Source organism: Misgurnus anguillicaudatus, chromosome 9, assembly GCF_027580225.2.
Source record: "Misgurnus anguillicaudatus chromosome 9, ASM2758022v2, whole genome shotgun sequence".
In the NCBI taxonomy this organism is placed as follows: Eukaryota; Metazoa; Chordata; class Actinopteri; order Cypriniformes; family Cobitidae; genus Misgurnus; species Misgurnus anguillicaudatus.
Genome location: NC_073345.2, coordinates 25220233 through 25364411, shown reverse-complemented (window position 1 = coordinate 25364411; position 144179 = coordinate 25220233). Strand labels below are relative to the sequence as shown.

At 37.1% G+C, this 144179-nt stretch overlaps 9 protein-coding genes across 12 annotated transcripts; 8 read left to right on the top strand and 1 right to left on the bottom strand.

Annotated features, from left to right (window-relative positions):
• The first annotated feature begins 8292 nt into the window (after positions 1-8292).
• On the top strand, positions 8293-19941 carry smarcb1b (SWI/SNF related BAF chromatin remodeling complex subunit B1b). 2 transcript variants are annotated; one of them, XM_055180851.2, is made up of 9 exons: positions 8293-8450; positions 8830-8941; positions 9090-9198; positions 10990-11127; positions 12074-12201; positions 12355-12521; positions 13483-13673; positions 19140-19271; positions 19503-19941. In XM_055180851.2, exons 1-9 carry the CDS (start codon positions 8367-8369, stop codon positions 19540-19542), a joined length of 1101 nt encoding a protein of 366 aa, XP_055036826.1. In that variant the 5' UTR covers positions 8293-8366; the 3' UTR covers positions 19543-19941. The 2 variants fall into 2 exon arrangements, with proteins under 2 accessions (XP_055036826.1, XP_055036825.1); XM_055180850.2 differs by having other exon boundaries at positions 9069-9198.
• A 6531-nt stretch (positions 19942-26472) lies between these two features.
• Positions 26473-55030, bottom strand: mmp11b (matrix metallopeptidase 11b). Its single transcript, XM_055180893.2, has 8 exons — positions 54681-55030; positions 47025-47320; positions 39438-39581; positions 34089-34222; positions 32661-32899; positions 32132-32336; positions 31690-31950; positions 26473-27860 (listed from the first exon to the last, which is right to left on the bottom strand). Exons 1-8 carry the CDS (start codon positions 54783-54785, stop codon positions 27733-27735), a joined length of 1512 nt encoding a protein of 503 aa, XP_055036868.2. The 5' UTR covers positions 54786-55030; the 3' UTR covers positions 26473-27732.
• Positions 55031-64664: 9634 nt separating this feature from the next.
• chchd10 (coiled-coil-helix-coiled-coil-helix domain containing 10) lies at positions 64665-66233 on the top strand. The gene is made up of 4 exons (XM_073871355.1): positions 64665-64851; positions 65384-65619; positions 65767-65904; positions 66050-66233. Exons 1-4 carry the CDS (start codon positions 64811-64813, stop codon positions 66067-66069), a joined length of 435 nt encoding a protein of 144 aa, XP_073727456.1. The 5' UTR covers positions 64665-64810; the 3' UTR covers positions 66070-66233.
• A 394-nt stretch (positions 66234-66627) lies between these two features.
• On the top strand, positions 66628-68125 carry ddt (D-dopachrome tautomerase). Its single transcript, XM_055180498.2, has 3 exons — positions 66628-66857; positions 67032-67207; positions 67571-68125. The coding sequence occupies exons 1-3, from the start codon at positions 66750-66752 to the stop codon at positions 67641-67643; spliced, it is 357 nt and encodes a 118-aa protein (XP_055036473.1). The 5' UTR covers positions 66628-66749; the 3' UTR covers positions 67644-68125.
• A 454-nt stretch (positions 68126-68579) lies between these two features.
• Positions 68580-71673, top strand: gstt1b (glutathione S-transferase theta 1b). The gene is made up of 6 exons (XM_055180496.2): positions 68580-68739; positions 68919-69128; positions 69482-69569; positions 69892-70042; positions 71085-71261; positions 71458-71673. The coding sequence occupies exons 2-6, from the start codon at positions 69017-69019 to the stop codon at positions 71653-71655; spliced, it is 726 nt and encodes a 241-aa protein (XP_055036471.2). The 5' UTR covers positions 68580-68739; positions 68919-69016; the 3' UTR covers positions 71656-71673.
• A 1735-nt stretch (positions 71674-73408) lies between these two features.
• p2rx4a (purinergic receptor P2X, ligand-gated ion channel, 4a) lies at positions 73409-78481 on the top strand. Of its 2 annotated transcripts, none has more exons than XM_055179975.2 (12): positions 73409-73776; positions 73882-74056; positions 75494-75565; positions 76465-76537; positions 76636-76732; positions 76844-76924; positions 77039-77180; positions 77327-77463; positions 77541-77634; positions 77769-77834; positions 77983-78078; positions 78215-78481. In XM_055179975.2, the coding sequence occupies exons 1-12, from the start codon at positions 73637-73639 to the stop codon at positions 78236-78238; spliced, it is 1197 nt and encodes a 398-aa protein (XP_055035950.2). In that variant the 5' UTR covers positions 73409-73636; the 3' UTR covers positions 78239-78481. The 2 variants fall into 2 exon arrangements, with proteins under 2 accessions (XP_055035950.2, XP_055035951.2); XM_055179976.2 differs by having other exon boundaries at positions 73420-73776; positions 73882-74029.
• Positions 78482-79717: 1236 nt separating this feature from the next.
• On the top strand, positions 79718-87919 carry idh3b (isocitrate dehydrogenase (NAD(+)) 3 non-catalytic subunit beta). 2 transcript variants are annotated; one of them, XM_055179978.2, is made up of 11 exons: positions 79718-79876; positions 80209-80382; positions 80501-80621; positions 80722-80782; positions 80880-81012; positions 82940-83073; positions 83249-83351; positions 83439-83585; positions 83669-83763; positions 84714-84774; positions 87510-87919. In XM_055179978.2, the coding sequence occupies exons 1-11, from the start codon at positions 79832-79834 to the stop codon at positions 87585-87587; spliced, it is 1152 nt and encodes a 383-aa protein (XP_055035953.2). In that variant the 5' UTR covers positions 79718-79831; the 3' UTR covers positions 87588-87919. The 2 variants fall into 2 exon arrangements, with proteins under 2 accessions (XP_055035953.2, XP_055035952.2); XM_055179977.2 differs by lacking the exon at positions 87510-87919 and adding an exon at positions 85645-87320.
• Positions 87920-89890: 1971 nt separating this feature from the next.
• On the top strand, positions 89891-133551 carry ptpra (protein tyrosine phosphatase receptor type A). The gene is made up of 23 exons (XM_073871354.1): positions 89891-90327; positions 110344-110390; positions 112488-112575; positions 114680-115072; positions 115187-115201; positions 115352-115436; positions 117530-117603; positions 118046-118182; positions 118449-118539; positions 118712-118788; positions 120664-120700; positions 120815-120921; positions 121100-121210; positions 121311-121477; positions 122443-122578; positions 123593-123742; positions 123844-123937; positions 124121-124197; positions 124293-124427; positions 126251-126376; positions 126464-126615; positions 131535-131671; positions 131760-133551. Exons 2-23 carry the CDS (start codon positions 110370-110372, stop codon positions 131831-131833), a joined length of 2484 nt encoding a protein of 827 aa, XP_073727455.1. The 5' UTR covers positions 89891-90327; positions 110344-110369; the 3' UTR covers positions 131834-133551.
• Positions 133552-139366: 5815 nt separating this feature from the next.
• Positions 139367-142399, top strand: gnrh2 (gonadotropin-releasing hormone 2). The gene is made up of 4 exons (XM_055180511.2): positions 139367-139655; positions 141046-141185; positions 141987-142070; positions 142177-142399. Exons 2-4 carry the CDS (start codon positions 141048-141050, stop codon positions 142213-142215), a joined length of 261 nt encoding a protein of 86 aa, XP_055036486.1. The 5' UTR covers positions 139367-139655; positions 141046-141047; the 3' UTR covers positions 142216-142399.
• Positions 142400-144179: the final 1780 nt, after the last annotated feature.

The window sequence follows — 144179 nt, the reverse complement described above, 5'->3', positions numbered from 1 at the left end:
ATTCTGTTTGTGACAGTCTCTATCTAATTAAGGGGATCAGTTTGATTTTACATTTATTTCAATCTTTGATATGATATAAGATGTAAGATGATTTTAGACTAAATCATAAAAAATGACTTTAGCTGGTTTTTCACAGAATGGGTCACACATACTGTATCTATTGATGACTATTAGAGGAAATAAACTCTTTGCAATCAATATATAAAAAATAAGATGTCACTTGTATTGTTTTACCTGTGTTTGATTTATCAATGGTTTGAAGTCTTAAAAGTATGAAACAGGGTTCCCACACCTTAGTTACCATATTTTCCGGACTATAAGCCGCACCGGAATATAAGCCCCATCATTTAAAAATGCGTCATGAAGACGAAAAACATATATAAGTCGCGGTGGACTATACGTCGCATTTATTTAGAAAATTATTTCACAAAAATCCAAGCCATTTAATCAGGAAAGGCAAGTTATTCAACTAACAATAGCAGACAGAACAGCAGGCTGAATAGATGTCTGTATGTTAAAGTAATATTATCAGTTATTTAAACAATAAACTATACCATACAGAACTTACCTGGAAGGTTGAATAGGCTAAATTCACCGAACAAGCCAACTAGCGTGAAGTTCGCATACTCGTCATTCCACAGTAATGAATTCATTGAATTACATAATACAATACAATACAGGAGCAGCATATAGCGGACTCTCGCGGCTGTAGGCGGTAATGTTGTCTCTTGCTTCATAAATGTCAAAATTAATTCATACTGACTTACAAGGCGCACCTGACTATAAGACGCAGCACAAGCCAAGATATGAAAAAAAGCGGCTTATAAACCGAAAAATACGGTAACTTCAAATTCAAGGACCTTTCAAGGACTTTCCAGGTCCAATACCTCTTAAATTCAAGGACTAAATGTGGGGACACATTTCAAGTGAGAGCAAGGTTACATCGTGTTACCTTTTAAGATATATTGTCACATTTCCCTTTCGAGGGAACTCGTGCTGCGTTACTGCGGTGACACTTTGGGGACGCCTCCAGGGACAATTGCGTCTGAATGTGTATATCAAATTAAACCAATGGTGAGGCTTAACAACAAAGACGGGGTGACGCGGTAGCCAGGAAGTATATCGCTATCTGAAATATTGCCAAAAATGGCATTACAGGACGCAGGAAGTATGGCAAGGGATACGCAGCATCTCGTTCCCTTCTCAGGTAACCTTAGACGTTTTCATGTGTCAAACACAATAATGCAAAAAAAGCATTTTGGTATGAATCAACATTCACATACAGAAGATATTAGCATTTAAAGTGAACAGTTTAGCAAGTGTACTTAAAAAGTCTAGAAATTTTATGATATTATCCTACACTACACAGGGAATAACATGGATTTGTTTTCCAGAAAACTTCTTGCATAAAATAAATTCAAGCACTTTCAGTGACCTGTATCTATGTATGTATATTTTCAAAAACTTTCCAGGAGCTTGATTTTTTCCCCAGATTCACAAACTTTCAAGGATTTTAAGGAGCCGTGGGAACCCTGATGAAATGATCTAAGTTCCCTTTCTGCTGACTAAGAATGCAGCTCATACATCTGTTCCAGAGTTATTATTCACATGACATTTATGGCTCAGGTGATTGGTTAAAAATGCATGTCACATACCACTGGGGCTGCAACAATTGCCATTGAGATGAATAGGAATGGTAATGGATTCTCCAGCACTCCCTCCAGATTTTCCTTGATGCAGCACCTCCATGCAAAATCGGGTCTGTGTGAAGCAATAAGAGCCATGCTGAGAATTCATTTTAAACCTGTCATCGGTCTCTCAGACTGACATTTCACTAATGTTTTGTAGAGGCTTTAAAAAAGCCCATCCTCTCATCGTTCAGTCCAAAACATCAACCGTACCACGAGTAAACGTGTCTTTGACTGCAAAAAGCTGATGGGAGTGTTGATTCTTATATCACTCCCAGAAGAAGTCCAGTAGTTTAAAATCTCTTCTTTGTTAGTCACAGGAACATCAAGTGTGATTTGAATGTATAAAGAGGGATTAGATATTAAGGAAGGTGCATCTATTTGAGTTACTCTGAAATATTTGATGAAATTGAGTAAAGCTGTGTTCAGTAAAGCAGTACTGTCAGAGCTTGAGTGGATTTAGTAGGTGAAACACGTGGATGCCTGTTGAGTGAATGGGCTTGTGAAAATGATTTAAAATACATTCACCATACATAAAAGAGAAAAGCATGTGTTTGCCTGTGCACTTGAATTGTCTGTGTAAGTGTTTGTGCTCCAATTTCATGGAGAAAAAACTAATAAAACCCTTAAACAGTCTGTTGGATGAAGTGGAATTAAAACATTATCTAGAGGGCTACACACAATAATGCTTTAAGTACTTTAAACATTTTGTAAAGCTGACGCCAAAAAACATTTTCTTGACAAAATACAATAATATAGAGGCACAAGGAAACGCAATAACTCGTATAATTATGTAAAGTGCGCCTATAATTTTTAACCATGTCTGAAATAATGAGCAACACTAAATCTGTTCAGCATCAGATTTGTTAGTATGTCATCATGGCCACAGGCAAATGCAGTGCTTGTGCATTGTTTGTAGAGTATAAAGAGTTCAGATGCAAAACCCTCTACATGTAAATTAACATTTTCTTATCAGGCTCTTATTTTTAGGTTGAGTAATTTCACTTTGATGGCAATGGCAAGGTATTAGTCAGTACCATATTGTCCCGAATAAAAAAACAAAAAAAATTCATGGAAAATAAATTAATAAATGTTGTCTTACATTCGAGCTCTGACTATTGCACGTCAATCAAAGTGTACCCTGCCAAAATGCTGTAGGTGGCGCCAAATACACATAAACAAGTTCGCCTGGACTGACGTAACCTAATAAGCCACGACTTGTATAATTAAATAAAAAGTTACAATTTAAAAATTAAAGCATTACCTTAAAGGGACAGTTCGGCCAAAAACGATATTAAACCAATTATTTACTCACCCCCAAGCTGTCCAGGTTGCGTGTGTCCATCGTTTTTCAGACAGGCACATTTTCGGATATTTTGGAAAGTGTTTTGGATCTTTCTGTTGATTAAATATAATGTTACGGGGTCCAGCAATAGTCCACGACCTTCAAGTCCAAAAAAAGTGCGTCCATCCTTCACAAATTAAATCCAAACGGCTCCAGGATGATAAATAGGGGTCTTCTGAGGGTGGTCCGTGCGGTGTTGTTGTGGAAATGTCCATATTTAAAATGTTAATGGCGTAATTGGCTGCCTTCCGGTAGCGCCGCCATCTTATACTCAGGAGAGAGTATTAGCGTAGTGTAGTACTCAAAAGAGACGCAAGTTACAGCAAATCTGATCCATGGCCCTTTCACACATAGACATTTTATACGTAGATGCCTCATAGACTGACGCTGCCTATTGGAGCTGTCAACGTATCAGTGTGGCCGCCATCTTGGATGGGTCCCCAATGTGCGCCCATGCGCATTTAATTCTATTGAGGAAGGTGTATCCCCAATAATCATAACTCCCCGAATTTCACGTAAGTAACGTTAGTTACGATGACATAAAATGGTAAAATAACCAAAATTATTGTTCAATCTTAATTGTGAAAGGTTATCCCATGCGATCTGGTATCAATACTGCGGCAGTAATTGATCGCTCTCCGTTGACTCCTATTTACTCTGGTGCGCTGCCCTACAAAGGCAAAGTGCAGTAACTACGCAAACACTGAAACCAAGTAAAATACCCTTAAAGTTTTTTACACCAGCCATTCAAACATGTTACTGCAATTTTGGCACACACGTTTCTCTGAAATGCGACAAAATTGAACCAGGAGACTTTGTCACAAGACACAACAGATCTCACAAAACCCATTTGAACCCTCAACTCAATTTTGACCAAATGCATAGGTACTGCGCTTTGGCTTTGTAGGGCAGTACGTGCTAGCGTACAGTGAAGAGACCCAACCAATATGGCAGCAACGCTAGAGTACATTCCAGCACGTCATGAGGCGTCTACGTATATAATGTCTATGGTTTCACATTCGTCTTCTGTGCACTGTTCGACTTTGCTAGAAAATCAATGTGGTGTTTAATGGATTCCGCCAACAAACTGGTATTTCTGAATGGCATGTGGCGAAAGTAGCCTGCTCTCATACATTCGGTTAAAAATATCATTATCTAATTTTTGACGGAGGCAGCTTTAGTGGCTTATGCATCTGAGCTCTTAGTAGCTATACTCAGAAGACACCTCCTAATGCATTTACAGTATGTTTTATACAACCACACAGTCATGTCAAGCTATGAACTCATGCAATGCACTGCCCTGACTGAAAAAAATTATAATAAGAACTAAAGGATCAGCAAAACACATGTTCTTTAGTAATGTTGGGATTTGAGGTCTCATAGCAGCATCCTCCGGATAGTGCAGGGAACACGTTTTACTACTAAAGAGACCCTCGCATGTGTTTGTGAATGCGAGTCGTCATCCCAAATGACTTATTAAAGTGTCTCTCGCCCTCCCTGCCTCTCTCTCTTTCTTTTTCTCGCTCTCTCGATTTCATATAAAATTTATGCTCTGCATGCTTAGCCGCACTCACGACAACAATGCATCAATCACTGGCAAGCATAATTAAAAACATAATCATAATCTTCTGGGTGCAATTTAGAAGATCATGATTTGTAGACGTTACATTCCGTTGTTCAAATCAGACGCACAAATGTTTTTGCTAAATTTCTGTTTAACTCTTGAACTTTTCACGACCAAATTAAATCAAAGTTCAGGTTTTGTGGCTTTTAGATTATGTCTGTTAGCATTGATGGCACATGCTATAGTGTACTTCATGCACTACTTTTGTTCTTGAGAATGCCCTTCCCCCTAATTCTGTGATATAACTTTGTAACTTCCAGATTTAAAATGAACTACGAAAAGAAGTCAACATAGTACAGGAACAGTGCTTGTCAAACAATTTCCAATAGGAAGTGTATTCAATAGTTCATGACAGGCTTGAAATGCACTTGGATATCCACTTACACTGGATACAAGCATGCAGACTGTAGCACAGAAAATCGATTACTGAGAATTAGGCAGTGAAAAAGACAGCAGCACGCAGCTGTATGAAATGCTAAACAGCTGAGTGGAAAGCGAACAAAGCAGAAGGCCTGAAGAGTGACAAGAAATTCAAGTAGAAAAGAAGGGAACAGAGAAAGAAACAGAGAAAAGTTCTGGAGGTTTTCCGGAGATCAGCAAGTGTCCGAAAGATCAGAGTTTGAACACACAGATGAACTCATGGGAAGAAATCTTGTTGATTCTCATTCATCCAAGTTTATAAAATGTGATGATTATTATTTGATTTAGATATATATCTAATATCGAAATAAATCGAAATGTAAACATAAACCCGTACTAACAGTTTAAAAAGTAAAAATATATAATTTGCTTATGATTTTTTTGTGTGCTTAAAGGGACATTCCACTTTTTTTGAAAAAAAAATGCTGATTTTCCAGCTCCCCTAGAGTTAAACATTTGATTCTTACCGTTTTGGAATTCATTCAGCTAATCTCAGTATCTGGCTTTATCACTTTTAGCATAGCTTAGCACAATCCAATGAATCTGATTAGACCATTAGCATCACGCTAAAAATCGCACTAATAACCAAAGAGTTTCAATATTTTTCATATTTAAAACTTGACTCTTCTGAAGTTACATCATGTACTAAGACCAATAGAAAATTAAAAGTTGTGATTTTCTAGGCAGATATGGCTAGGAGCTATACTGTCATTCTGGCATAATAATCAAGGACTTTGCTGCCATAACATGGCTGCAGCAGGCGTAGTGATATTACGCACTGCCCGAAAATAGTCCCCTGCCATTGAAAGTAACCAAGCTTTTAATTTTCCGTCGGTCTTAGTACACAATGTAACTACAGAAGAGTTAAGTTTTAAATAGGAAAAATATTAAAACTCTTTGGTTATTTTTTAGCGCAATGCTAATGGTCTAATCAGATTCAATGGATTGTCCTAAGCTATGCTAAAAGTGCTAGCGCCAGACCCGGAGATCAGCTGAATGGACACCAAAACGGTAAAAATCAAATGTTTAACTCTAGGGGAAAATTAGCATATTTTCAAAAAAAAGGTGGAATGTCCCTTTAAAGACAAAAAAATAATATTAATAACAAAAAATTGGAACCTTCAACCTTATTTTCATTAATTGCAATTCCTTACTAGTCAAGAATGTTGAAATTAATTGTCATTTTAAAGTTGATTAAACATGTAAATTTAGGTGCAACAAGGAAGTTTTACAGTGTATATGAAAACAGCAACACGGGACTTCTGTTTGCCCTATAATTTAAATTCAAAGTGCCAGCCAGCACTCTAATTCATCTCTCTGATAAAGCATAAAAGCTTTCTGTAGGGTCACAAACAATAATGCCTTTGTGCATTAAGCCTATTTCAAGTACATCCATATGTGCAATGAATTATTATGACAGGAATCAATCACAATCATTTCTTCCCAGAAGTCAGGTTTTATGTCCGCAATATTGAATGGATTGGAAATCCAGCTCGCGCTGTAAAGTTTATGGCTGGCAGGAGCACTGGATTATGGCCAGACTAATTGGAAAAACATTCATTTTCGACGTAAATCATCTTGCACATGCACTTACTCATACTGTATATGCAGACCCATACTAAACAATAATAATAACATAATAACAACAACAAAAAACACAATAACTCAACCACTACAACAGAATGTCTGTATGTGAGAAATATGGAACCTTAGCAAATGAGCCTGCATCTCATTTCATTGCTTATTTTGCAGTTTTTCATAAAGCCTTGACACCTTTATCTATAATATCGCAGATTAATTTCAATAGTGCCTGAGAGAGAGAGAGAGAGAGAGAGAGAGAGAGAGAGAGAGAGAGAGAGAGAGAGAGAGAGAGAGAGAGAGAGTAATACTTGCACAACATCCAGACTTCAGCTCAGAAAACCATTAATTAAAGGTTTCTTTGAGTACGAAGCCAGCACAATGTTATGAGGGTTAAAGATTTAAAGGAAAGGGTTATCATCACTACAGGTGGTTGTCACAAGGGCTTTATCTCAGTAAGGTTTTAAGTCAATAGCCTTATTGCAAAATTGTATGTTTATGCCATCAGTGGCCATTACCCTGCTATTGTTCTACAGTACATTTTTATTTTAAATGAAAAACATAAAAGTTTCATAATGGTTTTTGTTTCATAATTGTTTTACAATCCGGTTTAAACTGAACTGAAAAGCATATAATAGGTTATTTAAAGGCAGGTTAGTTGTGACAACATACCCCATGGAGTGTGGCTATTTTTTGTAGGCAATAAATGTTTCATAATTTTGTAAACAAGACTTTGAAATATGTGCGTATAAATAAATTAATAACCATATCATGGGGTATGTTCACTGGAGAAAATAGTGTTTCATCTATCCCCAGCCTTCCCCGAGAATTACATTTGGGTTTGGTGTGAGAATATTTATACAAGATTGCCATCTAGTGTTGATAACATGTACAGCAGTCCGCAAAATCCAAAATGCATAAAAACATACTACTAGACATACTTGTACCTTGGTGGTTACAGTTTAAACTCCCCAAACACAGAAAAGCAAGTATTTTTCATAAACTATGACTAAGCAAAAGCAAATAAAAGTAGCTGCTATTCAAACAGGTACTAAATTGTAAAAATCTAAGGAATTATTTTATCATTTCATTAGGATTAGAGAGACCAATATAAAAAAAGCATTGAAAATCCAGAGAAACTCATAATGTAAGAATAAAGCTTTTTGGTCTTTTGAGGTTCAATTTATCCTTCACCATGTTTAAAACTCTAAAATCAAACAAGCTTAGTGGCAGTAGAACTGATTTAAATGTACGGATTACCTTAGTCTAGTCGCTCATAAAAGTACCACATACAACAACAATACCATAAAAACAATAAAACGCGAAAATATACAAATTTCATACTTTACCGTAAGTGCAACATCCAGCAGTGGGCCGATTTGCAGGCCTGCATCTGGGCGCCTCACTGCGGCCGTTTCTTATTCGGAAGGCTGCAGCCTCCGGAGGTCGCACATCATGCAGGCTGATAACGCAATCAAGCCTGGATTATTTAAGATAACTGAGCATTGCATTCGCAAGTCATACGTATATTGTAACAACTAAGAATGATATTTAACTTTATAATTGTTAATATTTTAAAATAAGACAACAATTTTTACGTATGCAGCCTACATATGCGACCTCCGGAGGATTGAGAATCGGCCTGCATGAGCTCTTCCCCATCGCCGCTTCTTGTAATGCGCATGCGCCGTGCCGCTCATTGTTAGCAAAGATGGCGTTGAGTAAAACGTTTGGACAAAAACCAATAAAATTTCAACTTGAGCAAGATGGGGACTTTTATATGATCGGTTCAGAGGTATGTCATCTGTTTTATAATAGAAGTCACGCAGGGGTTTACATCGGAAGCGTTCACGTGACCATCCCATAAACATAAATATTACCACCTTCTGCTTCTCTTTGTTGATACGATGCTGATGTGCAAGTCGACTGAGTGAATGAATGAATGATTAAATGATCCTTAAAGTTTTAAATTACCATTGTTCTTCAATATAATGAAGTACGTGCCTATCCGATCAATAAAAGTCGGATTAGAAGTGCGATTATATATTCAGGCACACAACGTTACAATTGTATCAGCATTAAAGTGCACAAAGCAAAACGTTTTTAAAGATAACTCGTATTGATAATGCATTTATACTTTAAACATGTTTTGCACGCTCTCGTATGTAACTTAGGTAGGCAACTATCTTCGTATGTTCAGAGGCTCTCTCTACAAACGGTACCCGTCGTTAACGAGACGACTCGCATCCGTGGAGGAGAGAAAGAAGATTGTAGCATCATCACACGGTAAGTCATTCCTTTCTTTTTAAATGATATCTCAAGTCCAGAAAGTCTCTGTAAAGAGTAAGGTTTAGTCCTAGTCACATAGCCCTGCTTCTGGACAGCAGTTTGTGCAGTGTTTTCTTTGTGTTAGATCATGGTTACGCAACTTTAGCCACCAGTGTGACCCTGCTGAAGGCATCCGAGTGTGAGGAGATCTTTGATGGGAACGATGAGAAGTACAAGGCTATCTCCATCAGCACAGAACCACCGGCTTACCTCAGGTAAGAAGTCACATAATGGTCCATAGTAATCTGTCATTGCTGTTTAATTTTGCCTTAATATTCTGAAGAAGACTGAAAACTGACTCAGTGGTTTTGTGATCCGATTACTAGATTGAGTTAACATTAATAATATCTTAAGACTTTCTCCACTAAGTTTTTTTTTTTAATGCCATCTTATACTTCCATCTCCTGGTTTTCGGATGGAAAGAGGCATTTCGAAATGTTTGCACCCCATAACACATGTACAGCCTTCCAAAAGTGCGTTTTTAATTTGATCATTTTAATTCAAAATTTGCTCCAAAAACTACTGTTGTTTGAGCGATAATTTTTTTACAGTTATTAATGTAAATCTTTAAAAAAATGCAATAATATAATTAATTTTGCAATCTATGTATTTTGCACATAATTTTCCTGTTGTCTATTATTTCTTTCTCCTTAAATATATTTTCTGTAAAGCTGTTTTTCATCTATACATACCTGTGAAAAGTGCTTAGAAATGTTTATTATAAATTTTAATTTAAAGTGGACATTTCACAAGACTTTTTTAAGATGTACGTATGTGAAGTTTTAGCTCAAAATACCATATAGGGCTGCAACGATTATTTGCTTGTCCCATTAAAAATGCCTCTGAAATCGATTCAGAATCGATTTTGTGTTTCATGCACAGCTTGTGCGTGTACTACAGCATTTGGTCAGTAGGAAGTAGGGTGTCCATTTGTGCCAGTTCCTCCGGGCACGTCCCGAACATGTTTTCGGGTGCGTTCTCCGGAAGTCGAATTGGTTGGCCGCATACGTCATCAAGGTTTAATATTTCAGGTTCTATTTCAAAAAAGCAACCATTACATTTCAAGGTAAAAATAAAACTATAATGATTGTATGTCTTAACAGAAATAAATCTTAATTTTCTAATGTATTTAAACTGATATGTGAGAACCGCGATGACGTATGTGGTCGAGTAACGTGACTTTCGGAGAACGAACCCGAAAAAACATTTCGGGACGTGTCCGGCGGAACTGGCAAGAATGGCCACCCTAGTAGGAAGTACTCATCAATCTAAAATCATTAGGAGTCGGAGTCGTTTATAACAAACTCGTTAAACAAACTCATTTAAAATATACTTTATTATCATGAAAATACCTGAAACAATTTGAAGAACAGTGATATAAACATTTCCTGGAATAGCGTTTTTAATGCTACTACTTCTGTGGCACAAAGGGAGTGTCTGCACGAGAGTGCCCCCTGGCTTTGGGATGTGCCAGGATTTCACTGTAATTCATTAAAATTCATTGAGAAAACGCGCATTTGCACGATTAATCGTTGCAGCCCTAATACCATATAGATAATGTATTATAACATGTTAAAATTGCTACTTTGTAGGTGTGAGCAAAACTTGACGTTTTTGGGTGTGTCCTTTAAAATGCAAATGAGCTGATCTCTGCACTAATTGGCAGTGGTGTGGTTGGATAGTGCAGATTAAGGGGCGGTATTATCCCCTACTGATATCACAAGGGCAGCCAAATTACATTTACCTATTTTTTCACATGCTTGTGGAGAATGGTTTACCAAAACTAATTTATTGGGTTGATCCTTTTTTCACATTTTCTAGGTTGATAAAAGCACTGGGGACCCAATTATAGCACCTAAACACGAAAAAAGACAGATTGTTATGATATGTCCCCTATGAAATGTGTGTAAGGCTTTCACAAAGGAGTCCTACACATTCAGAATGAATGTCAATGCCAGGTAAAAAATAAAATCTGTTTGTTAAAAACTTTTTTATTTGACATTTAGGGAACAGAAGGCAAAGAGGAGCAGTCAGTGGGTTCCCACCTTACCAAACAGCTCCCATCACTTGGATGCAGTGCCTTGCTCAACCACCATCAACAGAAATCGAATGGGACGTGACAAAAAAAGAACCTTTCCGTTATGGTGAGATGGCGATCGATAAGCAGGTCCTGATAAGCGAAAATTAGGAAGTTCCACTTAAACAATTCTTAGGTTAGGACTGTCAACATGTTTCAGCATATTGCCTAATGTAACTCTAATTAAAGAACGTAAAGCTCTGCGTAAACATTCAAGCTGTTGTTTATTGTAACAGATGTTGTTATCGTGGCAAAATCAAGGCAGAGGATGTTTATGAAGCAACCAAACCGTATCTCCGCTGCATATTTCCCAGAGTTGTTTTAGATAAGTGGATGGAACAACAGTTTGGAGTGCTGACTGTGAGATTCCTTAAGGTCACGTTTCTCACTGACAGAATCGTATCTGATGATGTTACGAAAAGCAAATGCCCTTAACAGGCTCATTTTTCTTTGGACGTGTTGTTGAGATTCATCTTCCTTACCTCCCACTTGAGTGGAGATAACCTCAGGTGCACTCCGAAAACGTAATGTTTTAAACAAACAAACTTGGCCAGATGGAATTGTGGTTTTAGGTCCTCAGCTGACTCCCAAGTCTTCTCATGTTAAAAGACTGTCCTCCTTGAGTATAAACTCTAATGGTCCTTGCAACACAGTCTCCTCTGAAGGCTGTGGTAAATGTCAGCAGTTGGTTTGCACGGGAATACTGCCAACCAGCTGTTGCTTTCAAGCAATGTCCAAAACATCATCTAATGATTCATTTTTCTGTCATTACTTACAAGACCAATATTTTACACCTCTCACATAATCTTACACATATGATGATAAACACGTCAACTGCATGCTTTTGACGTTTTATGAAAGGTTTGATGAGTTCTTGCAGGATATGGAATGAGAATCATCTGGGGTGTTGTTTAGATTTAAAGAACTTGCTTGGAGTTTATTGGCACATGTTGTACACATGGTGCTGAGTAATGATGTTGTGTATTTGTGCGTTTCTTTTCTTCAATGCATAGTTTTGATGACCATGACCCTGCAGTTATCCATGAAAATGCTTCCCAGCCAGAGGTCCTGGTGCCCATCCGCCTGGATATGGAGATCGATGGGCAGAAACTCAGAGATGCCTTCACCTGGAACATGAACGGTAAAAGAGACCGAGAGTTTTTTTCTTATTACTCATACTGTTCTTAAGCTTGACTGACTTTCTTTGAACACAAAATGTGATAGTATCACTCTTAATAAATGTGACACAGAAGAAGTAAATTTGATAAAAGTGCATTTGGTTATGTGTCTCCAGAGAAGCTCATGACACCGGAGATGTTTGCTGAGATCTTGTGTGATGACTTGGACCTGAACCCTCTTGCGTTCGTCCCTGCCATCGCCTCTGCCATTAGGCAGCAGATTGAATCCTATCCCACCGACAGCATTCTGGATGAGCAATCAGACCAGAGGGTCATTATCAAGGTGTGTCCCTGGCATCCAATAGTGTGGAAATAGATCTTACTGTAAATATGGCTTATAGTATTCTGAATTGGTTGAATCTAAATTCTGATTTGAGGAGCAGCTTTTTAAGCCATTGTAAAATATTGATAAACTCACACATGTATATTATGGAGCTTTAGGTCGGGTGATTTAAGCAATTTTGAGCGTGGCATGGTTGTTGGTGCCAGACGGGACCGGTCTAAATATTTAACAATCTGCTCAGTTACTGGGATTTTCACGCACAACCATTTCTAGGGTTTACAAAGAATGGTGTGAAAAGGGAAAAACATCCAGTTTTTTGTGGGTGAAAATGCCTTGTTGATGCTAGAGGTCAGAGGAGAATGGGCCGACTGATTCAAGCTGATAGAAGAGCAACTTTAACTGAAATAACCACTCGTTACAACCGAGGTATGCAGCAAAGCATTTGTGAAGCCACAACACGCACAACCTTGAGTCGGATGGGCTACAACAGCAGAAGATCCCACCGGGTACCACTCATCTCCACTACAAATAGAAAAAAAGGTTTCAATTTGCACGAGCTCACCAAAATTGGACAGTTGAAGACTGGAAAAATGTTGCCTGGTCTGATGAGTCTCGATTTCTGTTGAGACATTCAGAGGGTAGAGTCAGAATTTTGGCGTAAACAGAAAGAGAACATGGATCCATCATGCCTTGTACCACTGTGCAGGCTGCTGGTGGTGGTGTAATGGTGTGGGGGATGTTTTCTTGGCACACTTTAGTTAGTTAGGCATTGTTTAAATGCCACGGTCTACCTGAGCATTGTTTCTGACCATGTCCATCCCTTTATGACCACCATCTACCCATCCTCTGATGGCTACTTCCAGCAGGATAATGCACCATGTCACAAAGCTCGAGTCATTTCAAATTGCCAAAAATTAGTTCAACCAAAAATTCAGTGTTCAACTGTGTTTGTGTTTTCCAGCTAAACATCCACGTGGGGAACATCTCTCTCGTGGACCAGTTCGAGTGGGACATGTCAGAGAAGGAGAACTCACCGGAAACGTTTGCTTTGAAGCTCTGCTCTGAGCTGGGTCTCGGAGGAGAGTTCGTCACCACCATCGCCTACAGTATCCGAGGACAGCTCAGCTGGCACCAGAGGACGTACGCCTTCAGGTAGGTGTCATTCGTATACATAGACATACAACTGACTGATGTCGAGTAGATTTTTGTCCAATCAGATGATACCTAGAATAATAGAAGTCTCTCTCTATAATATCAACCCCACCTCCCACTGTATTAATTTTAGAGGTCTTTTGGAGTCATACTTTTTTTTTCAAAATCATTGTCATTTGATTTATATGTGACTCTTATATGTAAATCGTAAGATCTATCTGTGGTTATCTGTTTTCTATGTGGTGCAGGGTTTTCAGACTTTATAGATGTGTGAACCACCAAAGCCTCGCTATTTAGTTACCCACGCAGGTGATTTTGAAATTAAAATGACATTTAGTGCAGTAAAGTTCTTTTTTTAAACCCTATGGACCTCCGATTGTGATAAGTCGAGATAACAACTTTGACCAATGAGAGAGGTGTTTAGAGTCATGTGTTCAGATCAATGTTCAAATGTGGTTGGACTGTTGATATTGTTGGTCTTTCAACCCGAATTGAAGTGTATGATTAAAAGCTTCAACACCTACGAACAAGATAAAATGAAATAAGTCAATAGCCTGTTTAGTCTATATTTATTCCAGCTGTTTATCTTGTTGTGATCTATGGTCTCACATTTTTGTGTTGGGGATCTTGCATGGGATATTTATGTTTAGTTTGTTTGTATTGCACTTGTTGTTTGTATCTGTTTCCTCATTTTTCTCCTTGAATTGCCATGTTTCTCGAGGTATTTTGATAGGTGATTTACTTTATTTTAGGGTCACATCAAGTCAAGTGATTTCTTTATTGTAAATTATTATGTGGTCATATACACACAAACACACACAGCAGATCTTTTCATGCCACTAAATTGAGACCATCTTTAGTGCGGTCTGGACCATCCGCTTGTTCCTCTCAATCGCCTTTATTTGTCAAACAGCAAGCAGGCACTCTTTTTTCTTCATTATGCCCTAAAGTTTGTTTTCTGTTTTTACTTAGCTGGTTGTTTTATGTTCATTTCAGTTGTTTAGTTTCTTTCCCTTTACAGCACAATTCTATTAGATATTATGTTTATGTATAATGTTTCATTGTTCTGCTTTGATCTTGCATGGCCTGCAAACCGACCGTTACCTTTTGAGAGATGGGAATATATATATGTTCTGTTGGTCATACGTTCTGTAGGCCCTGCTCTCTGTAGGCTCTGCTGTCTATATATCACTCTGTTTGTATATCACTCTGTCTGTAGGCCCTGCTGTCTGTAGGCCCTGCTCTTTGTAGGCCCTGCTCTCTATAGATCACTCTGTCTATAGATCACTCACTCTGTCTATAGATCACTCTGTCTGTAGGTCCTGCTGTCTGTAGGCCCTGCTCTCTGTAGGCCCTGCTGTCTATAGATCACTTACTCTGTCTGGAGGCCCTGCTGTCTGTAGGTCCTGCTGTCTGTAGGTCATACGTTCTGTATGCCCTGCTCTCTGTAGGCCCTGCTGTCTATAGATCACTCTGTCTGTATATCACTCTGTCTGTAGATCACTCTGTCTGTAGGTCCTGCTGTCTGTAGGCCCTGCTGTCTGTAGGCCATACGTTCTGTAGGCCCTGCTGTCTGTAGGCCATACGTTCTGTAGGCCCTGCTGTCTGTAGGCCCTGCTGTCTATAGATCACTCTGTCTGTATATCACTCTGTCTGTATATCACTCTGTCTGTAGGCCCTGCTCTCTGTAGGCCCTGCTGTCTATAGATCACTCACTCTGTCTGTAGGTCCTGCTGTCTGTAGTTCCTGCTGTCTGTAGGTCATACGTTCTGTAGGCCCTGCTCTCTGTAGGCCCTGCTGTCTATAGATCACTCTGTCTGTATATCACTCTGTCTGTAGGCCCTGCTCTCTGTAGGCCCTGCTCTCTGTAGGCACTGCTCTCTGTAGGCCCTGCTGTCTATAGATCACTCTGTCTGTAGGCCCTGCTGTCTGTAGGCCCTGCTCTCTGTAGGCCCTGCTGTCTGTAGATCACTCTGTCTGTAGGGCATACGTTCTGTAGGCCCTGCTGTTTGTAGGCCCTGCTCTCTGTAGGCCCTGCTGTCTATAGATCACTCACTCTGTCTGTAGGCCCTGCTGTCTGTAGGTCCTGCTGTCTGTAGGTCATACGTTCGTATCTATTAGATATTATGTTTATGTATAATGTTTCATTGTTCTGCTTTGATCTTGCATGGCCTGCAAACCGACCGTTACTTTTTGAAAGATGGGAATATATATATGTTCTGTTGGTCATACGTTCTGTAGGCCCTGCTCTCTGTAGGCTCTGCTGTCTATATATCACTCTGTTTGTATATCACTCTGTCTGTAGGCCCTGCTGTCTGTAGGCCCTGCTCTTTGTAGGCCCTGCTCTCTATAGATCACTCTGTCTATAGATCACTCACTCTGTCCATAGATCACTCTGTCTGTAGGCCCTGCTCTCTGTAGGCCCTGCTCTCTGTAGGCCCTTCTTTCTATAGTTAACTTACTCTGTCTGGAGGACCTGCTGTCTGTAGGTCCTGCTGTCTGTAGGTCATACGTTCTGTATGCCCTGCTCTCTGTAGGCCCTGCTGTCTATAGATCACTCTGTCTATAGATCACTCTGTCTGTATATCACTCTGTCTGTAGGTCCTGCTGTCTGTAGGCCCTGCTCTCTGTAGGCCCTGCTCTCTGTAGGCCCTGCTGTCTGTAGGCCCTGCTGTCTGTAGGTCCTGCTGTCTGTAGGCCATTCTGGCTGTATATCACTCCCTCTGTCTGTCTGTAGGCCCTGCTCTCTGTAGGCCCTGCTGTCTATAGATCACTCACTCTGTCTGTAGGTCCTGCTGTCTGTAGGCCCTGCTGTCTGTAGGTCATACGTTCTGTAGGCCCTGCTCTCTGTAGGCCCTGCTGTCTATAGATCACTCACTCTGTCTGTAGGCCCTGCTGTCTGTAGGCCCTGCTGTCTGTAGGCCCTGCTGTTCTGTCTGTAGGCCCTGCTGTCTATAGATCACTCTGTCTGTAGGCCCTGCTGTCTGTAGGCCCTGCTGTCTGTAGGCCCTGCTGTCTATAGATCACTCTGTCTGTAGGGCATACGTTCTGTAGGCCCTGCTGTTTGTAGGCCCTGCTCTCTGTAGGCCCTGCTGTCTATAGATCACTCACTCTGTCTGTAGGCCCTGCTGTCTATAGATCACTCTGTCTGTATATCACTCTGTCTGTAGGCCCTGCTATCTGTAGGCCCTGCTCTCTGTAGGCCCTGCTGTCTGTATATCACTCTGTCTGTATATCACTCTGTCTGTAGGCCCTGCTGTCTGTAGGCCCTGCTCTCTGTAGATCCTGCTGTCTGTAGATCCTGCTGTCTGTAGATCACTCTGTCTGTAGGGCATACGTTCTGTAGGCCCTGCTGTCTGTAGGCCCTGCTCTCTGTAGGCCCTGCTCTCTGTAGGCCCTGCTGTCTATAGATCACTCACTCTATCTGTAGGCCCTGCTGTCTGTAGGCCCTGCTGTCTGTAGGTCCTGCTGTCTGTAGGTCATGCGTTCTGTAGGCCCTGCTCTCTGTAGGCCCTGCTGTCTATAGATCACTCTGTCTGTATATCACTCTGTCTGTATATCACTCTGTCTGTAGGCCCTGCTGTCTGTAGGCCCTGCTGTCTATAGATCACTCACTCTGTCTGTAGGTCCTGCTGTCTGTAGTTCCTGCTGTCTGTAGGTCATACGTTCTGTAGGCCCTGCTCTCTGTAGGCCCTGCTGTCTATAGATCACTCTGTCTGTATATCACTCTGTCTGTATGCCCTTCTGTCTGTATGCCCTTCTGTCTGTAGGCACTTCTGTCTGTAGGCCCTGCTGTCTATAGATCACTCTGTCTGTAGGCCCTGCTGTCTGTAGGCCCTGCTGTCTGTAGGCCCTGCTGTCTGTAGATCCCGCTGTCTGTAGATCACTCTGTCTGTAGGGCATACGTTCTGTAGGCCCTGCTGTCTGTAGGCCCTGCTGTCTGTAGGCCCTGCTGTCTATAGATCACTCACTCTGTCTGTAGGCCCTGCTGTCTGTAGGCCCTGCTGTCTGTAGGCCATACGTTCTGTAGGCCCTGCTGTCTATAGATCACTCTGTCTGTAGGCCCTGCTGTCTGTAGGCCCTGCTGTCTGTAGGCCCTGCTGTCTGTATATCACTCTGTCTGTATATCACTCTGTCTGTAGGCCCTGCTGTCTGTAGGCCCTGCTCTCTGTAGATCCTGCTGTCTGTAGATCCTGCTGTCTGTAGATCACTCTGTCTGTAGGGCATACGTTCTGTAGGCCCTGCTGTCTGTAGGCCCTGCTGTCTGTAGGCCCTGCTCTCTGTAGGCCCTGCTGTCTATAGATCACTCACTCTGTCTGTAGGTCCTGCTGTCTGTAGTTCCTGCTGTCTGTAGGTCATACGTTCTGTAGGCCCTGCTCTCTGTAGGCCCTGCTGTCTATAGATCACTCTGTCTGTATATCACTCTGTCTGTAGGCCCTGCTGTCTGTAGGCACTTCTGTCTGTAGGCCCTGCTGTCTATAGATCACTCTGTCTGTAGGCCCTGCTGTCTATAGATCACTCTGTCTGTAGGCCCTGCTGTCTGTAGGCCCTGCTGTCTGTAGATCACTCTGTCTGTAGGGCATACGTTCTGTAGGCCCTGCTGTCTGTAGGCCCTGCTCTCTGTAGGCCCTGCTGTCTATAGTTCACGCTGTCTATAGATCACTCTGTCTGTAGTCCCTGCTGTCTGTAGGCCATACGTTCTGTAGGCCCTGCTGTCTGTAGATCACTCTGTCTGTAGGCCATACGTTCTGTAGACCCTGCTGTCTGTAGATCATACATTTTGTAGGCAATACTGCCTGTAGATCACGCTGCCCATAGAGCCATGGTAAAATGGCTTTGTTGTCCATTTTGTTGTTGTGACAACAATTATATGTTTATTTGCTCAAATTAACTTCATTGCTTTTTTGCTTTGCTCTAATCTTCTAATTGTTTGCTTCTTCCACTGTCTTTTCCAATAGGTCTGATTTCAGGTCAATATACTTCAAAATTTCTTGATCTTCTCTCCCTTCTTACCCCGTTTCATACCCTGGGAAGCTGAGTACTTTCATCTCTTATTTTTCTTTTAGCTATTTTTGCAGGGCTTCTCCCTTAATGTTGACATTGTTTTTTTGTTGTTAATGTCTAATGCCATTTTTCTTCTAAAAAGGACACAAGTATAAAGCTGATCATGTGTATAACACAGTATACAGAAATAACAGAAATTAAAGATAACCGCATCTCCAGTTACAGGCAGAGGTTTTGTTATTCTCTGCATGTGCTGTTTGTCATGGTTTTATTCATCTGTTATAATAATAAGAAAAAAGAGGAAATTTGTTTTGAAAAAAAAAAAACAGTTTTAAAAGCTAAATGTTTTATTCATCACTTTTATGCCTTATGTAGGGTCATCATGGAAACATCTTCCATTGTGTTTAAGTTGCGCTGTTGTCCATTTCTGATTTCATGTTGTTTTGATGTCACTTCCTGTAGTGAGAACCCATTACCAACGGTAGAGATTGGCATTCGGAACACAGGCGATGCCGACCAGTGGTGTCCTCTGTTGGAGACACTGACAGATGCAGAGATGGAGAAGAAAATCAGAGATCAGGACAGAAATACAAGGTGAGAAAGATGTGCACATTTGGAACATGAGTGGCTGCTTATCTCATATAGTTAGTCTTAGTTAGAATTAATCATAGTTAGTTACTATATATATATATATATATATATATATATATATATATATATATATATATATATATATATATATATATATATAGTGAAATTCAGAAATGTTGACAATGTGGCTACCTTCTGCTTACAAATGAGCAATATGGCTTTCTGATTTTACAGGCGTATGCGACGACTTGCCAACACCGCCCCCGCCTGGTAGAGAAAAGGGCATTCCTGGTTCTGCCACTCGATAAGCTTAAGTCTATATAAGAGCCTCAGGGTTGCTGGAGGCTTTTGCACAGACGCACACATCCTAGATAACATTCCTCTGGCCTTCTGATCACCTCATCCCTCAACAGCATTACACTCCAAACACTGGGCCTTTGCTCTCATGAGCAGTTTGGACTTCACTGATCATGGGTCAGATCTTAGTAGTTTGCTTGTCACTGCAATTTCTCTGGACTCCAGTTACAAATAGACTGTTAATTTACTCTGGTTAAAAGAACAGGGCAATATTGCAAATGTTTGAATGAGTATTGTGTTTTTCGTCAAAGGTGCTAATGCATACTATAAACTTGACTTGCTTTTTTATAAAAATAAAGGAAATGACCAATTGTAAGCAGTTTATTTTGAGTTTTTTTTTTTTATCTTACACTGTCACTAAGGTATAAAAGCTGTCATTGGGACAGTACCGTTTGAAAAGGTCTTAACATTTAGGTGCAGATATGTACCTGTGAGTGACCAATATTTACCTGTGAGGTACAAATTTGTATTTTTTAAAGCATACCACCATGTAAAATACCTATTTATTTTATTTGCCTAAAACGGATACATATTTTTTCTAGTTATATTTAGCTCAAAATAATTGGAGTTGTTTTTTTATTTTTCTTTATATTATAAAAGTCATGCAAATTTGCAGCTTAAACGCAATAGAAACCCTTAGGTAAAGAAATGGTGTACTTTTGTGTAACCACCGATTAAGTTTCCAATATTAGTTATGGGAAGTAATTTTAGCGTTCAGCTGAGGTCTCCTTCAGTTTTATATTAAGTTTTTTTTACATTACCTCATCAGCTGTAGCCTAAATCTGTCCTCTTAACAACATACGTCATGCAAGAAGTACCAAGCGCTGCGGTTTTCAGAGTTGTTCCTTTGAAATGTGAGATGTTGCATCTTTAATGTGTATGGAAACTGGAAGCAGTTCAGTCGAAACCCAGAAAGCCCTCATTAGCTGATGCCTGTGATAGATTATATATTCCCATAATCCTCTGGCAGTCTATCACAGCGCGTGCAATTGGTGGTACAATAAAAAGTAATGGAAATACAGTAGAAACAGAATTGTTTCCCTGATGTGCATTTTTCTTGTGCACAGTAACTATCGCAGATTTTTATTTGTTAAAGGCAGGAATTATCTAAAAAAAACTTTTTTACAAATTTGTTTAAACTGTCTTTATATACCAGTACATAATTAAAATGTAAGTACTCTGAAAAAAGAGTATAAAATCGAGTGTCTATAGACCTCTCACGACTGTTTTAAACACAGCTAATTTTTCCATTCACTCCACCCCCTCCCTTTTGGGTTTCTTCTAAAGCCACGCCCCCAAAACACATGAACACGCGACGCTGATCGGCTCTGCAGAGAGGAAGGAGCGCGGTGCATGATGTAGTAACAATCACATGTAATAATAGTACACCTAACTTTATCACTATATAAACAAATAGGATGGCTTTTAGTACTCACTATTAAGCTAGTATATCGATACTGGTAAAGTTTAAAATATATTTAGTTTGATTCGGTAACAAATAAGCTAGTTATATTTATAAGACAAAGCTAAAAACAGATTGCATTGATACAAGTTTTTTTATTACCATCAGTTACACTGTGATGAAGGTGAATTTCGTGGAAGATTCATAACATATACGGTGTTTTGCATGTAAGAGTTTCCATGATGAAAGCATTGTTGACTCTGATGAGGACTACACTCCGGAGACAATACCGCTACTGCATCGTCGACTCGAGGAAAAGCCACGCGATATTTACTCTCGTTTGATTTCTTCGTTTATTCCTTTTTTTTTGCCTCGTTTGCCTTGGCTGACTGGATATGCAGGTACTGTGAGTTCTAAATGCTCTTTCTCTGCCATACTTTTGCTCTTCCTAGAGTGCCTCGTGCACATTCAAATCAATTGGGTGTGCGCATATGTGGGCAGATCCCGAAGCAACAGGGGTGGTGCCATGGTCGCGCAAGCCAATCATTTGATTCGTCCCGAATGGAAATAATTAGCTGTGTTTAAAACGTCGTGAGAGGTCTACAGACACTCGCGTTTTATACTCTCTTTTTCAGAGTACTTACATTTCAATTATGTATTGGTATATAAAGACAGTTTAAACAAATTTGTAAAAAAGTTTTTTAGATAATTCCTGCCCTGCCTTTAATACATATCTATCTTTTTCAATGCGTGCACTTTTAATCTTTGTACAGCATATCTTGAACGTGTTAGCATTTAGCCTAGCCCCATTCATTCCTATGGCTACAAACAAAAGTGTTGTTTTGTGCTGCCATACTTACTCGTGTAACTACATATGTAACAGTCTTTAAATAGGGAAAACATGGAAGTGTTTGGTGGCTTCTAAATTCATCCCTTTTTGGAGCCATAGGAATGAATGGGGCTAGGCGGGGTGCTGACGCGTTCACGAGGTGTTGTATTAAGTGCATGCATTGAAAAAAGATAGGTATGTATGTATTTGTCTAAGTTGAGGTAAGAACATAATAAAATATTGAAAAACTGTGATGTTTTCCTTTAAGACCTGTTGATGTGCAACTGTAATGGGGAATAATGAAAGAATGTTGACCTGCTTAAAGTTTATAAACCTCTTAAAGTTAGCACAAACATACAACGAAGTGAACATGCCGTTTACTAGATGTTTAGTGATAACCAAACTCTTAGAATATCTACTTGTACGAATGGAATGTAAAACCAGATAAAACTGGATGTCAATTAAACTGCTTGGATTGCACATTAAAGTTATATTGATATGTGTGTGCGCTGCCGCTGAGTTGCATCAACCCATGCTTCGGTCAAATATGGATATTTTAGGTTCATTTAACCCAACCATAGATTGAAGCAACCCAGCATTTTTACATCTTCCTTGAAATTCTAAAACTACCAAGCAAAGCTCATTGTCTTTAATTGCTTTCTTTGAGTTCTTTTTTTCATGTAAAATTGCACATTGGAAAGCCTGCACTGTTCTCTTTGATTGATGTGAGGATGAAATCAGCTTTTTTATTTAATGAGAGAAGTACTGTGGGGTCGATCGGGTCAACTGTGTGCGCATGCTTGTGGTTAAACCAGTGCAGACTTGCTTTACCCTAAAGGTAGACGTCCCTCTTCAAGTTCAAAATCCAGACATGTGTTTTACAACAAGAGGTACATGTGTGTGTTTGTAAAAGCATTTTGTCTGGCACAGTGTCTGGCATTGGCCATAAAGACATGAAACAATGTCATAGAGGTCTTCATGCAAGAAACATCTTGATTTGAACCTCGCCATTGTGTTGCTAAGGTGCTCAGAGCCTTACTAGATGGTTGCTGGGGTGTTCTGGGTAGATGCTAGGTTATATGCATAATATCATATATGAGGCATGAAAATAATTTCACATGTAAACACGTAATTAATGTGCAATATGAGCTTTATGTTATGCATTTTAAAAATATATTTGACAGTGTTTCACATAATGTGAATAATTTCTGTATGGGAAAACGTTGGGATTTTACTCAAAAATATTTTTTGTGGCTCAAGTTCGGCCATACATATCTATATTTGACATTGGGCCAAATACTCCATTTGACATCTGGCCTATGTCTTGGGTGCCGCATTTAACCCAGTGCCCAGACTGCCAAACCAGAGCCATGTTTGGCCCACATGCTGTATGCCAGTGCCAGATGAATGCCAAGTCTGGGCCAGATTTGTTTGCTGCCTGGGCAAAGCTAGTGAAATAAATTTGAATTGAATTAAAATTAGGTAAATCTCAAAACTCCAGATATAAAAATGGCATTAAAACAATTAGATATTGCATTTCTGAGAGCTTCCTTAAAAAACAATATTTACATAAGTGTTTGTTTTTTGTTTTTGTTTTTTTGGTGAAGAAAACTTGGTAAACTCAAATGACTTTCCAGTATGCACACAATTATGAATCTTCTGTTTCTTAATTGATAACACAAGGATTTGAGTTTCTCTTACCCAACATCTGTAGTTACTAAAGTGAAATTCTGCAGAATGCAGTAGTGATGGTATCACATTCTCTCAACAGATGCTGCATACAGATAAAACAGAACTGCAATGATGTCAATGTTTGAATGTCATTGTGTTACACGGGTGTTTCTTTGTTTGATAGATGACGAGAGAAAATCACAGTTTGAAAACAGGACGAGCCAACATGATTCTGTAATCGACTATATAAGAAAGCCTGCCAAACAGCCGGCTTTTATTTCCACCTCGAGATCTTCGGTAGAACATGTGTGACCCTGTCTGTTAAATTCAGACTTAAGTCTCATAATTCAATTACCATTGATTTCAATCTTTGACGTATCAATACTCAGTAAATATTAAAGATACCAAGATTATATTGTATACCAATATATTCACAGACCGGGTTGGGTTTTTTACAGACTGGGTCACATAGGCTTGTAATGTCAGTAGTTGACTGATATGTGTTTTTCAGCAGCATGATATTTTAAGAGAGTGTCTGATGACCAGATTAATTTCATTTATAATACAATTTAATAATGGCATGTAAAAAATTCAGAAACACTAATTGTGCACCAGTGTTCTTGAGTTGTTGTTGTTTATTAGGCATTTTTATCAGCCACTTACAAATATCAGCCAAAATCAGTATTCATATTGCATTCGACTTCAGTGTTTGATGTGAAAATAACCTTTCCTATTAAACTTGATTTTATGTAGTAAACAGGAAAAAAAGATTTAAGAGAGGTTTTTACAGGTTGGGTCACATATAAGAACCAGAGCAATGAGGACACATGGAGACAATACCTATTAACTTTGGGATTTGAAAATAACCCCAACACAGCTAATGCTTTGTATACTGCCACCTGTTTTACTGATGCGAATGTAGCAAACATATCAAATACGGTCAGGATTATTTTATAAAAAGTTTAAAACTACAGGAGAAATACTGGAAAATATTTAAAAGGGATAATAGAATGGTAAAATATGGGAGAACCCCGGGAAAAACGGAAGGGTAGCTACGATTTGGGGTCTTTCTCACTTCTACCATGTTTCTTTAATTAGGCCCTTTTAGACAATTAAAATGCGTTGTATTTTTTAAGTCATGAATCTTTTTACCACAATGTATTTATCTCCGTTATATTTTTCTTTAGACAAACTTTTTAAAATGTAAAATTGTTGGTTGTGGAAATATGCCAAAGTGAAAAAATGCAATATGTAAAAATAAAGGTTAAAGGAAAACACCACCGTTTTTTAATATTTTACTAGTTCTTACCTCAACTTAGATGAATTAATACATACTATGTTTTCAATGCGTGCACTTAATCTTTTTACAGCACATCGTAAATGTGTTAGCATTTAGCCTAGCCCCATTCATTCCTTAGGATCCAAACAAATGAGAAGCCACCAAACACTTCCATGTTTTATTTAAAGACTGTTACATGAGTAGTTACACAAGTAAGTATGGTGGCACAAAATACGCACTTCAACCTCGTTTGACGGAAGTAATATTGACGAAAGTTTGAGCAAGAGGGGGAGTAGTCAGGAGTGATGATGTTACTGCGCGCCGAGTAGAAAAAACGGTTTTCCTTTAACATAAAAAAGTATTATTGTATTTTCCGGACTATGAGTCGCTCAGGAGTATAAGTTGCATCAGTCATAAATGCGTTTTAAAGATGAAAAAACATAGGTCGCACTGGACTATGCATCGCGTTTATTTAGAAAATGATCACAAAATCCAAGAGGAAGAACAGACATTTAATCTGGAAAGGCAAGTTATTCAACTAAACAACAGCAAAGAACAGCAGGCTGAATAGGTGTCCATGTTAAAGTAACATACACGATAGACAATAGCATACAGAAAATACCTGAGTGGCTGAATAGGCAAAATTAACGCGAAAAGCCAAATCAAGTTCAAAAAGGTCCCGAAGTCATTCTGCATCACTGAATCTATTGAATTACATAAATACAGGAGCAGCATAGAGCGGACCCTCGCGGCTGTAGACGGTAATGGTTTCTTTTGGTTCATATGAAATAATTTTGACGTATAAGTCGCACCCGACTATAAGGTCCAGGACCCGCCAAACTATGAAAAAAGTGCGACTTATAGTCCGGAAAACATGGTACTTAATTTTATTAACAATATTTTATTTTAAATTTTAACAATAATATTTATTCATATATATTTATCTTATTGTTGATTTTTTTTCTCTAGAAAAAAGTCTGGGTCTCAGCAAAAAATATGCAAGAAACCTAAAATGAATGATCATGTTAAAGGTCCCTTTCTTTCTGTGTTTTTGAAGCTTTGATTGTGTTTACGTTGCGCAATATAACATGTGTTCATGTTTAGTGTGTAAAAAAACGTGGTATTTTTCACACAAAATCTGTATACCACTGTTTTCACTGTCCTAAAAACGGGCTGATGTCTTCCTTGTTCTATGAAGTCCCTCCTTCAGAAATACATAACGATTTCTGATTGTGTAGTTTGTTAAGTGTGTTGTGATTCGATAGCAGCTTAGCTTGCCGTTAGCTTAGCTGGCGACTGACCTTATTCCTGTGGGCGGATCTGAGTCAAAAAACTATTCTACTTACGTCATTAAATTGGGAAGTCCAAACCGGCATTCGTTGTAGGCTTTGAAAGGGGAATTTGGTTAAAGAAAATATATCGCCTTGCAGTGACTCAACTTTGAGCTTTATCATTTTGTAGGTATTATTTATGCTAATATATTAGCAACATTACATACTAACTAGGGTTTCAAAAATGGGATCAGAAAGAACGTGACCTTTAAAAAAAATCAACCCACTGAGGAATTTAAAGGGCAAGAAGAAACACATAACACATTGTATTCAAGAGCCTTTGAATGTTATGATCATCAATTGTTTCTCAAACAATAGTTCGACAGAACACAATAAACAAAGAGACGCTTTTATTGGAGCTGAAAATATAACAAAATCCTTTTAACAAAAAATGTACACAGTAAATGAATCATTAAAAACAATAACATGAAAAACAACTGGATACATGACACACATATATATAAAACAGTGAATTAAAAGCAAATTATTACCAGTGCTTTGTGAGAACCAAAATGATTCTTTACCTCAATATCCCCACAATGCAGAACGTTTATTGTAATGATTCAACATGATATGGTAAGAGACTCAAACAATTGCATCAGTGACCTGCACTGTAACATATACATTATGAATATTCATGAACAGGTCTTTCAGACTTATTATATAAATTAATTCTAATGTTCAAAGTTCATCATGAATTGTTGTTTTATATCACCATATAGTTCAGGCACTTCAATGTTTCCCCAAATACAATTCAGCTTTAGAAAGTCCAAAATAAATGGTAGTCTGAGAACTAATGACCAGTTAACACCTTTATTGCTACATCAGAGGCTTCATGAATATAACAACTACTATAAAAAACAACAAAACCCACAGCAGTGTCAGCAGTGACCTCAACACCGGTGTGGTTTATCCTTGTTGTTGTTGTTATTGACTGTAATGAATAACTCAGCAATGAAATATTAAAAGCAGTTGTTAATGTTAAGAATACTATAATGTATGAGGTACGTTCTCATTCTTAGCATCTATATTTGTACCAAAAGTGCTCACAAACTAAAACTGCTGATATGAGAAGAAATATGGATGTGGCCAAAATTATTTTCCAACTGCTGTTGACACTTTAGGAAACCAGAACATTCCTTTGATTCTTTAAAATTTGGAGTACTACTCAATAAGAATGGCTGTTACACTGTCCTAACACTATCAATACTGCCAACAAAATATACACACAATAAATAATCAACTACACATATGTAAAATATTTAAAGCCAGAGTTTCCTGCATTTCCTGAGAGAGAAGAGTCATTGAGTATTTGGGAAGATGAGAATATTTAGATGAGAACATCCATCAACAATTCATTTCATGTCACAGAAAATAGCACCTTGGGTTATACAAATGTGGCAGATACACGGTACCTGCTCGAACTGACAGCAAAGCGTTTAATCCGGTTGTCAAATATATCTGACTCTCTACCTGAAAATTTCTAAACCTAATAGACCTTATTTGGTTCAGTGTTACCCATGTGTGATTGCAGGGGAATTAGATGTATTAAAAAAAGCAGGAGAAATCAGTGATGAATTTTGGATTATGCCAGGTTATCGATACAAGGCTGCGGAGCAACCGAAGAAATCCATCCCAGTGAAACGGGGATAACCTTCCAGTACCTTCACTTCCACTGGATCAAACTTCCAGTACTGGTTTCCTCTCAAGAAGTGTGCAAAGCCTAAAAACACATAAAAAAAGTAGAAAGAAAGAGTCAGATGTCTGCTCATCCGAGGGGTGCTAATTCAAAATAAGTGTTCGGAGTGTCATGTGTGTTGCTTGCGTTTTTAAAATGTGTTTGTTGCGTCATGTGAACCATGTGCATCACGTGTTTTGTCAAAATAAGTGCCCACTGCACACGCGTCAAAACTGTTTATGATAAAAGAGACACTTACGTTCACAAAATACACGCAAGACACTCACTTAAAGGTAAACTCTGATTACGCATTAGATTATGCGAGTATCTGGTAAAAACAAGCGTCTCTTTTATCATAAACCCTTTAGACGCATCTGCAGCAGGCACTTATTTTGACAAGACACATGATGCACGTAGAATCACTCGACGCGCAGACCACTTTTTTTGAAATTATGAACCACACACACAGGGGCGCAATGAACAGTTTCAAGGGGGGTATGCAAGACAGAATTTTGGGCCCCTTCCTTTAGATGATTGTTTGATTTTCATACCATAATGTGTAGCTATATAAAATTACTCAGTTGAGTGCGTTTATTTAATTTTACAGGTCGCATTTGCACTAAAAATAAATTCATGAAGCAAAATAAAAAGATTTATTTGAAAAACGAATAGCCTACCATTTTAATCTGGTAAGGCAGAAAACATTCACGTGATTTTAAATAGATCACTAAAAAAAGAATAATGCATGGAGATTAATTTCTGAACTATGGAAATCTATGGAAAGTGCTTTGAAAGTCGCGGCAGTCGAGTTTTCTGTGCGGTTTTAGAAGCGAAATGTGTACAATTATGTTTAGCCTAATAGTTCATTCTTCAGAGTTCATATTGATGATCTTATAGTTCATTTAAAAATATTCTTACAAACTGACTGTATTCGTCAGAAAAACACCAAATACCTTATATTCTCTTTATGTCGCTGTTCTCTGTGTGTGTGGTATGTGTTCCGTCCTCCGCTCATGACAAAAATCGTAGCCGGCAAAATTAAAATTAATATTACGTTGATCTTTAAGAGTGTGCGCTTCGCCCGCGCACGCCCTTCGCCAGTGACACAGAAATTGCAAAAAGCACAATCGGCTAAATGTTTAAATATGACGTTGATTTTTGAAGTTAAAAAAATGCCGCAATTAAATGTGCTGCTGATGGGCATGCAAATTTATTTCTGTGCACTGAAGGCTAATATGATTTTGCACATCCAACAACTATCATTACAAAGATAATACTGCATGTTTTGGCATTTGGTAGTAGGCTATATTGCAGTAGTTAATATTTGTTACGTAATTAAATGCACGGTGTTCTTTTTTTATGTTCTTTTTCTTTAATATTCACAACACTTATCAACAAAACATTGATTAAAATTAAGAGACAAACTATATTAAACGAAATTCATTTGAAGCAAACATTTGAAGCAAACAAAACTTAATTTAAAGTCGGAAATTATGTCTAATGACCGAGTCCATTTGTAACGTCATATTAGCCTTCAATCCATTACAACGCCCAATATATGGCGTTTAAAATTAGAGTCTTAATAATCGAATTAAATTAAAACAAGACATTAACAACATTACAACAATATTTAAACACAACAATACTCAAACATAAATATAAAACGGACATTCTCTATTAGGATGCATGTTAAAAACAATCTGATATAGCGTTTATAATAGCTGCAAGTTTACAATTTTGGGCAAAACCTCCGTTGCAACCCTGAATAAAAATGAATCACTTTCACTTTGAAAATGATGCGCTGTCACATTAAAACCAGCTCTTAGTCATTTAAAATTTAACTCAATTATGGCTTAGACAATTCTCCTATTTCATGTTTATTTAGAAAATAATATTTTTAACTCCGCCTATTAAGTTATTGTCCGTCTTAGAAATGCAATAGTTGTCAGCAGTCGCTATGCTAATATTTCCTTAAATAAAGCTCTTGCTGTCCTTTTGTATTAACACAAATATTTTTCATTTTTCATGAAACATACAGTTTACGGATCAGAACGCTTTTAGTGGCATGTGAGATCTTACCTTGAAATGCCAAACTGTAGGGCTGTCGACTATTTGTGGTAACTTTGCATAGCAAACCCGCCAAACTGATCCCAAACAAAAATGTTGTCTACTCACCCATATCCATATCCGCAAAATCAAATTAAAAACCACCAGAACCGCCAAATATGTAATTGCATCTACTAGGTCATGATTGCACGCTGTTTTTTTTTAAAGTGTCTCAATTTTACTCAACACAAAGTCATTCCAGTAGTTTTATATTAATTTACTTTACATTTTACTAGTGTTAATAATTAAACGCGTACAATAAAAAAAACGGAAAAGTGATGACGATGGGGCCCCCTAGCGTACTTATGGGCCCATATGCCTGGCATACTCTGAACCCCCCCAAACGGTGCCCCTGCACACACATGACGGTCTACATACATGTTGTGACGAACTTCGCATCGAGCGCCCTCGAAAAAAGAAGTCACCGACCGCCACTGGTAACCACGTCATTTTAATGAATTTTAAAGCACGTACTGTATAGATATCAGCTTTGTAAAAATTAGATTTCGTAAAATTTTGCTGTCAAATAATACACTCAAAAAGGGATAAACCCAGCCTTCAAATGTCACTTTGGCTTCATATAAAGAGCTAGCAAAAATGTAAGTATTCAAATCCATACATTCCCAAATATGCTGGGTTATTAGCCCAGCCGTTGAGTTAAATGTTTATATTTGACCAAACAATGGGTTAAAACAACCCAGCATACACTGAAAAAAATATTCATTTAATTTACTAAATTTTTTAAGGTAAGTGGTTGCAATTCATTTATTTAAGCTACATTTAAACAAAATAAAGAAAAATTTTGTTTAAATGTATCTTAAATAAGTTGATTGTACCACTTACCTTAAACAGAGTTTTTTTTTGTGATTGTTGCGAGCAAAAATCCTTGATCTTGCGGCACGTTTTCTTTAAAATGCAATGGATTGTGCGGGATATTTATGTAATTTTATGCGATGATATTGCGGGAAACTTGCAAAAACTCTGGGAACTTGCAAAAACTGCGGGAACTGTTTGCAGCTTTTTTATGATGTTCATGTAACATAATCATGTCACTTCATAACGGTCCCATGGCAACAGGGGACATGGCTGCCCTTGTGTAAAGTAAATGCAACATTTTTCAACTTTTTGCTAAGATATATGTGATTTTTGCTACGAAAATGCATGGATTATGAAATCATGCAAAAATGTGGCCCCCGCATAAATTAAATATGCGGACTTTGACTGATTATGCGTTAAATCATGCGATCGCATAATCGCGTTTTTCTGGAGGGACTGCTTAAAAATTTGAGTAAATTGAAAGAATCTTTTTTGTGTGTAAAAAATTATTATGTGCCTTAGTAGATTAAACTTAAAAAAAATGAGAAAATGTAAGTAATTCTAAATGAACACATTATTGAGTAAATTTAACTTTTATCATGTTAAATCTACGGAAGAGGATTAGGGCCACTGGTGAAAAAAAACTTGAATTCTGACTTTACTCTCAGAACTCCGACCTCAATCTCAGAATTATGACTTTAATCTGGGTTTAAAGTCAGAATTCTGAGTTTAATGTCAGAATTCTGAGATTAAAGTCAGAATTCTGAGAGTAAAGTCAGAATTCTGAGAATAAAGTCAGAATTCTGAGTCTAAAGTCAGAATTCAAATATTTTTTTCACCAGTGGCCCTAATCCTCTTCCGTATAAATCCACTTAAATTTGTAAGAAGGAAATTAACTGAATAAGTTTGTGTTGGGACTCCTTGAATTATTTAAGTAAATATAAATAAATACCATAACGGTCTTGGAAAGCGGCGTCTATGTCATTCGGTATGCCTCTCCAGTCCCTCATGCTGCGAGCGTGGGTCATGTCTACACGGTTTTCCAGCAGGTTGAAGCGCCAATAGTTGCCTGATTTAAAGAGATAGATCTTCTGGGCCTTGTCTTCACCCCACATGAGGGCTGCCTGGATGTCGGTCACAGTAAAACCAAGACGCTGTACAGAGTCCGGCCCAGTGATCTGCCGCTCCGCGTCAAACACCCAGTAACTCTCCCCTACAGAGAGAGAGAGTGGGCGAGAGAGATTACAGTAAACAACAGATGATATATTTAACATTTATCACAAACTCCTGCTTAAGGGCTAATGTGAACAAAATATAAGCTTTACATTTTTGCTTATCAATCATTCAAACTTCTAAGCTAAATTAACTTATTTATTATGAGGCAGCTAGTGTACCTTGGAAGAACCAGATATTTCCAGATCTGTCCTCAAAAGCAGCATCAATTTTATCCGGGATTCCTCTCCAGTGCCTGGATGCCAGCGCAGGATATCCAGCCTGGAGTTTACCATCACGGATCCGCCATACGTAACCCGACTTGAAGAAAAACAGCTCACCTCGGATCATAGATACTGCATCAAAGTCTGTTTGGCAAGCATCAGGCTGGGCAGACGAGAGAATATGACAAGATCAGAAACACATTTCTTCATAAATCATGTTTAGCAATAATTCAGCTCAATGTATCTGCGTTTAGTTTAAATACCCTTATTTCTTTGGCTGGCAAATATTTACAGAAATGTATACCATACAAACCATACATTTGTGAGTGACCATGTCTATGAAATCCAGGTTTATAATGAAATTATGTTATGAGGAGCATCAAAGTTTGATTTCAGTCATTGATTTTAATCTGTGAACTTAGTGTACAAACACTGAGAATAACTTAAACATTATGAATGCATGGATATCATTAGCCACATCACTCACTATTGTGATTTCAATCTCATTGGTTTCTGGGATTTCAGGCGGCGTCTCATTTTTCTCTACGTTCTCCTCCGTATGTTTGGCGCCGTATAGGGACTGTATGCCTCGCTTGTCATCTTCACTCAGCTGGAGTGGGTATGAGAAAGAGTAGAAAGGTGACATCACAGCTCCTGGTTCCATAGAGTGCTGCAGTCCTAAAACATGACCGATCTCATGAGCAGCAACCTGGAGGAGATCAGTACCTGCAGAGATACCAGAAGATTTCAAAACAATCGTAGCTTACTGTTGCTTAATTGGTAGAGCTTTGCATTAGTAGTACGTCATAGGTCATAGGTTCAATTTCCATTGTAATGCACTTTAGATAAAAGTGTGTGCCAAATGCATAAATCCCAAATAAAACTGTTGATTAGGTTTTGTTCTAGTCTTTTGTTGACTAATTTTATGAACATTTGCATATGCTTTTGGCAGACAATTTCATCTAAAGCGACTCCAAATTTTTTGAAAATATACACAGTTTCCAGCTCCCCTAGAGTTAAGCATTTGATTTTTACCGTTTTGAAATCCATTTAGCTGATCTTCGGGTCTGGCGGTACCACTTTTAGCATAGCTTAGCACAATCCATTTAATCTGATTAGACCATTAGCATTATGCTAAAAATAACCAAAGAATTTGGATATTTTTCCTATTTAAAACTTGACTCTTCTGTAGTTACATCACGTACTAAGACCGACAGAAAATTAAAAGTGGTGATTTTCTAGGCAGATATGGCTATGAATTATACTCTCATTCTGGCGTAATAATCAAGGACTTTGCTGCCGTAACATTGCTGCAGCAGGCGCAATGATATTACGCAGTGCCCGAAAATAGTCCCTTGCCATTGAAAGTTACTAAGGGGACTATTTTCGGCTGCTGCGTAATATAATTGCGCCTCCTGTTACGGCAGCAAAGTCTTTGATTATTACGCCAGAATGAGAGTATAGTTCCTAGCCATATCTGCCTAGAAAATCACAACTTTTTCATTTCTGTCGGTCTTAGTACACGGTGTAACTACAGAAGACTCAAGTTTTTTTTTGGTTATTTTTTAGCACAATGCTAATGGTCTAATAAGATTCAATGGATTATGCTAAGCTATGCTAAAAGTGGTAGCGCCACACCCAGAGATCAGCTGAATGGATTCCAAAAAGCTAAAATTCTGATGTGTAACTCTAGGGGAGCTGGAAAATTAGCATATTTTCAAAAAAGTGGAGTGTCCCTTTAACTTAAAGTGCATTACAAGGCATTTATTATCAGAAATTATCTTCTCTGGGGAAATGAACCCAGCAAATGCAGTGTTCAATCAATTGAGCTACAGGAACAGGTACTTGATCATTGTTTAAGGCTGTAAATGAGCTTAAGATCAACATGTAAACACCGATGTGTCTCTTTTCTTACCCATGCTGTTGCCCACTGTCCAAGACTCGTCATAGTCAAAGTGGATGTCTCCCTCTCGATATGTTCTGGGAAAGAACGCATGGGCCAGAATTCCTCCCGGGCCATCGAAAGGAAGGTTGTCTCCATGCCAGTATCTAAATCAGTCAAACACAATACTATGTCAGACATTCTGCTTCATTTATTCTGATTTCATCTATAGCTAAAAGAGCTGTAACTAAGAGTACACTTAAGCAGATCAAATTATTAAGGGAGGTTAAGAATATGACCCGGTCAGAGCATTTGCTGGGTCTCACCGCAGCCTGATTCCCTGAATCAGATGTTCTAAGGAAATGCTGAATTTTCCATTGTGAAAAGCAGAAAGGTTAAATTGCCCACAAAGCCTTACTAGATGATAGATCTGTAAGTCTGGCACACTCTTAAATTTCGTACGTATTTTACGAGGTGGCTATTTCGTAATAATTTGTAAGACCACATTCGTACATTTTAGTATGATTTGCTTTTGCACCAGTGACGGTGGGGTTGGGATTCATTATTGTTTTTTATGATAATCGTTTGTTTTTTGTACAATCAACTTTGTAAGAGTTCATACGAAAATACGTAAAATATACAATGCGGCTCGTGACTGCTCTTCTGAGGGGCGCAAATTCAAAATATGTGTTCGGAGTGTCATGTGTGTTGCTTGCGTTTTCAAAATATGTGTTTGTTGCATCATGTTAACCATGTGCATCACGTGTTTTGTCAAAATAAGTGCCTGCTGCACACGCGTCAAAATCGTTTATGATAAAAGAGACGCTCATGTTCACAAAATACACGCAAAACACTCCCTTAACAGTAAACTCTGATTAGGCATGAGATTATGCGAGTATCTGGCAAACGCAAGCGTTTCTTTTATCATAAACCCTTTGAAGAATCTGCAGCAATCACTTATTTTGACAAGACACGTGATGCACATCGGTTCACTCGACGCACAGAACACATATTTTGAATTGATGAACCACACATATGACCGGCTACATACATGTCCACTGAAAAAAATATTCATTCAATTTACTCATTTTTTAAGGTAAGTTGTCGCAATCAATTTATTTAGGCTACATTTAAACAAAAGTTTTTTGTTTTGTATTTCACATTTTTTGTTTAAATGTAGCTTAAATAAATTGATTGCGACCACTTACCTTGAAGGACAATTCCGGTGTTTGGCACTTTGGGTCTCATTTCTGGATTGTTTTGGATGAATTACAGTGATGGACACAGAAGTTTTGACAATGGGTCGTGTCTTGAGTTTTTGACTCGTTTGGAGGCGTCTCTTGACTGCTTCAGAATGGAAGTCAATGACCATGCACAAACATGTCATTAAAACAACACTTAACGTTCATTTTCAAAACTGTGCTACTCACCGAGTGGTTTGTGGTGTTCGTTATTGATTAAAAACAAGTTGTGTAGCGAAATACAGTTTCTGTCGTGTTTTATTTGGCATTTTGTAAAATTCCATTGACTTCTCTTGGAAGACTCTTTGCTCACTGATATATCACTCCGCCGCCGGGAAACAGAAAAGGTACTGTTTACATGTGGTTGTAGTTTTTTCGCTCGGTTTCTCTCAGAAGAAATTTTTCCCATATTTGTAGGGCTGGACCAGAATATTCGTTCCGTGGGTTGACATTCCATTTTTTGTAGTTTTGAGATTCGAATATATATATAAATATTTTACAGCGTTAATGCAGCCAAGCAGGAAGTGCGCTTCACGCTCCCGCTCTATAGGTGGCGCAGAGAGACCAACATCCATAGCCAACAGCCACTAAACGACACCAGTGGAAGATCGCATCAAACGGAAAACGCGCTTCCTGCTTTGCCATTCACGCTAATCGTGTTGAAAATAACATTCAGTTTCTTGCAAAAACTGATTGATTTGCTTCACAAGACGTCAATATGTCACACGGAGTTATTATGGGGGATTACTGTTGTATTGGATATATATATGCTTTAGGCTAGCTCTTAAAGTGTGCGGATCTGTTGACTTGCATGACGGAGCACTGGGGTTTCTGCAAAATATCTTATTTATTGTTCTGCTGATGAAAAAAGCATATTGGATGGTGTAAGTGTTATAAATAAACTTGATTTTGAAAGTATGCTACCGTTTTATTACAGTTTGTTGGACTACGTTCATTCATGCTTCAGACTCAAATATAGAGCGGAAGTATATACACGGTTGTGAGGTATCTGAAAAAATAGTTCCACTATAGCAAATAACATGGATTGAAATCATACATTGCACCAATATATTTGTTTTTAATCATCAACGAACACCGCGAACCACTCGGTGAGTAGTACAGTTTTGAAAATGAACTTTAAGTGTTGTTTTAATGACATGTTTGTGCATGGCCATTGACTTCCATTCTGAAGCAGTCAAGAGACGCTTCTAAATGAGTCGAAAAGTCAAGACACGACCCATTGTCAAAATTTCTGTGTCCATCACTGTAGTTCATCCAAAACAAACCAGAAATGAGACTCAAATACCCAAAAATCTCCACATCTAAAAGGTCTCACTCTTCACTGTCCTTTTTGAACGGTAAAAGGCTCAAAAATTCAGTCAACATCCTAATACATTCAGTAAACCTTCATTAACTGGGTAACGCATGCAATTTTTATTCTGTGCACTTAGAGGACTTTGCTGAAAAATCGCTGTGGCGTTTAATAAATTCTGCCGGTATTTCTGAATGGTCTGAGGCCGGGATTAAGTGGATTTGAAGCTAAAGTATTTGATGATCAAGCCGAAAGCATTCAGACAATATCCTTATCATTTTTGACAGAGGTGGCATTTAGTGACTTTTGCATTTGAGCTCTTTCTTTCTTTCTTCCCTTAATCACTACAAAGAACATTTTAGCAACCTTTTTTAAAGGTAAAAACAAGAAAGACCAAATTAACATCCTTGCAGTACAAATAAACGTTCTGATGAAAGTCAATGGCACATAAGAACGAATGCTTGGTCCATTGATAATTTCTCAGATAAGTCTAAACTTACAGAACGGACACGCCTGAATCTTCACGCTTTACTGCACCGTCAGACCTCCACATGTTTTATTTTATGCACGATGGATACGAATATTCACATTTGCTTTGAAGAACATCAGTAAGCATCATACGAGCTGTGGTGTGCAACTCAGAAACAAATTCACATTAGTGCTTAAACAAGATGCCAAACTTTTATATTGGAAACAAGGCTTTCATTTTCAAACAGCAGGCACAGAGACACCGCCTCAAAGTTTCTACTGTAGGAAACAAAATATCTTGTCAAAAGAGACATGTTGTTTATATAGGCTTAAAAGAAAGCACTTTATACCATTAGAGGCAGCATAAAAACCATACCTGTAGGGCACTTTGTTATAATCTGCTGCGAAGACATGTTACGCTTTGCAACATTTAGGTTTAGGTTTTCAAACAGAAAGCAAAGCATGTTAAAGCCAGGATTTCTCGCAGCAGTCTTGCGTGTCCATATGGAAAGCAAATATAAACCTGTGAACTAAACCTCACAGGTGTTCTGAGTTACGACTTTTCTGTCCTGTTACCCTGGCGATTCATACTGCAACATATGAATGGACGCGCAGTGTAAATTTTCGACCCATAATCCTAAACCGACAACCTTTCTAATCCATCGCCTCTACGGGAGACGTAAAGCATCTGTGTTTGTCTAGCGAAGTGAAAACCCTTCCTTGATGTATCCATGAATGCACATCTCTCAGATGACAACGTGGTGTTACAAGTTTTGTAAGACGAGAGCCAGAGGAACTAAATCGTGAACTGAAGATGTAGATTATAGTTTATGTACCATAAAATCATACTGTTTGGACTCTCACTCCAATATTTTTGGTTTTTCTCACACAATGAATGAAGAATATATGAAAAGTTTGGTTCCAAAACGCAATAAATCCATTTTGACTAATTTCGGTAAAAAAGTGTTTTACCAAGAAAGTGACAAGATGAAAACCAATATTTTCTGTTTTCAAATATTTATTATAAAAACATATTATTTTTTCCACAAAATGCAATAAATGCAAAATTTTCCCAAATGCTATAGATTTATTGAATCAATATATAAATGTGCATTTATCTTTGCCATGCTATATTCATTTAGGTGACTAGTGGTATACACTGATTAAAAAAATAAACATTAATGGCATTAATCAAAACACTTACTTTTGTCATATTAAGAACACTGTCATTGCTGCGGTTATACTACTTGGGACGTCGTGGCTGAACTTTTTTGACAGCGATCAGCTGTAAAATGTTTTGGTCCTGCTCGATTTTCGTTGGCTTTGCGTAAAATAATGGAACGTTTTTCATAAGATCTCCCTGGGGTCAATGTGTTAGCATGACAGAAGCTTGATGCTGTTGGTAATACAAGCAACCGGCATTTTCCGTCTCCCGAGTGCGTAAATTATTAGATGTTGATGGCTTACATTTCTTTCCCGTCAAAGAAAACCACCAGGTTTATCAATGGCGTTAAAGTATTATTTTGTTTTTGTTTGTTTGTTGATCACGAAGTACAAGATGAGGAAAACTAGGATTCTGTGTGTATTCAACGGGCCGCCATTGTTTGTTTACAATGCATGGAATGATGCGCTGTGATTGGTTAAGCGGATTTATTGCATTCTGCAGAAAAGGGGGAGTGGCGTTTATTGCATTTTGGGAAAAAAGGGAGAAAAGATGACACAATAACACAGCAGATATTGTATTTTGCGTAAAATTAAGAATTTACTTTTTAATACTGACCTGATATAATACTGATTTTGGCAGTAACTCATTTTTTTTAAATGGTGTTTATCGCGTTTTGGAACCAAACTCTTCATTTTAATTAAAATAAACTTTTTATTTTTGTGTGGTATGCAATGTAAGAGTGTGGTACGAAAGAGTGCATATTGGTATGTCAAAGGTACCAAATGTATACATATTTTAGGACCTTTTTAAAAGGTACTGCCCCAGCTTGGGACCTTTTTTTGACAATTGTCTTGTTGACAGTGTTGGAAATGTTCAGGATCTTACAGTCTGCAGAGCAGCATCAAATATATTGATCTCTGCATCAAACCCACAAGCTGTTACTCATTGCACATGCAAAGGATCCAAAAATAAAGACCACATACATAGAAATTGTGGAACAATGAAAAACAGACTGTTTTAATTTTATAGGGGACAGCAATGAAGCTACATTACAACAGTTTGATGCAAGAAACCTTGTTTACTTAAGAGCTAGACCTTAGGGTAAAAAAATGCCAAAATTGTATGACATGACCACTTTAAATGTTTTAATGGATTCCCAACATCTGCAACGCATTCAGGAGATGAAGTAACTTTACCTGTTGAAGTCGATCATGATATCCGCCCGGCCGCTGGTGACTTCGGTAAAGGTCAGCGGTGTGACGTCGCTCCAGACCCGCATCGCCTCCTGCAGCACACGTCTGACTTTCTCTACGCTCATCTGCCAAGGCGTGCGCATGATCCTGTTACACCAACACAAACAAGCATTATGGACCACCCAATGCGACTTTCATTTGCTCTCTAGTGCATTACCCCAATACTAATCAAGTTTATGTGAAAGTGCTTGCTGCTCTCCGGGATGGTTCCATTATAAACCAAAGGACCCATATATTTGAATCCGGCTGTTGTAAAAACACAAATACAGCCTGAATGCGCACCCAGTTTTGGATTAGACACGGCGTTGACTATAGCTCAACTCAAGCAATCATTGGACAAATCTGATACCCTGTATTGTGATAGTGATGACAGTCCATGTGGGTTTAAGTATGCAGGTCATACAAAAATAATAGTATCATATTTAGTCACTTAGCAGGTGCAACAGACACAATACACCACATTAGTGATTAATTTAATTGGAAATCAAAACTTTGCCTTTTCATACCAGCCAAAAGCCCTTAAAGTCTTCCTTATAGTATATAGTTAACTCTCTTCATGACTTTATGATGTTATGTTTTTTTTTTACATTAAATCACACTGCATAATGTAAATGTTCATTTTATTTATTTTGAACCAATATAAGAAATATTCATAATAGAAATTGTTACACCGGGATGAAGCATAAGCTTTGAACATTTAACTCATTCACCGCCAGCCTTTTTGAGAAAAGTTGCCCACCTGCATTTTTGTGATTTTAACAAAAGTTTCACAAAATTCCTTGCAGTAAAAATGATCTTCTATAAATATATAAGCATACAAATATATCAAATGAAAGAACACACCCTCTGCTTTCAAACAAACATCAAACAAACAAACAAACAAACAAAATGGGGAAGAAAAGTTTCATTATATATTTACTTTTTCCACTTAATTTAACCACTGAAATATGGATATTTCTCTTCAAAATACAACATTTTGAGCAAAAAGCTTAAAAGTTTGCGTTTTTGTAAAGGAATTTATGTTAGAGATCAGACTCGGAATGACTATCAAACATAAAGGCAGTTAAAATAAATCATTAAATATTTTTAACTTCCGTTTTTGATAAATTCGGTCTGGTATTAAGGTAAAGCCGTATTACACTTTCACTTTGAAATTCGTCCAGAAAGGCATATTTATCAGCTAAATATTAACTCATAATTGACGAGATAACTCGTCAATGGCGGGGAAAGAGTAAAGAACATTCAGTGAAAATATAACCTTGATATCTTTAATATAATATTGACTAAGGCCATATCAAAGATTGAATAGGAGGATATAGAGATAAATACTAGACAATCTGTCATCTATGGTGTTTAAAACTGTATGTGCAATGTTTTATACATTTTACATTCTAGTAATGTTCAGATTATTTTGAATGTTCTCTGTAAATTAAAATGCCCATCATCCCTCATGGAGTGAGCCAAGAGCTGTTTACCACTCGAGATGAAAGGCGAGCAGTATTATAAAGCCTGTTGAGTGATAGAGGCACCTTTGCTTATTTTCACAAGCCGAATCCCCACCGAGCACATTTGAGCCATGGACCAAGGTTTGTGTATTATGTTCCTCAAAGCTTTCCTATGGTGTATGTCTTGAAATAGAAAAATATTGTAAAGTACATCTGAACGTATTGTGAAGCTCCTGACCGGCAGCCACTGCGACTCGTACCTGTGGGCTGTTTTCATGCTTTGACACTTTCATGCTTTGGTCATTCTTATTAGCTCTGTGGGATTGAATCGCTCTGGGCTGCATGCTGGAGCCACAAACCATCTCAGACTGTAGGGCCCCAGCCGTCTGCAAGCCCAGACAGGAGCTATGACAGCAGCAGAAAGCCCACGGTGGGAGTCTGTTACCTGGTTGCTTTAAAATTTTGATTTAAGTATTTTTAATTTAAATTAACTCAAAATTAAAACATTTTACAGTGCACTGCATTAATATTTTATTGTGAAATATTAAATATATGCAATATTTATGTTAATAGCATATAACAAAAACCGAAGTCTAAATAAAAGACTTGCTCATTAATAAGAGTGGTAAACTGCATGAAGTGGTCTATGTCTGTATTTATTCTTCATGCTAGTAGGTGTTGAGAACTTTCACAAAGATATATAGGGGCGAAAGGCATTTCTTTACCTCGTGATTTCCCTTGTGAGGATACACATCAAACAAACTTTATTTCTAAACAGTTAGAAATTTCAGTAATCATACATTTTTCAGCATTTCCAACTGCGCCTTTTGGGTGAAGGTGAGCGAGTGTTTTCAATGCAGTTCTACTAAAGTGGATCTCTCATGGTGGATTATGGTTTTGATGTCCTCACATGCCACAAAGCTATAGTGCTTTGGAGTTGTAAGCGGCATTAAATGGATTTTTTTCACTCAAAGTCAAATTTGTCATTTTTCATTGCAGGCAGAAAGAAAAACGTACTGAATCTTCACTGCTACAGTTGAAGCGTATGGAAAGACGTATTAATAAAGCAAAAGGTGTAGCAGAAAATGTACATTTGTAAATGTTGAATACACTATAACATGCACACTTACACTTGACCCAAAAATGGATTGGCTAATTGATTCTACATTGACAGCATTGTGCTGTTTGGTCACTAGACTAATGGTGCGTTCACACCAGACACGGAAGAGGCGGCAAGCGTGACTTACATGTTAAGTCAATGCAAAGATGAGAATAGGCATCCTGCGGCGCGATAAGTGTGATCTGCGGGAGTTGAAAAATCTAAACTTTGGTGGATTTTCTCACCGCGTTAACAAATCAGGAGCTTGCTCTAGCAGTGACGTGATTACAGGAAGCGAGTGGAGGCAGAAAAACAAAACATTAATGGATGACAATCATCATCACTACATGAGACATCTTCGTACTTTTACAGGATTTAAAAGGATCTTGTTTGGAAGAGTGAGGAAGTCGAACAATCTGGTAAGTTTACAAAATTTGAGCTACATAAGCCCCTCCCATGACGCAAAGTTACGCGTGAATGTCTGGAATGACTAGAATTTCATGTGCGAAATGTTCAAGTGTCCAACTACGCGCGAATAGGCATCCTCTGGCGCGATAAGTGTGATCTGTGAGTTGAAAAATCTGAACTTTGGCGTATTTTCTGGCTGCGTTAACCAATCAGGAGCTTGCTCTAGCAGTGACGTGATTACAGGAAGTGGGCGGAGGCAGAAAAACAAAACATTAATGGAGGACTATCATCATCGCTAAAAGAGACATCTTCATACTTTTACAGGAGTTAAAAGGATTTTGTTTGGAAGAAAGTGAGTGAGGAGGTCGAACAATCTGGTAAGTTTATTCAATTTGAGCTAAATAAGCTCCTCCCATGATGCAAATTTACACGTGAATGTCTCAAATGACTAGAATTTCACGCGCGAATTAAGCAAGAAAGAATTTCAAGTGTCCAACTATGCACGAATAGCGCTTTTTTGCCGCCTCTTCCGCTTCTGGTGTGAACACACAGTAATGGTCTGTTAACACCAGATGTGAAAAATGCAGCAAGCGCGAGTGATTTACATGTTAAGTCAATGCAAAGACGCAAATAGGCATCAAAAGTTGATTCAGAAAAACAAACAACAATGGCGGACAATCATCATCGCTACACGAGACATCTTTGTTCTTTTACAGGAATTAAAAGGATCTTGTTTGGAAGAAAGTGAGTGAGGAGGTCGAACAATCTGGTAAGTAGTGCAGTAATGGTGCATTCACACCTGATGCGGAGAGGCGGCCAGCGCGAGTGATTTATATGTTAAGTCAATGCAAATACGCGAATAGTCATCAAAAGTTGAGGCAGAAAAACAAAACAACGATGGAGGATAATCATCATCGCTACACGCGACATCTTCATACTTTTACAGGAATTAAAAGGATCTTGTTTGGAAGAAAGTGAGGGAGGAGGTTGATTAATCTGGTCAGTTTACTCAATTGGAGCTATATAAGCCCCTCCAATGACGCAAATTTACCTGTGAATGTCTCAAATGACTAGAATTTCACGCGCGAATGAAGCAAATAAACTCAAAATGTTCAAGCGTCCAACTACGCGCGACTAGCGCGTTTTTGCCGCCTCCTTCGCGTCTGGTGTGAACGCACCATTACTGTGCGTTCACACCAGATGCGAAAGAGGCGGCCAGCGTGAGTGATTTATATGTTAAGTCAACGCAAAGATGAGAATAGGCAGAAAAACAAAACAACAATGGAGGACAAACACCATCGCTACACAAGTTATCTCTCTGACTTTTACAGGAATTAAAAGGATCTTGTTTGGAAGAAAGTGAGTAAGGAGGTCAAACAATCTGGTAAGTTTACTCAATTTGAGCTATATAAGCTCCTCCCATGACGTGAATTTACACGTGAATGGCCGAAATGACTAGAATTTCACGTGAATGAAGTGAGGAAACTCAAAATGTTCAAGCATCCAACTATGCGCAAATAGTGCGTTTTGCCGCCTCTTCCGCATCTGGTGTGAACACACAGTAAGTGTGCACACATAATTCGTTGCCTGTCAGAATATCCTAATGAAATATATGTTATTTTAATTTTATTTAATTCATGTTTGGGATGTTTGGGAACTAGTGCTTTAAAATATACTAGTCAACATTTGAAGTGGATCAAAAAAGTTGTCCTAAGACAAGAACAAGTATTGTTTAAGACTTTAAACGACTTTTATGAAAGCTTTTGATCCACTTGAATGCTAGTCAAGACAAGGAAGCAGTTGTGGTTAGAATCAAACTTGTAACCCGAAGGTCGTCAGTTCGATTCCTCCCGCGACCTTGAGCAAGGCACACTGTAAAAAATGCATTATGAAGTTAAAACAACTTGGTTTTGCCAGTCAATTCAATCTACTAAGTTTTGGCTTGTGATAAGTTAACATAACTTATAAAATCAAGTTAAAACTCTTTTTAAGGTAAAATGTTGATTTGACAGAAATGCTGCATATTTTTTTTACAGTGGACCATAATTCCTCCCTGGGTGCTGCAGTGATGCCTATGGTCCAGGTGTGTGTATGTTCACGACTTGCAAAGTCACAAATTGACACCAGGGGGGTGGGCGTTGGACCGGGGGTTTAGTTCATTGTCCGCATATACAGTCCATCATTAAGTAAGGGCTAAAATTACAGAGGACAAGAGGTGCTATAGCCCATAAACAACCGTCAGAGTTGTGAGTCATGACAGCTCATAGAGACGCAGCATTAGAATACTGCTGACATAAGGTTTGTTTGGGATAAAGTGCATGTGTTGATTTCTTGATTTCAGATTTTGATGAAGCAGCAGAATGCGAGTTATACAATGACATGAACCATGCTCATTATATTTAAATAATTGCTTTTGGCAGATGATTTAATCCAGTGCAATTTACAGTGCATTCGAGCTACGGATTTGATCAGTATGAGTGTTGTCTGTGAACAAACCCATGAACTTTTGAGCTGCTAATGCAATGCTCTACTGTATCAATTGAGCTACAAAAACACTTTTCACAGATCATTTTCTGGGTCTAGTGACGTTAATCTCAGTCAGTCTGTAATAAAGTCTGTAACGAAGTACTTTTCAATGTTACAGCCAATATTATTGCTAAGTGCTTGGTGCTAAGGTGAATGCAACTTCTGGTTATAATTTGAGCTTGGACAAATTAATCAAAATCTGGTTACTTACACAATTACATGTTGAAAGGTCTATATTCTTATGTGTATAACATATATTAACTTTTAAGGTCATTTTAAGGCATCAGTTTTGGGGGTCAGACTCAACAAAACACCTGGCAGCCAATTTTCTACTATTTGTGTTTTTCATCTCTATCTTTACAGTAACCAGACCAAAAGGACAGTCTGCCCTGGAGCATGCCAGCTTTATAGAGAATCGTCGGAGATTTATGGGAAGGGCTGTAAATCATGGACAGTTTTAATCAGTGCAGTAGTATGAGCTGATTTAAGACTCAGATCTTTGTCTGAGCCCTCATCTCACCCTCCCGCTGAGAGTGGAAGGTAAAACTGGAACCATTTGGACTTCACCACTATAACACACATGAGTGCTCTGAAATGTAACATTGTATCTTTGTGGGGTCGTGACCTCATGAGTGCAGATTACAGAGGAGACTGATAGACTACGTCCGGCGGAGACCTCCTTTGACAAAGATGGTGGGGCAAATCAGTCAAAATGTAAAGTGGAGAACAGAAATCCACAACAGAGAGGTCAGTATGGTGCTTAAAAACTAATGAAATTTAAGTCAGCTTGACATACACTCTTAAAAAACATGAAAGTCGTGTTATAGTCACGGAAAAATTGATTCATTTATTCGTGTCCATGGCATGAAATTCAGTTTTTTTCGTGCCTTCGTGTCATGCATAAATTTCTATAAATAGTTTTTCGTGTCCGTGGCACGACTTTCTTGTTCGTGTCATTTTATGTATTGTTTTTTCTTTTTTTCTATTATTAAATCATTGTCGCTTGGGGTTGGGGTTAGATTTTGTGTTTGGGTTAGGATGTACTTATTGGTTTCTACATGTTTTTCTTCCGCTTTTAAAACTATTCTTGCCTGGAGTTGGGGTTAGAGTTGGGGTATGGGTTAGGATGTTTAAAAATATGACAGAAAGTGATTCTAACCGCAACTCCAAGCGACAATGGTAAGAAAATAAGAAAAACAATGAGAAAACAATACATAAAATGACACGAAAAAGACATTTGTGCTCAAGGCATGAATAAAAGCTGAATTTTGTGCCATGGACACGAATAAATGAATAAATTTTTGTGACTATAACACGGCTTTCCATGAGATCAGTCTGCTCTTAAAATAAAGGGTGCTACAAAAGGTTCTTCAATGCAGCGATGTCATAGAAGAACAATTTTTTGTTCCCAAAGAACCATTCTTGACAAATGTGATACATGTCACAAATCACCTTGTAAAGGTGAGTGTTTGGAGCTGAAATTATTATTACCCTTTTGAAACCATCTGAGTATAAAATGCCCTTACTAATGTAGTAAAACAAACCTGTGTTTTCAGGGTAAATTGTTTGCATTTTGAAATCAAAAGGGGGCTTATAAAGGCAGATACATATTTCTGGCTGTGCTCTGGAGCCATGAAGTCCCGAGTCTGACTACTGCTTTTAATTAAATGGGTGTAAAGTAGGAGAGCGTGTGCGGTTTTCTTTTGAACTGATAACAACCATATGAGAAGATAAAGTGAGGATTAACTGTTTAAAACAGGTTTTTCTCAAGTGGGAAGAAAACTACTGTAAATCTGATTAAAAAGGAGAAAGAATTGCAAACATTTCAGGTAAAAAGCTGCCTTTTGTATGAATGTATGAATATGTTTAAAATGTGTGTTGCAAATAAATTATTTAATGCTAAACATTACCCTGATATTACCACATACAGTAGTTGCGTATCCAGATATCATTTATGGTTTTATGTTTCATAGTTGTCTATCATCTCAGCAGGTGTAAAGAAGAAAGAAGTGAATCTTTCCAATGATAAATAACCATAAACCCTAGGCTTACTTGTACGTGAGGTCTGTTTTATCCCATCGTCCTCCAAACAAAACAAAGCGTTTTCGACGATGACGACCCTCAAGCAAGCCTCCTTTGTGGGTTGAGTAGTGAAAGGAGCTCCCTTCCTTCTGCGAGGGGTAGTCTGGGACTCCACATCGCGGTCTGTTCCAGTCCGTACCATTTTTGGGTAGAGTCAAGTGTGGCTTGATTCTCTTATTGCCAAAGTCTTCACCCAGCGTGTCCTGAACATGATGAAGTCGGCCACGCTTTTTAAAGCCCTGGCGGTGGGACTTCTGAGGCCAGTCCTGTTAACAAGCATACAAATGCACCCTTAAACACAATCTTTAATCATTATAGAGCACATTTACACCTGGTTTTAAGATGTATTTTGGTCAATCAGATCACAGGTGGACGAGAAAGACACATTCACATTCATTTTTGTCCACTTTCAACCGTTACTGTCCTGATTACTTCGCACTAATATTCTGTAAGAGTACCGCTGCTTGTGTTGTTAGTAAACATCCTGCACAAAGTTTTGTACATGTATATGTAGAGGCTTTCTCAAATATTTCAGAGCAATTGATTAATGTTTAACGCTTATGTTCACAAGAAACTAAGAGAATAAGTGAGTATCTGGCAAACACTAGCATCTCTGTATGATAAACCCATTCGAAGCATCTGCAGCATGCACATACTTTGACATGATGCGTGATGTTCACATGACGCAGCGAACATATTGGATGAGCCACACACATGACGGGCTAAATATATGTTTTGACGGGCTTCGCATTCGTGCCTCCTCAAAAAAGAAGCCACTGGCGGCTCGTGACTGCTCTTTCAAGGTGTGCAAATTCAAAACATGTGTTCAGAGTGTCATGTGTGTTGCTCGTGTTTTCAAAATATGTGTTTGTTGCGTCATGTCCATCACATGTTTTGTCAAAATAAGTGCCTGCTGCATACACGTCAAAACCGTTTTTGACAAAAGAGACGCTCACGTTCACAAAATACACGTAAGACATTCCCTTAACAGTAAACTCTGATTACGCATGAGATTATACGAGTAATCTGAAATAACCACCATACAACCGAGGTATGCAGCAAAGCATTTGTGAAGCCACAACACGCACAACCTTGAGGTGGATAGGCTACAACAGCAGGAGACCCCACCAGGTACCACTCATCTCCACTACAAATAGGAAAAAGAGGCTACAATTTGCACGAGCTCACCAAAATTGGACAGTTGAAGACTGGAAAAATGTCGAAGTCTTGATTTCTGTTGAGACATTCAGATGGTAGAGTCAGAATTTGGCGTAAACAGAATGAGAATATGGATCCATCATGCCTTGTTACCACTGTGCAGGCTGGTGGTGGTGGTGTAATGGTTTGGGGGATGTTTTCTTGGCACACTTTAGGCCCCTTAGTGCCAATTGGGCATCATTTAAATGCCACGGCCTACCCGAGCATTGTTTCTGACCATGTTAATCCCTTTATGACCACCATGTACCTATCCTCTGATGGCTACTTCCAGCGGGATAATGCACTATGTCACAAACCTCGAATCATTTCAAATTGGTTTTTTGAACATAACAATGAGTTCACTGTACTAAAATGGCCCCCACAGTCACCAGATCTCAACCCAATAGAGCATCTTTGGGATGTGGTGGAACAGGAGCTTTGTGTCCTGGATGTGCATCCCACAAATCTCCATAAACTGCAAGATGCTATCCTATCAATATGGGCCAACATTTCTAAAGAATGCTTTCAGCACCTTGTTGAATCAATGCCACGTAGAATTAAGGCAGTTTTGAAGGCGAAAGGGGGTCAAACACAGTATTAGTATGGTGTTCCTGATAATCCTTTAGGTGAGTGTATACAGTCCTGTCAATAATAAACACACAAAGCCCCTAAAATATAACTAAAAATAAACTAAAATGAGATGTTCTGGTAATTAGATGGCATGGATCTCAATTTGTCAAATTGCTTGGAAAAACACCGACAAAGTCTAAATAGGGAATGATCACATCACTGCCTACTGGAATGTTATGTTGGTCTTACATCACTAATAATTTGGGAAGACATTATCACAGTCAATTGCCTCAACCAAATTTTAAGGAAATTGTTCTGTTAATTGACTGGGAGGTGAGACGCCTGAGGGAAAGTCCGATTGGCCCAATTTCTCGCCATTCCCAAAACCCCATCACCCCCCTGCGTTTCCTTGTTGTAATTCTGTGCTCCAGCTGTGCTCCAGATCTCTCTCGATTCCCCTTCTTTCTCTCTAATTTAGGTTTGGTTATGAGGCCAGGGGTGGTATGGGGTAAACTACTTTTTTTCAAAAAGCTTTAAAAATTCCCTTCCGCCTCTGTTAGCCATAGGGATCTTTTAAAAGCTGTAATTTCAGGATGAACTATATTTGGACCCATAAAATGTTTAGGAATGCATAGCAGGAAGTCTGAAAAAAGATAAAGGCATGATGCAACAAACTTACAACAATTTTAGAGAAACCACAATGTCCTTTATCTTGCAGTATACTGTTAACATGCATTACAGTGTATTAAACAGGAAATCCCTTCTGATTGGTTGAGATTGGGTCAGATTTACGTCTAGTAAATGCTTACAAAAGCAATACAATGTGTTGTAAAACAATACAATTTTTTAATTAAAGGGAAATTAATCAAAATGAAAGGGAAAACAACCAAATATTTATGGACAGGTTGAGACAGATAGTACGTTGGTAAAAAATGCACTGACATGTGAACTTGATAGCAATGCTAAAACATGACCCTCACACCCCCGGCAAAGAGAAATCACACAAATTCCACAGATACGAGTGAAGAATCCACTGCACTTCATCCACTCTCAGTTTGTTTTTCTCAAATCTGCTGACTGAGCACGGGCTTTTCACGGGCTGAGCCATTATTAAATGGTCATACACGTTGAAAGCATGTAATTTAAGCACTGTCACTTAAGCATGTTTTTTGTACAACAGTCAACACTGTTTTTTGTAGAGCGGTCTAACCTCTCAGCGACGACAAACTGGTCTACTTAAGGAGCAACAGTTGGAAGAAAAACACCCGGGTGTCTCTAGTTCAACAGAAGTCAGGGGTCAAAGGTTAAAACCTAGATCAACAAAACTGAGCCCTTGGGCCTAAATAAACACGCATGGTCCCATTTCAAATCTAACACTGGGTTGATAGGTTTTTGCTTTGTGTAAAATATTGCAAAATAAAAAGTTATAGTTAATATTTATCCGCCAAATAAAACGCTTAAATAAAATTATATATTATCAACATACGACAATTTTTGTTACCTTATTTTGCAACCATATTTCATTATATTGGATTGCATTAAAGGTCCATTCTTTCTGTGTTTTCGAAGCTTTGATTGTGTTTACAGTGCGCAATATAACACTGTAAAATGTGGTATTTTTCACACAATTTACTTATCTGTATACCAGTGTTTTCACTGTCCTCAAAACGGGCTGAAGTCCCTCCTTCAGAAATACGTAGCGAGTTCTGATTGTGTAGTTTGTTTAGGTTGTTGTGTTTCGATAGCAGCTTAGCTTGCCGTTAACTTAGCTGGTGACTGATGTATTCCTAGTCGGAGTTTAGTCAAAAAACTGTTCTAGTGACATCATTAAAGCAGGAAGTAGACGGCTGTAGTCCATACCGCCTGTTCGCTGTAGGCTTTGAACAGCGAATTCTGTTAAAGAAAATATATCGCCTGGTAGTGAACTTTGAGCTTTATCATTTTACAGATATTATTTATGCTATTATAGCAACATTACACACTAACTAGGGTTTAAAAAATGGGATCAGGAAGAACGGGACCTTTAATGCATTTCCCTGTGGATCAAACCCAAGATCTTTGCACTGCTAATGCTCTACCAGCTGAGCTACAGGAACACTGTTATTTCACAGTAGGTTATTGTGTTATATGAGGTTAAGGTGATAAGTGCAAACAAGATGGATAAGGTTTGACGTAATGGCAGATAGGTGCATATTAGCACCTGAAATTGCTAAGCACAGCGCCAAAGCTGATACTCAAGAGAGAAAAGCAGCATGCAAGCTATGGCTCATTATTTGCTGAACAAACAACCCAACACTCAATCCATCATTAGCCTTCATGAACCGTCAGTACTGAACTGCGGTGAATCCTGGAAGTGAATTCATCTGAGATCTGAATCTTTTCTTATTAAAGGGCACCTATTTCATTGCTAAAAACAACGTTATTTTGTGTATTTGGTTTAATACAATGTGTTTGCGTGGTTTATGGTAAAAAAACACATTATTTTCCACAGTACGTTACAAATACCGTACATTTTTGTAGCTCCAGATTTTACTCTCTTCCTGAAACGCACGGATTTGAAAAGCTCTGTGTCCCTGATTGGCCAGCTAATCTGTACCTTGTGATTGGTCTGAATACCTTGTGACGCTCCTTACCATGTTTAAAAGATTCGCTCGCAATGCTAACAGGAGTTAACTTACAGGCTGTAAGTCCGAAGTGGGAGGAATTATGATAATGTCGGTCTTATCTACATCACCAATCCCAGAAAGTAAACTGTTGCTTACAATCTGTGTATTTGTTGTAGTCCAAGAAAAAAGATTTACGTTGGAAATGATAACTCGCATCATCGTTTACTTTGGGGTTTGTACCTTTTGCATATCGTTAACATGTACTAATACACATTTACACACCAAAGGAAATGTAAAATCGTGAATCGGACCATAGGGGCTCTTTAGGAACTTGGTTAATATTCACATTTACCCATTTGAGCTGCAGGAATTAAATGATAATGGAAGCTACAAGAAAATAGAAAAGGGTAGACTCCATCTTTATGAAATATATAGTTCCAAGTACGACTATTAGAAATAAACCTTTGCGATCATATGTAGGTCAGATGCTGACGTGACACAGTAAAGCTTCACAGTAAAAACAAAACAGTCCTGAACTTTGGGAAAACCTAAAAGAATAGGACTGACATGTCAGAGCAAGAAGACGGTTTGGAGTGGGCTGGACGTCCTGGCATTGTGCCATATCCATAGGGCTCTTAAGGATAACCACTTTGTTTGGTAGCAAAATTAATCTCTTGGTAACATCCAACTGATGTCATCTTCTCATAACTGCATAAGAAAGGCCAGGGAAGCATCCTTATTTACTTTTGAAAACACGCTGAATCTAAAATTCCTCTCTGGTCATTCGGATGATTGCAACTAGCCCTAATAACACAGCCAGCAGCGTTTTCTATCTTCCGGCCTCATTGTGTTTGTTTTTCTCTCTTGTACAGTCACTCTCAAGTGAACATACATAGAGAAAACACAAACAAGAAGTTCCACTGGCACATTAAAATAGGCCACACTCGAGATAAAGAATGAACATGCCAGAGAAAAACAGGCTGGGGTAAATATTTACCCGCGAAAAGCTCCAGAGATCTGCATGCTGTGGGTTGTATACACAACTGAAGTGATTACGGTAAAGAGGAAGATGGCTTTGTGGGAACAGGATAGAAGTATGTTGATGGGAGATATAAGCATTTGATACGTCAGCGTATGCAGACTTTTTCTGAATGAGTTTGTGCAGAATGCAGATGCATGCGGACTATACACCACTGGAAACAAACAGTATGTAGTGTGTTTACTGTTACAAGTGCCATATATTTGTGTTTGATTGATTGTATTTTTTAAACAGCATATGAAAAATGTCTAAATCCAGTTGCATAACAACCATTGTCACTAATTTTTTTTTTTACTAAAAGATGGACAATGATTATTATTGCAGATATGGAACAGCTCTAAGGGTGTTGCGGATCGACACGTTGAGGTCATGATGTGACCGCACATTTGGTGATTTAAATTAGAACCAGGTACGACCGTGTCGCCATTTCGGTCTTGTTCTCATTTGTGCATGTGAGGAAGAAACCTAAACCCCCTAAACCCGCAAGAGGAGCATTGCAGCTGACCTTGACCTTGTATATATATGTCTGTGGAAACTGGGTATAAGGCTCAGCTTTAAAAAAAAATGTATCTTTATCTTACATGTTTGGAGACTTGGTTGTGAGGACAAAACACATTGAATGATTGGTGCTGACAAACAAAAAACACTATAGTTGGAAGATGTATTCTGTACCTAACTTTTATAAAAGCCATTATGCATAATAATATTGTAATTATAATAAGGTTTTTCTTTTACACTTTCCTTATATTGGACTTCTTAGGACCTTCACATTAAGCATGTTTAGTTTGCATGTTGGATAGTGCATAATATTTTGGAAGTTTTAATACATTTCATGATGCACGCATATGTCCTTCAGAAAAACATCAGCATATTCGGGAAGGTTAAAGTGGGGGGGGGGTCAGCAAATGCATTAGTAGCTATCTGGATACTTCCATTTTCCCTTTGTCAGCAAACACAGGGTTTGTTATCCTTCGTAGCGTGCCAGATGACTTGCCCCTGCCTGCATAATCTCTTGCTCGGGGTTTGTCAACATTCAAGAACAAATTGACAGCACATGCTCTGCATGAGAGCTACCCGTCTACATTTAAAAATGAGCCCAGTTCCCCTTTAAAGAGATCTGGAGTTGGTTTAAATGCAGGTGCCATTTGAATGGTAAAGTGGGTCAAGGCATATACAATAAAATTAAGATGCTTCTTACATCCAGATGCTTTGACATCATGCAACAATTCCTTGTGCTTTTATTTAACAGATTATATGTTATGTGTGGCTGGCTATTTAGACTTCTAATATTGTTTTTAGCTTCGTTACTTTCTATTTTTTGGTCCAGTGTCAAAAGATGCATGTTTTGTTAGCCTCCGTCAATATTTTCCCTGGCATAATCTCTTTTTGGTTCTTTGCCAACTGGGTTACAACAGCCATCTGTAGCTTTTCTTTGTCAACTTCCTCTTAGCCCGGAGAGGGAGATGCTTTCTTTGTGCAGACCAACGTCCAGTTTGAAGTTATTTGAGGATCAGCAGGACTATAAGGCTACACAGATATATTTAGGAATCTTGGAAAGTAACACTTTAAGGTGAGGTGAATCTTTTAAAATATCATTTAAGCTACATTAGGATTTAAAGACATGGTAGTGCCAAAATAAACAATACAAAAGCACTGAATTAGTTTTGCACAAAGCAGAAACGATAAAAACATGTTAGTCGAATTACAATGAACCTGAACCTGTATGCCATTTTTAAACACATACCTGAATGAAACATTTGAGTCTTCCCACCTCTTAATAAACATAAACTGTACTCATCTCATTAGCTGTTTTGCTTATACATATAAGATTTATTGCCAAATTACACTTTATATGATATACATAAAAACATTTTAGCCCTTATATTATGCATAATTGTCTAATTGTTTCAAACAAGTTACAATTATTGGCTTTTTTATCAAATTATATTGTATTTATTTCAGCCTGTCTTACGCAGATCAAAAGGTTGTCATAAATCATGCAAAGTGCATGCAAACGTGAATTTCAGTATATTTGATTTTATAGAGCTCTCGCAAACAGTTAAACAATGCCTTATTTGTTCAAATGTAGGCAATAGTATCAGTTTATAAAAATTAAATCCTATATGCATCGAATTAACAACGCACTTTGCGGTTGCTTTTATTTTGTAATATATCATTAAAAATAAAAGTTGCATTAAGAAAAGTTTCACTCACCGCATCTTTATACCTGTGGCTGTTTTTTACTTCTGGCACCGGTAAAGAGTAAACGCACACTAGGCAGTAAAATACTGCAGTGAGAATTTGTGCGGATCGCATCATCCACAGACTCCGAGCCCCACACAGCACCTGCGCGCGAGGAACTTTAAAGCACGAGCGCAAGGGAAGAGAGCGTGCGCGTGTCTGTCGAGCTTTGCTGTGACTGAGTGCAGACTACCCGAGGGATTTTATACTCTCTGATGTCTTTGTTTTCTTCACATTACACTTTTCATGGGCTGGAGTGGCAAGTTCACCAGTGATCACGTGATTTAGCACTCCATTCCTCTGGCGCGCGTTCCGACGCGCGAGGGTCGACGGTGGGTAGGGGGCAGGATTGGTTTCCAATGATATCGGTTAGTAGTTGAGTAAGTTTGGGGAATAGTCTTTAACAGTTGGATATGGCAATGAGCTGATAAACTTCCTGCTGAACAAAACAAATACCATTATTAACCATCAGCTGTTTACCATTAAAATCATTACAAATGTCCTTTATGTAGAGTGTTTCTTGTATTTCAATTAAGATTTAATAGCGTTCTGTTCTCATTTGCCATATGACATCCCACCAATACCCAAGACATTACCATTAGACACCCACATTAAAACCAATTTAATATATTAGAACTGCTGTGATGGTTACTGTTGTCATGTTGATTTCTTCAGCAGGGTATTGATGTCTTGCCAACCACGTAAACCATTGAATTATTGAATGCGTGTTCCTATGGAATGTATTATTGTTTGCAGTTTCATACCAGCTTTTATGTAGACAATTATGTAGACATGCACCTGCATGGTCATTCATAGTTTGCATTGCATTTATACAATACAAAAAACAGAAAACATAATTATATTCAATTTTTACCACTGGGTAAATATTTGGTGAAAATAAAGAGACAGCACAGAACAATCCACCTCTTTAATTTATTAGGACTTAGGAGAACCACTGTGTGAAGTGTTCAGATCCTATGGGGTTAATGGATTTACCTAAAATTCGAGCTGTTTTTATAGTTTAAGACAAAGGTTGTGTTCCGGTTTTGGCTCAGAAAGTGGCATGCTTGATTTATCCGTCTGCCCTAGAAGCACCTGACAATGAGAAGACACATTTCTCAGATGCCTCTGGTTAAAGTGCATGAACGGTATCATTAGTGTTGGGTCCATTGTTGAGGAAATTGTCTGGAGCATCTGTAAATTAAAGGGCTTGATCACTGATCTCGTCGTTTTAAAGTGTCATCAAGGAAGTTTTATAACTAAGAACTAAGGAAAGATCTTCCCTATGTCCACAATCTCAAAATACAGTCTCGATGCCATAGAAGAACCATTTAGTTCCATTAAGAACCTATGACATCCAAAGAACCTTTCTATTTTACAAAAAGGCTTTTGTAGTGAAAAAAGATACTTTAGATTATAAAAATGTATGGAAGAAATTATTCTTTGACTGAAAGATCCGAAAACGGTTTGTCTATATATGGCATTGTTTTAAAGAACCTTTTGCTGATGTTATGATTACCTAAAAACCTTTTAAAGCTCTTGTGATTTTTCATAAGAAATCTTCTCAACCTATGTTGTTTATAACATCATATTATAATATAATTGTTCACTGTCCTGGTTCATTGCTACATTGCTACAAAAACTTGGTTTTGCAAGTCAGTTCAAAGTTTTGACCTGTCATAACACTGTAAAAAATACTTTGCTGCCTTAAAATTTTTTGTTGAATCAACTCGAATTTACAAGTCATTTCAACTTACTATTATTTATCTTGACTAGAGATGAGTTGTAATAACTACAGGTGAGTTGTTATAACTTATAAAATTAAGTTGACTTCTCTTAACTATATTGTATAAGTTGTGACCACTCATCTTTGTTGACATGACTTGTAAATCTGAGTTGATTTAACAAAAAATTTAAGGCAGCAAAGTATTTTTTACAGTGAAGTTGACATTACTTATAAAAACAAGCTGAAATTGTTTAACTTAATTTGTTGAGTTAAAGTAACAAAAAATGTATGTTGATTTGACAATTTTTTTTACAGTGTACTTATGTGTGCCTCATGTAGGAAAGATCTTCCCTATGTCCAATCTTTTAGTTTTAAGCTGTGATAAGTTGACATAATTTATAAAAACAAGCTGAAATTGTTTAACTTAATTTGTTGAGTTAAAGTAACAAAAATATATGTTGATTTGACAAAAATACTGCATTTTATTACAGTGTACTTTTGTGTGCCTCATGTAAGATCTTCCCTATGTCCGATCTTTTAGTTTTGAGCTGTGATAAGTTGACATAACTTATAAAAACAAGCTGAAATTGTTTAACTTAATTTGTTGAGTTTATGTAAAAAAAATATATGTTGATTTGACAAAAATACTGCATTTTATTACAGTGTACTTTTGTGTGCCTCATGTAGGAAAGATCTTCCCTATGTCCGATCTTTTAGTTTTGAGCTGTGATAAGTTGACATAACTTATAAAAACAAGCTGAAATTGTTTAACTTAATTTGTTGAGTTAAAGTAACAAAAATATATGTTGATTTGACAAAAATACTGCATTTTATTACAGTGTACTTTTGTGTGCCTCATGTAGGAAAGATCTTCCCTATGTCCGATCTTTTAGTTTTGAGCTGTGATAAGTTGACATAACTTATAAAAACAAGCTGAAATTGTTTAACTTCATTTGTTGAGTTTATGTAACAAAAAATATATGTTGATTTGACAAAAATACTGCATTTTATTACAGCGTACTTTTGTGTGCCTCATGTAGGCAGCACTGAAATGACTGTTTTGCAATTTGAAAGTTGTAAACAGCCTTTGTCTTGTCCCGCTTGTTCACTTGTTTGTTTGGTACCAAACACCTAGCTTAAAAAAAGCAGGACCGCTGAAGATCATATTATGACAGTTGCGTAGGATGGGAAAAATGCTGAAACTGTATCTATTTCCCGTTTTAAAACTCCTGCCAAATGACTCAGTGCCTTCTTTGTCCCTGCTTGTGTAACAAAGGGCCCTGTTTAATTTTGCATCACACATTTGGATCGTAACCAAGAAAAATCTTGCTAAACTAAGCAGTTTTATGTGAGTGGGTTGATGATGGGTTAGATACTTTTGGATGGACTTACAGGTTCCTTTTGATGATGGAGTTCAGTCACACTGTAAAAAATGTCAAATCAATAAAAAAATAAGTTTAACAATTTCAACTTGAATTGATAAGTTATGTCAACTTTTTTAAGCCAAAACTTTTGGTTGAAATGACTTGCAAAACCAAGTTGTTTTGACTTCGTGCTGCATTATTTTTTACCTCTGTTTTTTTACTTTCAAACTTTTCTGGAACTAATCTTAAAATGTTTGTTTTATATTTCGACTATTGAGTTCCATTGTGAGCAATTCCAGAGACAAGCTGAGATAAGTTTTTTCCTGTGATCTGACTTCTGCAGTCCATGAATTCATGTATTTTTTTTAAGAGATGGCTATTGCAATAGGCGTTACAACAAAATCAATATAAACTTCTCTCCAAACCTTCCAAATCATTTTAGCACCATCCTGTGGATAGACAGTGTATGTTAGATTTACTTATCTAGACATAACTCCATTTAAGCTTTCTGTGTGTTTAATACAATTCAGTTCCTCTTACCGGTGCTGATATCAGTTTCAACAGTAGACTGAATTGAACACATCACCAACCTAAACTCTTTTATTCTAAACCTTTGACAGCACCGAGAGGGACCCAACACAGCAAAGCCAAGGATGTAGGCACTTTACCCTAAGGACACACTTATAATCAATTATGTCCTCAAAAAGCTGTTGGAAAACAAAGAAAAGCTGTCCAGCTCAGACAGTGGACTTCCTTTAAACCATCAACCATCTCCCCCTCACTTGGACAGAACCACAATGCGGTTGACTCATCTCAAATAACAGGGTCAGTTGTAAACCCCCATAAGGGGGAAGGGGAAGAAACACGTTTTATAGGTCCGTCCTCTCTCAATTCAATGTGAATACAGCAATGCACATCAATACTGACCTTAATAGTAGTTCTTATTTACCTCAAACTCACTCACAGTTTGCTGTGACAGCCCTGGTGCGCGCATAACTGTGATACTCCTTGTTACCGTCTGTGAGCCATAAAGCCGACCCACCGTAAAATCTTTGCCACCGAACATCCAAAGAACATTTACAGCAGGGTGTATCAAAGTAAGCAAACAGGATCAAGCGGAGTTGCTTTCTTAAGTGATGCTTTTACGTTTTACACCATTATTTGATGATTTGGCCATAAACTTCACAAAATCTCTTTCTCGTCCTTTCTCTCGTCCACACACAGAAAGCACACCTGCAAAAATCAAAGTCAGCATCTGCAAGGGGTCATTAGGGAGGAGATCCTTAGTCTTCCCATTATTGCATCAAGCTGTGGCTGAATCACATGATCACTGACACCCAAACACATTGATCCATTTAAGAATGTCTCATGACACAATGCCATGGTCATAGCATCCACAAAACCATATGTGACCCAGTCCGTGAAAACCCACCCAAAGCCAATTTTTACATTTTGTACATAAAATTATCCTATGAAAATATAACCATGGTATCTTTAATATTGACTAAGGTCGACCATTAAAATCAAAACTACTTAAATCAAACTTTAATGCTTCTTATATCATAATTAGATTATGAGCCAACCTCTTAAGCACAGAGGCTATTTTGGGGATTTCCACCTGGATTTCAAAAGCTTCTCATAACCACATACAGAGGTGTACATACGAAAGTTTGGTATCATTTTACAGGAAACCCTTTGAAATTACATAAAACACTGTTGAAATTGATAATCATGGTTGGATGTGTTGTCAGTCCTTTAATAAACACAAAAATAAAAAGGCACTTTTTGATGTTTTAAATTCTGTATTTGAAAGTGTATAACTCTGACCCTTGGTGCTCCAGCAACCTGCAGACAGTTTTGTTTGATTCCAGCAAATGTCAGCTGATTTTCTCTATCATAATCTATGCAAAAGTTATTCTATTCCAACTGCAGGGAGGAAAAATACCCTTTTTGTATTTAACTTCCGCCAAAAAACATTTGAATTGTCCCCATAACCACATACAGTGGAATAAATGCAATATCTTTATATAATTTTACAGAAAACCCTTTGAAGTTACATAAAAAGCTGCTGTTTGTGACAAACATTTTAAATGTATGTTGTTTTTCATATGATGAAACACCAAATGTACTTTTTTTTAATGTTGTAAACACTGTCTTTGAAAGTGGTTAACTCTGGTTCTGTGTGCTCTAGCAGACTGCAGACAGTTCTGGTTGTTACCAGCAGCAGGCAGTAAACACCCCCAAAAAATGATCTCTTTAGCATGTTGAATTTAAAAGTTATTCTTATTTTACTTAAGGGTGTGAAAATAAATTTTTCATATAAAAATGCTTTTTGTATTATTCATGCACACAACCAAAGAAAATGCTGTGAATGGACTAATTTTTTAGAGTAGGACCTAAGATAAAAGATGGTGTATCATTTGTGGCTATCTGTGCTATCTGAGGCAGTTCACGCTCAAGTTTCACGTACGTTTACAATAGACCATTTTTTACCTCATTATTCATTCGACGATTGTTCGATATGTGGTGATAATAAAACAAAAATAACAATGTAGCCTTTTTTTCCTGAGAGTGAGAGCTTTCATTTGATATAAGACTTGCCCATGTTTGTCATATTTGAAAAATATGAAATATGTGAATATTGAATGATATAAAAAAATTGGTGATAGTGTAAATAAGTGTTAATAACTTTCTTAAAATAAAATATAGGTCAAAGTGGCGCATATCTGCAGAAAGTAGAGATTCTACGCTTTCAAACAATATCTCATATGTGGTACTGGGTCCATGACAGACTATTAAAAATTAAAGGAATATTTTATATTAAGTCATAATACGTTACAGGGTCCGCCGTGTGGATTTCACACAAGGTCGCATGTTGAAATACAAGAAATTTAAGATATGGTAGTTCAACATTACTGACAGCTCAGACATGTAACTCAAGCCTTTAATGGCTACATGGTAAATGTAACACAAGTGTATCGTTTGACATAAACTAAACTGAATCTTGAACAAAAGATGCCTGGGAGCAATTATTTAGATTTTCTTATAAATTATGGTGCTCTTATCCTTCCAAAAACAGTGAGTGAGTCAAAATGAATGATTTGTGAGAGATGGATCTGGGTTCTTGTTGGGGGGATTTGTGTTTTATTGTGAAATGCAGCTGTAAAGAGGACTTACAGATATGTAAATATTTGGTACCAATATGTATCTCTGAGGTACAAATACTTTTTGAAAGGGAATGGCCCCAATGACAGCTAGGGACCATTTATTTATTTAGTCTTTTTTTTCTGGCAGTGGATTAATAAAAACCAAATGATACATCTGTATACACAATATTAGATCTAGTAAATCAATTTCATTTACATTGTGAGCTTAATTGAAGAATTATACTTCAGACAAGCTTCAAAGCAAACAGACTGTTTGGCTGGATGACAGGCTTTCCACACTAAATGAAGCATTTTATCAAAACTTCCCCTTTATACCAGGCAGGTTGATTACAGTTAACAATGCTCTCAGTAAGAGTCACCTGTGGAGTCTCTGGACTTCCACACCGAGTATAACGTTCTTTGTTTCAATGCCAAATGTTTAACGCAATTGTACATTTTTGAAGTGCATCTCTGTAAGGTTGCGTGCAGCTGTAACAGGTGGGTATCACTAATGATGCTTAGGAGGAAAGTTTACAGTGGGGAAAGATCATACAGCCAAAGCTTTCTTTTGTTCCCTCTCTGCGCTCCATAGGACTTTTCAATAACGTGAGGAAATTACAACGCTGGAACTCTCACATCCCACAAGGATCGTGAACGTTTGGGTTAAGAATGGCATTCAGGCTCTAATGAACAATGTAACAAAGGCAAATGGTGTTTTCTTTATCCAGCAAGTTTATGGATGGGTGCGTGTGTTGTGTTGATGCACAATACGTCTGTACTTAGTTTGCCGGCGTGTCACGACACGTCGTGCATGTCAACAAATATAAATCAAGCACGCTTTATGCTTCTGCGCTTAAGATAGTTCTGCATCTAATTACTTGTCCAGCAGTATGCATCTATTAATTACATCCTTAATTATGGATGTCTGTGGTGTGCGGACAATAATGAGCTTTAACAGTTTGTTCACCCATGTCTTTTTTGTGCTGTTGTCAGCCTTTTTTGGGGGTCTGGGGGCTTAAGGCTGATTAAATGCAAGCCAGACTTTTCATGCACTCCGCCATGGAAGCAGCTTCAACTAGACCCCTGAGGCTCTATTAAACGTTACTCAGAGGAAACATGAAAGAGAGCCCCTTGGAAATGAATCATACCCTCTACCCCTTCTCACCCCGAACTCTCTATCCTATGTTCCAGTGACCACAAAAAAAAAAGAGTCTGTGAGGATTATAAAACAAAATGGCTTTAGTGCAACTTGTTTAGTACTGCAAATGTTGGCACGATTGCACACAATTATATATCATTTTTCTTACAAAATATGCTTCAAGGCTTTAAATAAGCCTTTGTTTTCTTTAATTAATGTTTGTTATTATGAAATGTTCATGTTTAGTTGATTTATCAACTTTCTCCTTATTGTTTGACACTTGCTGACATACAGCAAGAAAATAGAGCTATGAAATGAAAATGTGGATTGGATGAAAAAGAAGAGACACTTGAGCTCACTGAAGTCTTTATAGGTGGAAAAAATCTGAGAGCAATGCAATGTAAGCAAATGTCTTTGTTCTCAATTTAATTTCGTGTCATTGCTGAGGGGGTCTTTGATTTTTTTTCAATAGGTCACTTTTGCTTTATTCATTTTTATGTTCTTCAGTCTTTTTCGGCTCCACATCTGTGGAAAGTTGGGAATTTCATTTCAAAGTTCTGTCAGCACCAATAACATTACATTATCCACAAGGCATAAATGTTGACTACACAACTAAATTGCTATAGGTAAGTAATCCCCAGCTGTATCTGGTTTCTAAGCTTTGAAAGGTCCTGGTATCTTTTGTTGTTTTTTTACCGCTTTGTAGACTGTGTGAATCATTCAGGAATTCACCATGGATGTCTGTGAAGATCATGTCCATACAGCATCATCGCAGACAACATGGGCACTGCACAGTATGGAAGTTCAATCTAATAAAAAAGAGACCATCATTTTGAAAAGAAGCAGAACCTTAAACAAAACATAATGAGTGTTGAATCACTGCTTGCTATCTGAAATTCGGGTGTGAATCACACCAATTGAGGCAAATTTAAGTTCCTTTGTGCCACACACTAAGCTGATATTATCAGGCCAGCTGTGACCACAACATCATTAAAGACATTAATTCTGCTGTTTACTGTATGTCTCAAATTTAAATGATAATAAACTTGAAAAGGAAAAGAAAAACTGGGGTAATGCTTTATTTGGTGTAACAAATTTTCATTTAATCCACAAGAACATCTCTTAAGTCTAAGCACACCCTCCATTAAACCGTATGTATTTATCACCAATAAATATTTTTTATTTTCGTGCCAAACCGAAATTACCCCATAAGCCGCTTGTTAAAATGCCTTAAACACAAATGGCTTCACAGCCTTTCAAGTACACACTATATTTTAGTGCCATCTAGTGGTAATGTTTTATAAGACATAACATGATCTTTTTTATTGAATCAGTTTGAGATAAAAAAATGCATGAACATATTATCGATGATAGACCTTAACAAAAAACCAAGCAGCATATTGTTAATAATATGAAGCAAAGAAAAAATATATAAATAAAAATAAATAAATAAAACATGAAAAGCAAATTATAACTCAGTAAATTAAGTTCCGGGGGGGGGGGAGTTAATCCATTTATTTTGCCAGTAATTTAGAGAGTTTTAAGGCACTCCTCATTTTTAGTTGTTTTATGGAATTAAATAAAATTATAAAGTCATTAAAACAAGGAGAAACTTTAACAAATCTAAATTTGTGTAGATAAAATTTGGCAACAATCAACACATTATTACACAAAAATTCTATGTCTTTGTTGTCCAAAAAGACCCCAAATTTAACATTATGATAGTCAAAAGCAGGTATTACATTTTTGGTCTCCAACCACTCATACAATCTCATACAATCTCATACAATCTGTCCCAAAAGGACTTAACAACAATTACATAACATGATTTTTAATTTTTCTTTTTTCAGAAACTTATTTAACTTTTTTTTTTTTTAGAGAAAACTAAACACAAAATGTAATTGTATCTATTTAATCGCATTTATGTGCAACTTGTTTTGCAGAAGTAAATATAATTTACTTTATAAAAAAATACTTTTTTTTAATTAAAAGTGCCGTAAGGTGATGTAACGGATGTAAAAACATGTCATGTACATATTTATTTATTTAGCGACTTACAAAATAAAGGACGTAATACGTCAAAACAAGCCACCGCAACGCTTTTCTAGAACCCATCTATTATGGAAATGTTACACATTAACAAATGTTTTCCTTTTTTTATTAAGTTTATATTAAGTCAATCTTATTTTGCTAACGGCTAAATACTTTTTACGCAAGTGTAAATTAAGTATGTTTGTTGAATTTAGTATAACAAGTGTAATTTGAGTGAGAATTTTTATCCTTTCTCTTGAAGATTTATATATCTGATTTTAGCCTTTTAATGAGAAAGCTAGGATGTCTCGTTAACTTATTTATTAACCGTATTTTTTTTTCTTTTTTCTGTTTTAAATTACAGCACTTTTGGTCTGAACTCTAATGTGCTTTACAAATTAATTAAATGAATTAGACTTAACTACATGAGTCCAATAAAAAGTCTAAAAACTACCAAATGTATTTGTTCCCTGCTATAAAACATATCCTAAATTTCTTTGTTATCTAATAAAAGTGTACTTTTCTAGAATCCCGCAGCGCGCATGCGCTTAACTGTATTACCCACACAAGGTCATACGCACGTGTGTCCGCTGTCATTCACTAGGTTGTTCGTAGACGAACAGGATTTACTCTCTTATTGATCTGAGACGTTAATAATCACAGTTGTTTACTGATAACGGTTAAGATCTACTTTTAATATGGCAAGAGGAAGCCGCAGTCGTCCTTCACCGGCAGCGAGGTATTTTATAGTTTTATAATCTGTGCTATAACGTAAACTGCTTTAGCAAGCTGCAAGCTAACGTAGACGCAATAAGTAGTTAGATTTAGTTTGTATATATTTCTAAAAAACACTAGATTGAACACTTGCTGTACATAAATTATATTATATGTAATTTTTATAGGATTGTTAAAGACTAATAATTGAAAGGAGAATTTAAATGTAGTTCAACAACCTTGCATGTTCCCTGTTGATTAATTTATTTTGCATTAAATCTGTCTTTTAACAGTCACTGACGCAAACCAGGTTTAAGACTTTATCTTCTTTCCATCAGTAGTTGCCAAAAACTGACCAGAGCGTCCTACTGATTAAGTTTAAATATAACACAATGCACATCCTATACAAAATAAAAACCAAAATGGCTTTGTCTGGGTTGCAGTAGATTTGTAGTTTTAATGTAGGTGTACGGTCTATGTATTCCATTATTTGTTGTAACAAGTCACATGATGCCAGATCTGTTACACATTTCACCTCTTTCCCTCCCTTTCCTTAGTGCTCCTGCCCCGTCCTATGCTCCAGCCCATGCACCACCTCCTCCTTCAGTGGCAATGGCCCCAGCCGCCGTCCAGCCCAAACAGCCAGGCCTCATGGCTCAGATGGCCACCACAGCCGCTGGAGTGGCAGTAGGCTCAGCCGTAGGTCATGTGGTTGGCGGTGCCCTGACAGGTGCATTTAGTGGGGGCAGCAGCAGCTCAGAGGCACCCAAACCAGCACCCACATATCAGGAGCGTTCTGGAGAGCCTTAATGATAAGAGACACTGTGTTGATTTTGAAGGAACAGCTCAAAGTGATTAACTCATGCTGTATCCCCTCGTTTTGCAATTGACTTCTTGCAATTCCCATTTTTTTATTTTCTTGTTTGTGCATTGCAGGAGCCCTCAAGACTTCCGTCCTCTCAATCTGGTCCATGTCTTTTTGAGGTGCGGCAGTTTCTGGACTGTGCCACGACTCAGGCAGATCTGACTTTGTGTGAAGGCTTCAATGAAGCACTAAAGCAGTGCAAACTCTCACATGGTCAGTCTCATTAAATAGACATACAATTAGATTCCAGCACTATTATTAACCTCGTTACGTGCAGCTCACAGACACATAACATATCCAGTGTCTAATAACGGTTTTACTCTTGGAATGACCTTTTGTATATGTATTATACCTTTAGGTGTGTCATCTCTGGTGTAACCTGGAAGATAATCATACATCATGGAACAAAGACTCTAAATGTAGACAAACTACTTTCAAAATCTCCAGCAGTTACTGTGTATAATGTGTTCATAGTTGTGTCATATGCCCCTTTAAATCTGTGATTATGTAAATGAGGCTGTAAAATAAAAGGTTGCTATTTATTCTTTCTCCTTTCTGCTTTGGTTGTTATTTGAGTATGACAGCACTCATACTGACTGAAACAAGTACTGTACCAAATGTTGTCATCATGTTGCTCTAAATTTTTTTTACACATTTTAAAATGCATAAAACAGATGTACCTTTGTGCCACTTTCCATACTGTTTTGTTTACATTATTATGTTATTTTATGTTAAACTGATCTAGTAAACTTTGAATCCCGAGTTGGAAAACACAAGCTAATCTATTTAAACTAAAGTTGCAAAAGGCTTGTCGATTTCACAGTTAATGTTTACTTGCTCTAATAAGAAGTTTGTAAGACTGCAGATGGACACGTTTTCCAATTTCTAGAACACTTGGCAGAATCTTAGGGGGAGAGTCGAGAATTTTGCAGATGGACCAATCACAAAGCACAGTGAATAGGCGTCTCTTTTTCAACCAATAAGAGAGGGCGGTGTATCACACGGAACTAGACAGTTCTTTACGGGTCACAGAAGTAGACAACTGTAACACTGCAGTAATGCCGTTCATTGATTTAGAGACCAATTTACCAGCAAAGAAGTTTTCAGAGGATTTTCTGAAAAAGCTATGCACTACTACGGCTTCAGCATTGGGAAAACCGGAAGACGTGAGTATAGAAATTGCTTTATATATCTTTGTTGTGCATTATGTTGCCCTCTGTAGGTGTTTAATGGTTCTCTTCACGTCAAAACTGTGACCAGGGTCATATGAATTAATTAAAACGCACTCTTTTTATAACACGTTGCAATCTTGCTAAATAGATTTTTTTTTATTTATGCAGAGGATGAACTTGGTGGTGAAGGCTGACCTACCGATGCTGATCGCAGGATCGTGCTCCCCGTGTGTGATGCTGTCCGTGTCGGCCATCGGCGTTACTGACACTGCGGAGAAAAATAAGGAGCACAGCGCCAAAATCTTCCAGTTTTTGACAAGAGAACTTGAACTTGGCGAAGATCGGTAAAGAAAGAAAAAAATAGACTTAATTAATACACGAATAGTGGGAAATTTAGCTTATTTAATGAAGTGCTTTAATTTTAAAGGTGCTTTTAAATGATGATCAGTGATTTTTTTGTCTTATACTAGCATACATCTAATAGTTGAAAAACTTTTTAGTTGACAAAACTTTTAGCATAACATGGTTTAGGATGCAAGCTAAAGGCTATGGACCCTTTGATGGTTTCTCGGCATCCTCCAGAGGTCGCATTTGTAGGCTGCTCAGCTGCACACCTTATAAAAAACTGTCAGAATATTACCAATATTAAAGTTTACTATTATACTTGGTTATTTGTAAATTGTTGTTATATGTTTTTTCTCTTTTAGTATTGTTATCAGGTTCTACCCTCTGGAGCCCTGGCAGGTTGGAAAGAAGGGAACAGTGATGACCTTTCTATAAGACTCAACATTCTTTCCTTGAAACAATTTATTTGAAATGTTTGGGACTATGTGGGCTAAAAGGTCATGATTCATTATGTCAGTGTGTATGTTACATATATTTTGCATTAAAACCTTTTTTATTTGGTTTTATGTTATATACTTTTTAAAATACAACTCACATGCACCTTACCTTTTAATACCCCAATAGCATGATATGCAGTGGGAAAAAATACGATTACGTGTTGATGCTTAGTCAACTTTTTCACCTTGTCTAATCAATCAAAGCACATGAATACCATCTAGTCACCATTATGCATTACACCTTACAAAACTAACAGTCCAGATTGAGGCGTTGGACAATGTCTTCATGAACACAATGTATTTTACTTATAAATAATAATGTGACAATGACTAGCATACTCTGTTAAAACACAAACATGATGTAATTTGTTTCTGTTTTTAAAACACAGTATATTTATAAAACAAGAGAGGTTTGCTTTACGTTCTTTCTATGTTTGCTTTGGGGTGATGTGGGTTGAGTTTGCCTATAGGGGCAGTGGACCACCCTGCCTACATCATTACTAATGTGTCTGCCAAGTTCAAGAGGGGTAAACCTTGGACCTTTCAACTGTTTATTATTTGCATATTGGTAATAAGCGACAGCACTGATATCAGTTCAGTTGATTTATAGACAATTTTATCTCCATGCACCTTTTGAACACTTTATTTGCGAGAAGTTAATGAACAATTACAATAAAGTTATTTTCATATTAAATCTCTTGCAACACTGCCTGCAGTGGCTTTAGAGATACGGCACATGATAAATTAAACTTTAAATAAAACTAAAGAATATAAAAAGTACAAAAATAATCAAAATGTTTACATTAAACATACAATTTCTCATTTTACATTAATAAAATGTGCAAGTTCAAGTGTCACAATTTTGAGTTATTTTGTGTCAGTTTAAACACCCCTGAGAAAGCCACGCCCCGTTTGGGAGTTTCCAATTTTCGCAGTCTGCGGTTGTACAAGAGTTGCCAAATCCGCGGTTTTCACGCAGGGGTAGGTTCATTTTTCATCTGTTGCTGTGGATTGTTATTTTGCACGGGTTTAAGGTAAATGGATTTAGTTTTTTTACATGATGTTATAATTTACGAAAACAGACTGTGGTTATGATTACTACTGTGATCAGTTTTCAAGAATAACTTGTGTGTAATGCTTAACAGTGACTGTAAAACTGCATGGGAGTGGCGAATTAAAGTTGTGGATAGTTCTATGGTGTTTTTTTATGCAGACTTGGCAACCCTGTATGAACATTTCCCGAAACCTGTGCTGCAAAGATTTCACTTTTTCTAACTTTTGCGGATTGTGCTTCAAGTCAAATCTTCTAAAATGGGATTGGAAATCTACTTAGATCTGTTATCGCAGCCTTGTCGCTCCGTTTACATCTTTGCCAAGAAAAACAACATCCAGTTCGACTACAAGAAGATCTCGTTGTTTGACGGTATGCACAGAGATTTTATATCAACCATTATAAGGAATCTTTTAAGGGAAGGTTGTCTATACGGGAAGGTTCGATTTATATGTAAATACATATGTTTTAAGTGTTATATTTCATAAATAACATTTAACACTTAACCAAGTATAAGTATATATATATATGTATATGTGTCATTTTGTCCTTGTTTGTAAGTGTTGTCGGTGCATGCATAGGCGTACTTGTCACTGATTATGCAACGTCGGTGACTGTATTGCAAGATTTTATGGCTCATACCCTAAACTGCTGACTTGCATCTTAAACGTCTCAAAAAAGTGTGTTCAGTTATGCTACTTTAATTCATTACATTTGTCACACAGGAGAGCAATACAGTGAGGAGTTTGGGAAAATCAGCTTAATAAGAAAGGTACCTGCAATCAAAGACGGGGACTTTTGCTTGGCTGAAAGGTCTGTGAAAAGCAATTTTTTATCAATTAATTTTATACTGTTAAAATAAATAATATCATGGTCTCTAGATTAGTGTTACTTAACTAAAGAAATTATTCAAATTAAGACAAAACAAGCATTAAAAAAGCTAAAACATGTTTATAAATGTAGATTTTTTTTCTACCAAAAAATAAGATTTCATGGGTTGGAACTGTGAATAGGAGGCCCTTCACATATTGTTATGGACAATGTATTAGTGAAACAATGGTGGATGAAAAACCTGTTTTGTGACTCATGTAAAACTGTACAATAATTTTGATCTCCTGTCCACATGATTTTGTAGTGTTGCTATTCTGACGTACTTGGCAGAGAAGTTCAACACTCCAGACCACTGGTACCCAGCTGACCTGCAGAAGCGTGCTCTAGTAAATGAATACCTGTCATGGCAACACTCGGCCATCCGAATACACGGATCCAAGATCCTCTGGTTGAAGGTAGGCCTAAGTCAAAAGAAGCACATAAATTATGACAATCCAATATAAAGTTATTTTAAAGCACAGTTAAAAAATGTCAATATGTAAAGTGAGAAATTGCTGTACTGTACTCAAGGATGAAGAGCAACATTACAGTTTTTCTCAGTCGCTTTCTCAGTTCAGAATTGAAATTCTCAAAACTACCTGTTCAATTCTCACATCATTGTGTCACTTGTGCACATCAAAAAAGCAGTTTCTCATTTCTTTGAACAAGTTGCAAATGCTTTGGTACATCCATGCAAATGATTATGTATTCTCTGCTTTTTCCTACGTTATCAGTTGCTTATGTCATGTTGATCAAAATGTATTATAATGGGCCTCTGTTGAATAGTCTCACCCCCCACAACATTTAGGCATTAGTTCATAGTATAAGTTTTACATGCAAAATGGTTGAACAAGTTGTAATAATACAGGGTTTGTTCAAACATATTTCTATAAATTTCCATTAGACATTTCACGTTTGTTTGTTTTTTTTCCTTTGTGCTATGCAGTGCTGTCTTTTCCTTTATGTAATCGCAATGACATGGTCTGTCAACAAATTACAGTACAAACAGTAAAAGCATAAATGTAAATTTTGTCCAGTCGCTTGCAATCAAACTCCCACATAACTTACACTAAGGTGTAACCTACAAGTCTTATCCGTACACAATGACACAAGGACTTGTCATTCTGATGGCACTGGCATGTTCATTGACATAGATATTTACTTTTGAGAGATAAACTATTGAGGCTTTTGCAGGTGTTTTGCTATTTGTACGAATTGTTTTGAAAAATGCACTTATCGTTTTGCAAATGTCAGGATGATTTGAGAAATTTACCAAAGCAACTGAGAAAAACTGTAATAAAATGAGCAATTCCCTGGTTGCCAGTTTGCTCCCTTTGCTTGCTGGCCTTGAAACAGGAATTTTTAGAATCGCTACTATATGTTTATCTCTTTCATTTTGCTATTGTTATGGTGTTTTCCAACTGATTTAAATGTCATAAGAATGTTGTGTTGCTGTAGCTCATGATTCCAAAAGCTATGGGAATGGAAGTTCCTAAAGAGAAGATGGATCTCGCAATAGAGAATCTTGAAGATGCACTGAAAGTTTTTGAGGAGAAGTTTCTTCAAGACAGACCATTCATTATTGGTGATCAGATCTCTTTGGCTGATCTTGTTGCTATTGTGGAAATCATACAGGTAAGGTCAAACCGTTGACAATACTAGCCATTGTTTTCCTCTAGCTAATTCTTTTAAATTCGAATCAAAGTCATTTATGACAATGCATAAACATTGGAATCAATATGATATTCTGCTGTTTAGAATGGATATCTGACACCATAATATGTAAATGTATGTAAAAGTGCATTTTATCACTTCTAATGATCTTTTTCAGCCTGTAGCTGCTGGTCTGGATGTGTTTGAGAACAGGCCCAAGCTTAAGGCATGGAAGGACAGAGTCAAGGAAGCTATTGGGGCTGAGCTGTTTGATGAAGCCCACAAGAGCATCTGGTCTTGCCAGGAGTATGTGGAAACCGTGGATCCTAAGAAATTTGAGCCATTTAAACCCAAAATTGTGAAGTATTTCCTCTAATAAAAAACTGGAAATGAACATCGCTTATACTTTTTATTAATCACTTTTATATACACTTTCTGTAACCACTTAGAATAAAATCATTTAGCATTTTAATTTTACAGGGCACAAAGCCCAATTAATTTTTCAAGGGCAATACTAATGAATATATATATATATATATATTATATATATATATATTATATATATATTGTATTTTACTTCATGTAAGAATGCAAACTGTGAAATACTACAAATGTGAACATTTACTCTTAGATGTGATTTACTCTCCTCATGGAATTGTTCCAGAAAATTGTTTTACATTCACAGGAAGAAGCTGGGTGGCATATTTCCTCCCTCTGTGTTTATGTCTTGTTATCAGATATTTTGTATGTTAACTGGACACAGGCATGCACCGTACTAAATACCAGCCTAGTTTGCTTCTTGTAGAGCACACATTTGGAAACGTTTGAAGAAAAATCTTAGATATTGCGAAATAAATGTTGTATTGTTTACAAAACTCTCTTGTATCTTTACTTCACTGTCTGTTTCTCTATATAGAAGAAAAATAACCAAGCTTACGTGATGGATTCATAAAACTACTTAAGCTTATTAAAGAAGTTTTTGCATGCACTCTATGGCTTTGTTTCCTTTTATTTTAGTCATTGTAATATTCATTGGCTTTTTAGTGGACCAAAAGCTCTAACATTCTATGTGGGATTCCCTATTAAAGGGATAGTTCACCGAAAACAAAAAATTCTGAAAATCATTTACTTTCCCTCAAGTACCTGTATGAATTTCTTTGTTTTGCAAAACACAAATGAAAATATTTTGAAAGCTGTTAATAACAAAACAGATCTGGGCACCATTCACTTTAATTGTATTATTTTTCCTTCAATGGAAGTCAATGGTGCACCAGTTCTGCTTGGTTACAAACATTTTACAAAATATCGTCCTTTGTATTCAGCAGAACAAAGAAATGTATGCAAGTTGAGAGTAACAAATGATGACAGAATTGTATTTTTTTTCTGTGAACTATCCCTTCTAATTCAGGCTTACTTGGCTGAAATGTTTCTCATCATTTTAAAGTGTATGCTTAAAAAGTTTTAAATTATTGAATTATAATGTATTCTTTTCTAAAATAAGTTTTTAAAGTGCATGACTTGGACTAAATAATGAAGAAAGGGCAGCCACTTTTAAAACCTAGAATAGATAGAAACTCATTGAATGATGTTCGCCCAAAAATGAAAATTCTGTCATCGTTTTCTCATCTTCACATTGTTCTAAACCTGTATGAATTTCTTTTTGTGATGAACACAAAAGAAGATATTTTGATAAATTATGGTAAGCACACAGCTAATTGTAACCATTGACTTCCATGGTAGGAAAAACAAAAGCAATGGAATTCAATGGGTACCGTCAACTGTGTGCTTTCCATTATTTATCAAAATATCTTTTTCATCATTTATCACAATACTTCTATTTGTTTTCCTACTATGGAAGTCAATGGTTGTAATCAGTTGTGTGCTTGCCATCATTTATCAAAATATCTTCTTTTGTGTTCATCAAAAAAAGAAAAAAAGAAGAAAAAGAAATTCATACAGATTTAGAACAACTTGAGGATGAGAAAATTTATTCATTTTTGGGTAAACTATCCCTTTAAAAAGTTTTTTATTTTTTTAATTTTTAGTCACACCATTTGACCAATCATAGTTTTGAAGCGTTTAATGTTATTCCAGAACGTAGGAAATATACATAAATAAAGTTAGGCCTATCCTTAACTTTTGAAAGTTTGTTGTATATCCTATCGGCTCAAACTTTTCAGAAAGTGAAACTTCAACCTGAAACTACCTACGATTGGACAGCAATAGCAGCGGCGTGACCGGCGTCGTGGCTCGTGTAAAGTTAATAACCAACCAGTCTCGTGACTGCGAGTTTATAGGAAGGGAAATAAATCGGTGTGGATTTTTTATTCATTAAGAGTAAGGCATCATCTACAGCAATGAGCAATAAAGGTTGCTGTGTTTCACTGGCGCAGTGTTTTTTCGACTACTACACGGCAAAAATATTGGTGATACGAAGTAGGAAAGTGGGAACGCTGAACAGATTCACACAAGCTTTAGTGATAGCGTATGTCATCGGGTAAGTTGTTCGTTTTATAGCCTAGTCCAGTCGTCGTCTTAGGGACATTAACAAACACAATATGTGTCGCGTTTTTTATATTTAAAAACGTATTTGTGACCGCAGGTATGTTTGTGTTTGGAAGAAAGGCTACCAGGACACGGACACAATCCTGAGCTCTGTCACGACTAAAGTAAAAGGCATTGCTCTTACAAACACTACAGAGCTGGGTGAACGGATCTGGGATGTCGCAGACTACATCATACCACCACAGGTAGTCCGTCGATATGATGAAGAGGAGGTACAAGATAGACAATATAATAAAACCACATATAACCACTTCATGGTGCAACTCGGGTTATGTAGTCTACTAGAGATGTGGTTGATTGCTTTCTGCTTGCACCTGCACCTGCATGCTCATACACTGTTTTGTATTCACTTGAAATGTGCAATGCATGTTAAGAATATTTTGTTTATATGGAAACAAATAGCATTTTGCAATAAGATTTTTTCCATTATTTTATGTAACTGTAAAAAACACCACCACAGAATCAAAGTTTTTTGTAGAGAGCATGAGTATGAGTTTCTGTTCTGTAAGTCACTTCACTTAGTTCAAGCTTTCTGTGATGGTGATGCAGGATATGCCAACTTTGTGGTAGATTATGTATTAATCTTATTTGACTTTATGAAAAGTAACATTTGACATTGCTCATATATTGCTAGTAATGTGAACCTTATCTTTGAAAGAATTAAGTCATATGTTGCGTGCTGATATTTATTACATTTTGAATGGGTATATCTCTAAGATGCATTCAGGTCTGGTTTCACAGATAAAACTTAAGCCCAGTATAAGTTGCTAACTAGAAACTTCTTATACTGACACATATCAAAATAAATAAGGTTTTTTTTTCAAATGCACACCAGTAAGCCACATTTCTAAAAGCTACCTAAATGGCACTCCACTTTTTTGAAAATATGCTCATATCTATTGAAAGATACTAAGGGGACTATTCGGGCACTGCGTAATATCAATGGAACTCCTGCAGCCATGTTACGGCAGCAAAGTCCATGATTATTACGCCACAATGAGAGTATAGTTCCTAGCCATATCTGCCTAGAAAATCGTAACTTTTTTTCGATCTTAGTACACGATGTAACTACAGAAGAGTTAAGATTTAAATAAGAAAAATATAGAAACTCTTTGGTTATTTTTGAGCGCGATGCTAATGGTCTAATCAGATTCAATGGATTGTGCTATGCTAAAAGTGGTAACGCCAGACCCGGAGATCAGCTGAATGGATTCCAAAACGGTAAGAATCAAATTTTTAACACTAGAGGAGCTGGAAAATTAGCATATTTTCAAAAAAAGTGGAGTGTCCCTTTAATTTAAGCCCTGTTTGTGAAACCACGGTTGCATAAAACTTTAAGACTAGTCTTAAAAGTTAGTCAGGAATTGACTGATCATAACTGTTTTATGTTACATAGAAAGGTTGATTGGTCTAATTTAAATCCAAATAATAAGACTGATTAGCCCTAACTAATTGCTAGTTAGTCAGAATCATTCTTAAGACGCAGTCTTAACGTCACGGCTATGTTTATGCAACCAGCCACAGGTCTTACACTATTTTACCATCAAAGGGAAAGAAGTAAAGTTCATAATGCCTTAGGCCTCATTCATTATGTTATGAGGAAGTGTTGATATTTTTTGATGTTACTGAACATGTGCATTTGCGTGCAGGAAGATGGCTCATTTTTTGTGTTGACCAACATGATCATCACCCCTAACCAAACACAGTCAAAATGCGCTGAGGTGAGTCATTATGTGGATGTGGTTATTAATCTTTCCTGTCAGTTAAGATTTACAGAATAAAATGTTTCAGAAAGTTAAAATCTAATTGTAATCTAAATTAGATTTGGAATAAACTTTGAGGGGCAGTTTCCTAAACTGGGATTAGATTAATCCTGGACTAGTTATATTCGTTTTACAAACATATTACAAAAAAGAAACATTACGGAAGTGCGTTTTGAGACAAAGCAATGGCACTGGTATATTTAAAATTTGTCATTGCAAGCTGATTTCAGTTAAGACGGCTCAAACATTTATTTAAATCAGGTCTAGACTTAAGACCTGTCTGGGAAACTGCCCCTAAATGTGTTAAATATTTGTCATAGAAAAAATCAATTGCTTTAATTTTAAAGGTGCAGTGTGTAAATTTTAGCGGCATCTAGTGGTGAGGTTGCAAATTGCAACCAACGGCTCAGTCCACTGCTCACCCCTCGCTTTTGAAACACATAGAGAAGCTACGGTAGCCGGCACCGGTCAAACAAGTCATCGTCGGAGACAATTTAGTAAAAAAAAGTTTGTCCGTTAAGGGCTTCAGTAGAAACATGGCGGCACAAAATGGCAACTTCCATGTTAGGGGACCCTCTGTGTATGTAGATAAAAACGTCTCATTCTAAGATAATTAACACAAATTGATGAATTATGAAAGGTCTTTATACACCCCTGGTAATATAGTTTTGTATATTATTTGCATTTCTGTCAAGAGATCCTTCAAAAATTACACACTGCACCTTTAATTAATTATTCCTTAATTTAAAATTCGGAATTAGTTCATATATTTTATTAAGTTCAACATCCAACTAAATCATTTGTCTTTTTGATTTTTTTATCAATTTATTCAAATGTATTTAACTCATGTAACCTAGATTCCAATCTCAACATCACGGTGCAACACTCACAGGGATTGCAGGAGAGGCTTCAATGATGCCCGTGGCAATGGTATGCCTAAATACTTAAAATAAAATCAACTGACACTTAATGTGAGCGTCTATGCAATTTCATCTGTTAAAGACTGCAAGCTAATCCAAACTTTTTAGGTGTTCAGACAGGTAGATGTGTCCCTTTTTCTGACAAAGAGAAAACTTGTGAGGTGTTGGCATGGTGTCCCATCGAGAGGACTGGAGAACCTCCAGAGTAATATATGTGTGTGTGTGTGTGTGTGTGTGTGTGCGTGCGTGCGTATGTATGTATATGTATATAAATTTGGCACATCCAAAGCAGATAATAATGTATTCTATTCTGTAGTCCACCACTCCTGGCAGATGCAGAAAACTTCACTGTGCTCATAAAGAATAGCATCCGGTATCCTAAATTTAACTTCAACAAGTACGTCCTAACAATTAATTTTTTTAATGTGTCGTAGTGAAACAAAATAAAAATTGTGAGTTCTCTGTGCCAGTGAATTTCATTTAAGGTATAGGTGTTCCTTATTTCTTACAGAAGAAACATCCTACCGGATATAAACAGCACCTACCTATCGGAATGTGTATTTAGCCGTGAGACTGACCCTAACTGTCCAATCTTCAGACTCAAAGATATTGCTGAGGAGGCTCAGGAGGATTTTCAGACAATGGCAGTCCATGTCAGAATCTTAATGTTATTTGACACAAGGGTTTCATGAATGCAAATGAATCTAAAGCTGTAACTCTCATATCTGAAGCATCCATGATGTTTTTCTCTCGTGCCTTGCTTTCGGACTTCCTAACATTTTTGGATTCCTCTGCTTAGGGAGGAGTGATGGGTGTGCAAATCCGGTGGGATTGTGACCTTGATATGCCAGAGAGCTGGTGCGTGCCCCGTTACACTTTCCGCAGACTAGACAACAAAGATCCGGATAATAACGTGGCCCCAGGATACAACTTCAGGTAAAAGTGAACACTCAGTTTCTCAGAGGAAGTGAGTATTTTAATGTACAATGTGTGATGATGTGAATTTTGTGCAGGTTTGCTAAATATTACAAGGATAGTGATGGCAAGGAAGTCAGGACATTAATCAAGGGATATGGAATTCGCTTTGATGTCATGGTATTTGGTGAGGTGAGTTTTTAAACCAAGAGTGTTAGACCTTTTTTGATGTTAATAATCTGTTCTCAGAATAAACTTCAGCAATGCTGAGCCATTATTGCGATCAATGTGATTTGTAAGATGTTTAAGACACTTTGTTGTTTCAGGCAGGAAAATTCAACATAGTACCAACACTTCTGAATATTGGTGCAGGTTTGGCACTTTTAGGCCTGGTGAGTACGTCTGTTAATTTGTTAAGTACATAAAATAAATATGTTGGCATGCCTTTCAGTCTTCAGTGATAGATTTTGTATTTAAGTTTCACATGATAAAATGAAATACTTATTTTAATCTGGTTTTACATAACCATTCCAACCTAAGGTGACTGTTATCTGTGATTGGATTGTTCTGACATTCATGAAAAGAAAGCAGCATTATATAGGGCAGAAGTATACATACGTAGATGACTATGGACTTGTGAGTATTGGCACATTTAACATACAAATACTTTCACATTAATGAGTATATTTTTCATCATCCTATATAATTTTCTGTTAACTTTTTAATAAAAGTATGTAGCAAGAAACTAACAAGAGATGTTTATTTCAAATAGTTAGCTGATGAAGAAGAAACATAGAAGATCTTCAGATATCAAGCATTCACTTCATGTATAGCACAAACTGTCTTCGACTACACAAATAAATCATGTTGTTTGTAATATACCTGCTTACATATAGTACCATTACTACATTTATTGTACTAAAAAGTGACCAGTATTACCATCGAGATTGACTGTGTTTGCTAGGTGAACAGATGCAGCCATTCCGATTGAAACTCAGGGAATCAGCCATTGAAAAACAATAAATGCATTTGATTATAATTATCTGTTTGATTTTGTTCAGATTTATTGGTGTGATTTGGGTAGTTCAGATCCATATGCAGATATTTTAAGTTAAAGTGAATTATAATCATTGTTTTAAGTAAAATGTTTAGTACATTTATAAGTTAGTTAAGAGATGTGATCTATCACCCCATCTGATTTGTAGGTGTTTTGGTCATGTAGGCCAGTGGTTTTTTCTAAATGGGGGCCGCGAGATGGTGCCAGGGGGGCCCCAGTTTTATGACATTTTATGAAATACATTAATTTATCATGAATTCTGTGTAATTAAATCTAAAAAAATAAGGCTACTAACCAAAAGCACTACTTTTTTGTATAATTTGTGTTTTTTTAATTAAAATTGTGAGTTTTAGAACAGTTTTTTGTCACAAATTTTCTTTGGGGGGGCCACGAAGGAATGTACCCTACACAAGGGGGGCCGCACGCTGAAAAAGTTTGGGAACCACTGATGTAGGCTACACACTGTTCCTAGAAATGTTGGGACACCCAAGTCATTTTAAGTTATTGGTTCTTCTGATTTTTCTTTTTCTTTAATTTTATTGATTAAATGCTAAACTACGTACTGTATCATATTACTTGCAAATTGTTATTGCACTGAGGCTTCCACAAGGGGGCGCCAGACATGAAAGATGAATCCACCCGAAAGCTGTAGGCAAGGGGTCTCCATCCTTTTTGTGTGAGCTACCTGTATAAAAAGGCACCCTTCACTACAATGGATAAAATAATCTGGAGGGCTAAATTTTTTGATACAGTCTACTCAAAACTTTTTACTTTTATTTTATTTTACTTATGATATGTTTAATCATTGTTTAAAATGTTAACATACATAAAAGAAGCCAATATATAAAATATGTAATAAATATTTAATTTGAGGCTATTAACAGAATGTGCATTGGCGACCAATTCAGACTTCGTGGGTGCAAACGAGACCACTGCTGTAGGTTATTTAACATTTTGGTCGCAAAGTTTTGGAGGCATTTCACAACAGTAGATTTAACTTTGTTACGCACAAATAAATATAATTTTAGGGATTTGTACCTAAAATACAAAAAGTGGTCCCCGACGCGTTTAGTAATTTCAAAGTTACGTCAGAAATGGAGAACAAACATACAAAATGTGGCAAAATAACGTTACAAATTAATTTATAAGTTATTAAACATTTTGAAGTAAATATTTATTAGGCTCATTGTTTTGTTTATTTGCTAAATTTAAAGGCTTGTTGTCTGTAGTGTAGTAGTAGAGAAGCATGCGCGCTGGATATTATGGGTCTCGTTTGAGGTGGAGAGGAAGACTACTGCTGCGCATGCGCGACCTTCTGCCTCTAGTTTGGTTATGATGGCGGCTGCGTTGAGAGGGAGCCTTGTAACATTGGCCAAGGTGAGTGTTAAACAACAAGTTGACAAAAAGATTGATTGTCCTCATGTTAATGTAACGAGCTCAAATATTAAAACGAACTGAAAAACATACGTGTTTTCTTAATATGTCTGGTGAGCGTGTAGTAAGCTCAGACTTAACACATGGCATAACGTTAGTAACTTACAGTTCAATACGTAATACAAGACGTCAACTAACTTACAGAAGTATTATTTGTCTGTTTCTTTTGTCACATTTCTGATAACTTACACTCCTGAAATGCGAATCTGATCACAAATCTGATGTGTCTAATGTCTTTTATCTGTTGTCCTCACGTGATTTGTTTGATCCCTCAGGGTCTAAGCGGTGCCCGGCTGCAGCCACTGTGTGCCCGGTCTTTGAGTTTGACAGGCAGCCAGAATGTTTCAGAGACCCCGCCTGCACGTGCTGACAGCACTTTCAAAGTCACCATGCTTCCCGGAGATGGAGTCGGACCAGAACTTATGACTGCTGTCAAAGAGGTTTTCAAGGTAATGATAGTCAATTTTTGGTTTGCATGGTTACATCTTACCATTCTTGTTTCTGGTTTGAAATCAGTGCCTTACACCATTTACACTCAATCCTGTTGCCCTTTAACCTTCCCTCTAGGCAGCAGATGTTCCTGTGGAATTTGAAGAGTTTCATCTGAGCGAAGTGCAGAACATGGCCAGCGAGGAGAAACTGGAAGAGGTCTTGTCCTCAATGAAGAACAACCGAGTCGCCATCAAGGGTATTTTACATACATAAATCGATTTTGATAAACAGGCAGTCAATAAAGGAGATTATAGTCATATCTAACAAGATTGATTTTTGCTTAATTTTCTGCTTAGGGAAAATTCACACTCCCATGGAGTACAAGGGTGAGCTGGCATCTTATGAGATGCGACTGAGGTACTTTTATGGTCACCAGTATATTTACATTTGACTGCTTTGTGTTATGAGTGTCTCACCTGCTTGTTTTTGGAATGATTGTTTGCTTATGTTACAGGAGAAAGCTGGACTTGTTTGCCAATGTGGTCCATGTAAACAGCCTCCCGGGGTACATCACCCGACACAATAACTTGGATCTAGTTATCATCCGTGAGCAAACAGAGGGAGAATATAGCTCTCTGGAGCATGAGGTATGGGCACAGCTTGTTTAACAAATTCTGTCTTCAACTGTCAATTTTAACTTAAGGCAATTGAACTGTGAGCATTGTATGTGTTATTTTTGTGTGCATGTAAATTAATCTTGTTCCTTCATTCTGTTCTATTCTTTTTTACCCGCTTTTGTGCAGACAAAAACGGGTGATTCTCACGAAATCCAGTGTCCATTCTCAATAGAATTTTTAAAAAGCCCTTGAATCAAATTTTTTTTGCACATATACGATTAAGGTCTGAACTTACTATAACCATTATTTTTAGAGGATTTAAAACATATTTCCTATACAATTATTTACATTTTTAGATTATCATTATAAAAAATTATCATTACCACAACATGATATTACATTAAATATATGCATTGACAAACTCATGTTTCGGTAATGAGAACTAAAAAGTTTCAACTTTTATCTGGAGAGAAAAAATAAGAACTGCTTACCTTGTAGCCATCTTGAGTGTCACAGTCAATTATGTCCCTTCCAACAATTTTTTTTTAAATGTTAGTTCCTTGAGGGCTTAAACAATGATTAAAAATCATTTTTCTTGGACACATTTATATTCCTTATTGTCTCTACATTTACCAATGTTTATTTTTTAGATTTTTTAAATTAGAAATATTTCCATGTCAAGAACCCAAATCCAGTCATGGACACGTTGCGGTAATGAAAATTTTCCTCTTAAATGTGGAAAAAACAACAAAATTGGTTTGTATGATGTCATTTGAAATCATGCGCAAAATAGTACGTGAAGAGATGTTTGTAACTGTATGTTTCTTATTTTGATACTCTTACCTTGCATTTACTTTTTTTATCAAAATTAGGACCGGGACTCGATTAAAAAATTAATCTAATTAATTAGAAGCTTTGTCATTAATTAATCGAAATGAATCACATTTTAATCACATATGAATATTTGACCTGAGAAAATTGAGAAGTTATTTTTTCACATGGATTTTTAGTATACCATGAATAATGACTGAATACATAAGCTTAAGGAACAAAATATTGTTTATTTTTGTTCAACCAAGTCGTTGTACTCGGAGTCGGGCTAATGTCCACGCTAGCTGCTATATGTTTTGCATTGAGATGATACTTAATGCTCGATGTGCTGCGATGATATGTGAATTCCTTGTTGCATAGCTTACACACAACCATGCTCTTATCGACCCTTCCATCCGTTCGTTTTTTATTAAAAAAAAATTCCCATCCACGGGGCCAACCAAAGCGATCTCATCAGCTTCTTCGTTCATGTTCACTGTGGTTTGTTGTTGTCTGAAGTCATGAACGCTAGTTGGTGCTCCAGTATAATCGGTCCGCCGAAACCCAATGAGAAATGTTCCGCGGTGCAAAAATAAGTGCGAATAAAATGTGTTAAAAATGTTTAACACGTTATTTTTTGTGTAATTAATTAATCTTAATTAACGCGTTAAAGTCCCGGCCCTAATCAAAATGTTTCATGACACCTCATGAGTCTAATTTCGCGAGAATCACACAAAAGTGTCTTGTGTGAACGGCAGTGTCAAGTGGACTATACTAGAAACCAGTTTTATTATACCTGTAATCCTTAACTGGCTAGTTGTTCTGATATCACACCAACTTGGGCTGTCAGATATGCAGAAATAATCACAATATTGCAAATGTGCATACCGCAATATGCATAATAATACTGTTTACTTTGTTAAGTCTAAGTTTTAGTTTGATGCAGAAAGCAGAGAGATTGGCGAAACAAAAAAGAAAAGCTTTCTTTTTTCCAGAAAATAAAATGCGTTAAAGCTGATGTCAAATTGCCCTTCCCCTTACTTTTGTGGATTAACTTGTATATAGATTAACCCGTTCTCACCATGAATGTACCCATAGATGCTTAAATGGCTTTAAGAATGTTTCTGCTGTTCACAACTGTTTGCAGAGCGTTACAGGTGTGGTTGAGTGTCTAAAGATCATCACCAGAGAGAAATCCCGTCGAATTGCTAAATTTGCATTTGACTATGCCACCAAAAAAGGCAGAAGCAAGGTGACAGCTGTACACAAGGCAAACATCATGTAAGTGTACAATTAAGCTAAAATATTTTATCAACACCGCTTTTTCCTGGGAATCAAACCTATGAACTTGGTGTTGCTAGCCTCATGCTTTATTAGTTGAGTGTCTGAAACACCATGTCCGCACTTTTACATGATTAAAATGTAAACACTTAGACTGACTCAAGTATCCCCACAGGAAACTCGGGGATGGCCTCTTTCTACAGTGTTGCGCAGAAGTGGCTGAACTTTACCCCAAGATCAAATACGAAACCATCATCATTGACAACTGCTGTATGCAGGTACAGTTTCTATCTTAATATCGTGAACAAGTTGCAAGAAAAATGATCTGTGAATGTAATATGCGTTTTTTTTCCTGTGATCCACAGCTTGTGCAGAATCCGTACCAGTTTGATGTGCTCGTGATGCCTAATCTCTATGGCAACATCATTGATAACCTGGCGGCTGGGCTTGTGGGCGGGGCCGGTGTAGTTCCAGGAGAGAGTTACAGTGCTGAATATGCTGTGTTTGAAACAGTTGGTGTCTTCATTTTTTCCAAATATTGTGCTCTTCTGACATGACTTTGTACTTATTCTTATATACCTATGGTTAATTTCAGGGCGCCAGACATCCCTTTGCTCAAGCTGTCGGCAGGAATATTGCTAACCCTACTGCTATGCTTCTCAGTGCATCCAACATGCTGAGACACCTCAAGTGAGTTCACATGTCCATCTGTTGATCTTGTAATATATATGATCAGGGTCCCCATTGGTCCTTGAAAGTTTGTAAATCTGGGGGGGAAAAATTCAAGGCCCTGGGAAGTTTTTAAAAATATACATACATAGATACAGGTAATTGAAAGTGCTTGAATCTATTTTATGCAAGAAGTTTTCTGGAAAAAAATCCATATTATTCCCTGTGTAGTGTAGAATAATATAATAAATTCTAGACTTTAAGCACACGTGCTAAACTGTTCGCTTTAAATTCTTACATCTTCTGTATGTAAATTTTGATTCATACTAAAATGCTTTTTTTGCATAATTGTGTTTGACACATGAAAAAGTCTCGTGTTACGTATGTAACTGTTGTTCCCTGAGAAGGGAACGAGGCGCTGTGTCTCCCTTGTCATACTTCCTGCGTCCCTGTAACGCTGTCTTTAGCAATAATTCAGATAGCGATATACTCCTGTCTCCCGCGTCACCCTGTCTTTGTGGTTAAGCCTCACCATTGGTTGAATTTGATATACACATTCAGACACACTTACCATTGGAGGTCTCCCTGAAGTGTTACCGCAGTGACGCAGCGTGAGTTCCTCGAAAGGGAACTGTAACAATGTATCTTAAAAGGTAACAGAATGTAACCTTGCTCTCACTTGAAATGTGTCCCCACATTTAGTGTCTGAATTTAAAGGTATTGCATCTGGAAAGTCTTTGAAAGGTCCTTGAATTTAAAGTTGGGAAACCTGTATGATGTTTATGTTAGGTTTGCTTTAGTTTTCCCATTCATGTTAAATTATTGGAAAAATGAAACCGAATGTACATTGGTAATTTAGGAAGTTTATATAATGTTTGACAGTGACTGCAGTTTTAATATAGCATTAATGCTCATATGTGAAGTGACTGATAAGTCTTTTTTGTTCATGTTATGTGCTGTTTGTGTTTTAGCCTTGAGTATCATTCAAACATGGTGTCTGAGGCTGTCAGGAAAGTCATCAAGCAGGGCAAGGTAAGACATTTTGATGTTTTTGTGTCTGATGGGGGGAGAAACACATTGTGTAGATTATAGAACTGAATGTGTGTATTGTAATTTTATTCGTGAGCTATGTATGCAGAAAACATGATGTAGTATAATAAGCATTATGTGTGCCATTTTGTGTGGTTGTGATACAAGGTGGGTTTGGGTTGGCAGCTAAACACAACACAGCAGTATGCCTCTTATATTCCCAAAAGTGTTTGGCTTCTGCATTCCAGTTAGTTTTAAAACCCTTCTTGTTTGTATTGTTTTATGTGGGGATTTTGGCTAGTTTGGGGTTAGCTGTTTAGTGATTTTATTTTTAACTCAACTTGCTTTTTTCATTGCTTCTTACCTTACCTTCATTTCATCTACAAACCCCATAAAGTACTGTAGTATAAAAAGCATAAATTTCTTTCGTGTGCTGGCCTATTTTCTGCTGCTACAGAAAGTTAAAAGGGGCATATTAAACATTCAAAAGCCTTTATTTTGTAAATCATTTACTTATTATTAATTTAAAATATTTACGTTCAGGCATCAAATACACTTTCCAGAAAGAGGAAGAATTTTTAAGATATATATTAGCATATAAATGATTTTCAACCTAATAAGCATTGACTAAAATCCATGGCATCATAAATTCAAAACACAGACCCAGGCATCCCTAGTAAAGAAATTCACCTTTAACTTTAGCCCCATAAAGCTTTTCTAAATTTCTCTCTTTTAAGGGTGATCTGTCATGGAGGACTTTGCTATTTGCTTGTTGTCCATAAATGCTTAAGTGGTCTTCACCTCTTCTCTTCTCTGCCGTCACACCCCGCTCTTGGGTGTATGTGACACTGTGTGTGTGTGTGTGTGTCCCAGGTGAGAACGCGAGACATGGGGAGTTACAGCACCACTAGTGACTTTGTCCAAGCGGTTGTGGGCAACCTGCGCTATCGGACTGTTTAAGGATGTTTACCCTACCCAATGTCTTACCTGGATCACCCTTTACCCCTCACTGCTTTTCTTAATATGTGCAAAGCCAATCTTAAAACAGATACATCTTATATCTGTCTCTGCCTTTTACTTTATAAATTGTTTTTTGTTCTGTTTGCCCCTTGCTTTGTTTTACCCTTCACTTAGCACCGCCTGACTTATATCGACCAATCAGACCTTAACAACTTGTTCACTGTATTATTAGACCAGCATTTGTTACATTTGTCAATAAAACTTTTTAGGGATGCATAATGATTAATCACGATTGATGTATTGCAGAATAAAAGTTTTTGTTTGCATCATATATGTGTGTGAACTGTGAATAGTAATAATTATGTATATATAAATCTGCACATATATATATGTATATATGTATTATACACACGTAAACATTTCTTAAATCATAGATGCATGTGTGTGTATTTATCTATGCAAAGTTATTATACGCAGTTGGCACACATATATGATGTAAACAAAAACTTTTATTCTGCAATAGATTAATCGTTATATGCATCCCTAGTATAGATGTTTCGAATCTGCAGTGGAAAAATGTGTCGTATCCTAAATAAATATGTAGCATAAGTGATTATTACACGCTTAAATACTGCAGATTGAAATTGCAATGCTTTATTCTGTTCTAGTCCAAAAATGCACTGTAAGCATATTTTACCAATTAGAAACCTTTGGATTTTTTCCTTTGAGAATTTTTTTTAAAACATGTCTGTGCAAGCAACAGTAATAAAGTGGGCGGAGCTTAGCGAAGGGTCTAGCTGGTTACAGATCCTTCTTATTCATTACATCCATCATGTACATTCATTATTTTCATTTCTGTTTTCAAAGTATTTGTTTCATGCATAATTTTGCCTGACATGTTACACTGTACTGCTATGTTTTGTTCACTCCTATGTTTTGTTCACTCCTTTTTGTTTTTGTTTTGTTTTGTTTTATTTTAGTTTTCAATTCTAAGCTGCTTGGTTTTTGTGGTTCCTTTTTGACTCTTAAATTCCTGCTTTTCTATGACCTCTGTTTAGGGCTGGTCCTCCTTAACTTGATTCCAGGAATTCACTGAAATTAAATGTGTGATTATTTTAAAGGCCTTTTAGCAAGTTTTGACTGACATGCCAGCAGTTGGGTGGTTTTCCTTTTAGAACTTCAAACATTACTGCTGTTATAAATCCGATGGGCAATCATTGGTTTTCATGGTGCAAATGTTCTGGCGTCAAATGGACAGGAAGTGTATTTTGTGTCATGGCTGACTGACAGCGTTTAGGGAAAGTATGATAAAAGAAATTGTTGAATCAATACAAATGCAAATATCTGTTTGCCTCTCAGGCGTTTTAATCTTACCTCAATCATTGCAGTAATTATTCAGCATGTGAACTGTAGTCGACATGTCGCCTTTGTATTTTCTAATCTCAGTTCCTGCAGTATTACCTTTTCAGACACTCGACAGGGAAATTGCGCACAATTTTTTTCTCTTCATGCCTTAACTGAGTTGACCAATGTTTTGTCAAATTTGAATTTTCTTAGTGTCAAAAAATAAATATGTGAAACCAAATGGATTCAAGAGTGGTGTTGACTTGGCTACAATGTTTTACTCGTATATTAATAAACTCAGAATACTCGGAACATCAAGCATTTTTCCTTGAATTTAACTGTAGGCTGAATGTTTTGAATCATGTTGGGAAAATCTAGTCTTTTATGCAGAAACTTTTATATTGTATTTTGTAAATATGCTTGCTTTGATACAGGTACGCACGTCAGATCTGGGAGGCTATGCATCAAGCGAAGAGTTTACCAGGGCTGTCATCACTAATCTGGTTGTCTAAACCAGATCCCAACATTCCATGCTTCACAAATACCATTTTAAGCACAGTAGTGTTTGTCTAGTTTCAATGTATTCTCAAAGTCTTATGGTTAAACATTTCATAAATTCCTAGTGCAGGCCTTGCTACAGTAGACTGTACACTCTACAGACATATATAGTCTAAAACAGAGCACAAGAGTTACACCTATGGCCAACAATAGTCACTATCCAGACTATTATTCAATTGTACTGTAGTACTCTATGATGCTGCTTTAGTTTAGATGTATTTATTCAGCTATTTACTACATGCATTTGCTTTTTGTTCATCCATTAATAAAATGACATAATATACTGGCAAGTGTGTTGTCTTTCTACTGTAAAACAGGTTAATAAATGATATCTGTTATTTAAGATCAGTCTTAATGTATATTTTAGTTTAAGTATATTACATGCATTGTAATGATACCATACACTGCAAAAATGATTTTCAAGAAAAAAAATTCTTAGTATTTTTATCTTGTTTTCAGTAAAAAATCTAAAAATGATTAAATTAAGATGCTTTTTCTTGATGAGCAAAACGACTCAACCTTAAATAAGTCAAAGTCATTTTGTGCATAAAACAAGCAAAAAAAAGCCAATGGGGTAAGCAAATTTTCTTGAATATTAATGTTTAAGAAAAATGTTCAAGATTTTTTTGCTTACCCCATTGGCGGATTTTTTGCTTGTTTTATGCACAAAATCACTTACGTTTTATATTTTTTAGACTTATTGTCCTGGGTCATTTTGCTCATCAAGAGAAAGCATCTCAACTTAATTTAATTTTAATTTATTTTTATATATTTTCACTGAAAACAAGACAAAAATACTAAGTTTTTTTTTATATATTTTTTGCAATGTATCTAGTTTATATGGTTGAAATTATGTAAGAAATAAATTAAAAAATATGGTTTGTTTTTAAACGAAGAAAACTTTGGGATGCCGGATACAATCATAAAAATTAAGGTTCCAAAGTTCTTGGATAAAGATTTTCTAGACTATAGACGGTTTCAGCAGTAACAACATAAACAAGCAGCTGTCATGGTCCACACATAACTTCCGGTAAACTCCGCTAAGAATAAACAAAAAAAGGGGTTTCCACACTGCGCTTAACCCTGGGTTATCTTCATTCTAAGCCCCGCTTTTAACCCTGGGTTAAGGAGCGTTTCACACCTGTAATTTGAAAGCGGTGTTAGCACCGCTTTTTACCCAGGGTTATGAAACCCTGCTCTGGAGCAGGGTTAGCACCGCATTTGTGGTGTTAACCCTGCATTGTGGTGCCAAACACATGCAGTGTGAAACGAAGCAGGGTTAGAATGTTATGATTCGAATTAAACACAGCTGAAGTAGCTAATCAAGGCTAGGTGTGTTGAAACTGGGTTGGAGACTCCTGACCCAGGGTTTAGGAATGCACAGTGTGAAACGTCAAATTATGAATACCCAGGGTTATCTCTTAACCCCTGGTTAAGTTTGAACAGTGTGAAACATGAAAAAAATAACCCAGGATTCCGTTAACCCTGGGTTTAGAATAACCCAGGGTTAACAATTTCAGGTGTGAAAAGCCCTAAAGTTCTTTAAACATAGTTTATTTATATAACACGCAAAAAACAACAAATAGATTACCTAGGAAACCAAAACATTTGTTATTTTCAACGAGGCATTTGTTCAAGAGATCAGTTTAGCAACTAGTCAGACCATTTAAAAAACAAAACCGGAAGTAAAGTTCGGATCCAGACGTGTATCGCGCTAGCGCACGCGCGTCTGATGTACGTCTTTAAAAATGTAAGAAATTGTTCTTTGGGAATCTTTGACTGTAAGTTTTTTTTAAGGAAACAAAAAAAAACAAATATTCATCTTCCTATTATTTTCCAGACTCATATTTCATTTGTTAGAAATTGTGTGGTGGAATTTCAAATATTATTGTGGACAATTGATGGGCCTTGTAGTCAAAAGATTTAAATCCACGTGGAAGGCTGCAGCCTCTGAAGGTCGCATTTGCAGGCTGCATACGTCATATTGTCTTATTTCAGAATAATTATAAAGTTGACTATTATTAATCGTAAATCGATGTAATATGCTTATGACTTTCGAATGTAATTCACTTAACTTGAAATAAACCAGGCTTGATGACGTATTCAGCCTGCATATGCGACCTCTGGAGGCTGCAGCCTTCTGATTGAGATATGTGATATTCCTCGTATAGCCGCTGGGTGGCACTTTGTACCAAATCACTCATCTTGTACATTCCAATTTGCTGGAAGTAAGTCGTCCGCCAGATGTCGCGGCGTGTCCAATAGTATCTGCGTGGGAAGAGGAGAGGAGGGGCCTGGCCTGGGAATCCGCTGCTTCCCATTCCAGGCGCAGGGGCACAACATGGCGGATTAGGAGGCAACCGACGCGCCCGGATACAGCGAACAAATCGTGGGATAGTGCTTCCCTGTGCCGCGGAGACGCCAGGAATACACGTTTCTGCATAGGAGGATCTATGATAAAACTGGCTTGCACTTTTACGGTTTCTTCAGACATGCGTTTTGGATACAAGTAAGCTCTTCGTTCCGCTGCCCTCTCCAAATTGGCTGTCTGTCCGAGACCATTCCTATCACCCAGGCCCCCCACCCCGAACACACTCTCGGTTCCTTGGGTGTGGAGACAGGGGCCGGGGAAGTGGAAAACAATCGCACTTTATCAGGAGCATCAAACTGCATAGTACGTGACGGGGTGTCGAGGTGAGTTACATGTCTGTTTCTTTCAATATTTTAACTCTTCAAACTTATGTTCTTTCCTCAGTTTATCCCTTATGTCACTCGGGTAAGGTTTTGTCACATCAGTGGGCCAAAGAAAGCAACGCTTTTACTGGTACATCCGAAACCCAGAACCATTTTATGTAAGATTTACGCAGTGTACAGGGATGTCTTGGGAACGCACCCAATAATGTTTTAAGCAACGAGAACATTTGCCCAACTACTAGCTGGGAGGCAAGGAGGGAAAATGGGGAGGGGGGTCCTGCCGAGAAAAAGGAGGGGGAGAGGAAGAGAGACACGCATTGCTTTTATTGGAAGTCGGCGGAATTGTAAGTCAGAACGCAGGCGCGATTTCTGACTGGATACATTGTAATATTAGTTGAGATTCAATACTGGACACATTGTAACGATATTGACCATTAATGTTCAGATACATTTTAACAATGTTAATGGTTCTAAACTTGATATTAAGGATATCTTTTCAGATACATTATAACAATATTAATCCTGGACCGGACACATTGTAGCAATATAAATAAATGGATGTTGACTGGATACTTCGTAACAGTATTTGTAGTTAATTTGTGCCCATATTTATCATTTCTATTCGGATACATTGCAATAATAATAGTCATTCCTTTTGGGACAGATCCAGTGCGGAAACATTGTAGCAAAATGGTCTCAAACTAGTTACATTCTAAACATTGTAACACTTTAACAATAACGAATGGGAAGACAATAGGAATCCAGTGCGTTCTCGTGACGGCGAGCTGAAAGTGAACGTATTGATCAGCGCTTTGTCGCTACATGTTTTTAAAAAGTGAGCTGCATATGAGGGGAGGGGGATTTTGCGTTTGTCCCGTGCATATTGGGTAAAAGTTGCCATACGAACACACTCATTTTTAAAGGGACGTTTTGCTCCGTCGCAGCTCCTCTGCAGTGGTGGAGAGAATACTGAATTGAAAATCCGGTCACTCACAGGCTTTTAGTCTCATTCACTGGAGGTTTTATGAATGGTGGTGTGTCGAAACTAGAGAGAATAAAACGTAGAAAATCAATTTGTGTAAGCAGAACTGTAAATTGATCTATAAGACTATCAGCATTCTTCACATTTTAAAGGGTAGAAAGAACCTCCACCTATCATTCAGTGTTTACATCTGATATTAATATCAGGATAGCTCACACAATGTCTGTTTAAACTGTGAGGTGATGCAAGAATACGTTGTTAAACAATAATTATCGATGCATTGTGGTGATAAAAATACATTTAATAGGCCTATATCCAATAAATATCCTTCAGATGTGCCAAAGGAACTCTTGGCTTTGTGGCCAAAGACCAGCTCTGAAGTCCTTTTCTGTTCCTAACCCCCTAAAGCAGCTATTAACTCTCAGTATCTATATGTTCTCTCTGTATTTATTTTAATCCTGAATTGGATTTTTTTAGGTCTGCTCTCAACCCTTCTTTGGTTATCTTATCAGCTTGTCCTGTCTAGACCTGTTATTGCTTCTCTTTGGGAGCCGTGAGGTTATGAAATAGACCTTTAAAAACCAGAGCAACTAGAAGAGACACCCAGTTGTTCAAGGTTTACATTTTGAGATGATTATCCTATAAACATCATTTGGCCGTGTAGTCAGGCAGCTGGCCTTGTATCTAGGTGGATAGCCGGTTAGCATTTCAGCTTATGCAATACCTGTTTGGGTTTTGTGGTGCAGTTATTGCTTCGGGCAGTACGCTATTATTATGTATGTGTATTATTTTGTGAACATCCTGACACAGATCTGACAAAGACAATGAATGGGTTGGAGAAGGGCTGTGCAGAGTGTGAGACTGTTGGCTAACTATTATAAATAAATGTTAAGTTAAATGAAGGAAATGTGATATGAATGCAAATGCATTGTTTGATTACGTCCATGACTGTTTGCATGGTTTTGTGTTGTGTAATAACTTGATCTCACTCTCAACAAGATTGCACTTAACAATACATTTCTCTTAAGCGATCTCATGATGTTGTTCCTAACACTGGATTACTGTATTTAGTTTTATTTAATTTATTAGTAATTTTACATCTGTGCTTATCCAGCCTGGTCTCACAGTGTTATTAATACGTAACTTTCAAAAACACAAAACACTTCTTCTAACTTTATCTCCAAATGGCACCATTGAATGAATGGGGCCAAGCCAAACGCCACCGAAGCGTCGCAGCGCGCCCCAGCGCCCACGTGCACGCACACAGATGACAGAGGGATGTATCAACAATTCTTAGTTAAGGTAATAACATATTTTAATATTAAAAATGAGTAGACTTTTCCTTTAAATAAGCCATAAAATACGACTGAAAACATGTCATTATTATGAGTAAGAAACTCCCAATTTTACACACCACATTTTACATAAAATAATGCACTTTAGGGGCTGTTTACACTTGGTATTAAGATGTGTTTTCATCGATTGGATCACAAGTGGACGAGAGAGACACATCACGTTTACAGCTGGTATTTAAATTAGGGATGTTCTTTGTTCACATTGACCGTTTAACCGTCAACCGAAGGTAAGAATTTATGACCGATTAACGTTATCAGTTAAAAGAAAAAAAAAATTGTTAATACATGGTGCGTGTCGTCATGAGCCCACTTTTCTATCTTTAATTTGTGAATTTCCTGTATATGACACAAATTATTGCTGCCCTGACGATCTGATTTGTATGAGAAATTTGTATGGGTGTTTGGAAGCTGAACGGAGACGCGCGCATATCCGCGCAAGCTGACGCGGTCCGTCTCGGTCTCGCGCACATCCGGACTGATCCGGACAGACGTTCGCTGATGGCCTCTGACCCTGACCATAAACATCTCTCTATTTGCACAAACGGAGAAACGCGACGCAAAAGCAAAACTTTCTGAAAAGCGTCCTGCTTTATGACCACTGTGGTAGATGAAACAGAGACAATCTGCCCTTTTTGGATATTAATCATCTGGACTGATCGCATGCTTTTTAATAAGGTAATGTTGTATATCGGATAATGTATGAATCCTGGTTCGGTTGTTGATCTGTCGCTGCTGTTTGCGCGTTAAAATTAAATGTTTTGTTTTTACTAGTTCAGACAACCGTCAACTGCATTTTTACTCAATGACAATTTCATATTCAAATCTTATAGGTTAACGGTTAATGTTCGGTTCAGAAGCTACGGTTGTCGGTCGGGAAAATGAACTGATATGAGCATCCCTAATTTAAATCCGTCTCTCTTGTCCACTTTCGACCGCTTCTGCCCTTAATGATGTGAGGGGGTGGTCTGTCGAGACTGTGGGCGAGTCTCTCTGCTGTCATTTAAACGCGAGCGGGACTAATGGCAAGTTTATATGGACACAAACTAATATGATGTCGGAGTCCACTGCTTGTCTTGTTAGTAAACATGCTGCACAGTGCTTTGTACATGTATGTTATGGAGCCCGACCGATATATCGGCAGGCAGATTATCGGCCGATATTAGGCATTTTCCAAACTATCGGTATCGGCATTCATAATGGCAGATAAATGAATATTTAAAAAAAAAACAACGGACGAAACAGCCTTCAACCATGTTGTTATTTATCAGAACTTAACAGAATTTGTCTCCCATCCTATTCAAAGTTATATTTATGAACCAAGTCTTTTAAAACTGATAACTTTGATTTGGTTGTTGTTGTTTTTGTGTTTTTGTTCAAAGGCCTTTACGTTTCATATCTTAAGTTTGTATTTTTATACATGTTATTTATCAGAACTTTAATATATTTTGATGTTCCTCTGTTCTGTTGTGACAATAAAAGAAAAAAAATTCTTAAATAAACTACAAATAACTAATGTTAGGGAAATCTGTTAAAGTTTTGTTGCACGTTTCTGAAATAAAAAAGGGAAAAAATATCGGCCGATATATCGGAATATCGGATTTTTAAACCAACAAACATTTGTATAGGTATTGGCCTTCAAAATTCTTTATCGGTTGGGCTCTAATATGTAAGAGCTTTCTCTGAATTTTTTTGCAATTGATGAAATAGGATCGCGCAACCCTTACACGCTTGCAAAATGAAACTGCGGAGATCAGCTGCTTTAGTTTTATCAATGAAAGGCTAAAAATAGCGCTGTTCACCGTGTGTTCGCGCCAGAAGTTAGTATAGACGTAAAACATTGTGTTTAGTACCTCAGATTAGAGAAATGGATGGAGAGAAGGCGGTCGCATGTGGTGGTTCGAACACATTCAACCACATGTGCGTTTACACCACAAAAGCAATTTGATCGAAAGGGGTTTCGACTACCTCTGAATGTGATTGAAAGTGGGCAAGCTTAAAACATTTTGAACACCGTTTACACCTGGCATTAACGTCATCCACTTGTGATCCGATCGATGAAGGCGCATGTTGGTGCCAGGTGTAAACAGCCTCTTAGAGTAGTGCTGCCTCACGATTAGTCGGGACTAATCATTTGCAGAATAAAAGTTTTTGTTTAATATATGTGGGTGTACTGTGTATAATAATTATGTATAAATACACACACATGTATTAAGAAACATTTGCATGTGTATATACATGTTTATATTTATATTAGGGCCGGGACTCGATTAAAAAAATTAATCTAATTAATTAGAGGCTTTGTAATTAATTAATCTAAATTAATTGCATTTTAATCTCATATAAATATTTGACCTGAGAACATTAAGAAGTATTTTTACATGGATTTTTATGAATAATGACTGAATACATAAGCTTAACAAAATATTGTTTATTTTTGTTCAACCAAGTCGTTGTACCCGGAGTCGGGCTAATGTCCACGCTAGCTGCTGTATGTTTTGCATTGAGATTATACTTGAGGCTCGATGTGCTGCGGTGATATGTGAATTCCTTGTTGCATATCTTACACACAACCATGCTCTTATCGACGCTTACCAGTGATGCGCGGGTCAATGTATAAACAACCCGCCTGCAACTCGGACCGCAAAGAAAAAAAAAATATATATTATACCCGACCCGCTTCCTGGCCCGCATTTCTTAAAGTAGTTTGTTTAATATTGCAGGGTTCGGGACTTCTCAGGTTTTGACTGTCTGTGTTCTGGTACCTATGTGCGCGGATGCCCCACCTCGCGTATAAAAACAACAAAACATAATATACTATATAGCCTATATTAAAATTAAAATATATAAAAATGTGCATAATATATTTTTTAAGTTGCACATCGTTTATAGGTTTCTTAAGTGGGATTCGGATGTGAAAAGCGCTGCATAATGTACGCGCCTTTAGTGTTACCATTGAAACTTAACTAAATTTAAAAAAAATAAGAGGTGATATATAGCTTTAGCTAGGGGTGGGCGATATGACCAAAATCTTCTATCACGATAGGATTAATTTTATATCATGATAACGATATGTATCACGGTAGAGGTTTTTTTATGTTTTAATAAGGTTTAAATCTTTAATACCATAGAAATGTTCATACTTCTCACAAAAAACATATACAAGCATAGAAAGAAGATAAAAAGCAAACAAAACTCAAGCTCTCTGAAGATAAACAGTCATATAAGAATGATAATAAATAATTATGTATGTATGTATAAGCCTATACATATTTTTATTTAAGGTAGAAAAGTGATTTAATCAGGAGCAGTGAGAGATTTTCTCTCAATGCTGTTTGATTAACACGAGTGACAGACGGGAGCAAAATTAGGTAACTTCCCCTTTAAGACCAACGTCCAGATCCAATACACTGTCACACATGCGCTTTCTGTTTTAGCTGTTTACTTTCTCTTAAGACCTAACTGGTCGTGTTTATGAGGATGCTTGCAAAGACGGGAATTTTGACGCATATATGTATTTAAGGCCAATAAAGCGGGAAAAATGCTCGCGAGCTTAATGAGCAGCAGTCGCGCGACTTGCGCGTTCCTCACAGACAGAAAAAGCAGCGGCTGCGCGACTTGTCCGCTCCTGACACACAGAAAGAACGCACGCATACAGATCTGTTGTCTGTGTTTCAATGGCTTAAAATAACTTGTTTTAAAACTGCAGTGCTTAAATACGTGTACAAACGTTACGTTTTCGTGACCACGCGCACAGGAGCGTGACGTGGGCACGTAACCTCGATAGAAACGATAGTCCAAAATCTCTAACGGTTGACAATTTTCTACCGGTTAATTATGTCTACCGGTTTATCGCCCACCCCTAGCTTTAGCCTACATAAATGCTTATTGCTTTAATGTTGCGAGTTCCTCTTTAGCTTTTCTTGCTGTTATGTTTATAATAGTTCATTGTTCAGAGTTCATATTGATGATCTTATAGTCAATTTAAAAATGTTCTTACAAACTGACTCTATTCGTTTAACTTTTTTCCTTTACCTGCCGTCGCTGTTCTCTGTGCGTGTCCTCTGTCAAAGTAGCCTATTAAAATTAATATGAAGTTGATTTTTAAAAGTCTTAAGCACACCGCGAATCAAACGTGCTGCTACAGTATGCTCTAAATGCGCGTGTAAATTTAACTTCTGGGCACTGCCAGGCTGATTTTTTGAAAAGTAAGTGATATAGGCTACTCACTGCATGTTTTGGCATTCGGTAGCATATGCATCAATGAGATGCACGGTGTTGCTTTTAATGTTCTTTTTAATTTATATTCACAAAACCTAACAACAAAACATTGTTTATAATTACGAGACAAATTATTTGAAACGAAATTCGTTTTAAAGTAGCAAACAAAACTTAAATTAAACTCGTAATAAACTAATTAAATTGAAACAAAACAACATTACAACAATATTTAAACCCAACAATACTCAAACATTAACATATAACAGACATTAGGATACATGTTAAAATAATCTGTAGTTTGTTGGTAGATGTTTATTGGGCAAAACCTCCGTTGCAAACCTCCATTTACCAGAATAAATCATTTTTACTTTGAAATTGATGCGTTGTCACGTTAAAATCAGCTGTTCGTTTAGGTTCCGTCTACTTGTGCGGTTAAAATGTTTAACGCGTTATTTTTTGTGTAATTAATTAATCTTAATTAACGCGTTAAAGTCCCGGCCCTAATTTATATATTTATATTATATTTATTATATATATATTTTTTCTTAAAATTATACATGTATGTGTGTGTATTTATATATACATAATTATTATACACAGTACACACACATATTATGCAAACCAAAACTTTTATTCTGCAAACGATTAGTCGCGACTAATCATGAGGCAGCACTACTTTAGGGAATTACAGAGGTCTGGGCGGCTAAGCCAGTGTATCAGTGGGGTGGGTGCAGTTTTGGGAGGACCCAAACAAAAAGCATGTCCATTTATTTTAGTAAAGGATTCTGAGAATCTTTGTAAGACTCAAGGAATTAAAGCTAAGCGAAATAAATCGGTCATTCATGAATCATTATTATAGGGAAGTTTCCTAAAAACTGTTTTTATTTTAGTGTTACATATGGTATGTCCTTATGTTAGCTTTCCTTTGGAATTGGATGTCCACTTTGTGTGGTTCGGTCTGAATGTGTGCTAAATACTGACCTCATCTCTGCCACTTCCTGCAGTCTGTATCTGATGTGGCTAGACCAGTGCATTCTTTAGGAAACCCTGACAGAAGTCTGTAGGCAGTACACCACACCGTTCCCCCGGGGTTGGTTAAAGTTATTCTTTTACTCTTGTTTCATTGCTTTACACATAATTCTTAAGGTCATATTGTGGTCGTTTTAGAGTCTGTTGATTCCAGATGTGACTCTGGTTCCAATTTTTTATTTCTGAATCCAGATCGAATGATTTTTATGATTTCACTTCTCTGCCTCAATCCCACATCTCAAACTAATGTCACCACTAACAAATGTTTCTGTATACAGCTATTGATTATGTGGACCACTAATTAATCTGAAATTATACAGAATCTATAGGCTTACATTTTAAATCATGACATTATTTATAGCCTTTTAATCGCAACGTTAAATCGATATAGACCTATCCCGGTCATGTTGTTCACAGTTAATTAGCCATAATTTTTCCTGAAAGGAAAAAAGGTTGTCTTGTTAATCTTGCATCAAAACGTAACAACTCGCTCTTCCTCTTTAACAAGTTTCCTTATCTGCTGATGTTCTGCTCATGTTCTGTTTCGCATTTAGGGTTAAGCAGCACTACAGAATGAAAATTATCCCTCAGCTATTTTGTAATCGAGTAACATGAGGGATCATTTGAGCTCTTGTTACTGAAAGCGGCACACAGGAAGTTTCAGGAATGGCATCGAGGTCTTTTTATGACAGCAACGGCTGCAGGATCATCTTGCTTGTCCGCTTAGCTGTCCCAGTTCAAGCAAGATGAAGAGGAACATTGAGATTATCTGTGTCACACTACTCACTCCTCCAGGGTGCAGACCGGAGTATTAATAAACCGTGAATGGGGACAGACAGATACCCATTATATCTCCTTAGGAAATGCTCTCCGGCTGCAAATAAAAGATCTTCGCTGTCATGTTTTCGGTAGGAGTGGAAATCATCAGGGATCTGGCAATACAAAGTATTATAAATATTTAGTTTTTTTAAAGGTCCACTCTACTTTTTTTGAAAATATGCACATTATCCAGCTCCCCTACAGTTAAACATTTGATTTTTACTGTTTCGGAATCCAATCAGGAGATCTTCGGGTCTGGCGGTACCACTTTTAGCATAGCTTAGCATAATCCATTGAATTTGATTAGACCATTGGCATCACGCTCAAAAATAACCAAAAAGTTTTGACATTTTTCCTATTTAAAACTTGACTCTTCTATAGTTAACATCGTGTACTAAAACCGACGGAAAATTAAAAGTTGCGATTTTCTAGGCAGATTTTCTCACCTTTAATTCTCAGTGGGCAATACAATAAAGAGGCCTATTCTGATCTTGGACCAGCTACCTTTACCTGAACTCATAACATCACTTTTCATGCTTAAAAGTGCAGAACTGATCCCACTTCAGTGTTTAAAGTAAATGCCGTCCTTGTCTGGAGCTTCTTATTTGTTGAACTGGTGGTTTCTAAAGGGATATGGAAAGAATGGGTCACCTGTTAACCACCTAAAAGGTTGGCAATGATAGAATAGTCGTACTGTTTTGTGATGGTTTTGCCCCATACTGTAAAGGAACTGTAAGAGGAACATGGCAATCTTGTGACTAGTGGCTTTTCTATTGATGTCCTCAGGCTTTGGACTGAGAGAGAGAGTGTCCGTTTGGCAGATAAATATGTGTTAGACGAGCTGTATTTACAGCATGACTCCTCTGGTATGTTTAGAGCAGAAGAATTCATCACGGTTATCAGTTTAGGCCACTTAAAGATAGTGGAGCTGCACAAGCTGTTAAAGGGCATTTTTTTACATTGTTTAATTCTTGGGTGTTGCTATGCAGTTGTTGGGTCTAGGGGTGTAAAAAAATATTGATTCATGTGATATCATGATATTTTGTTTGGCAATACGGTACCGATTCTAAAAAATGCAAAATTATTAAAATTAAGACAGTTGTTTAGTTTGGAGTTTACATCCCGACCACTAGCATTATTTGTATGTCTGAACTTAAACAGTGACAGGAAGTACTAGCATAGGGGAGCGCCACAAATCTTTTTGCTAAGGTATCCATATGGTGGTGTGTACTCAGTGACAGCTTTCTTAAAATCATATCCTATTATTTTCATAAAATAGATAATATCCCAATATATCGTCCATTGTTTTTTTACAGTAGCACAATGCATCGCAACATATCGAATTGCAACCCATGTATTGTGTTATCGTAAAGTGGTCGACTAATATGTTTGATTTTTTTTTACAGATGCTAATGAAGTCATTAGAAATGCAATGCGGCCGATTGGCCGATATAAGGTAGATATAAAAATAATTATAGCAACTGATAAACATTTTGTCAAACTAAATGAACATTTATTTGCATAATGTTCATACTCTTAATTTAGGGTGTTTTCACATATAGTTCATTTTAAAAGAACCAAACCCAGTTCACTTAAAGTGGTTTCGCCTGTGGTTTTTACATCCAGACGTGGTCTGAGTTCGGTTCGCTTTTGGGTCCTTTTAGGGGGTCTGAGATCACTTGGTTTGTTCACATATACACCCTGAACTGCTCTGAGAGCGTTTGGAGGGCTCAAACGAACTAGGTGTGAAAACACCCTTAAAAAATTATAAGAAGGTAAAAATTGTTGTAAAAATTGGTAAATAATTACATCTTTAATCCAACAAAAGATTATAGATAACGTGTAATTATATCACGCATCTATGGGTATTGTATGAAATTTTCTAGTTCCGATTCCGATTCAATATGGACAATGATAGTTGCTTTGACAATTTTTTTTAAAACAGTTTTCTTTTGTCTGTGTTGTTTAAACATGCAATATGTTTACTTGATTTGATAGGGAACTGTTTCTTTAGCAATAAAGCATATATTCAATTATGCACTCTTAAAACATTTGTGTTAAAACAACACATTTTGTTTGTTGTCCCTAAAGTCGACCTATTTCATTGCTAAAAACTTTATTTTGTGTATTTGGTATAATACAATGTTTATGTGTGGTTTATGGTTCAAAAAACACATTATTTTCCACATACCGTACATTATTGTAGCTCCAGATATACTGTCTTTCTGAAACGCATTGATTTTGTACAAAGCTAATCGATCGGAAAAGCGCCGATTGGCCAGCTAATCTGTATGTTGTGATTGGCCTGAATACCTCTGATGTCAGCCGGAAATGTGACGCTCTTTACCATGTTTGAAAGATTCAGTCACAATGCAATGCTAACAGGAGTTAACTTACAGGCTGTGAGTCCGAAGCGGGAGGAATTATGATAATGTCGGCCTTGTCTACGTCACCGATACCAGGAAGTAGACTGTTGCCTACAATTTGTGAGTTTGTTGTAGTCCAAGAAAAGAGATTTATGTTGGTGATGATAACTCGCGTCATCGTTTACTTTAGGGTATGTTCCTTTTGCATATCGTTAACATGTACATACTTACACACCGAAGGAAATGTAAAATCGTTAATCGGACGATAGGTGCTCTTTAACTGTGTTATTATTGGAACAACACATTTTGTGTTGTTTTAACACATGTTGTGTTGTTACTTTTATTTATTTGAAAACAAAATCAAAACATAATGTGTTAAATAGCATAACACAAAACAAAATACATCCTTTCTTATGATTGTGGCCTAACATTTTTAACAGGAAATATTTGTGCAAGAAAGCAGCATGTAACTTTTGCGGTTATGCATTGTCATGTTAAGAAAAAGGCGTCTTTCTTCTCTAAGGAGGTAATGCAACGATGTGTAACTCTCCCTATAGGTTACAGATTTTCTGGACACACCCAAGTCAGTTTTTTGGTTTGCCTAGATGGTGAGACCGCTACAAACTGTCACTCAGAAACTGTCAGATAATTTGTGACCCTGTCAGTGAAATCCTGGCTAAAGTCTCATAATCTAATTCAGATTAAGAACATCAAAGTTGGATTTCAATTAGTGGTTCCACTTAAAGATATCAAGGTTACTGTTTTTATGTAGAAAACAGTAAAAATGACTTCAGCTGGGTTTTCATAGGCAGGGTCACATCTGTGCACTTATGAATGACGTCACATCTCAAAGGAAACCCACTATAATGAGTGTCATATATTAGAGGTGTGGCGTTTCCTCATTACAGCTTTAATATAATAAACAGTCCTGACTCATCATTTCTACAAATAAAAAAAAAAATGGTCCAAACCTATGCATTTTACTTTTGTTAACTCAACAGAAGTACAGTTATGTAATAGCCTGGCACATTTCAATAAGACTATTTTGCGTAACTTGATGTGTTAGGTAAGGGTGTGGTGCTTTTGGGCCAAATGACAGATCTGGCAGGCTATCAGACAGACTGCTACGGAAGGAAGGAAGCAATGTGCTCTCTCGGGTTTACAGCTTTCCTGCCAAATCCAGACAGAGATGAGAACAGATACAGACTAACGCATGGTCTGAAATTAATTTATAGCCTACCAGTCAAGGTGGCTGAAGGATGAACAAATTAACTATCTGATCAGATTATTTATTAGACATTTTTTCCAACTGCAGTGTATTATTGCCTAAATTGAATGCAACCTTTTTAAGGTCAACAGCAGAAATGTCTCGGATCATTTAAGATTTGCCCTCCTCTTGAAGAATGTTCGTCCTTGTGGATGCTCAGGCCTTAAAGTCCCCCTGTGGGGAAAATCAAGTTTTTATTGTTGTTTATGTGTCTATGTAGTGTTTTTAATATGATTTAAGACAAACAACGTGCAAATCCATCATTTAACACTAGGGGTGGCACGGTTAACAAAGCCTACGGTTCGGTTCGTATCACAGTTTTAGGGTCACGGTTTTCGGTTCTTCGCGATTCTTGTTGTTGTTGTTGTTGTTGTTGTTGTTTTTTTTCATTTAATCGTTAACACTCCAGAAATTTACTTCAGCATATGATATAAATATAGCTTAATTAGGGATGCACCGAAATGAAAATTCTTGGCCGAAACAGAAAACCGAAAAAAGGAAACCAAGGCCGAAAACCCGAAACCGAAACACCGAAAGAAATTAGTATGCCAATTATTAGTTCAATTGCATTTATGGCTATCACTGTGTACTAACTTTACTAGGGGTGTGTGACGGATAAAAAAAACTCACAAGTTGGATCACATTACGGTTTTTGAGGCTCAGATCAGATTATTTTTCGGATCAGCAAAAAGCAGGTGGGAAAAAATCTAATAAACAATAAAGAAATTGGAAACATTTATTAAAAAGAACAAAGTTGTACATTAATAAGGTCTGAAATTAGCATTAGGTACAGAAATCAAATTAAATGAATCATAACACAATAAATTAAAATTATTTATAATAAATTATTATTTTTAGAGCTATTTGTCTCTTTGTCATTGTTTGATTACAGTTTTTTACGATTGCTATGACACTCCTTTCAACACTTTTAACAAATTTTCCAAACTCCCAACACACCAACACACCTAAAACACACAACTGGCAAAACAGTTAATTTTATCCTCAAAATTACACATTGTAAACTAAACTCTCACACTGTTTACAAAAACACTGTAAATATGTTTCAGAATCAACTAGTTATACCAGATCACCAACACATGTTCTCTTCCAACAAAAACATTTAGTCAATCATAACACAATGTCATGAAAAACACAAACATAAGGTGGAAAAACAAAAACTGCATAAGTTTATGTGTAAGTCTGTCCTTATAGGCTGTAGTAGATTATAGACTATAGATTATAGGTTATAGAGTTTTTTTGAAAACTTTTTTATATTTTTGTTAGTTGGGTTTAGTAAATGCATGTATTATGTTTGTTTTGCTGCAGCAATTCAAGACAAAAATGAATCATCCATCTTAGAGTACGTTTTATAAAAAAAAGTAGACATAATTGCTGCAGTAAAGAACTTACAGTATTTACAACAGGACATTACTGCAAGATATTCAATATTACTTACATTTACAGTAAAAAAGTAAAAATAAACAAATACAACCAAAAAAAGCCACTGAAGAATAAAGCAAAAAAGAAAATCTCATAATCTAATCTATTGCGTTTCTATTTGGCCACATGTTCTCATTCACATTACACCTGATTTTTCTCTGGCAAGGCATCTTGTGAAGAACATTTTGCCATGTCTCTGACAGTGTTCAGGTGTGATGTCTGGGAATGCACCATCTATTGCATCCAGGTGGGACTGGAGGAAAATCTTCCCCTTGACCTGGTGGTCTTCAGTTGACTTGTGTAGCCATATATCTTATTTTTTGTGTTGCTCATATTGTTCCTTTTCCACACAAGATCGACCTAAAGATGCCCTCCTTTACTCTTTTGTATACCATATAGTCGTGCAATTGAAAGAACCTGAGTGTGTTTCCTAGGTGGGAATCAGCTGTGATTTATATATTTGCATTGGTACAATAAGTTGTTTTTCAATCCCAATGGAATAAAATACAGGGGATATATTTATGTTTCAATTCATCATATAAACAGCTGTTTACTTTGACTATAAGTGAGGTTTAGCACATGATGTTATCTGTTTTGACATGCTGTGTGAAAGCATTTGTAAATTTGACATTAAAAATCTATTGTTTTGGTCTTGTTTGAGCTTGTTTGTAAAAGAAGTTCAAGCATTTTAAATTTGTGTTAATTATATGCCTTTTGTGTTAAACCAACAAGAAATGTGTTAATAGTATAGCTTACATAGGTGGATGTAGTGCTAACTGTGTTAAGAGTTTTGAAAACTTGTTAAAAGTATTGAAAAATCTGTCATAGCAATCGTAAAAAACTGTAACATTAATGACACAGACTTAAGTAGGTTAATCTGACTGTAATCTATAGACATAAACAAATGTTTTTATTAGAAAAAGAATACTGTTATACTGAATAATGTTTTTTTTTTTTAACGCATTTCTCTCGTATGTGCACTACTGAGGGCACTTAAACGCACACACAGAGACTTTAACAAATCATGATCCTAAGTCTTAAAGCAGAGTCCTCTAAATATATCATTTAAAAATTAATGTATTAAGCTTACCTCTTATAAAGGGAATGAAGCTTACAGTATAAAGTTTACCTGCTATAAAATAAATAAATTACAATAAGAACACACAAAGCTTCAATTTTCAAAATGCTTTTAACAGTAAATGATGATTATTTTACTCTCTTACCTGTTTGTGTTGTTAGTCTGCAGGCGGTTCAGCAGCACTGATGATTCAGGGCTTTTACAGGTGAAAATAATCAGGAGGCAGCTTGAAAATAACTGACTAAATTTTAAATCAAAAAGGAGGGAAATGAAGAACCCTTTTTGTTAAGACAAGAACCATTTCGGAAAAAAGGGTTCTTCAGTAAGCTATGGTTCTATATAGAACCTTTACCATCGTTTCAGAACCTTTGAAGAACCTTTTTTCTTAAGAGTGTATTGGTACTCGGTATAGGTCCTCAAGATGGCGGCATGACGTAAAAGGTCACACGACTGAAAGAAATCCATCTATACAAGGCTTCAGGTAACATACGGGCACGAGGCTACATTGCGCATGTGTCGAACCGTGCAACAGACAGACGCTCCTAACCAAGTCAAGCGAAATTAACGGTTCGGAAGTTTTTTCCTGTACCGTGCCACCCCTATTAGCACCGCTGCTGAGTATTCTCTCCTTAAAATGTACGTTTTCCAAAGAGTCTCATTCCCGTGGTTTGAAATCGCCTTGGTTTCCTACGTCACAAACATGTAACAAATCACATTAACACAGTTGAATGAGTAAATAGGTAGTTCACATATGCATACCTGTGGTCCAAGCTGTGCAATTGGGTTGAGGCAGGGTCTAATTCACATATTCATACTAAATGAGGCAAGGGTGTAGCGTTATATTCAAGCTGTTTTAGGGATGCATAATAATTAATCGTGATTAATCTGTAGCAGAATAACGGTTTTTGTTTACATCATATGTGTGTGTAAACTGTGAATAATAATTATGTATATGTATATATAAATACTAGGGCTGTCACTTTTGTGAAAAAATCATTTTCGATTTTTAATATATAAGTAAGTGTTCATTGAATCGATTGTAAAATCGATTTTCCATGTCTAAAAAAGACGTTTCCATTTTCAACGCCAAATAACAGACAAATGTAAAGAGAGCGCCTGAAACGCACAAGTCAGCAATATTTCTTATTCATTGTCATTAAGTTTCGTGCAGAATAAAAAACAGCAACAGTAGTGCAACATTCTCTAAAAAATATGCAGAGTGGACTGCTGCCATAAATGAAAAACATTACTGCAGGCTTCAACCGGCTGCTTTTATGATTTAGGCAATTCAAAAATTATTTTAAATAATGATTCGATCCATTTCAAACAACTGTTCAAAAATGAAACTTTAAATAGACTTACTTGATGTTGAGAACATGCTGTGTATTTTTTTATTAAACGTAACCGAAACTTAGGCGGCACTAGGCAGGCATAATGAAATGCGCAAAAAGACTAGGGCCATTACAAATTATTGGTGAGGAAAACAAGTCGATCAACATTTTAGGGGTCAAGAGCAGAGCGCTTTTCATTCACTATGTCCATCTGTTGAGAAGACGCACTCCGACCGCACTGATGTCCCAGGGAAACTCGGGTGCTTCGTTGCCAGCTGCGTATTTCGTACTGCCAATCTTCCATCACAAAAGCGGGTCGCTGTCAGCTCGCAAGGTTGGCTCCTTGTCATAACTCATCATCTCCTGTAAGTTCACAATTACGACGCTCTCTCGTGTTGCACAGGTTTATTGACGTTGTCCTCCATTTTCTTTGCAAAACACTAGATGCAGCGATTGAAAGCGTGAAACTATAGGTGCGTAAAATTGCTGGGTAATTTCTGTCTAGCTTTCGCACACCTACTGCACTTTCGGAATTCTTTATTTTCTTTTTCTGCTTGTTTGTGAGTTTTGTTACATCTATATTTTTACTGTTTAATTATTTTAAAATTAATAGTGTACATATTTGGTTAAAATCGATTGCCTATTTTCGTTTTCGAAACTTTTTTTGGTTGGTCCGATCGATTGTGCAATCGATTTTCGAACGAAAAGTGACAGCCCTAATAAATACACACACATGCATGTATATATTTAAGAAATGTTCATGTGTATATTTATGTATAATTTATATTAGGGATGCACAATATATATAGGCCGATAATAGCTTTTATTCTGCTATAGATTAATTGCAATTAATCGTTATGCTTCCTTTGTTTTAAGGCATATAAAATTACTGTAACAGGTAATTTTTTTTATATATGCTATTATGATGCTCAAAGACTAGTTTAAGTCATAAAATTGTCGACTACAGGGGGACTTTAAGCAGATTATGTTTGACAAGGAGCTTCTAGACTTTTTGCGGTTGTCAGTTGAATAACAGGCTTGTGAAAATGGAATCTGCAGATGCATTGGCAAATCTGATTTGGTTATCTGAATTGTCAGAGGTGGATGTGCCTGTAAGTGTAACGTCTTTGTATGGAACTGATCAGCTGTTTGCATTAACTAACTTAATGCTGAAGCCGCAGTTTAACATGCAGCCATTCATAGCTCAAAATGAGCTGATGCAGGATGTCAAACGTAAGAAATATTTAGCAAACAAAGACACAGGATGGGAACTTTTTACATAAGGGAATATTTTTACATTTATGTATGTGATGCTTGCCTTTGGGTTGGGCATAGTTGCTCTGATGTTCTTGGTAGTTGCTAGGTGGTTGCTTATGGGCCAAGAACCAATCATGCAACCAATATTGACCGATTTTGCATTTTGCCAAAACCGACAAGACATTTGGGCAAGACCAATAGTCGATAAATGAAAGAAAAAAGAAAACTACTACTAGGATCGGTATCGGATGATACTCAGAATTCAGGTATTGGATTGTAATGGGAAAAGTGGTATCAACTCACCCCTACCTCAAATCATGATGATGTGGATTTGACAGGAGTTATGGTTTCTGAAACTTTGTTTTGCCATCATATTGTATCCAAAATAGTAAGTAGTTCTTTGAAATTGTAATATTTTACAATATTAGTTTATTTTTCTTATGTAAAAATACTAGTCAAATCTCAGTAAATGTTGAATTGTTTGTCAAGAATGCACGATAACTCCTGAGTGCTCAAACTAAAACCAAGATGAGAGAATGTGTAAAATGCAGTAAAGTTTGTTGAATACAAAATACAAAAATACAACATGCTTCAACAAAGTTTGTTTCTCACCAACCATTATCTGTGTTTCTCTTCTGCGCAGACAGAAGAGCCAGCTTTTACTTGAGCATACTTGTTTTTGGTCAACGAGAACAATATACTAACTGTAGTTTTATATATATATATATATATGCTTTACGTTCATATGGGCAGTTGCTTTATATATGTTTTATTGTCTAATCTGTGTGAATGCCGAAATGCTTTTGACCAGTACTTTTTCAAATGAACACACAATGCTTAATGTTTTCAACCAAAATGTGCTGGATTTAAATTATATGTATATAACACCTTTCTCAATTTATCATCTTATAAATAAAATAGATGATTTGTATTTCATAAGAGTTGAAATATTTTTTTTCATTCCAGTCTGTGGCATATACATGAATATGTACATACATTACATTGCTTTGATGCTCTAGTATTAATGCACTAAAGTTGAACATTGAAATTCGAAGTTTGTAAATTGAACTTTTTAAGCAGTTTGTTTGTGTCTCTGATATTTGTGTCTTATATTTATCCGTTTAATAATCAGGTATGTGAAAATCACAACGTCATTAAGTGGGTATTTGAGTATAAAGGGACTTAAAACAATAAATTTGTTTAATTCGCCTTCTGTAAGTATGTGCAATAGTAGTAATGCCTTGCCTGCCTTACCAAACACTATTAATCAGTAAGAAAAATATGCCGGAACGAACTACCACCATTCAAAATGTGGCATCACTCTCAGATTGAGTTGGTTGACATGGTTTGTGCCCTGGAAAACAAGGTAGTAATTGTGGTCATCTTGACCGCATTGGGTATAGATGTGGGCAAAACAGAACTAGAGAGAGGGGGCAAGAGGCCAGTGTGGTGTTTTTAAAAGCTTGAAATGCCCAAATAATCTCCTTTATTTGTTCTGTCTTGCTCATTGAAAACCAGAAATATTGATTAAAATTTTTAGAGCCATGCTTCTCAGTTGCTGGGTCACAATCCGAAAATGCGTCACAGCAGGTCTCTTGTGATGGGGTTACGAATTGGCGGGCCTATAGTTACAAGAACAGTTCACCTAAATATAAAAATTATCTCATACTTTTCTTCAAAATTTATTCCAGATGTGTGCATTCCTTTCTTTAGCTGAAACATGTTGGGTGAACTAGTTCTTTAAAAAGTTTTATCATTTTTATCATGTCGTTTTACGAGATTACTGTAAATGTGGTGTAATTATTGCAGTTCTCATGTAAGCAGCTCTTGATGATCCACTGAAAGCTCTCCTGAGAGCCAGAGGATGGATTATTGGGTATGACCTGCTGATGTTTTGATATCACTGGTTGCTAAGCGCCAGTGGAAGCTGATTGGCCCGTTCTCAGAGGAGCAGGACCACGGATGGTCTTGCTTAATAAGGGGCAGACGGGCTGGATTATAGCAGGCCATTCAAATTGACACCGGGATTATCACTGTTAGTGAGTGAGACACCACTGAGATTACACCGCGCTGGTTGATGGTCAGTCTGGTGTTTGGCTCTGTGATTATATTTTGCTCCCTCGTCAAATTTAAAAAAAAACTAAGTATTTAATCCACACAGACCAAATCTGGAGGCTATCCATATGAATAAAGACAAATATCTGTCTAGTATCTCTTGCTAATGGCTTGTATGATATATGACTGTATGTCTGATATTTGACAGGGTCATGTGCATGGTTGTCAAAAAAGGAGGAAGTTTGATACTCACTTTATGTGATATAACTTTTCCAGATTAAACTGATGTATTACTGGAGTCTAATTTAAACATTTGACTCCCGTGCCAGACCGGACTGGTTTGAGTCCTGCTCAGGGCTGGTGCGAGTAGGACCGGTTACATTAGCAATATAAGACAAGTAGACATGTGAGATTTATTTTAAAGAACATAACAGTTGAAATGTAACGTATAGTAGTATAATTATTTTGATTCTTTTTTATTCTTTCTCTTGTCCCACAAGACAACTAATGCTTACACCCCCCAAACACAACTTTGGCCCACCACGTATATCGCTAATCGCTTGGTACCTTACATCTTAAAACTGGATCCGGGCATAGAAAAATGTGAGATTGACTGTGTTTAAGATGCCTTAAGTCCACGCTTGCTGTATTAGCAACTGTGACTCATGTTCTGTCTCAGCATTGAGGCTTTGCACGTGTTTCTGAATAGACTGGAACTGCGTATAAAAAGCTATGATTAATGTATGTAATTTTAGATATGGAAGCTAATATTTGCGGCTGATGTTTTTAACAGTATCGTCTCTCCATTTCTGTTTCCAGGAGATCATTGTGCGAATGAGTGAGTGATGCAGGTTTCGTTTCTTCAGGTAAGTCCATCACCACATCTCCAACAGAACATCCGGTCAATTCCTGTGAACGCTGGAGTCCCACTGATTTTTAAGTCTACAGCTTTCAGCATATTAACGAAGTTAACTCATCAATTGAGAGAAAACGCTTCCCTGCCAATGACAAGTTTTTCCAGCAATTCGTATTTCCGCTGTTATCCACCAGGTATCCCCTTACGCTGGATACACACCAAACATTTTTTTACATCTTATAAGATTTTTTAAAATGATAGTATTTGGAATGATTTTCACAGAAAAAAAAGAAAAGGGTTTGGGTGAAGTCATGGGAACATGGTCTGTACAAGTTCATCTTGCATCAATTCACTTTGTGCTGTGCCATGACTGCTTCCGTCTTCCATCATCCATCATCTCGCTTTCTGATTGGATATTGTTTAGTTTCACGTGATAATCTCAAGGGCGTGCACGCGTTTGTCCTCGGGGTCCCCCCCCACATCAGGATTTCTGAGCGTAAATATTAAACATGTTTAATATTTACGATTAGCGATCGGGGCAGCTCAGACGTTCTACAAACAGTGTATCAACGACTCGGAAAGCGAGGTAAACAACTTGATAAATAACACTTGATGATAATAAAACTGTTATTTTGACATGGACTTTCATGCGTCTGTTGCAGAGTGCCCATGTGAGGCGGAGTTTAGTCATTGTATTTCATTACGAGATAAGTTTAAATTGATGATTTTATCAAAACAACAACTACATTGACTCATTTTACAATCCCACTAGCATGTTATTTAGACAAAATAAAATCTTTTAGTTCGCGTGAGGAAGCTGTCGTTTTTATGCACACTTTTATGTCATTGGCTATATGCCACTGCAGTGAAGGCGTATTGCACTATTACTGTTAACGATTATTCGATTGATTGATCGTTAATTTAAATTATCACCGAATATGGGAAATTGCATAAATTGACATCCCTAGTCGGAAGGGGGGAAATCAGCCCAAAATCAGCCAGATTATCTTTTGGTGTGTATCCAGCATTAGGCCAAACAGTTAAAACTGCATGTATGTTTTGATTATCGCTCTGAATCTGATCTCTTTAAAAAGTCCTTCACATAAATGCAATTATCTCAGCTTTTTGATTAAAATTAGGTGTTTTTGAAGAAACCAGCCCATGTTTGAGATTTGATTAAAGACAACAAATAAAGGTAGCATGAAATGTTATTTTTGTTTGAAAGCAGAGGATCTGTTCTTTCATTTGATATATTGTATGTTTATATATTTAAAGAACAACATGTTCTTGAAGGCATTAAACTTAAATTAACTTAAATTAAACTTAAATTAAAAATCATAAACAATGATGGCACTGGCTAACTTAAAAAAAAAAAATGCTGTCATGGAAAGAACCTGCAGAGCCCCCAAGGGGACATGGAGCAAAAATTAAATAAAGTTTAGTTCCGCGTGCGCACGTGAAACTATCTAAACTTAAAAAAATTCTGCACATGAAACTAAACTTTACATTTTTTTTACTCCAATGTCACCTTGGGGGGGGGGGGTTTGATACCAGTGACTTAGTAGCTCTGTAAAATTTGTTGATGGCCTTACACCAGTGGTTCTCAAACTTTTCGGAGGGTGTAGGGTGCATCCTACACGCCCCTCCAAATGAAATTCATTGCATAAAACAATCTTAAACTTGGAATTTGAGTTAAAAAAACATATTAAATTATACAATGTGGTGCTGTTGGTTAGTAGCCTTATTTCTCTGAGGTTTAATTGCACAGAATCTTTTTTTTTTTTTGTAAATGCAAAACCACATATAGCAAATGCTGATTGTAGACATTTTTCGAAACTTTGCATACAGAAACGTATAACAATCCCACACATTCACTGGGTAAAGTTACTCCATGAATTTCATCCTTATTAGACTGTGACAACTGCTTATTGTCATTGACAGACAGTCGGTATGTGTGACATCTAAATCTAATTTCGAGTCAGCTAGTGGGATGCCACCTAAACATTTCTGTTTGTTTGTTTGTTAAAAAGCAAAAGTTGTAAAATGATGCTGGTTTTAAGACTGAAACCTGTAATGTGTCATCTGGGATTCTCTGTGTCTATTTCAGGGCAGGATGGGTGTAGGTCCTCTGCTCCTGCTGATACATGTGGCCTGTGTGGCCTTCAGCTCGGCTCAGGATGGCCCTGACTCTCCAGGTAAGGCCATTTTAGCACCCTTGGTAATGTATCCCCTGTTCTCCTACTAAAGACCACCTATTGCATGGATTATGGTTCCAAAAACACATTATTTTCCGCATACCGTACATTGTTGCTCCTGTTCTGAAACGTGAGTGTAAAAGTGGGGTGTGGCTAGCTATCCAGTGTGTTGTGATTGGACGAATAGGTCAAGCGAGTGGCGGAAATGTGGTGCTCCATACCATATTTAAAAGATCACCACCCAACAGTAGATAATATTGTCTTAACTACGAGCCTGAATCTGATCTAGGGCTGTAACGATTAATCGTGCAAATTAGCATTTTCTCAATGAATGAATTTTAATGAATTATGGTGAAATCCCAGCACACCCCAAAGCCAGGGGGCACTCTCATGCAGAAACTCCCTTTGTGCCACAGAAGTAGTAGCATTGCAAACGCTATTGCAGGAAATGTCTATAGGAATATTTATATCGCTGTTCTTCAAATTGTTTCAGGTTTTTTTCATGATAATATTTAAATGCACGACTCCGACTCATAATGATTTTAGATTGAGAAGGACTTCCTACTGACCAAATGCCAAAGTACACACACAAGCTATGCATGAAACACAGAATCGATCAATTCTAAAAAAAATTCTAATTAATCGTAAAAAATTAATCGTTGCAGCCCTAATCTGATCCAGAAAATGCAAGCTGATCGATCAACTTTGATAGCGTGGCTTGGGCAGAACATAATATATTGGTAAGGAAAGGATACTAAAACATAAAACCATGTCTGCATTTGTGATCGTAGAAATGGCAAACAACAAGCGAGGGGAAATATGATAATGTGCATTGTGTCCAAGTCAACTCGCTGTAGAAGTCAACTCGCTTGCGTTCATTGTAGTACAAGAGATTTCAGTTAGAGACGATAACTCGCATCATCGTAGACTTTGGGATTTGTAACTTGGCAGTTCATTAACTTTCACCAAAAGAAATGTATAATCATAAAACTGAAAATAGGGGCTCTTTATAGATGTATATTGTGGCCATGATGCACATAAAGCCCTGTCGCAGCATAAAGAATAACTTTTTCTCAGATTAGTCGTTCAGTATCTGAATTTGGATTGAAGCTAAAACTGAAGAGGAAGGCCAAACATTCAGACAGGATTGGGGGAAACTTAAATTACAAGCGTGTACATCTGTATCAAATTTAAACTGGAACCATGTAACCCAAGCATGCAGCTCTCCATTATAAGCTTATTGTTGTAAACGTACTGTATCTTGTTTGGTTTTACGAACTGTCCAACAGGTTGTATTTATTAACTTGTTATTGACCTCAAATGGTTACGTAGGGATATAGTTGGATATATTTACATTGATTCACATGGAAATTTTGCATACTCTTTATTTCCAAAGCGACTTACAAGTAAGGAACTTCATGAGCAATTCGGTGTGTCACACTGCCAACAAATGAGCTACAGCTAAATAATGCATTTTTTTACAAGTTTTATAGCAGGTGTGCTTTAACAGAAAAGTTATAACTACCAACATAATGAACAAGTGCCACCATGTAAACATCTTGAGGCATTCGCTCTTATCCTCCGATAGATTTACCTGTAGCCCATATTTCTGAGGCGATTACTCAGGATTTGCCTAGGGGATACACCATTTCCTCACATGTCTAGTTATGTTGTGGGCAAGTCTGTTCACTTGGCGGCCATCTTGGAAACTCCTCCAGGCAGCTGTTTTCTAGGCATGCAAGTATAGTTCATAACCACTTGAATGAGGAAGATCCAGAAGTGCTTGGCATGCTTACCATTTACTAACATTTAAAATCTGCAATGCAGTTCGACAACAATTTTATCGTCGTATTTTAAATCATCAAGAGATGTAAATGCTTTTCTATTGGCCCCAGGTTCCTTTCCTGAAGCTATTTGATGTGTGTTGCGGTTTCCCATGCTTGTTGGCATGTTAGCTATGAAAATTATGCAAAGTACTTATTAAGTTATTATAGTCATTATTGCTTAAACTTTATAACCCAACACTCTTATTGAAGAAAATGATCATCAGATTAACTGTGTGGTATCTAAAAAGTATCTAATGCTTAACAATCTCTCTCTCCAGGTGTAGTCCTGACCATCAAACCTACAGAGCCTCCTCCTTCAACACCCTCAAAAATAGTCACCCAGGAGCCCCCATCAGCAACCCCAGTTGCGACGCCGTCCCCTGAACTTCTAGCCACGACAAGCTCCAATGAATCTGTGGGTGTGGTGACCCCATGGGTTTCCACAAAACCACCATTTGTTCCCCCTTCAACTCAGTCTGTCCCAAGTGAAGCTCCACCTGCCCCTTTAACCCCATCTGCTGTGTCACCGTCCAACACCACCAGTACTGAGGTTAATGAGACGACTGTTTTAACTACAGAAATCCCATCAACTGATCTATCAACCCCAGAGGCCGAAACTTCTACTACGATCGCCTCTACAGATCCCACCAAAACTGTCAGCAAGCCTCCAGGTTTGTACTTTTGGTAGCAAATGTGTGCATTGTTTACTGTAGTCCTTTTGTATGTATTACATTTTCACTTTGTAGTGTTTGATGATAATGTTTCTTTTTTTTCATCCAATAAAGATGATGGTGGTCAAGGTACGTTTCAGCTATCAATGTTCACTAACATTTACATACAGAATGAAACTGGTTTTCTAGTTTTAGTAGTTTTCATCGCTTACCTAGGATTAATTTGTCAAAATTTCGATATTTTCTATATTAATGACTCATTTTGTCCTCCAAACCAAGATGACACAGCAATCATGGCGGTGATGGTTGCCCTGTCTTCTCTTCTGGTGATCGTCTTCATCATCATAGTGCTGTACATGTTAAGGTCAGTACCATTTTATGCAAAATGCTTAATGCTATATGCTAAAACACTCTGTTAAATGCATAAATATAAATGTAGGTTAATGTTGATGCATACATTTCAGCTCAGAAAAGAGCATAGACATACATTTCATACATAGATTCTGTAGACAATCAATGTGAGTCTGTGGGATTTTACCGAATGGATTGAAACATGTTAAAATGATTGGCAAGATGAAAAATTCAAAAATCTTTTTAAAAAACGTTTTAAAGCACGCATCAGGTTTATTTCAATGCACATAGTGTATTGGAATTTTATGCAATAAAAAAATTACGTTTGCACAATTTTTATGAAAGTTAAAGGTGCAGTTTGTAAATTTTTGAAGCATCTAGTGGTGATGTTGAGAATTGCAACCAACGGCTTAAGCCGAAAGTATACTAGGGACGTCCGTGTATGCGCGCCGTCCGCATGACGCATTTTCGTCATCAAGAGGGTCCGCGGCTGGCCGCACGGACCGTCCGCGTGCAGCCCAAAATTTGAGACCGCGCGAAGAGTGCGCGTACAGTTCGCGTACAACAGCGCATGCGCGTGAAAATATTTAGACAGGGCACTCCATTATAAACAATTATACAAAGGAAATAGACAGCATTTGCACACACACTATCGTTTTTCTTCTTTAACTTTTACTTCTTCCAAGAACAGAAAGTCCTGGAGCATGTTTGTTTGATTCCTGTTCTTTGTTGTCTTGTTGTTTGTTCTAAACTGTGTTTGCAATGGTGGATCAGTTACTTTTCTTCACCTATCCTAATGTTTTAATGTACTTTAAATACAATTTGAATAAGAAATAATTTGTATTGCGTATAGTGTCGAACGCAGCCATCCGCGTGTGGCCGCGGGGAGTATACTCGAAAAGCTGCGCGGACGCGTGCGCGCGCGAGCCGGACGCGGACGCGGAAAAAAGGTATACCCCGGCCTTTAGTCCACCGCTTTTGAAACACACAGAGAAGTTACCGTAGCCGCCACCAGTCAAACATGTCATCATCGGAGACAACTTGGTAAAAAAATGTCCTTTAAGGGCTTCTGTAGAAAAATGGCAGCACAAAATGGCGACTTCCATGTAAGGGGGCCCTCAGTGTATGTAGATAAAAGGTCTCGTTCTAAGGTAATTAACACATATTCATTATGAAAGGTCTTTATATACCCCTGATAATATAGTTTTGTATATTATTTTGCATTTCTGTCAAAAGATCCTTCTAAAAAGTACACACTGCCCCTTTAAGATTAAATTGTCCTGAAAATGTCAAATGGTGTAATCGGCAATTGCGCCAAAGAATGAGAAATATTAAATATATTGTCCACCTTGATGGCATGTAAGCGTAATCATCAAAAAATCATTTTAAAATATTATTTTATTAGTTATTTCTAAATGTAAATTTTAATGCGTTTTTGTAATATTTGTACTGACATATGCTGAAAACGGCTTTGACAAATGATGTAAAAATGTATGTAAAAAAAAATCATATTACACTAAACTAGATGATTGTATTTTATTCCACATTTTTATGAATATATTTATATTTTTATTTAAAAAATAATAGTTATACCAATTGACACAGACCGGTTACACCACATTGACAGTTTTGCAATTATCTCCAAATATTCTTTCAAAAAGAAATAAAACCAGAAATTTTAGACTTGGTCCTCAAAAAAGAGAATGTATGCAAGTAATCTGCAAATTTATTTTGAAATTTTAACCCTTTTACATGTAATTGAACCATACGGACACAAAATAATTACGTCATTGACCCAAATGCAGATAGATAGAGTGAAACATACTGGTAACAGAATGAATAATGAAAGTTCCAACATGTTTGGTTGAAAACATATAAACTGACAATTGGTTTCTGTGTGGCCTGGTTGTGGTTCCCGAAAAAGTTAAAACCTAGAACACCAGCACACGCTTGTGCCATCATAAGTGAACAGATAAGAAAATGCATTGAGCACACGCAAAAAGCTTCATTCATCAGGAAACCCACAATGACGGTGGGGAACCAAAGAGCTGAATTGTCCAGTTACCATGGTAATGATCGGCCTGTTGTTTTGCTTTGTTGTGGCAGGTTTAAGAAGTACAAGCAGGCAGGGAGCCACTCCAACTCTTTCCGGCTGACCAATGGCAGAGCTGACGACACAGGTAACTATAAAATAATGTTTTTGAGTGTGTGTCTTTCCGCTTATCATTTTGAAAATATGTCATTAAATGGTACATATATTGCAGTCATCAATAAAGGATTTAAGTTTAATGAATTTTTGTTGGATTTTTATTTGAGTATAGCATCATTCAGATTCAGATTTTTACCTTGAATTGTACTCTGTCTCCCCCTACTGGTGCACCCATACCCAACATGGTTAAAAGGCAAATTGCAAGTCATTCTTCACATATTTTCATGTTAACGTATCTGTTTTTGCTCTTTGAATTGTGTAGTGTTGCTTTATTTTTTATCATCTTTAATATATATATATATATACATATATGTATGTTGAATATGTTCAAGAAATGTCTATCTTAACCCTCGTTGCTTCCCACTTTTTTTCTCCATACGCCTTCCTTCATGCTCCATCTCTCAATTTCATAGAACTTCAGAGCGTGCCACTACTGGCCCGCTCGCCTAGCACCAACAGGAAGTACCCGCCCCTTCCTGTCGACAAGCTAGAGGAGGAAATGAACCGCCGAATGGCCGATGACAATAAACTCTTCCGGGAGGAATTCAATGTAGGTGCACTAAAACACACGTGCAACCCTAGCACCTTATTTTGGAACAGGCAAAGCATTAAACTGATTGTACCGATTGCAAATTGGGCATCAATTAGTTTAAATGACAATATGCACATGCCGTATGTGATGAAATATGTTACATTACTTTTGGAAAATCACACTATAGTGTTTCCTACAACACATTTCTCCAGACTGGCCCTATATCACTTTGTAAGGCTCTTGTGTAGCGCAGGTTTGAATGAGATTGTATTTTTTCCCTGTAGGCGTTGCCTGTATGTCCTATTCAGGCTTCATGTGATGCTGCCTCAAAAGAGGAAAACAAGGAGAAGAACAGATACGTCAACATCCTGCCATGTAAGACTTTCCAGCAAGATAATAAAAAGCACATTTCTAAACTTTTTTTCCACTTAATATGGAAGTTCCATACTTAAAATAGCAGTTTATAAATGTTACATTTAATGTTATGTGTGTATATTTCTTAATTTACCTTATTTTTTACTTTTTTGTTACACGTTACCTTCTGTAGATGATCATTCCAGGTTGCATTTGACCTCTCTTGAGGGCGTTCCTGACTCAGACTACATCAACGCTTCTTACATAAACGTAAGAGTCACGTTTGGCCTCAAAGGGGACATTTCACAAGACTTTTTTAAAATGTAAAATAAATCTTTGGTGTCCACAGAGTACGTATGTGAAGTTCTAGATCAAAATACCATATAGATAATTTATTATAGCATGTTAAAATTGACACTTTGTAGGTTTGAGCAAAAATGTGCCTTTTTTGGGTGTGTCCTTTAAAATGCAAATGAGCTGATATATTTACTAAATGGCAGTGCGGTTGTTGGATAGTGCAGAATAAGGGGCGGCATTATCACCTTCTGACATCACAAGGGGAGCCAAATTTCAATGACCTATTTTTTCACATGCTTGCAGAGAATGGTGTACCAAACTAAGTTACTTGGTTGTTCTTTTTCATATTTTCTAGGTTAATACAAGCACTGGGGACTCATTTTTAGCACAAAAAAATCTGATTTTCATGATATGTCCCCTTTAACCCTCATATTATGTTCCGGGTCAATTTGACCCGTTTTGATTTTTAAGCTGTCGGATCAACCAGTTAACCTGTGATTTTATTCTTGAAATTTTGTGACTTTTTCTCATTTATGGCCATGAACGTGCATGCAAAGTTTAGACATGCTGATATGTTTTGAAGTGTACCAAAATAATTTTGTAACGATTTTGAGGTTCGCGGGTCAATTTGACCCGCATTTTGTTTTGCTCCAAAGCAATTGTATAGACCTAAATTAAATATATATTTTTAGTGTTTGTTGTTATGTTGGTGTTTTACTATCCTAAAAATGGGGATAAAAATGCTTCTCCTCACTATTTTGAGTACTGAAAAAGACTTTTACAGACACAGATGGTAAAAGTGAGCTATGATTTCTATTTACAATTTATATGAAATACTACTTAAGTTACAGTTTTCTTCCAGAAATTTTGTCATTTTTCTCATTTAGGGCCATGAACATGCATGCAAAGTTAGGATACACTGATGTGTTTTGAAGTGGTTTTTTTTAGCACAAATAATGATTTTTGGTACGATTTTGATGTTCGCGGGTCAATTTGACCCATATTTCTTTATTCCAAGGCAACTGTATAGACACAAATTAAATACATTTATTGCGTATATTTTGGTGTTTTACTATCCTGGAAAGGGAACAGTGAGCTTTTCCTCACTTTTTTTAGTACTGATAAAGACTTCCTCAGACACAGAAAAGTAAATGTGAACTATCATTTCTATTTTCAATGTATATGAAATACTATGTAAAGCAGATGAATTCAGACCCACAGAAAATCCAGAGGTGAATACAGGTGATGCCAGCTGTGTCCCATAAAACATGACATCAAAATAAGCACCATTTGTGTAAAATGCAAGTCGTCAGAAAGCACATGCTTGATGTGTGCACATCATGTAAATAGTGATTTTTTGAATTCGTACAATGATCCTCAAGATCAAAAGATGAGCCTATTTAGAAAAAGAAAACCTTCATTTCATTTCACAGCAATTTTAAATTGTTCATTTAGGATGTCTTAAACATAGTTATGTTAAAAAAACATGTTGAATTAAAATTTAAAATCTTAAATGTTGCAACAGTTTTTGTGCAACATTTGTTAAAACAAACATGTTAAAAATTGTGGTTAAATGCATTTTTTTAAAATCATACTTTTTAATTTTAAGTGTTTGTAATGTGTGACAAAGACTGATACTAAAATGGTTTTGCTCATACCGAATTCTTTCTTGTTTTTCATAATGTGATATTTAAGGAATTGCATTGAATCCAATGCGGGTCAATTTGACCCGCTCCATCAAAATCGTCACAAAAATCGAACACAATACAAGGGTTAAACTTGAACTTAGTAATACATAGAGATGTGCTAAATATAGTTTTTCTTAATACTGTTCTGCTTACTCATCAGGGATACCAGGAAAAGAACAAATTCATTGCCGCACAAGGTAAATGGAAAAAAAAATTAATGAATGGTTCATGTACTTGACATACACATTTTAATATGTTGACCAAAAGTCTTTAAACAAACTTGAGGATAAAGTAAAGATCTTGTATTCCAGGGCCAAAGGAGGAAACGGTGAATGATTTCTGGAGGATGATCTGGGAACAGAACACTGCCACCATCGTCATGGTAACCAATCTGAAAGAGAGGAAAGAGTGTAAATGCCACAAGACATCTGTATAACATAATGTAGTGTAGTGTTACCATGTAAGATGATCTTTAGAGCCCAAGCTCTTTCTGCCAGTCTTGCATAATAGATTAAAAGAGGACTTTTAGGACGATAGGCATTTATGAAGATTTATGATGATAATAATCATGGCGTGATATCACGCAGTGTAAATGCGCTCAGTATTGGCCGGATCAGGGATGCTGGACGTACGGAAATATCCGGGTGTCGGTGGAGGACATGATGGTTCTAGTTGACTACACTATCCGCAAGTTCTGCATTCAGCAGGTAACCCAGTGTTTCATGCATGATGCACCAAAATAATATAACGTATACGAGAGTTTTAACCATACGTTTATTTATGTGAATCATGTTTATGTGTGTTCAGGTGGGAGACTTGTCTGGTAAAAAGCCCCAGAGGCTTGTCACACAGTTTCACTTCACCAGCTGGCCGGATTTCGGAGTTCCTTTCACTCCCATCGGCATGCTTAAGTTCCTCAAAAAGGTGAAAACGTGCAACCCGCAGTACGCTGGACCCATAGTGGTACATTGCAGGTGAGAACTATATTCTGTGATGTGAGTAGGTGGGTGATTCTCACTAAAACTTGGTTTTAAAAATGTCAAGCATGAAAATTTAAAAATTGCTTGAATTTACTTTTTTCCCATCAGACATTGAAAAACAAAGTCTGGAGTAAATGGGAACATTAATTTAAAAACTTTTACCTAAAAAATCTCATTACTGCAACAGTCAGAAAACATCAACACTGACATATTTTCAAAATGACATGACAAACCTGAAAGAACATAATTTAGAGATTCTGCACATGCATTTAAAATCAAAGTATTATGCTTCTATTAATTAAATTAACATTTAATAAGCATCTGTTGCGGTAATGATAATCAAAATGTCGTGTAAGCATTCTGACAAGACAATATTTCAAATTAACTGTAAAAAAAATGATCTTACCTGGTAGCCATCTTGAAGAAACTGGTCCATGTGCTTGGTCACTCAAAATCAAACGTTATTAAAATTCTGTATGTGTGCTTAAACTGTTCTCAAAAAGTGTTGCGGAGGATGAGAACATCAGGCATGGACACATAATTTTCCTAATTTTTCTTCATTATTATTATACATGAATATTCAGTAAATATTTTTTTTGTCATCTAAAGTAGTCTAGCAAAACACCCATTTATTTTTTTTCTTAATATTTTTGTGTTAATTTGATTAAATTACAACATAACGCATGTTCAAACACAGCCGGACACATTGCGGTAATGAGAATTTCAGCAGAAAATGAGATAAAATTTACAATTATAAATTCTTATGTTGAAATCACACATTGTGCAAGGTAGAACACAGTATTGTGTTAATTCTGATGCTTTTTAATGTTACTATATTACACATTTTAAAGCTAAAATCATTAGTGCCGTGGTGTTTCAATGGTTTTGTGAGAATCACCCAGGTATGCGTGTATATTTATATATGATGCCCAGTATCTGATTTCATCTATACGTCTCAGTGCTGGGGTGGGCAGAACGGGGACCTTCATCGTAATAGATGCCATGCTGGATATGATGGGAGCGGAGAGGAAGGTAGACGTCTTTGGTTTCGTCACGCGGATCAGAGCTCAGCGCTGCCAGATGGTCCAAACTGACGTAAGTTCAGATGAAACCTCTTGTTAAAGTTACAGAGGAGTGGTTCATTCTGTCATCATTTACTTAAAGGGATAGTTCAGACAAAAATGACACCAAACCCATGATCCACTCACCCCGAAGCCGTCCGAGGTGCATATGTCTATCATTTTTCAGACAATGACATTTTAAGTTATTTTAGAAAATGTTTTAGATCTTTCAGTTAATCAAATGTGAAGTTATGGGGTCCACGACCTTCCAAAAAATGTGCATCCATCCTTCAAAAAACAACTCCACACGGCTCCACGATGACAAACAAAGTCCTTCCGAGGGTAATCTGTGCAGTTTCGTTGTAGAAATATCCATATTTAAAACTTTATAAACCAATAAAAAATTTATAAACCATCTTAGTCGCGTCCGCATTCAAGATCAGAGCTTTACGTACGGAGGTTACTCTGCTGCTGCTCTGTGCCCCCGCCCTCCGAATTTGTCATACGTCACTAAGAAAAGTGCGTACACTACGCTAATACTCTCTCCTGAATACAGAGGAGTCTAAGATGGCGGCGCTACCCGAAGGTAGTTATTTTGGTTTATAAAGTTTTAAATGTGGATATTTCTAAAACAGCACCGCACGGATTACCCTCAGAAGACCTTTATTTATCATCCTGGAGCTGTTTGGATTTATTTTGTGAAGGATGGATGCACATTTTTTGGACTTGAAGGTCGTGCACACCGTAACTTCACATTTAATTAACTGAAAGATCTGAAACATTTTCTAAAATAACTGAAAATGTGTGTCTGAAAAACGATGGACATATGCATCTCGGACAGCTCGGGGGTGAGTAAATCATGGGTTTAGTATCAATTTTGGCCGAACTATCCCTTTAAAGTTTAAAACAAACTTTTTTTTTGTGGGACACAAAATGATAAATTCTGAAGGCTGTGATTGATGCTCTTCGCATGCCATTTACAATGAATTCTGACATAAGCTACAAAAGATGCAAAGATCTCATCAAAAGTTGTTTTATTTCCCTACAGATGCAGTATGTGTTCATATTCCAAGCTTTGCTAGAGCACTACCTGTATGGGGACACCGAGTTGGAAGTGACGTCTTTGGAGTCTCACTTGGCCAAACTCTATGCCCCTTTACCAGGGGGCGGTGGTACAGGACTGGAGGCCGAGTTTAAGGTAGGAACTGTCTCCCTCTCTGTTGTTTATTTCCTTTGAGACCATTTTTAAAAAATGATAACGTGTAGTTTTTTTCTGGTTTTGATGATTTTCTTCTTTAGAAACTCACCTCCATAAAAATCCAGAATGACAAGATGAGGACTGGGAATCTGCCTGCCAACATGAAGAAGAATAGAGTTTTGCAAATCATTCCATGTTAGTTGTGTATTCATGTTTCAAGACCAGTCTGTCATTTTTGGATTAACTAGCATTTGACCTTATGCATATACTTTATAGATACAATCATTTTCTGTGTTCGAGTAGATGATGGGAATAAAAGTTTTGCAGTATTTATTCGTACAAAGCATTTAGGGTTTACGTTTTTCCCGTGTCTCGCAGATGAGTTTAACAGAGTGATCATCCCTGTCAAACGAGGGGAGGAAAACACAGACTATGTCAATGCCTCTTTTATAGATGTGAGTAAAAGATTTACTCCCAACTACTACAGAGACACTACAAATTGAAAACGATATGCATCTTCAGGCAGTAATGGATGTGTGTGTGTGTCCAGGGCTACAGGCAAAAGGACTCATACATGGCGTGTCAAGGACCGCTGCAGCACACCATTGAAGACTTCTGGAGGATGATCTGGGAATGGAGAAGCTGCTCTATCGTAATGCTGACTGAGCTGGAGGAGAGAGGACAGGTAGGGAATAAAACAGACTTTGTGGTGTTGCTTTGTGGTTAACGTCATTGTTTTCAACCGAAACTGGAAAGGTCGGTTTGGCTGTTCATTTACATGACAACAGCATTTTGGAGTCCTGAAAACGCAAAGTTTTGAAGGGTTTCAAAGTGCAAGTTTTAAAAAAGCTTCTTAAGGGCTTATTATAGTTGTGCGTAAGACCTACGCATCCGTTTTTTATATATACTTCATTACTATAAATTAGGGCTGTCAAAATGAATGCATTAATAACGCGTACACCCAAATTCATCTTAACGTCACTAATTTTATTAACATGTGATTAACGCAATGCAAAATTTCTGTTTGACCCTTGGTCTAGACCATATTGGATGAAATAAAATGCAGCCTTAAGCACTATTCGGACGGGATTAGTTTTCCAAACGACGTTTGAGTTTCAACGTGTCCCCCACGACGTCTGTGATTTTATGTACCGACTCACACGGGATTAAAATTTTCAGGCTATTCCAGAGATGGGAGTGTCTGTTTCATGCATTTGGCCGTAGCAGAAGATCACGTGCTCTGGATACGCATGTTTGTAATGTTTGATATTTTACTTTAAATGTGAAATTATTACAGAACATGTAATTTATTACTTTAACTTTTTACAAATCAAAATAACTTATACAAATCCTACTAAAGTAGCCTACGTATTTTAAATAAATGGCTGCTTATAATAAACCCAAACAAATGAAGAAATAATGGTTAATAACAATTTATTATCTTAATTAATTAACATTACCATTCCGGAGTTAAACCAAGTAGGGTAAGTTTACTTTATACTGATGTTACAGTGGCCAGTCTTAACAGTGTATGATATTCAGCTCGTCTTAATTTAATTATTTTATTTCGCCAAATGGAAAAAAACATCCATATCTAAATGAATGGGACTCAGGAAGTACAATACAAGCGGGTTTGTAAGACCTAACGGCAGATCACGTTGGCCAAAACACGACAAGAACTGCGTTTTCAAAAGATATTGCGGGCAAACACAGACATTTGCATCCGGACGGGATTAAATTTCTCGTCGGAGTTCGACGAAAAACAGTATGTAAATTGCTCCGGAATTTTTACGGAGGTCGTCAGTGATTCGGACGGGATTAAAAACACAGAGGACCCCTGAGAAGCACGATTTTCTCAGAGTACGATCTTCCCTGTAAAACTAATCCCCTCCGAATAGGGCTTTAGACAGTAAATGTGACCCATGCTGTTTAAATGAGTCTGAGGTTGTCAACGTTAAATGAAAACACCACCCTTTTTTTATATTTTACTTAATAATAATATATCTTGCCTCAACTTAGACAAATTAATACATACCTATCTTTTTTCAATGCGCGCACTTACTCTTTATACAGCGCATCGTGGATATGTTAGCATTTAGCCTAGCCCCATTCATTCCTTAGGATCCAAACAGGGATGACTTTAGAAGCCACTAAACACTTCCATGTTTTCCCTATAAAGTTTTACTGCATTTCTTTAAATGCATTTTTTCCACTGTATTGAATGGCACCATCAGATACTGTCTCATTTATACAGGAGCTGCAGCTTCCCCTTGTGTTTTTTTTTAAGAGATGTGCCATAATCGCGATGATCTGAAACCATCGCGATGATGTCAAACAATCGCGATGAGATGATTATTTAATCATTATGACAGCCCTATGCACAGCCCTGCAAAGCATAGTTTATTTGACTTGTATGTGTACATAAACGTTTGATGCATGTGCAACTCTCATGGTGATGATATACTTTCTCTCTCTATTCTCTTTTTCTTATTTTTCACACATTTGTAGGAGAAATGTGCTCAGTATTGGCCTAGCGATGGTGTGATGGTTTGTGGGGACATATCCATTGAGCTAAAGAGAGAGGAAGAAAGCGAGAGCTACACTGTTAGAGATCTTCTTGTCACCAATAACAGAGTGAGTCCACTTCAGAGTCTCAAAAATCATCTCACAAAGTTTCTTAGCATCGGGTGCAGTTCTGACCCCTTTCTTTTTGCGGCGCAGGAAAATAAGTCCCGCGCCGTGAGGCTGTTTCATTTTCACGGCTGGCCGGAGGTGGGCATCCCCTCAGATGGAAAGGGCATGATCAACATCATTGCTGCAGTTCAGAAACAGCAGCAGCAGTCTGGAAACCATCCAATCACTGTGCACTGCAGGTTAGCCACACCAACGTTTCTAGCCAATCTGGTGCCTGAAACCCAAAACCTACTGGAGAGAGACATCCTGTCTGGTTTTGCATGCATGTGTAGTTATCAGAGAATCAAGTCGAATGATATTCTGTGATACAATGTACAATACAAGCAGAATGGTAGTAAAGCAATGAAGCTAAATAAATGCTTGTAAATCTGGCCATAAATATTATAGTATTTCTTTTAGCTAAAGTCTTATTCTTCCTAGAAATTTTATTTAAATCACATTTGTGTGTTTCTTTATTTATTGTAGTACCATTCTTTTATTTGTTTTATTATTTGGTTATGGTTGTGCTGCTCCAGCAAACTAATTTTCTCTCTGTTATTCTATCTATTGCTCTGTTATTCTATCTATCTAAAGTTCTGTCATTCTGTCTATCGTTCTATGTCGGTCTCAGTCGTTCTATCTATCGTAACTCCTTTTTTGTTTTACAAATCTTATACCCTAAAGTTTGTATGTCTGTCGGTCTGTCTATCTTTTATCATTCCATCCATTTTTATGTCATTCTAATATCTATCCATCCGTCGATCTGCCAATCTGTCTATCATTTTTGTCTGTCTGTCTGTACCCTCATTTCTATCCATCCATCCATCATTCTGTCTCTCTCTCTCGCTCTCTATTTTTTGTCATTCTGTCTGTCGTTACATCTATCTATCGTTCTGTCATTCTGTCGTTCTATCTATCGCTCTGGCATTCTATCCAGAGTCGTATAATAAGAGAGTTACGACACTCACATAGACGTCCGTTGTAAGAATGGAATGCGGAAGTAACAGCGTGTCACGCGTAGTTACAAACGCACCACTGAAGCCCATTCATTTCAATGGCACCTGCTGGTAAATCGATGAAATTACCGTTTCTCTTTACATTTTCAGACATTTTATGAATATAGTCAACAGTGATATTTTATGAACTCTGCTTTAGGTAATGATTATCGTTAATAATAACTAGTAAAATTTTTATATTTTAATGAGTTGTGTATAATGTGTAAATAATATAGATTTAATGGTTTAATATTTTATTACTGGTGGCCATCTACTTTATATTTATCTTTTTTTTATATATTACGAGTAACACTAGGGGGCAACAGCGACAAGCTAAATGCCTTATAAGAAAGTTACACTGCTTCACAATGCTGCTATGTGTTTCATTGTGTTTGGTAAGTAATACGAGTGATGTATCCTCGAAAATCATGTATAATTATATTAACATTTAATGTGTACTATAAATACAATTAAATATGAATTTAGTGTGTTTCTGTTATGCTTCACTGTTACAAATAACCGCATTGGCTATCTTTTTTGTGATTTTAATATAGTAAAAGTGTAGGAATTATGTTTTTAGCAGATTGATAGCCATTTATATAGCCATATTTTTGCTACAAAAATAAAAGATAAACTGTGTTGCTGTAGTTGGTATAGATAACCACAGTTATCTTCGGGTCACTATTAACTGTTTATCTTTATTAATGATTATGATTTACTGTATTTCCATCACTCCTTAGTAAAAAAAACTTTATAAACACAGTAAGTATAGTGATCAATTCACATTACAAGCTAATATTTACCTAAAATAGCTGAAAACCTATGCAAACAGTTGACAGCCCTGCTTGGTTTGGAACTGTAGAACGTTACATGAATCACGTGACCGCGTGGCGGCGAGATCAAAGCGTTTCGTAATTCTCTTATTATACGACTCTGATTCTATCTATCGCTCTGTTATTCTATCTATCTAAAGTTCTGTCATTCTATCGTAACTAATTTTACAATCCTAAACCCTCATGTCTGTCTATCTGTCTGTCTGTCTTTCATTCTATTTATCGATCATTTTATGTCTGTCTTTGACATTTTGGCTATCGTTCTATCTATCATGTTGTCATTCTATCTATCTAGCATTATGTTTTTTCTATCTGTTTGTCTGTCTGTCTGTCTGTTGTTCTATCTATCTAAAGTTCTGTAGTTCTGTTTATCGTGCTATGCTTGTCTAAGACATTCTATCTTTGGTAACTTTTTATTTCTATCTATCTGTCGTTCTGTCTGTACCCTCATATCTATCCATCCATCATTCTGTCTATCTGTCATTCTTTCTTTCTCTCTCTATAAATTTGTCATTCTTTTTGTCTTTTTTCTTTCCTTTATTCATAGAGACTTCGTCATTCCGTCTGTCTGTTGTTCTGTCTGTCTTTTATTCTATTTATCGATCATTTTATGTCTGTCTCTGACGTTTTGTCTATCGTTCTATCCATCATGTTGTCGTTCTACCCATCTATCTATCATTCTCTCTCTCTCTTTCGTTTTGTCATTCTGTTTGTCTTTTTTCTTTCCTTTATTTACAGAGCACTTTGTCATTCCGTCTGTCTGTTGTTCTGTCTATCGTTCTATTTATCGATCATTTTATGTCTGTCTCTGACGTTTTGTCTATCGTTCTATCCATCATATTGTCGTTCTATCCATCTAGCATTATGTCATTTTTATCTATCGGTCTGTCTGTCTGTCGTTCTGTTGTTGTTCTATCTATCTAAAGTTCTGTCGTTCTGTCTATCGTGCTATTTCTGTCTAAGTGATTCTATCTATTGTAACTGTTTTTATTTCTATCTATCTGTTGGTCTTTTTATTGTTCTGTCGTTCTATCTATCGTTTTTTCGATGTTTGTGTCTGTCGTTTTGTCTCTTGTTCTATTTATTGTTTTGACGTTCTATCTTATATATTGTTCTGTCGTTCTATGTAATGCTCTATGTCTGTCTGTCTGTCTGTCTGTCTGTCTGTCTGTCTGTCTGTCTGTCTGTCTATCTGTCTATCTGTCTGTCATTCTATCTATCTGTCTATCTGTCTGTCATTCTATCTATCTGTCTATCTGTCTGTCATTCTATCTATCTGTCTGTCATTCTATCTATCTGTCTATCTGTCTGTCATTCTATCTATCTGTCTATCTGTCTGTCATTCTATCTATCTGTCTATCTGTCTGTCATTCTATCTATCTGTCTATCTGTCTGTCATTCTATCTATCTGTCTATCTGTCTGTCATTCTATCTATCTGTCTGTCATTCTATCTATCTGTCTATCTGTCTGTCATTCTATCTATCTGTCTATCTGTCTGTCATTCTATCTATCTGTCTATCTGTCTGTCATTCTATCTATCTGTCTATCTGTCTGTCATTCTATCTATCTGTCTGTCTGTCTGTCATTCTATCTATCTGTCTGTCTGTCTGTCATTCTATCTATCTGTCTGTCTGTCTGTCATTCTATCTATCTGTCTGTCTGTCTGTCATTCTATCTATCTGTCTGTCTGTCTGTCATTCTATCTATCTGTCTGTCTGTCTGTCATTCTATCTGTCTGTCTGTCATTCTATCTATCTATCTGTCTGTCTGTCATTCTATCTATCTATCTGTCTGTCTGTCATTCTATCTATCTATCTGTCTGTCTGTCATTCTATCTATCTATCTGTCTGTCTGTCATTCTATCTATCTATCTGTCTGTCTGTCATTCTATCTATCTATCGCTCTGTCATTCTATCTATCGCTCTGTCATTCTATCTATCGCTCTGTCATTCTATCTATCGCTCTGTCATTCTATCTATCGCTCTGTCATTCTATCTATCGCTCTGTCATTCTATCTATCGCTCTGTCATTCTATCTATCGCTCTGTCATTCTATCTATCGCTCTGTCATTCTATCTATCGCTCTGTCATTCTATCTATCGCTCTGTCATTCTATCTATCGCTCTGTCATTCTATCTATCGCTCTGTCATTCTATCTATCGCTCTGTCATTCTATCTATCGCTCTGTCATTCTATCTATCGCTCTGTCATTCTATCTATCGCTCTGTCATTCTATCGATCTAAAGTTTTGTCATTTCGTCTATTGTTCTATCTCTGTTTCAGTCGTTCTATCTATCATAACTCCTTTTTTATTTAAAAAAACTTATACCCTCATGTCTGTCTGTCTGTCTGTCGGTCGTTCTATCGATTATTTTGGGTCTGTCTCGGACATTTTGTCTATTATTCTATCAATCCAGCATTCTTTCATTTTTATCTATCCATTGTTCTGTTGTTCTATCTATAGTTCTGTCTTTTTTGTCTATCGTTCTATGTCTGTCTCAGTCATTCTATCTATAGTAAATATTTTATTATGTTTTTATTTCTATCTATCGATTATGTCTGTGTCTGTCATTCTGTCTCTTGTTCTATTTATTGTTCTGACGTTCTATCTATCGATTATTCTATGTCTGTGGTTGTTGTTTTGTCTCTTGTTCTATTCATTGTTCTGACGTTCTATCTTATATATTGTTCTGTCGTTCTATGTAACGCTGTATGTCTGTCTCTGTTGTTCTATCTATTGTTCTATTGTAACTCCTTTTTATTTTCCAAATTTTATGTGTACCCTCATGTCTGTTGGTCTGTCTGTCTATCGGTCTGTCTATTGTTCGGTCTATCTTGTTTTAGCCTTATTTGTAGCTTAGTGTGTGTGCAAGTTTCAAACCCTAATCTGTAAAATTAGATTTTAGTCGCAGATAGCTTTTCAATAGACTTTGTATGCTCCGAAGGGAACTCTTAAAACAAAAACAGGAAAAACTAACAATTGAGTACATTATTGACCATAATTAGAGCACGGTGCCCTGCTTATTCATACAATTACATTAACCTAACTGAATCTTCAAACACCTTATGGTTAGTCTTGATTGAATACATCATTATCAAGTCCCAGGTTTGTCGAGTTGAGATTCATCAATGCCCATCACTGCATCTCAAAAGCTTCTGTGGCAGCCAATAATGAAGCAAATTACTGTGTCCAGTGGGATTTCTGGGTCAGCCAATTAAGAGACGTTGCTTTAAGCAGGAAACCCATTTATATCCACAAAGCATTGGCAAATTGTGTGTGTGTGTCTACAGTGCCGGTGCAGGGCGTACAGGGACATTTTGTGCTCTGAGCACAGTCCTGGAGCGTGTGAAGGCAGAGGGCATTCTAGATGTTTTTCAGACGGTGAAGAGTTTGAGACTACAGAGACCGCATATGGTGCAGACACTGGTGAGACTATTCGCTTATGCAACAGTGTTGACAAATTGAATTTATCTGCATTTTTTTTTTTACACACATTCTCTCTGTTTTCCCACTGGAGCAGTACGAGTTCTGCTACAAAGTGGTTCAGGAATATATCGATGCCTTTTCTGACTACGCCAACTTTAAGTAAAGCCACACCCACCTGATGATGACGATTGGACAGACTTTCTCCGTCTTATGCACTCACGTTCATACTCTTACATACACATGAAATACACGACTGGGGAAACAAACAGACTGCCAAAGCAAAAGGGAATGAAAATCATTTGCCCGACAAGGACGAAAATAGACGATGGTGCCGAGGATGGAAACACAAACACCATTAGAGTTGCCTTTTGAAATATTTTGTAATATTGCTCTTGTTAATATGGCCCTTACCCATTTCTCTCAGTGTAAATACGCTCTTGTAATGTTTTTGGTTTTAGAAGCCATTTCGCTGCGATTTTAGAGTGACCTTTCTAATATAGTTTACCGATATATATATATAAATACATAAGTATTTTAAAATTACCATACAGATGCAAAAGATCAGGAAAAAATTTGCTTTTTTTTCCCATGGTGGTGTTTTTTATGAGAAATTACTTTCTTTTGTCTTTGCAGTTGAGTGGCTGAAATGTATTTGAGTGGCAGCTCGATATTTTTTTGCTGTCACCTGTAGCTGTGTAGTGCGTGACGTAACATGAACGAACTCAACGCCACATCAAAACGCACACCCAAGCGGTCACGTTCTCAAAATGCATTAACAAAGTCACGTGTGCAATTGCGTTCCACTTCACTGTGCTTTTCTATTGTGTTTACCGGAGTGAAACAAAAATCGTTTTATTGGCTGATGATGTCACCTCCGTGCTGTCGTCACGTGACAGGGACCCTTTTTGTAGGTGGCTTAAACCTTCAAACTCTCAGATGATGTTCAGACTGAGATTTGCGTGTATTGTCAAGTGTGTGTTTGTGATATCCATGCTGTTACACTGGCACTGTGTATGTATGCCAGGCACAGCTAGTATTCTGTCTGTCTAGACTACAATGAGTATAGAGGAAGATTAAAAAACACAATCACGCTAAACAAAAAATCCCTGAGTGTTACACGGTCTCAGTCTAAATACAGTTTATTCTCATCGGTAAAGTTTTAGTTTATTCTTTTTCTTTTTGCACATTTCCCTTTATTGCTCTCAAAGATGTGGTTTAGCTCACAAGACTTTATTTGAATTTGTTGTGAAAGGGACAGTTCATCCAAAAATGAATGTTTTCAGGACGTTTACTCAGGCGATTTCGAACCCGTATGACTTTAATCTGTAGGAACACAATAGCAGGATTGTACTGCTGGTAGCTCCTGCAAAACGTTCCCATGGGGCTGAGGCTTTTAAACAGAATGTAGAAATACAAAAAATGCTATTAATGAATACTTACAAACCTATAAATCATATAGTTCATACAACTTGTACGCTATCTTTTAGTGTGAGGATTTCATTTGGTGTTTGTTAATACTATTGCCCTCAAAAATATTAAAGGAAAACACCACCGTTTTTCGGTGTTTTGCTGTGTTCTTACCTCAACTTAGATGAATCGATACATACCTATCTTTTTGCAATGCGTGCACTTGGTCTTTGTGCGGCGCCTCGTGAGTGTGTTGGCATTTGGCCTAGCCCCATTCATTCACATGGCTCCAAACAGGGATTAATATAGAAGCTTTCAAACACTTCCATTTTTTCTCTATTTCAAGACTGTTGCATAAGTAGTTACACGAGTAAGTATGGTGGCACAAAATAAAACTTTTGTTTGGAGCCATGGGAATGAGTGGGGCTGGGCTGAATGCTGGCGCGTCCCCGAGGCGCTGTGCAAGGATTAAAGGTGCAGGCAGTGAAAAAATATAGGTGTGAATTAATTAGTTGAGGTAAGAACATAGTAAAATATTGAAAAACGGTGGTGTTTTCCTTTAATTGTATTATTGGTTCACTGAAAAGATTTGAGCTTGAAAGAATATTTTTTTGACGTTTACATATTAGACATGCATTGCAGATATCATTTGACTTCTATGGACCATTTCTATGGTGCTTTTATGGTACATATTTGTCTTTTTTAAAAGCTAGTAAGCTTCCGCCCGCATTCCTTATACAGAGAATTGATAAGTACAATACTTAATACTTACAAAAATAAAATGTATTTTCTTGTTCTATGAAGAAAGTCAAACAGGTTTGAAACAACATAGAGTAAATAAGAACATAATTTCTATTCTTTTGGGCAAACTAAAGTTTCCTACTTCACCCAATGCTATTTCTGAATCACTCTGAATGGCACCATCTATATTTGTGATTTGTAACCACGCAAGTGAGGTTTTTACTTGCCCCGACATCTCATTGGCCTTAACTATTGTACTTGACAATAATACTTTTCCTTCCTCTGAGCAGTATGACCCCCGGTGGTCACACCGGGGCAGTTTAAAAATACTTGCAAAGGTACAGTGTGCAGAGTTGATCCGAAAAGCTCTGGTAGAAATGATCATTAGACCACCCGATCATCTGTTCCTGCCCATGTAATGCCATTGTGCAAAAGTCAATGAGCCTTTCCAGCTCGGCTGAGCCAGTTAAATCGATACGTACAAGATGCTTTGGGTTCCCAGCGGTTGATGTTTTAAACTACAAGCTTGTGGTTTGCAAAGATCTTGTTTAGCATTGTTCTGTTGTTTATCTTAAAGGGGAAGATGATTCTTAAAGGGACACTCCACTTTTTTGGAAGTGTGCTCATTTTCTAGCTTCCTGGAGTTGAGCATTTGATTTTTGCCGTTTTGAAATCCATTCAGCCGATCTCAGGCGGTACCATTTTTGGCATGGCTTGGCATGGTCCGTTGAGTCTGATTGGACCATTGGCATCGAGCTAAAACATAACCGGGGTGTTTCGGTATTTTTCCTATTTGGGGCTTGGCTCTTCTGTAGTTACATCGTGTACTAAGATTGACGGACAATTAAACGTGATTTTCTAGGCCGATATGGCTGGGAACTACTCGTTCTGGCGTGGTAGTCGGGGAGTTTGCTCCCGTGTCATGGCTGCGGCATGCGTAGTGATGTTGCGTAGTGCCCGAAAATAGTCCACTTGGTTATTTTCAATAGCAAGGGACCATTTTCGGGCACTGCGTAGTGTCATTGCACCTCTTGCGGCCGTGTTGCGGCGGCGAGCTCCTTGATTGTTGCGCCAGAATGAGAGTGTTCCTGGCCATATCTGCCTAGAAAATCACAACTTTTCATTTTCCGTCGGTTTTACTGCACGGTGTAACTACAGAAGAGTCAATGCTAATGGTCTGGTCAGATTCAGTGGATTGTGCTGGGCTGTGCTAAAGGTGCTAGCGCCAGACCCGGAGATCGGCTGAATGGATCCAAAAATCAAATGTTTAACTCTAGGGGAGCTGGAAAATGAGCATACTTTCAAAAAAAAGTGGAGTGTCCCTTTAAGATGTCATATGAAAAAGCTAACGATTTAAAGTTGGTTATTTTCTAACCAGCCAGTTTTAAATGACCACCTGGTTTAGGTTATTGTATGTTTTATATAGGTTAAGCCCTGATTCCACACTGCCTTGTGTTAGGAAATGTATATTTTATGATATGTATGCTTTAGCTCATAAATGTACAGTATGTAGACCCAATGGGTGCCACTTTAAATCAAACCAATACTCTCCTATCAGTCATTCCAGATTAACATGGATCTTGATGGATTTTTTCTTATCTTTTTCGGTGTTTAATTTTGCATTTGATCACTGATGTTATGGATCAAAGCAATCTGAAAGGACCCAGACTCCGTTTAGTTCCGTGTAACCGGCTTTATTTTAGGATATTATATTCCAAGATGTCCTGAAAGATTTAACTATTGGTTCTACTGTTAGTGACTGTGATTTACTCGGACCCTTTTACACGAGACACTGTGCCAATAACCAGCCTATCAGGGGCAGGATCCTTCTCTAGAGGTGCTGTTCAGTTTGCTGGCAAAGTGCCTCCTCGTGTGTGTAGCTTCAAGCATTTTATCGCCTGCCCAATCCTCCAACCTGTGGCCGATCCACAGCTCTGTCCCATATAGCAAATGATAATCTGTAACTACTTAAAAGTTAACTAGTCAGTGTTTTTTAATCTCATTTTGTTTCTATGTTTGTGGTGCGATTATCAAACAATTATTTCTGTCTTTTTCCTTCTATGTCCTTCTATGAATTGCATTCCATGTAGTATTTTAAACCCATAATCATATTGTATGGAGGAAGCAACCGTCTCATGGGCAGTTTCAAAGATCTGCCTTTAAACTGAAGCTCTTAATGTATGGAGAACGATCAAGTTCTGCTTGAGAAGGGAAGCCTCGTACGGTCATATTAGATGAGAGATTAAGAGATCGAGGAGAAGGACAGAAAGCATTTCCTTCTCGTATCTATACATCTGTCATGTCATGAAATAGATTCTTCACTCTTCTCTATATTACAAAAATCCAGTGGATCTTTTCAGTATTCTTCCTCCTATAACTTAAGCTCTCTTTGATTTTATGATTTCTGTAGAGGAACTAATTCTTTTATATTCCAATCTTAAAACGTTTCAGTTCCCTTTCCCAGTTTCTCTTCATGCACCCTTCTGTACATAATGTAAGGTTATTTATATTTCATTCCTATCTGTTGCCTTGCTTATTTTATTATTTTGTTTTTCCTCTCACTTTTTTTAGATACATGTATATTAAACTGTACTGGGACCATTTTGAAATGTATTTGATGTTTTTCTTTTTCAGTTTTGAATTTGGTATTATTATTGTCTTAAAATCGTATTTTTTAATTTGCATCTGTTTTTCTAGTGTTTTGTTATTCAAATTTGAATATATATGTGTATATAATTATATATATGATGCAAATTATATATAATTATATAATGCCCAACGGCCTTTCTAAGCAAGAATACTGTTCAAACCTAATAAAAGTGCTTGAGATTTTATCGGCTCTCATTCGTTTGTGAAAAGTTTTATATTGTTTTAAGTTATTTAACATTCTAACGTTTTTTATTTAACATACTTTAACTGTATGGACCCAGCAAGCAATTTTGCATTTCAAAGGTGTCATACATTTTTCACACTGTCAGTCCATATTCGATTTTGGTGCATATCGGATCTGACAGACTCAGTCATTGGGTCTCATTCACTAATAACTGCGTAAGTTTTTCGTATTTATACGCACATTAAACTTCTCATGAAAATGTTCTGCCTAATTCACAACACGTGTGTAGGCGCATGAGTTGTTTCTTATACTTGTTCTTAAATTAGTGAATTTGTAGTGTTCTACATGAGCGGCCGAGTGCACGAGGTTGGTAATATGCATAAAACACGCCCAAACCAGCTCCATATAAGGGCTTTTCGCTGTGCTGGTCCACATAAAATTTTAGAGCAGTTTGTCATAGAAGCAAAAGAGCTAGAAAAGAAATCATGATTATAAATCATATTTATTATTGGTTAAGTACCGTTTTGCTTTGCATTTTATTTGGGAGGTTTTGCTGTCGATGGAGGAAGCCAGTGCTGTCCACCGACCGGAGTAACGTTAAAGAAGTATTGAATGTGTTAACAAATATGACATTTAATTAATATGACAAAGGTGCGCATCCATACCTAAAATAAAACAGGCAGGAGATCAAGTGATTGACATTTGGACTTCTTACATTTACATGAGGTTTACATTAGGCATTAAGCAGACGCTTTTATATAGAGATAAATATATAAATATATATATAAATATATAATAACATATAGCCTAATACAGAAAATATTACAATATAAAATATAATCGTGTAAATTTTATATATCAACATTATCATACACATTATATTATAGCCTAGTATTTGATTATTGCATACGAGTGGTTTTAGGTTTTCTTGAGTTTTTGCGTACATTTAGAAGAAATTTTAATACAAACGTTTTTGTTGAATCATGATTTGATCGTGAAAACATCCGGACGCACATCTCACGCACAAATTTGCGCGTACGCCTGCTTAGTGAATGAGACCCAATATCCATATTATGTATCCCAACTGTTCAGATCCGATCCGTGCGTCCTGTAGCGTTCTGCCATGTTCTGGATTATCTGCACTGTTTCTATGGCAATGACATCACGCTGGCACGGCAGTCTGCCTCGACGTTTGACGTTGTAGAAACTATATTCCCCAATATGTGGACTTTCCCAATCATTTAGTCAGTAATTGACCGTTCCAAAGTTAGTGCTGGGGTTGCGTTTACGTGACGTGACAGCATGACGTAACCAAAAAGCTACACAAATGTGATCAAAGCGGTCAGACTGAAATGGATTTCCGGAAGCGGATTTGAAACGGATTTCAAGCCACCTATGAAACGAATTAGAAAAAAAACTGATTTCGGCCATTTACACATTCTAAATAGGATTGAAGTCCAATCAGATATGCACCAAAATCGGATTTGGACTGACAGTGTGAACAAGGTCTTATAGCCGCCCAAACGCAGCCCAGATATCTATGCTAAAATGAAGCAAAATCTGTGAAAATGTAATAGCCCAAAAATAAACCATTTCGTTTAATTATATTCACTGTTGACATTTCTTACATGATGGACTCATGAAGATCATACATCTCTCAAGTTATTTTGGCAAAAACGACATATAACCAAATTCAAGTTTATTGTGGCTAGAAGTGGTTTACTCATAGCCATTGGGTCTATAGTTAACCTAGACGATGAGATGACGCTATTGCTTGCTGGGGAGTGGTAGGCCGTGTCAACATTTTAATAAAATTAAGTAATGCACACAATAAAATAGGTTTGGAATGACATGATCCATAAATGACGGCCTACATAAATATAATACCAGATACATGCCGCTTTCAGTTTCAAAGCATCGGCGTTCCAATCCATAGGTGCATCCTTCAAGATTAATGGACAGGCTTTATTTGATCCCAATGGGGAAATTTAGGGAGTGGGTCATGTCACCCCATGTCACCTTGTCTCCTGTCTTTCCTGGCCCTTTAGACCTTTTGTCAAATGTGGGTGTGGATGGATTATATCAAAAGCACCCCTGTGCATGTTTAAACACAGCTTGACAGGAACTCAATCGGAACTTGGTGAGTCAGTCATACGACGTCTTTCATTTTCTCTGCTCCAGTCGCCCTATGGGGAAACTTTTCCCAATTAAGACAGATGGCAGAGTAAAGTGTTTGCACACTTTCTTGCTACTCATCATGGGTCTCTGTGGCTGACGTCCATCAAAGGTTAAGAAGGATGGACGCGAGGTCACAAGGATCGTTTTTAACAACTTCTAGGAAATGAGCAGGACATTGGTTTGTTGAATAAAACATGCGTATCTACAATGATATTGGGGTGACTATTGAGTTGCCATGTGTGAAAATTGGTTTGAAGAATAATGTTGTGTGCATTAATCTTCTTCAGTAAATATCTATAATGATGTACAGTTTTTATTTTCTTTAATTGGCACAATGGCACATAATAGGGTAAATAATAGGCATTGTTTTATAATTCCAATTTGCGCACATGTGACGTAGTTGCCGACAGCTGTGTCATTTTGGGAATCACTAATTATGTGTGTAATCGTAAGGGTGTTTGTTTAGAAAAAAAGGTCACGACTCTGTCTCACAAGGGTCAATAGTGTTTGGAGATGTTAATTGGAATTGGGCTGATCTTACACACATTCTCCTTCCAATGAAACTATACTGATCCGGCATGATGTTTGTGGACCTGAGGGTCAGGGTGTGTGTGGTTTTGCCAGGGAGGGGAGATCTGGTTTGAGACATAAATTGTGAGGAAGAGGAGGAAGAATCCAGAGAATAAGTAGAAGATATGTCAGAAGCTAAGAGCTGAATCTTCCAACTGAACCGTGCAGCAGTATCAGGATTACCAAGACCAGGACTTCACAGTAGAGGAACTACTATCGAAAATACTTAAGGAGAAGACTTGCCAAAAGATAAAAGGTGAGAACTGTGTTCTGTTTAATTATGCTTTAGGTTGTGATTGAAAATAATTTGTTATTCATGCCATTACGATAATGCAGAGACTAATTCAACTGTGAACCGTCATTGTGTGAAGCTGCCACTGTGAATTATTGTGGCAAGTCACATCAATAAGTCATTTCAACATACTGTATGCTTTACATAATTTTTAGTTGAGATTTTAACTTAGTTACTTACTTCAGCTCATCTCTGGTCAAAATTTAAAATAGTAAAATAAAAATAACATTTCTTTTTACAGTGTACATTTTATCACCCTATGGGGTGGTTTCCCGGACAGAGATTAGCTTAAACCAGGACTAGGACCTTCGTTTAATCAGTAAATATAACTAGTTTTAACAACCATGTCTTAACAAAAACATTACAATTGTGCATTTTGAGGCAAAACAAAGGGCACTAATGTATTTTGAGATATGTCGGTTCAAGTTGTTTTCAGTTTGGACAGCCCTTACATTTATTTTAGTCTTGGACTAGTCTAATCCCTGTCCAGGAAACCGCCCCTATGTGTTTAGTATGTAGGTTTTTATGTTTTTTTTTGTGTTTTTAAAGTAACACCACCCCAAAAAACATATGACTTGTTTTATGCATCAGGATAAAAAATTAAATGTTAATATAATAATAAAATCTTATCATGCATAAAATGCATTAAACTTATGCATTAAAAATGCAGCTTTTATTAACCCAAGTGTTTAAAATTACACAATGGATATATCTCAATTTTTCTGTTTATGGATCACAAATTTATTCATTGCATTGTGTATTTCCTTTTCTGAATATCAAAGTTTTTAAAAGTCTAAACACTTTAGTCGGTAATACACTATTGGACAGTTTCCCAAACTGGGATTAGATATATTAGGACATTTGGGGGCGGTTTCCCAGACATGGATTAGACTAGTCCTAGACTAAAATAAATGTGAGAGCTGTCCAAACTGAAAACAACTTGCACTGACATGTCTTAAAATATATTAGTTCCCGTTTTGCCTCAAAATGCACACAAGTAATGTTTTTAGTAAGGCATGTTTGTTAAAAGGGAAGTTATATTTCCTATTTAAACTAACGTCTAGTCCTGGCATAAATTAATCCCTGTCTGGGAAACCACCCCATTAAGTAGTACAAAAATACCTAAACAAAACAATGGCACAGATATATTTTAAGATATGTCAGTGCAAGTTGTTTTCCCTTAAGCATTGCATTTTAGGCTTAAGCCCTTTCCAGGAAACCGTCCCTTTGTCTTAAATTGTTATGCAAAAAAATTTAGAGCATCTTTCTATTAATGTGAGTTGTTAACTTTTAACTAGACTCCTCTCTCTCTTTGTTTGCTTTAAAAATCTCTTTTTTAACTCTGTTTCCTCAGTTATGTTGAACATCTACAGGCTGCTTGTGGTGATGGGGATGCTGTTGTGTCTAAGTGCTCAGCTTGCCTGCTCCCAGCACTGGTCTCACGGCTGGTACCCTGGAGGAAAGAGAGAGATAGATGCCTACGACACCTCAGAGGTGGGTCATCTAATGCAGTTCCTTTGCTATCACAATTTAACACAAGCGAAATCGATCTGTCCAAACCTAAACCAAAACAGCTTTCCCTTTATGGCTATAAAACTCATTTTTAGCTGCATTATATTTAGCTGAATAAGGCTTATTTATTGAGGAAGAGTATATTTGAAGAATAAATATTGCTTTGGTCATTTAAGCTAATAAGCGTTATTTAAAGAGTTTCGTTGCAAAACGAGATAAATCCGTTTTTTAACATTTTTGTCAAAACATGTTTATTATTATGTTATTATGTTATTATTTGGTTTAGGGTGCTACTTAGCTCTATTTTTAAGTCATGAAGTTTTAAATTAAAACAAACCAACTGCAGTTGAATTGATATTAATTGGAATGCACAACCAAAAAACGAGATTTATCATGTTGATAAAATGATTATCTCGTTTTGCAACGAAACTCTTCATTTCAACCGGTGTGCATTTTATATGGCCGCGAGATGACAGAGTTTGACATTTTTAGCAAAACTTCTCTCAAAATCAAAATGAAAGTTTCGCTTTAGTTTGAATGTGTAGGTCTTAAAGATATCTACAAACGAGTGCGCTCCAAAATATAAAAATATTAAAATTTAGAAACTCTCATGTCTCACATTAATTATTTCAGATTAATAACGCCAACGCATTTAATACGTTTCGCATTTCTAAGTAGTTTATTTGACATTATTCACAAGCTTAATGTAAATGTTAGTGTGTATACCTCAAATATGTCTACGAAAATGTGTACTATTATCTAATGGTCTGCTTTCTGTAACAGGTTTCAGCCGAAATTAAACTCTGCGAAGAAGGAAAATGCAACTTTGTGAGACCTAGCGGAAGAAACATTTGGAGGACAATATTGGTAGGTGCATAGTGTTTTGTTAGTTACATAAGAATTTATTAATTATTAACAATATTTATTATTTTAATTAGGTATACTTATTAACTTTTCTGAATGGTTTTGACAGATGGATGCCCTCCTCAGGGATTTCCAAAAGAGAAAGTGACACCAACATGTCCATAAACGTGTTTTCCAGCTAATCACATTAGTTTTCCGTCAAACTGCTTTTCTGTTGAACTGTTCTTCATCTTGTCATATGCACATCTGTGTAAAGCTACTGTCGGCACTGTGTAACCATTTGCTTCAGTTCCTACAATAAAAGCTTTATTTTGGTATTTTGTTTTAATTGTTCAGCATCTTTTGTCAGTTCTAATTCTGTGTCTGTGCACAAGACGAATTAAGTTTCATTTATAAAAATAAATTATTCAATCTTTTTATTTATGTAAATTCTTACATTTATTTATTTTAGTAGCTTTGCAAAGCAACAAATGAGAGGATCAAATCGCAATCTGCAAAGATACGCTTACAAGAAGGAATAGTAGGCTAATGAAACTAAATAGCATTAAAGATGAGAGGAAATATTTTGTATACATTGTGTATCTTAACATTTTAAACACACTTATTTCGGTAGTACTTTAGTTGGCCACTAGATGGCACAATTTGACCTCTTAAACCTCTTAAATAAAATTCTGGTTTAGGAACTGAAGGCTAGGGGTTCTCAAACTGGCTTGGGACACAAGGGATAACATTTTTAAAAACTCCATAACAGTTTTAAAGCATACTTACGTTGTAGGCAGGACTGGCTTGGGACAAACTGACCACCTTATGATAAATGTTACAATGTAGCAGAGCCACAAGTGCAATTACAGTGCGTGCAGAATTACTTTGATACATTTTCCTGAACACCTTTTACTAATTCCAAACCACAGCAATCTTAATAACTACCATTAATTTTTGTGTATATATTGTTTCCTTTCATCCTATTTTTGTGACCCTACTTCCATACTACATAGTATCTAAAAAGCACTTGTTCGCCTACTATATAGTATGGAAATAGGCGGTTTGGGACGCAGCGAGAGTTTAGGTCCAATCAAATACACTGACCTGTGATTTTCTAGTCATATAAAGACCTTCGCTGCATCCGAAAACTCAAGGCAGTGACTCGTTGCCTCGCTGCCTCATGAGGAAATGACTTCGGAGGCATGAAGGCAGCTCAGAGAAAGACTTTAGGACACACTTCAAAGGCAGCGTGCTTGAAATATAAACAGAGAGCGCCTTTGTGATAACTAATCACATATTTGAAAACTACAATATCAATTTCTCGCTAGAAATGCAATTAAAATGTGTAAAAAGTGAAAATCTACCTTTATTTACACTAAATTTGTGCTCCAGTCGTTTCCTTGGCCGCCATTTTATTTTTTCGAACTCGACCAGGCTTGACCAATCACATTCTTATTGTACGCCCAGGCATAGGTATCTCAGGAGACAGGAAATAAACCTAACATTGAATTCGGACATGCCTTGATGCCTTCCTGCCTTGGAAAGCTGCCTCAGAAGGCAGCAATTTGGAGTTTTCGGACGCAGCCAAGGTCTTCATGATCACTAGACAATCACAGGTGGTTAAGTTGATTAGGGTTGGATCTAAACTCTGTAATGCTCCGGCCCTCCATGGTAAGATTTGGGGAAGCCTGCCGTAGGCTATCTAATAACTCTGCCCACACTGTATTTTATTGCAATGTTATCAGCATCATTTTGCAAACAGCCATTGGTCTATCACTTGTGTTGTTGACTGAGTTTTATCAAGGGGATATCTAACCACAGTGTTTTAAAAGCAGTTCTGCTTACCTCAGGTCCACCCGCATCTCCCTTGTCTCTTAATTACTTTTTGACAGATGCGGCATGCTCCCAAAGAGCCCAAAAAGTTTTTTAAAGATGTGATTGGGCTATCCAAATGTCAAATAGAGAAGAACCAATTTGCTGTTGGTTAAGTGTCTTACGGAAAAAAAACATCTCACGCTAACTTTTTGAAATAGCCATTACACCACCACCGCGCCTTGCAGCGCCATCGAATTAAGCAAAAAATAAATAAAGAATGGGCAGTGATACGCGAAAATAGGCCAAAAGTAGGCC

What these genes read in the sequence shown, in the direction of transcription:
- smarcb1b (XM_055180850.2), top strand. Translation starts at nt 8,367, where the DNA reads ATGGCGTTGAGTAAAACGTTTGGACAAAAACCAATAAAATTTCAACTT. An exon ending in CTTCACCTGGAACATGAACG is followed by an intron (nt 12,202 to 12,354) that starts GTAAAAGAGACC and finishes ATGTGTCTCCAG; the next exon opens with AGAAGCTCATGACACCGGAG. An exon ending in GATCAGGACAGAAATACAAG is followed by an intron (nt 19,272 to 19,502) that starts GTGAGAAAGATG and finishes CTGATTTTACAG; the next exon opens with GCGTATGCGACGACTTGCCA.
- mmp11b (XM_055180893.2), bottom strand. Translation starts at nt 54,785, where the DNA reads ATGATGCGATCCGCACAAATTCTCACTGCAGTATTTTACTGCCTAGTG. An exon ending in AAATATCTGGTTCTTCCAAG is followed by an intron (nt 31,951 to 32,131) that starts GTACACTAGCTG and finishes CTCTCTCTGTAG; the next exon opens with GGGAGAGTTACTGGGTGTTT. An exon ending in CGCTTTCCAAGACCGTTATG is followed by an intron (nt 27,861 to 31,689) that starts GTATTTATTTAT and finishes ATGTGTTTTTAG; the next exon opens with GCTTTGCACACTTCTTGAGA.
- chchd10 (XM_073871355.1), top strand. Translation starts at nt 64,811, where the DNA reads ATGGCAAGAGGAAGCCGCAGTCGTCCTTCACCGGCAGCGAG. An exon ending in CGTCCTTCACCGGCAGCGAG is followed by an intron (nt 64,852 to 65,383) that starts GTATTTTATAGT and finishes CCCTTTCCTTAG; the next exon opens with TGCTCCTGCCCCGTCCTATG. An exon ending in GCAGTGCAAACTCTCACATG is followed by an intron (nt 65,905 to 66,049) that starts GTCAGTCTCATT and finishes TTATACCTTTAG; the next exon opens with GTGTGTCATCTCTGGTGTAA.
- ddt (XM_055180498.2), top strand. Translation starts at nt 66,750, where the DNA reads ATGCCGTTCATTGATTTAGAGACCAATTTACCAGCAAAGAAGTTTTCA. An exon ending in CATTGGGAAAACCGGAAGAC is followed by an intron (nt 66,858 to 67,031) that starts GTGAGTATAGAA and finishes TTATTTATGCAG; the next exon opens with AGGATGAACTTGGTGGTGAA. An exon ending in CTTGAACTTGGCGAAGATCG is followed by an intron (nt 67,208 to 67,570) that starts GTAAAGAAAGAA and finishes TTTCTCTTTTAG; the next exon opens with TATTGTTATCAGGTTCTACC.
- gstt1b (XM_055180496.2), top strand. Translation starts at nt 69,017, where the DNA reads ATGGGATTGGAAATCTACTTAGATCTGTTATCGCAGCCTTGTCGCTCC. An exon ending in GACTTTTGCTTGGCTGAAAG is followed by an intron (nt 69,570 to 69,891) that starts GTCTGTGAAAAG and finishes ATGATTTTGTAG; the next exon opens with TGTTGCTATTCTGACGTACT. An exon ending in CCAAGATCCTCTGGTTGAAG is followed by an intron (nt 70,043 to 71,084) that starts GTAGGCCTAAGT and finishes GTGTTGCTGTAG; the next exon opens with CTCATGATTCCAAAAGCTAT.
- p2rx4a (XM_055179975.2), top strand. Translation starts at nt 73,637, where the DNA reads ATGAGCAATAAAGGTTGCTGTGTTTCACTGGCGCAGTGTTTTTTCGAC. An exon ending in CACAGTCAAAATGCGCTGAG is followed by an intron (nt 75,566 to 76,464) that starts GTGAGTCATTAT and finishes CATGTAACCTAG; the next exon opens with ATTCCAATCTCAACATCACG. An exon ending in TTCAGACAATGGCAGTCCAT is followed by an intron (nt 77,181 to 77,326) that starts GTCAGAATCTTA and finishes TCCTCTGCTTAG; the next exon opens with GGAGGAGTGATGGGTGTGCA.
- idh3b (XM_055179977.2), top strand. Translation starts at nt 79,832, where the DNA reads ATGATGGCGGCTGCGTTGAGAGGGAGCCTTGTAACATTGGCCAAG. An exon ending in TTGACAACTGCTGTATGCAG is followed by an intron (nt 83,352 to 83,438) that starts GTACAGTTTCTA and finishes TGTGATCCACAG; the next exon opens with CTTGTGCAGAATCCGTACCA. An exon ending in AACATGCTGAGACACCTCAA is followed by an intron (nt 83,764 to 84,713) that starts GTGAGTTCACAT and finishes TTTGTGTTTTAG; the next exon opens with CCTTGAGTATCATTCAAACA.
- ptpra (XM_073871354.1), top strand. Translation starts at nt 110,370, where the DNA reads ATGCAGGTTTCGTTTCTTCAG. An exon ending in TCTTCCGGGAGGAATTCAAT is followed by an intron (nt 118,183 to 118,448) that starts GTAGGTGCACTA and finishes TTTTCCCTGTAG; the next exon opens with GCGTTGCCTGTATGTCCTAT. An exon ending in CCCATAGTGGTACATTGCAG is followed by an intron (nt 121,478 to 122,442) that starts GTGAGAACTATA and finishes TATACGTCTCAG; the next exon opens with TGCTGGGGTGGGCAGAACGG.
- gnrh2 (XM_055180511.2), top strand. Translation starts at nt 141,048, where the DNA reads ATGTTGAACATCTACAGGCTGCTTGTGGTGATGGGGATGCTGTTGTGT. An exon ending in ATGCCTACGACACCTCAGAG is followed by an intron (nt 141,186 to 141,986) that starts GTGGGTCATCTA and finishes TTTCTGTAACAG; the next exon opens with GTTTCAGCCGAAATTAAACT. An exon ending in ACATTTGGAGGACAATATTG is followed by an intron (nt 142,071 to 142,176) that starts GTAGGTGCATAG and finishes TGGTTTTGACAG; the next exon opens with ATGGATGCCCTCCTCAGGGA.